General features: G+C 39.8%; 3 protein-coding genes and 1 long non-coding RNA gene across 4 annotated transcripts; 2 read left to right on the top strand and 2 right to left on the bottom strand.

Annotated features, from left to right (window-relative positions):
• Nucleotides 1-10,393: 10,393 nt before the first annotated feature.
• On the top strand, nt 10,394-19,490 carry LOC128742258 (tryptophan 2,3-dioxygenase). Its single transcript, XM_053838558.1, has 7 exons — nt 10,394-10,473; nt 10,800-10,954; nt 11,019-11,152; nt 18,388-18,747; nt 18,814-19,063; nt 19,128-19,221; nt 19,274-19,490. Exons 1-7 carry the CDS (start codon nt 10,445-10,447, stop codon nt 19,437-19,439), a joined length of 1,188 nt encoding a protein of 395 aa, XP_053694533.1. The 5' UTR covers nt 10,394-10,444; the 3' UTR covers nt 19,440-19,490.
• A 6,948-nt stretch (nt 19,491-26,438) lies between these two features.
• LOC128742985 (cathepsin O-like) lies at nt 26,439-28,451 on the top strand. The gene is made up of 3 exons (XM_053839486.1): nt 26,439-26,936; nt 26,994-27,344; nt 28,032-28,451. Exons 1-3 carry the CDS (start codon nt 26,461-26,463, stop codon nt 28,336-28,338), a joined length of 1,134 nt encoding a protein of 377 aa, XP_053695461.1. The 5' UTR covers nt 26,439-26,460; the 3' UTR covers nt 28,339-28,451.
• An 8,278-nt stretch (nt 28,452-36,729) lies between these two features.
• Nucleotides 36,730-101,248, bottom strand: LOC128741490 (potassium voltage-gated channel protein eag). Its single transcript, XM_053837348.1, has 18 exons — nt 101,170-101,248; nt 91,505-91,625; nt 91,318-91,430; nt 79,486-79,617; nt 79,198-79,203; nt 70,055-70,161; nt 69,226-69,369; nt 68,959-69,055; nt 52,812-52,966; nt 52,405-52,596; nt 52,130-52,288; nt 51,773-51,845; nt 44,349-44,548; nt 44,095-44,245; nt 43,691-44,000; nt 38,506-38,710; nt 37,663-37,941; nt 36,730-37,575 (listed from the first exon to the last, which is right to left on the bottom strand). The coding sequence occupies exons 1-18, from the start codon at nt 101,246-101,248 to the stop codon at nt 36,730-36,732; spliced, it is 3,369 nt and encodes a 1,122-aa protein (XP_053693323.1).
• A 21,281-nt stretch (nt 101,249-122,529) lies between these two features.
• Nucleotides 122,530-123,870, bottom strand: LOC128743404 (uncharacterized). Its single transcript, XR_008412298.1, has 3 exons — nt 123,778-123,870; nt 123,553-123,682; nt 122,530-123,489 (listed from the first exon to the last, which is right to left on the bottom strand). It is a non-coding gene; the product is annotated as an uncharacterized LOC128743404 (long non-coding RNA).
• Between the last annotated feature and the right edge of the window lie 409 nt (nt 123,871-124,279).

The raw sequence follows: 124,279 nt of genomic DNA, 5'->3' as shown, positions 1-124,279 counted from the left end.
GTGATCTGATTTTGTTACGCTATTTTTGAATAAACCCTTCGTACAAATATTGTTTTTGATTGCTTATTGCAGTGCTTTAACATTGCTGTATATTAACTTATACAATTTACTATTATTTTATGCTTTTTAATCAAATTTGAATATAGGTCCCACTTGCCCCGGTAAATGGGGCAAGAGTGAAGAGTTTCTCTGCTGAAAGAATTTTGAAATAATCATAGGTATAGAAAACACAGTGGAATAAACCCAAACTATGCATTTTTTGGGTCCCACTTGCCCCGGTGTACCTTATAGGAAACTTTTTCGAGCTTATAGAATTTGTTCCTTATAGAATTGAAAACTATCGATCGTCGAGAAAATTTGCATGTAGGGGTTTTTGGGGCCGGAGAAGGTTCTTATGATGGTTAGAGACCTCTCCCCCCTTCAGGAGGAGGGGCTCCCATACAATTAAAGTACAAATTTCCTCATAATTCTAGAATTAATCAAGCAAATGGAACCAAATTTGGGATGTGGGTGGTTTTGGAGGCAGGATTTTTTTAATGATGGTTTGAGAGCTCTCACCCCTGTGGTAGGGGGATAAGGACTCTCATATAAATAAAACAATTTTTTTTGCGTAACTCAAAACCTAATCGAACTCGAGAAATTTTAGACTCTTCCATAAAACGTTAGTCAATAACATGACCAAAAACTATCAATAGTAACACTAGATGATCCAGGGCGAGACGGCCGCCGGCCGCAAGTGTTGCCAGCGACCCGCAGTTGAAAGCGCCGGCCACTGCGGAGGGCAGCCCCCCGCAGATATCACCTCTATCTAGGTTTATTTATCTTCCTCGGTCTACTGACTGGCTGGTAAACGGCTTGGTAATGCGTACCATCGGTGCATTGTGCACTAAGCATAAAATAAACCCCACAGTGGTTCACAACCTCTTTCCTAGCAACTCCTACCCCAACCTCCTCGTGGTACCAGCCGGGATACGAGCAACCTCGGTGGAGATCGGGTAACCAACCCCGGTGGAAACCAAGGTCGTATGCTGACAGGGGAGGAGGGCTCCTTCGAACTACGTTGGCCCTCCGGCGATACTGTGGGGTTGGTTGCGGGCTTTGCAAGCCTGAACCACTAAAAAAACCAAAGCAATGGACTCCGTAAGTAATAATAATAACTCTAATCGGAACAATCGGCAAAGACCCAGGCGACGAAAACGGACTAACGATTGGAAATTAGGAACATGGATCTGTCGGTCTCTAAATTTCCTCGAAAGTACCCACCTGCTTTCTAAAGAAGTGAACAGCCGCAAGTTCGACATCGTAGCGCTGCAGGAGGTATGCTGGAAAGGAACGATGGTACGTACGTATAGAGATGGTCATACTTCTACCAGAGCTGCGGCAATACACACGAGCTGGGCATAGCTTTTATAGTGATGGGCGAGATGCAGAAGCGGGTGATCGGGTGGTGACCGATCAACCCCCGAATGTGCAGATTAAGAATCAAGGGCCGATTCTTCAATATAAGCATAATTAACGTGCACAGTCCTCACCTCGGAAGTACCGATGATGACAAAGACGAATTCTACGCGCAGTTGGAGCGTGAATACGACCGCTGCCCAAGACATGATGTCAAAATTATCATCGGGGACTGTAATGCTCAGGTTGGTCAGGAGGAGGAATTCAAACCGGTGATTGGACGGTTCAGCGCTCACCCGCAAACGAACGAAAACGGCCTAAGACTTGTCGACTTCGCCGCCTCCAAGAACATGGCCATACGTAGTACCTTCTTCCAGCATAACCTCTACCATCGGTACACCTGGAGATCACCCAACCAGACGGAATCACAAATCGACCACGTTCTGATAGATGGTCGGCACTTTTCAGACATTATCGACGTCAGAACCTATCCGGGCGCTAACATTGATTCGGATCACTACCTAGTGATGGTAAGGATACGTCAAAAACTATCTGTTGTGAACAACATACGATACCGCCACCCGCCACGGTATAATCTAGCGCGACTGAAGCAACCGGAGGTCGCCGAAAACTACGCGTTATCTCTCGAAACCGCGCTGCCGGAAGAGGGTGAGCTGGATGAAGCCCCTCTTGAAGACTTTTGGAATGCCGTGAAAACAGCCATTAACAGCGTAGCGGAGAACGTCCTAGGCAGTGTGGCACCGAATCGACGTAACGAATGGTTTGACGAGGAATGTCAGCAGATATTGGATGAGAAGAACGCAGCGCGGGTACAAATGCTGCATAGAGCCACCCGTCAGAATGTGGAGCGATACAAACAGAAGCGGAGGCAGCAAACCCGACTCTTCAAGGAAAAGAAGCGCCACCAAGAGGAGAAGGAGTGCGAAGAACTCGAACAGCTGTACCGCTTTCACGACACACGGAAGTTCTATCAGAGACTCAACGGATCTCGTAAAGGCTTCGTGCCGCGGGCCGAAATGTGCAGAGATAAAGATGGAGGTATCTTGACTGATGACCGTGCGGTGATCGAAAGGTGGAAGCAGCACTACGATGAACACCTGAATGGCATGCAGGCGGAAGACCATGATAGCGGAGGAAGTGACCACATTGGTGCAGCAAGCGACGAAGATGTGCCACCCCCATCAAAGCCGCATATGATAGCGTAAACCGACAAGAGCTATGGAAAATATTGGACGAAAACGACTTTCCGGGTAAGCTTACTAGACTTATCATGGCTACGATGGATGGGATCCAGTACTGTGTGAGAATCTCGGGTGGATTGTCGGACCCATTCGAATCTCGCATGGGACTTCGACAAGGAGATGGTCTTTCCTGCCTGCTATTCAACATTGCGCTTGAAGGTGTTATAAGGCGAGCGGCGATCGAAATGCGGGGCACGATTTTCAATAAATCCAGTCAATTTATCTGCTTTGATGACGACGTGGATGCTGTCGGCAGAACATTTGAGGCGGTGGAAGATCAGTACACCAGACTGAAACGCGAAGCAGAGAAAATTGGATTGCAGATAAATACGTCTAAAACGAAGTATATGCTGGCGGGCGGGACCGAGCGCGACAGAGCTCGCGTAGGCAGTACCGTGGTAATCGACGGGGATGAGTTCGAGGTAGTCGACGAGTTCGTATACATTGGCTCGCTGGCAACAGAGGACAACCATACCTGCCGTGAGATTAAAAGACGTATTATCAGCGGAAGTCGGGCCTACTACGGACTCCACAAACACTTGCGGTCGAACAATTTGAGCCCCCGTACAAAGTGCACACTGTACAAAACGCTAATTAGACCGGTTGTCCTCTACGGGCACGAAACGTGGACACTGCTAGAAGAGGACCTACGAGTACTCGGAGTTTTCGAACGGCGGGTGCTAAGAACCATCTTTGGCGGAGTGCAAGAGAACGGTGCATGGAGACGAAGAATGAACCACGAGCTCGCGCGTCTCTACGGCGAACCAAGTATTCAGAAAGTGGTTAAAGCTGGACGGATACGTTGGGCATGACATGTTGCTAGAATGCTGGACAACTATCCTGCAAAAATGGTTTTCGCATCAAATCCGGTAGGAACAAGACGAAGAGGGGCACAGCGAGCGAGGTGGCAAGACCAGGTTGAGCGAGATCTGGCGAGCACTGGGTGCCCGCGGAACTGGAGATCAGTTGCCATGGACCGAAACAGATGGAAAAATTATACTGCGCAGGCCTTGTCATAAGACGTTAGGCCAATTAAGTAAGTAAGTAGGTCTACTGACCTCTATTACTTTCCTTCAGTTGGGTCCGAACGAGCAACAGCGAGTAAGGAGAGGATCGTCACTGTGAAATGGTACTTTCCACGAAAAGATTTTTCGTGCAATGGCAATGGTACATGCCGTGTGAGGTTTTTCGTGAAATGGTGATCCGCGAAACTCTATATTCTGCGTTATGATCAACCAAGAAGTGGTGTTCCGCAAAATTCGGCGAAATGTTATACAGCCTGAATTCGTTAATTGGGCCACGACTGCAGCTGATTCGCTAATTGGGCCGACTGACAGTTGTTAGAAATGTCTAAACTCGAAATTGCATCCAATTTTGACATTCAAGTTGTCACATAGCCCAATTAGCGAACACCCAATTAACGAACCGTTCAATTAGCAAACCACCAATTAACGAATCTTTGCTGTACAATCATGGCGAATATTTGAACATTGGCGGAACTAGCGCTCGTTTCTAGGGGGGGGGGGGGGGGCTATAGCCACCGGCGTTATTAAAATGGCATATTAAAATTAAATGTACATTGATGCATAGGAACTTTAAGTTGTGATGCATATAAAAATTACTCTCAAGTTTTCATTATGTAAAGATATCTAACTATAGTTTTTTCTTAAATTTAAAAATCCAGCTTAATTTTTCTAGGGGGGGCTAAATGTCTTCTAGGGGGGGCTTAGCCCCCCCTAGCCTCCCCCCCCCCTAGTTACGCCAATGTATTTGAATGCTATTCGCTTTATTTTATCAGGCTAAGCAATGGGGGTAGTTGTTTTCTACTTTACTGTGAGGAAAATTTGAATAATATACCACCCATGAACTCCTCAGAAACTTGCAAAACTCGAGATTGTGACAAAGATCATCCGAGATTCACGATTTATGTACAACACAGTTTAATTTGTGGCAATACGAAGTTTATCGGGTCAGCTAATAGACAATAAAAATACATTCCCAATGATCTTTAACACTTATAATTTAAACTTCCTTTTTTTTATTGCGGTAATTATTCGATTACATAAATACTTAAGTGTAACTATCTTATATCAAATGGTGACTTTTCTACACTATTAGAATTGCATTACTTACTATTCTTATGATTTCTTACGACAATTAAGACTATTCAATTGAAGGGATTAAGACCTACATGCAACGAAAAAAAAAAGAAAAAATATAAAATATTAACCTAATACCTAACCTAGCTAATTTTAAACTTTCTGATTAAGTTTTATGGACCGAAAACAAAATTAGTCTCAAGCTGCAGCAGCCTCTCCTACTAATAATACATAGTTCACAAACATGGTAAATTCTCTGCAGCTTAATGGCAATGATCGGAACTAATCGGGTTTAAAATTCAGTGAAGCGTTATCACCTTACAGTTGTTATTACTAATAAGCTTGTATATGAACAAGCTTATTCACTATCCCTGAATTTTCAGACCAGGGAAACATCCTTCTCGTTCTTTAGAAAACAGTATAGCCAGTTTTACCAGTTTCGCTTTTGATCTCATAGGTTATTTTTATTTTTGAAGTAGGACTAGGTAGGGTAAAGAACTAGTTTTAAGCAGTCTAAGCGGGTCACTGATTGTTTTACCTTATTACAAGCGATGGGTTGACTAAGTGGGGAATATCAGCATACCAATCTTCTTGCTATCTTTAGTTCTTCAAGCTGTTACCATTGGAAGACACTATTGTTGAGCTAAACTTTTGATTTTTCGCTTTAAAAGTTGGAGCGGTGGAACTAATTTTGAACACACCGAACCCATTTTCACCCGCAGGGTGCTGTTTTCAGCAATCCTGAAATCTGAATTTTTTTACGTCCCGTTAAAAAATCCCTCGAACTTTTCCCCCTATTCAGTAAGTTCGCGTTCCTATCCGCGACCTACTAATCGGCATCTGATGCGTAATCGGCATAGCGTATCGGCATATGCGTAAAATGCCATCTGTCTAAATTGTTTATCGGGGCATACACTCACCGCACCGTTCGGCAAACGGTATTCGTCGTCTCTTTTATTCTCTGGTGTTCTTATGGGAAACTGCGAGTTTGACGTCTCACTCACTGTTCATAAGGATGGTGGGAGAACAAAAGAGGCAAACATAGAAGTGCACACGATCTAACTTTAGAACAGTGTTGTCAAAGCAAATAACATTGAAACACATCGTTGCTTCATTAAATCACTGAGAAAATCTTCGAAAATTATTGAAAAAGCTGTCTTTTGTGTTGTTTTTAATAAAGAAAAATTAATTATGAACATACATTTCTCTTAAAAGTATTGAACCACGTTTTCACCATAGGAGGTTTCAGTTAATTTCAAACTTAAAATTCTTATTTCCAGAACCGAAACAGTATCTTGGCAACACGATAGTTCATCAGTTGTGCTGCAGCTGCTGCTACTGGTGAACAGGTTCCATCAATTCAGAATTTGTTTTCAGTTTTGTTAGAAAATAATAAAACTTTCGGCTAGTGACAAAGCCTTAGATAATAGAAAAAAAGAGACTGAATAATATGGTATGTGACAATTGAGTGCTTGACTTTCAGAGTGGTTGTAATCAGTGCTGAAAATTTGATGAATTCGTCAGTAGCAAGGTGGCGATTGCTGAAGAGCAGCTGAAAAATGTACGTTTTTGGACAACAATTTTTAATTCATCATATTTCTTGTCGGAAACCCAATAAATTGTGTTTGTGTGAACCAAATGTATGGTTAAGTGATTTGTGAAGATGATCCTATCAAAAGATTTTGAAAATATGAATAAAAAAGTGCATTTTCGGATCATTTATGTTCAACTGATTAAAATAGGTAACACTGCTTAACTCGTTCCTTACCCTACGTCTAAGTGTTTGCAGCGCTATAACTCTGCATATTTGCGCAGATAAGAGGAAATGCTGATCAGTTAAGGGATTGTATTTTTCAAGAAGTTGGTTAGTCTCATTGTGCCATATTATGGTTTTAGATATTATGAACCAAACTTTTCTGTTTTTAAATTGTAAATTTTTTTAGTCATAATTAATTTGCAAAAATTTTCTACATTTTAATTAGCCCATAAATGAATTCTGTACAATAAACATATGTGATAGTAGTATATTGAATGAGAATAATGTGAATAAACGAGCTATAAATATTTTAATCAAATGATGATTGTGTTCAGCATGTCATAATTTTGATTATTTTGGATACATGAAACTTAGTCAGACAAGGTCTCGATGCTGCGTGTCAAGGCTTCAGTGAAAACAAGATACAGTGATACCTCGATATAAGGGAAACTCGATTGAAAGCAACTTCAATATAATACTTGATATAATATACCTCTTACCGCGGGAACCGTATTTCTTTTAAAGATAGTATTGGAACAAAACGAATATGAGTATTTCAGTTATTTATTATTGAATTCAAGGTCTTTTGTAAACAAGTGTAGCATTTTCTTCATACTTTTAAGAAAAAGTACGGATAAAATTATTCATCACGGTTTCGAAGGAATTCTCGAACCTTTCCTGTAATATGGCTCATAAAGCGGCGCACACTTTCTTCGTCCATCGTTTTAGCTATCTTATTCCACCTAGCATCCATTATGGACCTGGAAACCTTGCCATAAACGGTGAAAACGGGAAAAATCGCAATACGGAAAACTACTACTCCCGCCGCTTGCGTTGATAAACAAAGCAAGCAACACCGCAGTGAAGTGAACTGTCAAATGCAAGTTGCGAAAAAACAGGGGCTCATCTTCACACTCACGACTAAAATATACAACATACAAGGCGTGCTACTCCGCGACCAGTATTTTTTTTGGGGCTACCCTATATGGCATAAATCCATTTGGCATAATGGTCATTTGGCATAATGATCATTTGCCATAATGGTTATTTGGCATAACGACTTTTTGGCATAATTGATAATCTAGCCAGATTCTGTTGTTTGGTGCTTCGTCGCCTCACAAAGAAAGTGATCCGTTCTTACTCGCTATCGCTCGTTCGGATCCAACTGAAGGGAAGAACTAGAGGTCATCAAACCTAGGAAAACAAATAAACCTAGACAGAAGTGATTTCTGCAGGGGCGAACACTCGCCGTTTCCTACGGCCGGCTCGCCCTGAATCATCTAGGAAAGCGAACATTAGATCATAAAATAATGTTTGAGGAATTATGCCAAATGGCGTTATGCCAAATGGCGTTATGCCAAATGGATCCTTATGATTATGCCAATTGGCGTTATGCCAAATGGATCCTTATGATTATGCCAATTGGCGTTATGCCAAATAGCATTATGCCAAAAGACTTTATGCCAAATGAGCGGCCCCCTTTTTTGTGACGTTGGTAAGTTCGATGAAATAAATCAACAGTTTTTCCCCATTCATCTCCAAGTGATTGTTTCTACCGTCGAAAACTTTCCTACTATTAGCGAATTCATAAATTAACCTGGGTTCGTGCTAACTCGAACCCGAAATTTATGAACGATACGGGCAGTTTGACAGATCGACCCGTAAACCGTAATGCTAGACAGTTTTAACCTGCGCTTCAAACTGAATGCTGTCAGTTTAACCGAAATGTAATCTCGGTTAATTTATGAACGCTTTGACAGCACTTCGATTAAAACTGAGTACTAATCGACCTGAGCTAGGTTAATTTATGAATTCGCTATATTCAGCGATTTTCAGCATTATGAATGGAAAAAACATTTACCACGTGCAAACCAAATTGAGGCCTACTATAATGTTTATGCCGACGAATTTGATGATGAGCTGAATGTTCTGTAAAATTTTTTATGATGCCATTAGAAATAGTCCGTAAACGTCGATTGGCACAACCGAAATTTTACCGAATATTCGGCTATTCAGAGTTCGGTTTTCAAAGCCGGTCGGGTGCTGGATGGATTCGTCTACGGCGGGTCTTCATTTACTTTCTCGACATAGAGACGGAAAACCAACATTGGCAATAACATTGATGGATTATCTCTTCGTTATCGACGATGAAATAATGTAAGAAAAAACCACTATTTTTCACTATAATTTGGATAATTAAACTCATTTGATTTTCCTACCTGTTTTGAACATTGTGTCGCCAGCACTAAATTTGACGTCCGAAAAAGCGGCAAACGATTTTTCTTCCGTACTGTACATTAAACCTAGTGTCGGAAGTAGTGCGCTGTATAGCAAATGAGACGTGCTATACAACGCACTACTTCCGACACTAGGTACACTAGGAAGTAGTGCGCTGTATAGCAAATGAGACGTGCTATACAACGCACTACTTCCGACACTAGGTTTAACGTACGGTACACAAGATGCCGTTTTTTCGGAAGTCCAATTTAGTGCTGGATACACAATATGACGAAGAGAATCTGTTGATAATTCGGAGCAGCTAAATGAAATTTTGAGCAGTTCTACAAATTACTACTACATATGACCACGGAGCATGAAAAATTATTTTACTAAAAATGTAAGTTCAGATATACTTTATTTATTTAACCTTCTTCAGCTGAGGTGGTAGTCTGACACCAGAAATCAGAAAAATATATAAAAACTCATATCTGCGGTCTAATTACATCCAATAGGTTGCTAAAGATATGTACTCAATTCTAAAATAATAAAAATTAGAATTTTGCATCATTCAATAACAGCAATTATTAAGCCAAGTTTAGGTGTCCAGCAGACTACCACGTCAGCATAATCGCTAAGATTACGGCACCTCAGCCGCAGAAGGTTAAATTAATATATAAGACAAGAAATGTCAGATTCATCTCGCGCAAAAACGTTTAGTTTAGTTTGGAATGTTTTCTCAAGCGTTTGTTACTTTACGTTACGTTACGTTTGTTTGGATAGCAACAATACCATTGAATAATTTGATTTTTTGCCTTCGTAGTAAAAGATTATCATAACCGAAGTTTTTCGTTGTTGAATCCGGAATACCCATTGAAGTGGTCATTCAATTGTAAAAGGTTAAAACTATACAACTTATACTTCTCTAATTCACCGTCGGTCGAAAACCATATCAATAAAGCTAATAAGATCAAATTTATTTCCTTCGACAATGTGCTATTAGTTTCTGTTTCCGGTTATAAATAGCAATCCAATGATATTTGCATTTGCACTATATGTAGGAACGGTATTACACTAAAGTCTTTTTTTACACAGTTTCTTTTTTTTTCGATAACTCAACAACGGTGCAACTTAGGGACCATTTACAAACTACGTGACGAATGTCGAGCCGGTCCCAAATGTATTGAGAAAAACATGAATGGTCCCTAAGTTGCCCCGTTCTTAATAATCGAAAAACCAAACCGTGTAAAAAAAGTACTTGAGTGTAATTCGAACAAGTGAAAATCTATAAAGAAGCAGAAAAAGCATTCCGCTTAATTTTAGTGCAATTAAACGTATTAACTAGAAATTTTACAATCTTTTTGAGTAATTATTTCTCTTATGCTTGGTCACGGATAGGGTAGCGTATCACAAGTATTACAACGTAATCCATTCAGAATTATTATTACATAATTTCTAAAACTACGCAATCGGTTTATTCGCTATTATTAAATCTGCGATTGAACCAAGCCTCTTGGTGAGTACGAAATCAGACGAAACTTCACATGTGGGAAATTGTCTGGCTCTCCCTATCATACTACATGTATTGCTTTCTACGCCAATGGAAGGATTATGTTACCTTAGCTTCAGTTGCCATTCGGTAGCCGTCGTGGTCGGTTCATTTTGTAGTTAATCCGGTAACATCGACTTCAGAGAAGAACTTGTCCTTCAGCATGAGCTGTCCCATTGGAAATTATAATGGGTGAGTAAGGGAAATTCCAACGTTTTTTAAAAATAACAATTTTCGAAATATCAGTAGCTTTTAATCTCTGTGTTGCTGCTGTGAAGTGGTATGCTTAAAGGAATTGAGACTTAAAAATGTTGGTTTGGAAAAGCAGTGGCATGCGGCTTATCAAGTGTTTAATTTTTAATAAACATTAAATGAATTAAAAATAATGCAATAATTCATTCTCGCTGACCCCTCTGTTGACTAGTTGGTTAATGTTATAATCTAGTTGTAGTTACGTGGAATTGAAATTAAAAGTCAACAGATAATACAAAGTTTCTCCAACGATGTTTTTTCCACAGTGATGCCCAGAGTGGTGAACGGTTGGGCTCAGAAGCCGGAATGTTGTACGGGGACTATCTAATGCTTGACAAAGTCCTTAGCGCACAACGGATGCTGTCGGTCGAAAGTAATAAGCCAGTTCACGACGAGCATCTTTTCATCGTTACTCACCAAGGTAGCGCAAAACGTTGATGCAACTGTCGAGCACGAGGATAATCGTCTTTTTCTCACCTTTGCAGCTTATGAGTTGTGGTTCAAACAGATTATTTTCGAGTTGGATTCGATTCGATATCTGTTCAGCACGGAGCACATGGAAGAATCGAGAACTCTGGAAATTTTGAAGCGTCTCAATCGAATCGTCTTGATATTGAAGGTAAGATTAAGTATGTAAGAAAACTGTACATTTTAACAGATTATTAATTTTTATAATGATTAATTGTTCCGAAAACATGTTTTCAACATTGTGGAGTCAAATAAGCATTTGAAAATGACTAGATAGAACATTGTTGCGCTTCGATTGTTTTCCGTATATCGGTAGAGACGCAGTTTTGGCCGCAGAGAAGCCTGCCAGTGCTTTCGTTTCGTCGGGTGTCATGTTTCAAACCAGCAACAACGCTGCCACAAATATTGGGCAGTCAATCCAAAAGGATACAACATTTTGGTTTCCCAGAAATGAAACTTCCTAAAAAGTCAACCTTCAGTGCAGTGTTTATTTTTATACAACTTGGCAACACGCCTGAACCGCATTCTAAATAACATGAAAGCATCGCACTTTTATGGAATCTTTTCACTCGAGCATATCTTAACATAAAAGTTTACCGCCCCTGTGTGAAGTCGACTGTTTCCGCGTACTGCAAGCGGCGTCTTGCTGAGGTGCTTCATTTGTGTTTAAAATTCGTTTGAAAGCTTTTTAACGTATTTAAGTGTAAGTGAAGTAAAATAATTTCAGGTCCGTCGTGTTAAGAGAATAATATGAGACATTTTTTCCCATATTATGATCCAGATGTAAAAAGTAGTGCTTAAACAGCTTGGATGCAAACCGCTAATTTGTTTGTGGGTAGGTATCTCATATCTACGGCAATAATGGAAAAGCCACAAGTAGATCATGGTGATTTCTCAACGGTCTGTAACTAAACTACCTATCCGATTAAGAAAATCAAACAGACCATGAATAAGCGCTCTTACAATGTTTAATGTTAAAAGATACAATTCTACAATTAGTTGTTCATTGTTTTGCAATTATTTGTTCTTATTTGACGATTTATTTTACTCTGCCACAGAAGAGTTTTAAGTTTTAGTACCTTATCTAGTAAATAGTACACCCAATTCTTTTTTTGCACGGATTTTTTTTACACGGATTTTTTTTGCACGACTTTTTTTACACGGTTTCTCGAAATAACACGGTTCTACTCAAATTTCGCCAGCAACAGTTGTACACCCAATTCTTTGTTTACACGGATTTTTTTGCACGACTTTTTTGCACGGTTTCTCGAAATAACACGGATTTTTTTTACACGGTTTCTCGAAATAACACGGTTTATTTTTGCACGGTTTTTTTACATGGGACACATCTCCCGTGTAAAAAAAGAATTGGGTGTAAATCGATCACACGTTTTCGCAATAAACGATTTAGTAATTTAGATTAGTAGGGAGATTATTTTCACCTAGTAATAGATTTTAAAAATAGCACGTGCGTTTAGCTAAACAGAAGCTTAATGCACAATGTTATCGGAATTAAGGGTTAAACTTAAATGCGCTCGCTGAAAAAATTCATTTTAAAAAAAAAATTATCTAAAGGCGGTAAACATAATTTACTTTGGGGATGTTTTGCCTTTCTACTATATAAATATATAGTATAAAGGTATAGAAATCACTTGGAAAACCGGAAATGGAAAGAAGGTCCTGCGGGCCGAATGTTATATACCATTCGACTCAGTTTCGAAAACTGAGCATTTTCTGTGTGTGTGTATGTATGTGTGTGTGTGTGTGTGTGTGTGTGTGTGTGTGTGTGTGTGTGTGTGTGTGTGTGTGTGTGTGTGTGTGTGTGTGTGTGTGTGTGTGTGTGTGTGTGTGTGTGTGTGTGTGTGTGTGTATGTGTGTGTGTGTGTATGTGACGCTTTTAATCTCACTCACTTTTCTCGGAGATGGCTGGACCGATTTTAATGTTCTTAGTGTCAAATGAAAGGTCTAGGTGTCCCATTGGTCGCTATTGAATTTCATACTGATCGGACTTTTAGTTCAAAAGTTATGTATAAAAATACGAAAAATATGGGACTTCATTATCTCATAGGTCTCTTAACCGATTTGAACAAAATTGATTGCATATGAAAGAAGAGCCTTGCAAACCCTTAACTTCCAAATTTCATGACGATTGGACTTGTAGTTTGAAAGTTACATAAAGAAATGTGAAAAAATAGTATTTAAAACATATTTATGTAACATATAAGCATTAATTTAATGAAAAACATCACACATTTTATGATTATTTGAAAATTACTGCTGAGATCTATCAAACGAAACCGAGTTATTTAAAATCGGACGCTTCATTCAAAAGTTATTCAAACTTTAACACTTAAGCACCGTATATTAAACCGTTAAAACGTGTGAAATCAAAACATATCAATCAAATGTTGATTGTATTCAATGTATGAGATGTGTGTGATGTATGTGTGTATGTATGTATGTATGTATATATGTATGTATGCGATGACAATTTGCAATTTTAAAATTTGCAATGAAATTCAAGAAAAGTGAGAAACATGTCAATTGTCTGAAGTTTTTGAAGCCTCTTAGTGGAATACGAACTCTGAAATTAAAGAAAAGAAAAAACTTTTACCGACTAAATTCCACTATTTAATATTTATTCGCGACAGATACGTATACGCTTTGAAATAAGACACTGATGAAGTCTGCACGTCGTAGGCGAACTACGTATCTGTTGCAAATAAATATTAAATAGTGGGATTCAATCGAAAAGTTTTTTCTTTTCTTTGATTTCAGATTTCAATTGTCATTTTCTTCACTTGCTGTTACTCACAATTGTACAAGAAAAGCAAAAAGCGAAGAAAAGCAGTTTATTTAAGCATGTAGGTATAGTGGTGTATTGAATCAAAAATACAAGTTAGTTGATTTTTCCAAATAAATTTATACAAATTTCAAACAAATTTTACGCAACTTTAGATGCTCTTTTCAATCAGTAGATACTAGAGCTTAGAAATGTTATATGAAAAACAGGAAGTAAACGTTGCACGATAGTAATTTTGTAATATTTGTTTTCGTTTGTGACATTTTAAAGGACAGATGTCTTATGTCATGTATCATGTTTTAATAAATAAATCAAAAAAAACAAGCACTGGGAATCATATCGATCGTATTTCCCATTCTCAAGCATGTTTATGGTGCAGCTTTGGCACTATTTTTCGACCTCGTCTTGTTTTCCTAACCCTCTAACATTGTAAAAACGAAGCGATCAAGCTAATGACTATCTTTTCATGAAAGTACATTCAAAAGAAGCTTAAGTTTTGATTTTCATGCAAAAATAATTATCTGAAGGAGCGCTAGCTAAGAAATAGTTCCATTTCTCGTTTTCATATCTAATGCTCTATTCAGTAATTTTTGTCTAATTCAGATATATTGCAAAATTCAAGCCAAGCAAACTAATAGTAAAATTTTGAGATCAATCATTTTGTTGTAGATATCCTTTTTCTTCATAAGTGAAATATAATAATAATTTTTCTGAACTCTTGTTTTTCAAAGATGCTAACTTTTGAATGCATGGTATTAATATCAAAATATCTGCTATGAACAAATACTTCATATTGTCAATTCAAAACAAGTTTCGTATGTGGCTCTGAAGCCCGAAAGTTAAGGCCGACCGATTATAAAACTAAATAAGGTGTTCATCAAGTAACATAAATGACGCTTACAAGTATTTACGCACCCAAGGAAAGGAAATATAAATATTTTACGCAATACGTTGTGAATTTTACTGGCAAATAAGGATTTCGAGGAATACGGAACGGATATGTAAAAATATAGTCAAGTTAATTGTTGATGTTCCTGAGAAGATAAATATTCATTATTGTGGCAGTAGAAAGGCTAGGTCACGCCGCTAGGTGGATTAATTTGGGTTTTTCACTATGTTGTTTTAAAGCAACATTGCGTGTTTAAGGGTTAATTTCGTTCAGCCAGACTTTGCAGCCAACTTTTAGGGTAAAATATGCCTTAAAAAATTGATTAATTTTGGATTGCGATGAAAAATTGCACTATGAAAGATAATTCAATGGAACAAATTTGCCTTAAATGGAAGATCTAGTAAACTGTAACAAAAAACTGGCAGCTCTGTCAATATTCGGGAGACACTGAAGTGATGGTAGCTCGCTCTGCTGGTCAAGGTGGTCCCTAGACGCATCTGTGTGAGTGAGTGCTAATATTCATACCGCAATGTCAACATAGTCGAACAAACTCTAAAACAGAATTTTAGAGTGCTTACTAACACTTATGCAAAATAAACTACCTTCGTGAAAAGAAGCGTCGCTGGTGGTGTCGCGTGACGTTTATATGGAAAAATAATAGAGTTGATAGTCTTGTTAATAATGGGGTCTTCGCTTAACCCGAATCATCCCAATGATGCCATATGGCATTACTTGACAAATTTTATACTTTTCGGTATAAAATGAAAACACATAGCTATTTCCATAATTTGGTAATACTATTTTGAAGGCAAATAGATATAGTTCGACAAAAAATATCACATTACGTATTTAAGCTTTGTACCTTGATGCAATAGCATTTCAAAGTTGAAAATTTGACTGATTTTGCGGAGTAGTTCTGGGTTGATTCGGGTTAAATCCTACATTTATTAAGCCTTTCACAAAAAAGCTTCGCTGTCTAACCGACGGTCTTACAATAACTGGCGAATGTCGGATGGTGGATGTCGGCATGTAACGACATTATTGTAGGAGATCCTCCGTTTGAGGTTCACCCAAAACATTGTCTATCGAAGGCATGGGAGACGTTGGGAGGGTTGGCGGTCTTCAGTACAACGTTTATCTATCTTTAGCCCGTCCATATCCTGCCGAGGCTAGAACCGTAATGCAATGGACCGTGGCTAGAACCGGCCAAAAGACCAGATCTTCTCTGATATTTGTTGAGTTACGGTGACAAAACTCCCAAAAGAAGACCAGATCCTCCTTCGCATTACACTTCTAGATGAAGGCGGCAACTTCCGGTAGACAGTTCGTACTATATATCTCTCAGTAGACCGCAAGCCCCGGTAGAAAGAACAGCATTTTTGACATTCCATTCTCGCTGATCGTCAGCCACAGAAGGACCTTCTTCGGGAGCTTGGGGTGGGAGATATATTTAACGGCATCGCTTACCTCCTTGCTGTAGGACGTAAGGCATTCGGTCCTTCGCCAGTCGTTGCCGTTCAGCGTCAAGCAGATCTCGTCGTCCAGTACGACCATGACGTCGTACCAGCACTTCTGCCAAATTTTCATCTGATAATATTCTGCCTTAATGATAGAAACGAACACACGGAATCACGATAGTCTTCTTATAAAAACATGCAATGTAACACTAAAATCAAAAAGGCTGAACGCAAGATTGAATACATGGCAGCCAGAAAGCTCGTTGATAAATAGCGAAAACAAAAGGGGTCCAAGATTACACCCCTGAGGGATGACCGAATCATTCGTAGATATCTGAAATTAAAGAAAAGAAAAATACTTTTTCCAAATTATTATTTATTCGCGACATTCGCGTATTTCGCTTACGACTTGCAGGCTTCATCAGTGTCTGTTTTCGAACTTCGTAATTTGGGAAAAGTTTTCTTCTTTTCTTCAAATATCGGGTTTCAGTAGACGCTCCAAAAACTAGTTAATTCGTAGACGCTTCAGAATGCGTAGCTCCTATCTTAATGCAAACCGATCGGTTTGTCAAAAAGGCTCTGAACCAGGCGATCAAGGATCTGTAGAAGCCAAGTTTCTCTAATTTTCCAATCTCTAATCCGTGATCCACTCGATCGATTGCTGTCTTGAAATCAGCGTAGACAGCATCAACTTATCCGTTGTTGTCAACTTTGCGAACGCAAAGTGATGCATACTCGGTCAAATTTATCGCATCAGATAGCTTAGAATACCCAAGCAACAATGTGAGTTTTATTGTACTCTTATGGCGGTTTTCATGACCAATTTTGGTCTTTAATGCTATCGTAAGAGTGTAATAAAACCCAAATTGTTACTTGGGTAGTCTCCATGTTGAGCAGTTGAAATGTACTTCTTACTTGAGTAGAAACACGTCTCAATAGCTTTTGAACAGCAGTTTAGGTAGGTGATGTTTCTGTAATTCCGAACGTCTCTCTTGTCACCTGTCTTGTGAACAGGGAACATTAATAAGAATTTTCACAATTCATGAAATTTGCTCTCTAGCTGTGACCTGTTAAATAATTTCGTAGGAGGAGTAAGTAACACCTCCGAGCAAAACTTTAGAATTGTCGCTGGAATGCCATCTGGATCAGCAGCATATGAAAGCTTTAACTTTCGGAGAGCAGACTTGACAATGTGTTCACTAAAAAAAAGCAAAATGGACGGAATCATTGATAGCAATGGCGACATGATCAGGTGAGGTAGAGCTTTCGTTCATAAAGACGAATTCATAAAGTATTGGGCAAAAAGATCGCACTTCCTAAATCCAAGATACCAACTTGTTCCCCAAGATGAACTAACACTGGCAGATCAGGTTCTTTCTTCTTGGAATTTACGAAATACCAGAATAACTTTGGATTCCTGCCCAACGGTGACTGCGTAGGGAGAACATATCGTTAAAACAGATACCTGTTCAGTTTCTTGCAATCGTTCGTTACTCGTATTGTTGAACTCCTGTTTCGTAAGGTGAGAACGATTGCGACAACGTCTTTGTAGAGCTCTAGCCCTCAGCCGTTGTAGTCTTCGTAGGCGATTATTCAACCAAGGAGGCTTTGGCGATGGGTGGCCGTCGAATAAAAATTCAGTTTTCACGTTCAACATTCTTTGCTGCAAATATTAGACGGCGTCGTCAATACATGTAGCAGAATTTAGTGTCTGTCAGTCAACGCGAGAGATCGTGGGTCTGACTTAGTCATAATCAGTTCATCGAGTCTAGTGCACCAGTGCAGGAAAGAATACTGAAAACTAATCGGCACTGGGAGTTTTAACTGAACCTCCAAAGCACGGTGGTCTACGTCGAGAATAATGAAAATTATCAATAGTTTCCGAAACGGTGTAGACGGGTGTTGTGGTTTCGATAAACAAGACCAGATCAAGAAATCAAGCGTTTCTGTTGGCTATGCCATTGACTTGCATCAACACATGTAGGTCATCAACATAAACGGTCGATAAGTGACGGCAGATAAATCCGCACAGGGAGTCGACCAGAAATGTTCGGTTTTTTTTATTTATACCACCAAAGTTGAGTTTGATTGTAGTCCCAAAACAACTGCTGAGCATAATCACCGAATTCCAAGTTGGAGACAACAGTACCGATAGAGTACACATACTTAGCATTCTAAAGGGTTCCCCAGGCACCCCTTCCAGCTTAAAATAAAAATTTTCTAATTGTATCTTCTAGCTTCTGGTGGATCAGGTTCCTATTCTGGAGACGATGACTCCGTTGGACTTTATGGATTTTCGTGATTACCTATCGCCGGCTTCGGGTTTCCAGAGTTTGCAGTTCCGGCTGTTAGAGAATAAACTCGGTGTGAAAACCGAACACCGCGTCAAGTACAATCAGAAATATTGGGAAGTCTTTTCCAGCGATCCAGCGGCGGTTGAAAAAATCGCCGCAACCGAAAGTGAGCCGTCGTTAGCCGATCTGGTTGAAAAATGGCTTGAGCGTACGCCTGGATTGGAGGAAGATGGTTTCAATTTTTGGGGAAAGTTTCAAGAGAGTGTGGAACAGTTGCTACTGGAACAGGAAGCAAGCGCTATGGTATATAAGTCTCTTAACATTTATCATTATGGTACTTAAATTTAACTGAATTCCTTTTTAATACAGAAAGAGGAGTACGAACATGTGAAAAATTATCGTTTGATGGACATTGAAAAGCGTAGAGAGGTGTACAAATCAATTTTCGACTCAAGTGTACATAACGCTCTGGTCACCCGCGGTGATCGTAGATTTACACACAGAGCTCTCCAAGGAGCTATCATGATTACGTTCTACCGCGACGAACCTAGATTTAGTCAGCCACATCAACTCCTTATGCTATTGATGGATATCGATTCGCTCATTACAAAATGGCGTTGTTAGTGATTATCATACATAATTCTTAGGTACATAATGTAAGTCAACATTTCAATTGATTTCAGATAATCACGTAATTATGGTACAAAGAATGATAGGGTCTCAGCAACTTGGCACTGGCGGTTCCTCAGGATATCAGTATTTGCGTTCGACTCTCAGGTATATTTTTACATCGTAACTTGACTCGTTTGACTAATGTTGAACATTTCAGTGACCGTTATAAAGTGTTTATTGACCTCTTCAACTTGTCAACGTTCCTAATGCCTCGCGGATCTATTCCACCATTAACTGATGAAATGCAGAAGGCTCTAAATCTCGCTTGGGGGTCCCCTGCACATAGACCCCGTCATCAGGTGAAACACCTGACAGAAAAATAAGCAATAAAAAAGGATAATGAACTATTGAATTACATTTATGACATACTTGTTTTGCAGCTTTAAAAAATATGACTCAGTAAAATATGCAGTTTTATAATAATTATTTGTAAATTTAGTTGACATAAAAGAAATCCCTAACACTTAGATTGCTGTTTTGATGTAATTTTTCGTTATACGGCAAATACGATATCAACAGGAGGATATTACTTGTTGAAAATTTCTAGCAGCGTAATGCATCACTCACATATCTGTTTTGAAAATAGGCGAAAATAATTTACAAAATATGGACCCTATTCTGTAAGTCACATCGAGCAACTCGGCTCGACTCAGTCACTGTCGAGTGCCGAGTGCAAGAAGAACGGGCAGCATAGCGGCTCAATGCACGACTAAAACAAAGTTAGCTCAAGTGTCACTTGCTAACCGTTTAGCCACTAGCTTTTTGGCGGTGGACTCAGTCGAGTTACTCGACAAAATCGGGTCGCGTGTGACTTACCGAATACCAAAAGTCGACTAGTCGAGCAAAGTGACGCTCGGCGGGACTTACAGAATAGGGCCCTATATTTCGCTTTTCCGTAATTTAATCTAACCCCGTCAAGCGCCTAGCGGGGTAAAAGTTCGATTCGCTGACGGGGCAAAAGTGCGATGGTGTCATGGACGAGGCAAAAATGTATAGCTAATTATATACAGCTTAAGGCAGTATATTACAGATACTAGAAATGAAAGATCTGCAGAAAACTGTGAGCTCTACAGATGTTGCTCGAAGAAAAACAATGTGTTTTCGCTGATGAAACAAAAAATACACGTTTGGAAAAGTTTCGATCTAACGGAGGCTGCAATACACCAGTGCAAAATAGAAAAGGTACAAATTGAGAATATTCTTTATCAAAACATAACGCAGATTGAAGATAATATGGTTTTGTTAGCTACTGCTGGGCTAATTTCATGGATTCTAGCTTCGAACTTTTGCCCCGCTAGTGGGGTAAAAGTGCGAATCTGCACTTGATCAGAAGAAAGAAGAATTTATTTTGCAAAACACTATTACCGCAGATGATTTATAGTTGAACGTGAAGACACTGAGTTACTGCATCACAATAAAATATATTATGTTGTTGTCCTTCTTTATATCTCACGAAAATTTATGACAACTTCAAACATCGCACTTATGCCCCGCCCTACTCTATAGATTCATCACTGCGACCAGTATCGTTGATTTATTGTGATATCGCCTGGGTATTTGCTGTATAACTTGTACTGCATTTTTTGCTATACAGGTATACCTCGATAGTACGTACACCCGCGCATCGTTTAGCGTACGTACTATCGAAACGTACGTACTATCGAATCACAATTTTTAAGGTAAAGTATTGTTTTTATTATACTACATATTGTCTAAAACTTCCAAATTAGACAGATCAGATCAGATATTATAAAATAAATCTTAGTAGCTTATCTTAGTAAAATTATTTTAGAAACAAAGGTAAAAAAACTACAAATGTTAAAAAATAATTGAAAAGTAAAGCAAAAGGAATCCAAAACACCTATTTTTTCAAAATTCTCTCTCAAATTGAAAATTTACACATTTTAATCGAATATATCTAGGTAAACTGTGTACAGCAATCAGGGCCTGACACAAAAGACGATCATTAAGACTGTCGCAGTGGCCTTTTAACCCAATGCCCTTCTGGCATACAAAAAAAAAATGAGGAAGCATGACAAGGGGAGCTCAATAGCCGTCATTCGGGATATTTCATTCCAAATCCACTAATATCAATCGAGTGAGCTTCCAGTCTATATGCTGGACAATAAGCTGAGCGAGTGCTTTGAACAGAGAATAGTTAACTACAATAATCGGCTGTAGGCTGCGTAAATTGGAGAATTTCCTATAAGGCTGCTTATCTGCGTAGGAAAGCATACCTGTCCCATTTGAATATTAATCGATTTTGAGAAAAACACGGAAGTCGCTTATTTATATCCTAATTTACCTTAAAAATTGTAATTTAGACGGACATTGTTCGAAAAATTTTCCAAAAATATTAAACTTGAACAGTTCCATATGCAAAATAAAAGCATAACTATCCCATAATAATATTGTCCATTATAAACATTTTCTTTTAGCCAATTTAGGTAACAATATTATTTTAATTTTCGCCTCTATTGAGTGTGATAATAATTTCACAATTTTCTTTGGCGATGACAAGGAGAAAAGTATTTGATAGAGCAACTTTTCTCTACGATTCTTTTCCACAATGTCCTTTATGGTGATTTTTTTTCATTTGAGAAGTTTTCAAAAAATAGCTCGTGTTGTTTTTTCGACTGCAGAACAACTTCAAACTTTATCAAGTTTGTATTTAGCAGTGAGGCAGTTTAGCTGCCCATTTATAAATATAGTCTTTCGAATGCCTTCGAGATATTGGGATTTATAAATTGTGTATTTAAACCAGACCAATGACTCTATGTCCAAGACCGCGACGTCTTTCTTGGCTTCTTTAATCACGATCTTAAAGTCCTGAAATATCATAGGAGCGTTCCGGTTGCGCATACATTGGCATAGGAACTATCTTCCGCCATGTACAGTTAAAAATTTAAAAAAATACATATGGGACAGACATGCTTTTATTTAGCAATCGCTTGTAAATAAAGGCATAATTGTCCAATCTTCGAAATTTTGAAAAAAAAAAATGGATTTGTGTTTAACTTTACAACAAAATTAATGTGGATAGTTTTATTACTAGTGTAACGTAAATTTTTTCCGAAGAAAGTGAAATAATTCTTCTATAATAACGACAACACCCGTCGCAGTTGGGAAGAATGCGAATTGCAGAAAAGGTGAATTCTCTGAGCAAAAATCTGCAAAATTTAGTACCGACAATAAGTCTGCCCGGAATGCTAAAATAACTGTTATTTAGAACGTACATTTTAATAATTTACTATTTAAGAACTGTTTTTAATTTAAAACACTGGTTTTTTTACATAATAGAAATAACTGATATTTATAATTTTTGAATACGTATTTGCTTGTATCTCATAAATGCTTGACTCATAAATATTCATAAAAATGCTTTTGCTTTATATAGCAACTAAAAAAATCATTGTTGGAAAATGTACGTACTATGGAGGCAAAATATCGAGGGTACGTACTAACGAGGGCACGTACTATGGAGGTATACCTGTAATCGCTATTGAATGAGCGATGTGTTTATTAAATTTTATGCGTGCTTGTGTGTAGTGGGATTTTACCTTCCTTCAATGCTAACTCTACTTTACCCACCTTACTTCTCTCGATCCAATTACAGCCATCCCTGGTGAGGCTGACCAGCACACATTTGACTGTAAGAGTGAATTTTTGCACTGTCGAGAGTGCTTTTATGGAGGTCATATAGAATTCAGCATGAAGGAAGGGTAATGAAGAGCCTGAGAATAAACCCATGCTAAACTCATTTGACATCGAATGGCCTGATCCTACTTAGATTCGAGCCCACGATCTCTCGCTTGTCAAAGCAGACTCGGTTACCTTGCAGCTATGAAGTCCCTCTACCGGAAAGGTTTCCATTGGGTTACATATCTACTGAAAATTCCTCTCGTTAGTCCTTCATCTTTATATATTTGGTGTATCTCGTCATTGATGCGTCTGCGCCATACTCCATCTTATTTGTCGCTAAAAATTGATCACAATAACTGACGCTCGAAAACAAATAGAGCTCAACGGTTGCTCAGAATAACGTCAGAATAGCGATTGCGATATCGGCTTCGTTTGAACCAAAGGGACTGACGGTCAAATCTGCTGTTCTATATAGCATTAGAAGTTGTTATTCGGCGGTGGTTATAGATGGAGATATATTCGTAATGGTCAATGAGTTTGTTTACCTTGGTGACTAGTGACAGGTTATAATACTGTTTGTAAAAAAGTAAAGGGGCTGATAGCGACCGCAAACGAGGCCTTTTACGAACTGCGTATTACGCTTACAGTCACTTGTACATTTTGAAAGTAACAAAATCTTTTTTTTTTTCATTTGAGTATGTTTACTCCCTTTGTCAATTCCTCTCATGTTGTCCTCCAACCACTTGTAAATCTGTCTTCTTCTCGTTAATCCCTATAAATCGACACAAAACCTTTTTACGTTTTTGAATCTCCCCTTTTTAATGGCCACTGTCTTCCCCCTTCCAGAAATAAATCAATTTGTACAACTGCTATCGTTTCAAATGCAAGAGAAACGCACACCTTTACCCATTTGATCCTTTCTCTCCCCTTGTAAGAGACCGTCTCCCTATTTTGTCAACCCCTCGGCATAAAAGAATCATGCCAAAAACATGTGTTTGACAAACGCCGTTTGATGAAGAACAGTCCAGAAGCTCCGGCGAATGGCGTAACATTCATTTATACTCCCGTTCCTCGTCCCACCATGCCGGTTCCTTCCCAGTCAGCTCCCCCTTCTGTCACGTAGCTAATTATGCGTCGGTTTGCTCATTGAAAATCTCTATAATGGAAACGAAACAAAGGTTTATTTACCATATATTTCTCCTCGGGGAAACTCCCCTCTTTTCTCAGAGTCAGTTGCACAACTGCAATCAGTTTCAATGCAAGAGAAACGCCCCTTTTACTTATTCATCTCTCCCCCCCTTGTTAGGGATTCCTCCCTTTTGTCAGCTTCCCAGTGCTGATTCCCAAATGTCAAGGAACATTTGTGCCAAGTTTGATAAAGAATTGTGTGATAAAAGCATTATTATGGCCTCCCCATGTTATGAACCCCCCTCTTTTGTCAATACCCTGAGTCCTGATTCCCTAGTGCCAAGGAACATGTGTGCCAAGTTTGACGAGAAAACGTCCAGGCATTTCGCAGTTATGGCCTCCCCATCTATTATGAACCCCCACTCCCTTTATCTTTTCGTCAACCCTTCAGTGCTAATTTCCTTGTGTCAAGGAACATGTATGCCAAGTTTGCTGAAGAACCGTTTAGGCATTTCGGGGTTATGGACTTCCCTTCCTTATTACGACCTCCCTTGCTCTTATCAACTCTTATCACCCTTCAGTCACAGACAAACAGACATAACACTCGTTTTCCATTCTTCGTACCGATTAAACCGTCATTTCAAATTTGGGCTTAATTGGGAATGTCTCCGTTTTGGTCAAAGTGGCGCTATTTTAGGAAAGAAGGAGAATTCCCCATAAAAAATACATGCTACTTCGAGGGACACCCATGTTGCTATTTGATATTTGGGAATGTCGATCATAGATGATGCTAGTGCTAAATGTGAGGTGCGATAATTTTTGTTGACTTTTCTTCCAAGAGTTATGTCTGTTTGTCTGTGCTTCAGTGCTGATTCCCTTATATCAAGGAATATGTGTGCCAAGTTTGGTGGATCGGTCAAGGCGTTCTGGAGGAACATACAAACATACTCCCGCTCACTTTTATATATGGGTCATTCCACGCGAAGTGTCCGAGCGCCTTGTAATCTTCCTTCACGAATTTGAACCAAACTGTTCGTTTTCGGTCAGAAAGCAAAAATCGAAAATTTGGTGCCGTTCGGACATTCCCTCGATTAATGGGAGCACCTCCATTTTTAAGGGGACATAAACGACCAAAAATTTTGAAAAAATCGTGTTTTTGTTATTTCATATTTTGATTCTGCAATCTTTTCTGCTTATTTTGATACTAAATTTGTAATGATCCGACCACGGGAAGTGGCCGAAAAACGATCATACACATAAGCATTCCAGTGCGGCATGGAACAACTTCGGCGGAATAAAACGCCGCTCCTGAAAACCCATGATTTTTAAACTTTATGTACCTTTTTCTCAGAAACTACACAACGTATTGGAACAAACTTTTTTTTGTTTTGTTGGTAGTAGCTTGGCAAAGACTTTTATAACTTTTTAGTTTCGTAAACAAAACACAGCTTAAGAAAAACGAAAAAGAAGAACAATGGATGCCTAAAAAATAAAATTTTTTCTTCTATGTCCGATCGGCACCAAATTTTCGATTTTTGCTTTCTGACTGAAAACGAACAATTTGGCAAAATTTGGTTCAATTTGGTTCCGTGAAGGTCGATTACACGTTTGAACTTTTTCTCGGTCACTTGGCATGGAATGACCCGTATATAGATATATAACTTATGAATATCTCGATGAGATATGATACCTCATATGCTCATATGTTATATTAGATTTTTGTGCTATACCATATGAATTACTGAATCAGCTATGAAGCTACAAACAATGACTTGTAAATGCCTCACTGAGGCACACAATACTTCAATTGATGTCCCGTGTAGCAAAAGCATTTGATATTGTTTAGATATTGCAATAACAACACCAGTTATTATTTAAGTGTTTGTAGAACATTTTTAGCTATTATTTTAGCTATTTTATCTCTTATGTCAAACTCGTCAATACCAAATAAAGATATGCAGTTATTCATCAAAAAATATCTTTAATTTTCTGCTGAGATTTCAGATTTCATTTACAAATTAGTTTTGAACATTCTTAGTTTTCTCCGAAATATATTAGAAAATGAGAAAATGTTGTAGAAGAAAAAAAAATTCTGCTTTTCTCTGAAATTTTAATTACAACAAGAATAAAATTCTTTAAAAAAGATTATAATATATTTTAAACATGAACAAACGTAAGATGTATTGTAATAGCTTCAAAATAATCATATTAAGAAGCTAGCAGTTCTACTTCATATCATTAACAAAGTTATTCAATGAGGAATAAATAGAAACTGATACCATTGATTTTTCGTTCCAATGTATAGGTTTACACCGAATCAACCGATTGGTTTCAATCCATCACTTTTTGAATGATCAGCAAACCTACACATTTTCACGGACTGACTGCATATGATCATCATAGGCAAGAACTGTTGACCGTGATAAGAAAATCAGCCGGGCGAGATGAGTGCGCTTTATTTTCTGACCCCGGAACAGGCATTCTGTTCTGAGTTCTGAGGCGCTCAGTACGCTGTTCGAATTTTATTTTGTTGTGTTGTTGTTGATTGGTGTGGTTAGAAAATAGACACCGAAAATGTCTGAAGTGATAGAAATGATATTGATTCTGATAATTGTCACGCTGTGTTTCCTGATGATACCGTTTAACCTTCAGCCGAACGCAGTTATCGAAGCACGTAAAAAGTTTGATTTGTTTATACGGCTGTACGACAAACCTTATCGATACAACGTGCGCGAATACGAGCATCGGTTCCAAATTTTCCGCGCATCGTTGAATAAGATCGCATCGCTGAATCTTCGACGTGTAGAGAATGATACTGCTATCTATGGTATTACACAATATGCAGATCTGACGGATCAGGAATTTTTGTTCATGAATCTGGCAGATTTGAAACACGGCCTGATTCCGGGAATAACAATAAAAGAGGGTGTGAATCCAATGGACAAGTTTATTATAGATTCAAAGAGTGCCGAAATGAAAGATAATATTATCTTCTCTAGAGCCAAACGATCACTTAAAATACCGAACTATCTCCCTAAGGTTGTAGATTGGTAAACATGCTTACGTGTGAAAGAATTGACTATCACATTGAATGTATTTCATTGCAGGCGATTGAAGAACGTCATTCCATCGTTGAAGTCGCAAGGAAATTGTGGCGCTTGTTGGGCTATCAGCGTGGTAGACACCATTGCGTCGCTATCGGCCATAAAGAAAGGATCGAAAAATGTCACTGAGTTGTGTACCGAACAAATAGTGGACTGTGCCGAAAATGGAAATTATGGCTGTGATGGCGGTGATACTTGTCGCCTGCTGGAGTGGCTACAAAACGAACAGATCAGGCTAAACACGTTGCAGGACTGTGAATCTAGACATTTGTCGAATGGAATTAAAGATAGATGCAAGTTTCCCGAAGCGAACAAAGGGGATTTCATGACGGTGGATCGGTATTCCTGTGTAAAGTAAGTTTGCTACAAGATAAATCGCATTCATTCGGCAGACGTATGTTTTGGTAACCTCAAAAGGCTATGAACTACAGGAATCCCCCGAATAACGCGATGGGTGGTGCTGTACGCCCATCGCGATATCTCAGCGGTCCATTAATCAATAAAGTTGATTTTTGGTAGTTGACTAGGTTGTATCACAGACTAACAATGTACCTAAAATCAACTTTATTGGTTAATAGACAACTAAGAAATCGCCATGGGCGTACACCACCACCCACCGCGTTATTCGGGGGACTGCTGTACATTGATGAAACTCTTAGTGGAACTACAAACTCTACGATACAAACTCTAGATATACAGAGCACTGGCATTGAGGAAGTTGTCTTGTCTTCTTATATCAAATTCATAGGAATGTTTCACAGCATTTATTAAAATACAGTAAATTAAAAAATTTGCGTGACAAACATTTGCAAAATGTCAAGCTTTGTCGAATTAAAGCTGCATTTTTAGTCCTACGTGAGCCCCTCGTTCGTGCCCCTAGGCATAATAAACCTTTATACTTTTAATCGAGAGGAAAATATTTGAAATGAACCAAAATATATATTTATACACCTTATACTCCTATATTTTTGATGAAAATGCTGTATATTTCCGGCTAATCATTGACCTTCTTGGCAAACCTCTTGTTACCTTTCCTTACAGCTTGGTCAACCGTGAGCACCTGATGCTACGGTATATAGCCACCCATGGTCCGATTGTGGCAGCCGTCAATGCCCTGTCCTGGCAGTACTATCTTGGCGGCGTGGTGCAGTACCACTGCGATGGTGATTACGAGGACCTCAACCATGCCGTCGAAATTGTTGGATACAATTTGGAAGGAAGCATACCGTACTACTGGGTGAAGAATTCGTGGGGACCGAACTTCGGTGACCATGGGTACATCAAGATCGAAGTCGGCAAGAACCTGTGCGGTATTGCGAATCGGGTTTCTTTCATTGAGTTGGCATAAAAATGAATAAACGAACAAACCGAAGTCGAAATTGCTTAATTATTGTGTCGCTGCTTTTTATTTAGAATTTTACAGTTTCCTCTGTTGTTATGGTTGTATAATATTTTCCCAAATTATTTACATTAAAGGTTTTTTTTTGGTTGTCTTGTTCATTAGCTTGAATTCATTGCGTCTTTGTCCCGTTTTTATTTTACTATTAAAATGTTAGGAGTTTGAATCTGAATTGATAGCAAATATAATTAAATTTTTTGTTTGGTGAAGGAAGAGGAAAATCATTGAAATAATAATAGTACATTTTCGTTGAATCAGCTTAAGTGTATAGTTTGGAGTGAGATTGTAGTTTAGCAAAACCGACCAGCGGATTACTTGTGAAAATTAAGGAAATATAACAGTGCTCAACAAAATCTAAAAAAAATGCTATGAATGCGATATTACTGTGTTACTTCACCAACTTTTACTTTTTACTACAAACTACATGGGCAATGAAAATGTTATAATAGGTATCTAAGGAGCTGTGAAATGATAGCTTATTGAAATGATTGCTGTAGCTTTATTACACTCTGACAAAAGCCTTCTTGTATTCATAGTTCCAAGTATAATAAAACAAGAAATAATGCTTCCAATCTAATATTGAAACGAAGCTTACAATACAAGTTTGTTGTAATCAATTGCAGTCAATAATGCTTACTTTTGAATAATGGCCGATTGAGTGCGAATGAGTTTTAGACAAATTTTTAAAAGTAGCCCATCAGCCAAACTTTTTTAGGTTTTGTTCTCTGTTCAGATATAATAATTTATGAAAAGAATGGAATCTATTTTGCATTTTTTTGTAAATAAAAGACTGGAAAACTAAACTAACGGAGCAGCGTCATGTATTTTTTTTCTTTTTGTGATGATGAGATGAAAATAAAAACAAAATACTGAAAAATTACACCAAAAAATCGAACTGCTATGTTTATAATTTTGATAGTTTGGGATCATGTTGTCAGTTATAGACAATAAATAACATGTATTATTTTCGAAACACGCAGCATAGCCCATTGCTGTGTAAGTGTAATTTAACAATTGAAAAACAAACCTCGACTCCAATTCTAAAAGATTTCAATAGTGTTTTGATGTGCCCGGAAATTATCTATAGCACAAAACTTAAGCCTATATTGAGCGAATATACAAGCTTATGATTACCATTGTAATATATTCGTTCATTTACTCTACGAAAACCATTCAATGGGCAGAGACTACCGTAAACAACGTAATTAAATTAGTATAGTTCAACCTATGTTTCTGAGTGTATTCACGCAATAAATCTGCTTAGGAATTGGCTAAATATGTGTAGTTTTCTTCTAAATGTCAATGATTATGCAGTGCGTGTAACCGTTTGGCGGTTTAAGGCGTAGTATCAGTATTATACAGTTTTTTTTGACGTATTCAATGCTTAGAATAGCTGATAACGATTTTGCAATCCGAATTCGATTAACCTAGTTAATAAATCAACGACTTAGCGACAATCGTTTATTTTTTCAGTAGTAATTTATTCAAAGAAGAACTAAGCGTCGGTAAAATTTCAACACGCACGATTGCTATCGAGAGTAAAAAAACCTAACCGATTAGTTGTCTTACCCGCTTGAACATTGCATTCTCGGTTTTAAAAATTCCTACAGTTTGTTTCGTGTCCTATCATATTTTGCTATAAAAGATCTTATGTACATGTTACTACTTCTCAAATATCCTACGGAACAAACACTCCATGTAACAATCCTTCCCGATTTTTTATATAAAAGCTGATTAGCGAAACCATTGTCAATTGTTTTTTTTTTAATTCAGTAGCTTTTGCCGCACTATTTGTATGAAAATACCAATCAATAATCAATGATACAGAAAACCAATCATGTTATTAACCATCGTAACTATTGGTGAATTTAGTTCAATAACTACTACTAGTCTGAATAAAAAGCGTTTCATTTGACATTCCCAATACTAAATGATTGTTCTCAAATCAGTCTGCTGCGGATTGATAGCGTTTACATTTTGTTTTCAGATTTGCATTATGTTGAAGCACCATAATCCGAGCGGTAGAAAGCAAACCTAATGAACTAAACTATACCCATGGTGTAGTTTTTTTTCGGATGAAAAGCTTTATATAAAAATACATTCGTCATCGGAAAACTATCGAGATTGATTGCCACATTTATGATTAGGAAATCGTTCGAATCGCTCACTCGCTCGACGGGGCGATAATAAATAATGATTTTCTTAGTAGTAAATAATACTCTTTGATGAACTTTAACTAACAGCAAACTAAACAAGAAAACAAATCGAAAGAGATATAACAGGAAGATTCAGTGTTTTGATTATATCATACAAATTGTAACAATTTCCTTTTGTTGTCGATGAGTAAATATACGATAGGTTACAGGTTTTGATACCTTCGGTTGTTTCGATTACATTCTTTCCTCGGTTGTGTACCTCTACTCGGGTTTAGAACTTGTTGCTTAACTGTCAATCTCTGAACTTTACGAAATCTACGAAATGTAATTAATTAGTCTGTAAGATATAAATTATATTTATTGAAATATGTGATATAAAATATGCTGGTGCCCATGGTTTTAATTTCTCAAATTAAAAAAGTAATACCAATACCTGCTATTGCGGTAATTCTTCTCAACTTTACATTCCCTTTTACATCAGCAGAGAATACTGCACAAAATCACAAATGGTAAATTATATAGCCAATTGGCGAAGAACTGTATTCAAGGCGAAACACAGTTTCCACTTAGTGATCCTTAATTTTCCAACAACCGAACCTCTATATTTTTGTAATGCCAACTTGCATGCAAGTACCCATGAGAAGATCGTGTAATCAACTGCGGCAAGTGTGCCGGAAACGTACATCGGACTGAAAGCTAAAACCAAACGGATTGGACTTGTCATCGAAAACCAAATACATGAAAGGAAGTGAGAGAGAGAAGTGAATGCTGACCTCCCTCCCCGGATTCATTTAGACGGTGATGAAATCGAGGTGGTAGAAGAGTTCGTGTATCTGGGATACCGTACCGCAGACAACGACGCCAGCAGAGAAATACAAAGACGCATTATGGCAGGAAACCGTGCGTATTTTGGACTCCGTAGGACGCTGCGATCGAACGAAATTCGCCACCGCACGAAGTTAACAATTTACAAGACGCTGATTAGACCGGTAGTCCTTTACGGTCATGAGACATGGAGCATAGTGTTTTCGAACGGAAGGTGTTGCGCACCATCTACGGCGGAGTGCAGATGGAAGACGGAACGTGGAGGAGGCGAACGAACCATGAATTGCATCAGCTGCTTAGGGAACCACCTGTCGCTCACACCGCAAAAATCGGTCGCCTGCGCTGGACTGGGCATGTCGTGAGGATGTCGGACGACAGCCCGGTTAAAAAATTTCTCAATAACCATCCGACTGGATCGAGACGGCGGGGCGCGCAGTGAGCAAGATGGATCGATCAAGTGGAAGGCGACCTGCGGACCCTACGTAGACTACGTGGCTGGCGTATTGCGGCCATGGACCGAGTGGAATGGAGTCGACTTCTTCGTACAGCAGAGGAAACCACGGCCTGGAGATGATTAAGTAAGTAAGTGTGGCGGTCGCGGCCTGACGAGCCTTTTCTTCGAAAGTGAATTTTTGGGCTCTAGTTTTTGTAGCTCTCGGGACCTAAGACAATTGCACTACGCAGATAGTAAACGGTGTCCCACTTCAAATTGCATCACGGAAGAACACTTTAAAATCTTACCCATTGGGTATTTTCTCTTAAAAATGTGGATAGAAATAGCTTAGAGTGTATTGTTAACAGTGTATTTTTATTGCTGTCAGTTTTTTGAAAATTGGAAAAAATGACTCGAAAAGCAACGTCGTGAATTGATTTTGCGCAAGCACCTGGAAAATCCTCAAACCTCTCATTGAGACATCGAACGGAAGGAAAAATGCGATCAGAATGAATGTTCTATTAGTGATCAGGACCACAAGCGTGACGTGAAAGCGTTCAAGCGGAATCGCAATGCTTCGGTCAGGGATGTGACCAAAAAGTTGAAGCTGTCCAAGTCTTTCGTTCAAAGAGGCAAGGACCAGGAGGGACTGCATACGTACAAAGTTCCCGGTCCGTGGTTACTGTTCTTCACCGCCCAGCACAAGTTGGATGTACCGGAGGAAGTAAACTTTCAACGTTTATTAAGAAATACATGATTTGGCAAGCGATCTGCTCATGTGGCAAACGAAGTGCGCCGTTCGTAAGTACCGGGACTGCAATCGGGCAGATCTATTTCAAGGAGCGTTTTTTCCGTGATGCAATTTGATGTGGGACACCCTTCACGGTTAGTAGCGGACAACGCAAGCAGACAGCATTTAAAACACTAGAAGCCGGCGATTGTATGTACGTATATAAATGATTATGCTGCCCACCAGAGCAGAGCACGAGAGTTACGGACAAACGAGCTGGACATAGCTGTGATTATGATATGGACGCGATACAGGAGTGGGTAATCGGGCAGCGGTCGATAAACCCCCAAATACTGATAATAAAGGACCGCCACTGCCAGATCCCAGCTAGGAAGTACCGAAGATGACAAAGATGAATTTTACGTGCAGCTAGAGTGCGCATATGACCATTGCCCAAATGCAGATATTATCATGCTTAGGTCGGTCAGAAGGAGGACTCCAAGAACAGCACAACACGTAGTACTAACCCGACTCTTCAAGGAGAAGAAGCGCCACCAAGAGAAGAAGGAGTGCGAAGAACTCGAACAGCTGTACCGCTTTCACGACACACGGAAGTTCTATCAGAGACTCAACGGATCTCGCAAAGGGTTCGTACCGCGAGCAGAAATGTGCAGAGATAAAGATGGAGGTATCTTGACTGACGACCGTGCGGTGATCGAAAGGTGGAAGCAGCACTACGATGATCACCTGAATGGCGTGCAGGCGGAAGACCATGATAGCGGAGGAAGTGACCACATTGGTGCAGCAAGCGACGAAGATGTGCCACCCCCATCGATAAGGGAAGTTAAAGAAGCCATCCAGCGGCTGAAGAACAACAAAGCAGCGGGAAAGTATGGCATTGGAGCGAAACTTATCAAAATGGGCCCGGACAAGCTGGCTGGCTGTCTGCATCAATTGATTGTCAAGATTTGGGATACGGAACGACTACCGGAGGAGTGGAAAGACGGGGTTATCTGCCCTATCTACAAAAAAGGTGATAAGCTGGATTGTGAGAACTACCGAGCAATCACTATCCTGAATGCCGCCTACAAAGTGCTGTCCCAAGTCATCTTTCATCGACTATCGCCAATAGCCAATAGATTTGTGGGAAGTTACCAGGCCGGCTTCATGGTGGGTCGGTCTACAACGGACCAGATCTTCCCTGCGGCAGATCCTCCAGAAGTGCCACGAATTCCGAGTCCTCACGCACCATCTGTTCATCGATTTCAAAGCCGCATATGATCGCGTAAACCGAAAAGAACTTTGGAAAATTTTGGACGAAAACGGCTTTCCGGGTAAGCTTACTAGACTTATCATGGCTACGATGGATGGGATCTAGTGCTGTGTGAGAATCTCGGGCGGATTGTTGGACCCATTCGAATCTCGCATGGGACTTCGACAAGTAGATGGTCTTTCCTGCCTGCTATTCAACATTGCGCTTGAAGGTGTTATAAGACGAGCGGCGATCGAAATGCGGGGCACGATTTTCAATAAATCCAGTCAATTTACCTGCTTTGATGACGACGTGGATGCTGTCGGCAGAACATTTGAGGCGGTGGAAGATCAGTACACTAGATTAAAACGCGAAGCAGAGAAGATTGGACTGAAGATAAATACGTCTAAAACGAAGTATATGCCGGCGGGCGGGACCGAACGCGATAGGGCCCGCTTGGGCAGTACCGTGGTAATCGACGGGGATGAGTTCGAGGTAGTCGACGAGTTCGTATACCTTGGCTCACTGGCAACAGAGGACAACAATACCAGCCGTAAGATTAAAAGACGTATTATCAGCGGAAGTCGGGCCTACCACGGACTCCACAAACACTGAGCCCCCGTACAAAGTACACACTGTAAAAAATGCTAATTAGACCGGTTGTCCTCTACGGGCACGAAACGTGGACACTGCTAGAAGATGACCTACGAGCACTCGGAGTTTTCGAACGGCGGGTGCTAAGAACCATCTTTGGCGGAGTGTAAGAGAACGGTGTATGGAGGCGAAGAATGAACCACGAGGTCGCGCGTCTCTACGGCGAACCAAGTATTCAGAAAGTGGTTAAAGCTAGACGGATACGTTGGGCAGGACATGTTGCAAGAATGCCGGTCAACTAGCCTGCAAAAATGGTTTTCGCATCAAATCCGGTAGGAACAAGACGAAGAGGGGCACAGCGAGCGAGGTGGCAAGACCAGGTGGAGCGAGATCTGGCGAGCACTGGGTGCCCGCGGAACTGGATATCAGTTGCCATGGACCGAAACAGATGGAGAAATTATACTGCGCAGGCCTTGTCGTAAGACGTTAGGCCAATTAAGTAAGTAAGTAAGTAGTACTAACTTCCAACATAATCTCCGTCTTTGGTACATTTAGTGATCACTGAACTGAACGAAATAACATTATTATTTTCGAGGTTATAGATGCCTAGTGACGGTGCCTTTGTTGTAAACAACATGCGATACTATGGCATGCCACGGTATAGTTGCATGCGCCTGACGCATCCAGATATCACTGAAAGTTATGTATCGCCCGTTGAAATCGCGCTGCTAGAATAGGTCCTTTCTAAGACTTGATCCTTCTTTATTGACAGACTTCACAGATGCAATCTAGCCGAGATCGTACATACGACGACCGGCTTGTTAGAATAGCATCGTACATCGAAACCAATTAAGCAGTTATTAGCAATACCTGTTTCAACGGTGGAGCATCGTTTGATGAAAGGAATGCAGCGCTTGTAATAATGCTGCGTAGAACCCTTCATCAGAATGTGAGACAGTTACCCAGAAGCGGAGGAAACAAACACGATTCTTCCAGGAAAAGAAGCGTCATCAGTGGAGAAATAGTACGAAAAACCCGAACAGCTGTTCCGTTTTCATCATGCACGGAGATTCTATCAAAAACTCTACGTATCTCGCAAAGGATGGATGATGGATGAGGAGGGAGGTATTTTGATAAACGACCGTGCAGTGGTTATAAGGTAGATGCAGTGTTTCGATAAACACTTGAGTGGTGTTAAAGTTGAAAGCCAAGATAGCGAAGGAAGCGACATCCTTGATGCAGCGAGCGACGGAGATGTACCAACCCCAAACAAAATTATCAAAATGGGCCCGAACAAGCTGGCCAGCTGGTTGCGTCAATTGATTGTCAAGATTTACATTTTGGAATGTCTACCGAAAAAGTGGACGGATGGGCTAGCGGTACCTGAATGGCTATTGCAGGCATTCAATTCAGTGGATGGATCTTTCTTCTGAATTTAGCCACCAGACTTCTAGCGATCTAGCAGCGATCTTCATCCCTAGTCGATATAGCTCTTGAGTAAGCACGTCAGCTCGTGCCGGTTTACGATGAGTTTGAACATTCCATGTGTCGAGCTCGAGCTCTAGAGCTACACCAACTAGAGGAGAAGATCGCTGCTGTTCTGGAAGTTCTAAGGTCGAATTCCGGATAGTTTTCCGTGCTGTGCTATCTGCCCTATTTAAAGGAAAGGCGTTAAGGTGAATTGCAACTCCAGTATACAGTGGATCCAATCGACTTCAAAGTCGCATATGATAGTTCAGAGTTACAATGGATTTAGTGTTGTGTCGATCGGACGATCGGACGATCAAGATAGACTTGAAACTGTGACGCTGCTCACGGAGGGCGTACGCGTCCTTGCCGTGTTCTAACGGAAGGTGCTGCGAATGAAATTTGGCGAAGTATGAATGACGAACCACGGGCACTGCTTTAAGATACCCATCATATATCTGGTAAGAGTCGGTAGACTGCGGTGGGCCGGACGACAGTGCTACGAGAACGGCTCAGCGAAATTTCAAAGTCGTACACTGTTGGTACGGCCTATTGTGAGGTACTCGACATCCGAATGTTGTTGAGGAACACATTATGTTAAGAATAAGTAGTGTTATTAATAGGTAATTTCCGATAGAGCTGGTACAAAACAAAATTTAGCCTGATTCAATACAACCCAAAATATCTGGATATACTTGATTAATAACTAATTAAATTTCGTAAAGTTCAGAGAAGTGTCAGCAGTTTAATTGCAACAAGTGCAGTGAGTGTACCAAAGACTTCGTCATATACGACGACGCGCAAGAAAAGTAGTACTCCCAGTTAACTATTGCTGTTGTTCGCTCGAGCTAGTGTCTGTCTGATGTCGCAGTAGAATCCGGGGCTAGAGGAACTCGCGCTTTCTTGTGGAGGACGATGACGATGGTTCTGCCTCGAGCAGCCTTGTCTGTTCGGGGCTCTGCTTGGGAGGCGCAGGCGCTTTGCGACTCTTGGACCTTCGCTTTCGCAGCAGTATAGGTCCTAATCCGTTTCCTCCGGGAATCAGCGATATTGGTGGGGTTGCTGTACCAGCGACAGCGGTTGTCGTCGGATTCAGCATGGTTGTCGTTGGGCTCGGATTAGAGCTGGGGTTGTTTGTGCTAGCATTGGATGTCGGCACGACGTTGGTGCCGGTCATGTCTCCGGGAGAACTCTGGCCGGATGAATCGATTTGTATTCGATTTATTAGATCATTCAGAAGTTCTTCGATTTTGCTCATCCTTTGTGCCATCCGCTGCATTTCCAAGCGGACATCTACCTTCATATCTAACACAGTCGCGATTAAGTCCCGTTGTGCAAGCGTTGATGGCTGCTCACGGAGGCCCGTATCATACGTATCGGATGTGGTCGCTCTAGATTGGGCCATTTCTATCTGTCTTTCACGCTCAAGCGAGAGGTTTCGATCCATGTGTCGTTCTCGTTCTCGCTCTCTTTCTCGCTCACGCTCTCGTTCTCGTTCACGTTCTCGCTCACGTTCACGTTCTCTATTTGTACTAGAACTATCTAACAAACGATCTCGTTCGGTAGGCTGTCGCTCCAAGGAAGGCGGTTTGCTGCCGTCTCGTTCAATATGCACCACACCTGGTCGTTCTCGATTGGGCGTATGATCAACTTCTCCTCCCTCGTCGATAGTATCCTGCCGTGCTAATGTGGCTGGTCCAGCCGATAACTTTGGGGCTTTTGGGAAAATCTAACAGAAGTGCAAAAAACAAACAACAGAAAATTCAATCACAATGCAATGTGAAGTGCAATGCATGCAAAACACATTGAAAGCTACCTTATTGCCTTGACCGCCATTACTACTCGAACTAATACTGGCTCTACCTTGTGCACTTTCACGCAAACTTTCACGTGCACTTAAGCTTCTCGAAACAGCTACCTTTGTGCTAGTATCGCTGGCCGAATCAACGCTAGAACTACCGAGCAAGCGACCCCACTTGCTAGCTCGCGCTCCTTTCGCCGACGGTGGTCCGGACGAAGGTGACGGTGATGGTGATGGTGATGGGACGGTTGTTAGGACGCGAGAGTCTTCGGTTAGCGTTAGCTTAGCTGGCAGCTGAAATTAAGTAAGAATAATTTCCACTATCCAATTGTTATGGCCCTGTGGCCATATATTAGGGTATAATTTTTTATCAATGCAATTCAGATAATGTTAACAAGTATTGGGATTTAGCAGGGCATCAATTCACGGCTAGGATACACGTGCACGAAACAAATTCAAATACAAACTTTGAGCATTCGGACATCTAGTTTGCTAGCGACTAGTTCGCCAACTTGGTGTTTGTACTTAGTTATGATGTAATCTATACGACAATCAAGGCAATATACTACAAAAGTGTAATATGTGAGCAAAAATGTTGACACTAATACATTGCAAAGGCCTACTAAATCTATAAAACCTTTTCATCTTATGTAACCTAGGTACATAGCACACACATTTCTCCGAAAACTTCATGTGAATTCATGATCAACAAAATATTTTTTAATAGCAAAGTATATTCTAATCAGCATCACTACCGACAAATGTCACGTTGATACAGTTCTCTGTTCTAACAAACAACGATTTCAATTTATTCAACGGTTTTTGTTTAATTTTTTCGTTTAAGAGTGTTATATTCACCTTTCCTTTGTCTGTATCTGTGTCTCCCTTCTCAACGTCGCTCTGAGTGAAACCAGATTGTTCCTTCGTTCCTTGAGCACTCTGCTGAGCTCGTCTAAATTTTGAAAATATTTTTCTTACCAGGTGGTCTTGGCTAGAGCCCAACTGCGGTTCATTCTTTCGTCGCTCGGCCAGCTCTTTCTCCCTTCGCACATCAGCAACTTTCCTACGGTGAAGGAGGGTAGCATTTCAGTAAAACAGGAACGAAATTTTAGCAAATCTTTGTAAAATTAAAAACGAATAGTATCTTATTATTACATTACTTAATTTATCTGATCGTCTGTCTGTAATAGTTTTCGACACCGGAACGAAAAATGAAGTGCGGATTCCGGTCCGGTCCGTCCGGTCCGGTTAATCGGAACGAACTTTTTTATTCCGGTCCGATTTGGCTCTGTTCTGGTTCCGGAACTGGAACAGAGCCAAATCGGACCGGAATAAAGTCGGAATAATAAAGTTTTTACCGGACCGGACCGGAACCCGGACCTCCATTTTCGTTCCGATGTCGAACACTAAACCGGGAAACCCTAACAACGATCACGAACAGGGAGTTTTGTAAAATGTGATTCTAATACATGACCTCTAAGCGAGTTGGGCCTCATTTCAGGCTGTGTTCAAGGCCCCTGGGAGACAGTGGGGCTGGTTTTAGGCCTTGCAAGTCGACGTAAATAATGAATGAAGTGTAGGAGAATTTTAACCTGACCCCGGAGACGAAATCGGACTAACATTTGGAAATTCACGACATGGCACTGTGGTTGTCTCACAATTTGGAAAGGTCATGTGACCAATCAATTCGAATATGTAGGTTGAGTTCGAAAAACGTATGCAATAAAAAAATGAACTGATTTTAGCGATTTTCCATACGATTACCCTGCCACCTGGTGGTGAATCCACCTATGTATTACCAATCGTAGCAACTCTGTTGTGTACAGAAAAAGATTGACAGCGTTTACAGTTGACATGTAGCAACCATTGCGAAAACAGTCAAGCAACCTCGCTCGATGCTTCGTTCGTACCTTCAATTTCATTCCGCGAAGAAGTGAAGAAGGTGGATATAGTTAGCAACATCATGTCCACCGAATATAGCCGATTTGGCATTATAACCTTCTAAAGAAAGATAAGAGCGCAAAACGGAAGACTGGTTCGACCACAGAATAATTTCGTGGTCAAAATAGAGAAACAGATTATCGGTAAGGCCACGAAAGAACTGAAGCACATGTCAACATCTATCTTTTCATCGGCCATGGTTAAGGCCATGGCCATGGTTATGGTTAAGGTTATCGAAAATATTTTGAAGAAGATCTAACAAACATAGGACTTCAGGAAAGTTTTGTTTTATTTTTTGTAGTTCTTTTTCACCGCAATCCGAAATTAGCCCTATTTCAATGCATACGTTATGTGGGCCGATAGCAGAGTTCCGTAGCCGCAAGATTACTGTGTGTGCATTCATTGATGAGTGACTGGTCGTAACTTGGAATCTCAGTATAATCAAGGACAGTTGAAGTCAAGTGATTAACATATGGATTAATTCTCAGGCCCCTCTCATTACCCTTCTTTCATGCTGAATTATACTTTATCCCATTGAAGCTTCTTGTTAGACAAAAAGGTCACTCTTATAGATAAAGTGTACTGGTTAGAGGGGGAATCCAGTTCAAGTCAGGAACAGCTGTAACTGGAGATAGTACTGGCTCGAGGGATGAGTGAGTATAGTAGAGCAAGCGTTGTAGGAATGGTAAGCCCAGAATACACGTAAGAACACATAAAATTTTTAGTAAGATTATCGCTCACTCACTAGCGTTTATAGCAAAACGAAATGCAGTGCGGAATACAGTAAACACCCGGTGATATCTCAGGACCCGTCGTGCTGATGAGTACAAATACATACATAAATGCAGTATTTTAAGACTTGGTATCTACAAGCACGTGCACGTAAAGTGGAGAGACCGCGGGATAAACTCTCTACTTATCTAAATTTGTTTATTAACTTGTACTTACTACACTGCGTGAAAAAACAAGCGAACGAACGAAATGACAAGGGATCTTAGGCTAACGCATAGAATTCAGTGGTAACCAGAATAAGAAAAAGGGATTCAGTATTCGCGTAGGGTTCTACCTAGGTAGGGAAATCTCTTTGACTTTCCCCATAAATTATTCAAGGCTTTTAAATTAATAAAGTCAGTAGAAATTATAATCAGGCCTCTCAGTTGGCCTCGAGTTACCCAAGCAACACAGCTTGTTATAGAACAGTATAATATTACATATATCCGAACTGCTCTATTACCTGAAAAGCGCAAAAAATTGAAGTCTAATGAAACAAGTATTGAAAGAAGTATGTATCAGGTTATTTCATACCAATTTAAAACGTTATTATAGCATAAGCTACAACTTGTTCTTAAATTTAGTAATGGAGACATAATAAAAACTTCGTGTTGACATGTTGACAAAACAAACATTATTCATTTGATATGAGCTGTCAAATAAATTCATGTTATCACAAAACATCTCAAAACCTTAATAATAACGACATATGTTTTCAAAGTACGTTTATAGTACTCTTAAGCGACTACTTTCCACGAATATTATTTTCTAACTTGTTTTGTGTGTTACTTGGGTATGATCCTGGCCTAATAGGCCAGTCGTCGCATGGTCGAATCTCGACTGGGAGAGGCTGTCAGAGTCAATAAGATCGTTGCAAGTGTAGCAATTGTCCTGTACTCTAACAGCTGGCTGCGAAGTCTGTCGTATAAAATCAGAAGCTCAAGTTTCGATAACGGAATGTAGCATTTAGGCTTTGCTTTCGAAATTATAATCTAGGATTAGATAAAAGTGGTTTTTCCGTGAAACAATAAAAATCTATAAAGTGCCACAGGCACAGCTGCGGTATGGGTACGATTACTGCCCAAGTCATGCTATTAGGATCATTATATAATATGTTTATGCTTCAGTTGACTAGAAAGAGAAATTCAAGCCAGTAATCGGGAAGTCTATCACACACTAGTTGCTATGATGCAGGAAAATTTTCCAGCAAAAAGGGTTTAGCAAGAATGTGATGTATAAGGATGATAAGGAGCAGGGTTCACAAAAAAATAGATTTTTTAAATATTTTTATAATGGTAGTTTTTCATAATTAACGTAGGGGACGGTAGAAGAAAGCAACGAAACAAAGATGTTGATCAGATCCCACAGAACCGGACCAGGCGCGAAGGGGAGAGGGTGAAAAATTTGGTAAGGGAGGGTCATTGAAGCAACGCTTAAGAAGTTGTATTCCCACTCCTTTTTATCTAAGCTGGGGGACCGCGTAACGAACCAAGCTGTAATTAGATCAAATAGAGAAGGATCCGGTGAGAATGGAGTGCCCATGGATTTGGAGCGAAACAGCCATGAAACCAAATTGTAAATGAAGTGTTATAAATAGGGCTGTGCCCTAGATCACAAATAAATTTTTGCTCATATTATGGCGCTCTTGGTGGACGGATTTGAAAGTTCTTGGCGCCCACGTGTCGGAAATTTAGTTAGCTTCACTTATGCATTTTTGACATTCCGCGAAACGACTGTATTTTGTAAACAAACAACATGGAAGCCGAAAGAAGGGAAAAATTTGAGCACAGTTATTCGGAAAATCCATTGTGATCTGGATCTAGGCTAGCTAAATAGCTGAAATTGCCCAGAAATACCATATGGTGCGTTATCAAACGATATAAGGAAACATTGACGACGATTCGGAATCCTCAAGCTATTCATCGGAGTGAAACTGTCGACCGGAAACGGCGTGGTAAGATTTTGAAGACCATAAAAAGGAATCCCAATCTGCCGAATCGAGATTTGGCCAGAATGTTCGGTGCTGCCCAAAGTATTGTGAGGAGAATTCGACTCCGGGAAGGAATCAAGTCGTATCGAGCTAGCAAACAGCCAAACCGAACCATTTAACAGAATAGTCTGGCCAAAATCTGTGCTCGAAAGCTATACGACCGGGTGCTAACCAAGTTCGACGGCTGTCTTCTGATGGACGATGAAACCTATCTCAAGGCAGACTTCGGGCAACTGCCAGGTCAGAAATTTTACTTGGCAACGGCTCGGGGGATGTTCCAAGCAAATTTAAGTTTATTTTTGCGAAACAAATTTTCACAAAAATTTATGATTTGGCAGGGCATTTGCAGCTGTGGCAGAAATACGAAAGTTTTCGTTACAAATAAGACAATGGGGTCGGAACTGTCGTTGTCGTTCATTCGATCCCAACTCGTGATGTTTTGGCCAAATTGACAAGCTGTCATTACACCAAAGTCGTTCAAGAATGCTATGCAGAGAAAGGGGTTCAGTTTGTTCCGAAAGACCTTAACCCACCCAATTGACCCCAGTTCCGCCCTATTAAGAAATACTGGGCAATCATGAAGAAGAGAATCAAGGCAAAGGGAAAAGTTGTCAAAGACATCAATCAGATGAAGACCTGGTGGAATAAGGTAATCAAAACGATGGACGAAGAAAGTATGCGCCGCCTAATAAGCCATATTACAGGAAAAGTTCGAGTATTCCTTCGAAACCGTGACGAATAATTTTATCCGCATTTTTTCTTGAAAATATGAAGAAAAAATGCTACATTTGTGTAAGAAAAGATCTTGAATTCAATAATAAATAACTGAAATACATGCAATTTTTTGTGTTTTTGTGCAGAATTCAACATACGCACAATAAGTGCTGGATTTTTCGCAAGTAAGTATCGGAAGTGGTTATAGTCCGCCTGCAATTTCTAGTAATTTTCTGGTAAAATTTTGAAATAGCATCAGATCATAAATAGTGGAATGTTTATGCCGCTATATATGGTCAGATCCACATTGTCACTAATAGGCGTTTGTGAATCATCTGTTACGAACATTTGTTTGATCCTGTTTGATTTATTTGATCCTAGTTTGAAAATGTAACTTAATCTTGTATGTAAGTTTCACACAAAATAAAAATATCATTTATTCTATTCCTAAAATTAAAAATAAAAACAAAAATTTCAGTCAATTTATTCTATGTTTGCGATTAAAATCCCCCTTAAAAAATTATCGCAGATTGTTCTGCGCTTTTCCCGTTTCGTTATTTTGGTACGCAACATGAAAAATGCTGTCATTAACTAAGTTATGTATTATTGTGTGTCGTAAATACTTACCTAAATATCAAACGATGCCTTAAATTATACGTCAGAACTAAATTCCTCGCAAAACTATTACCAAAACTCGAATAAAAATCTAACACTTCGAGCAGCTTGTCTCTCTTTATCGCATGTAGATCACAGTAAGTTAGTGCTCGCACGTTGGCGGCACTCTGCCCAACGGCCGAATCCTTCCAGAAGGAGTCACCGAAAACATCTCCTTTGCCCAAAATGGCCACCACCTCGTCGTCCTGTATTACCTCCAGACTTCCGGTGACGATAAAGCACAAACTGTCGATGCTTTCACCCGTGTGGTATAACAGATCGCCTGAATAGACAGAGAACGTAAATTATTGATTGTTATTGAGCTGAACCGTAATCCTTTATTTTTTGTCTTTTCATCAGAGAAGAACGCTTCGTACCTGGGGCGGAATGCGACATGCAAAAGTGCATGGCCAGCGCTCGTAAACAGCCGTCCGAAGCTAGCCTGAACGCCGGATGTTCGTTGAATACCTTCCGATTCAAGTGTACGCAAATGTCCGCTTTCATGTCCTTGGGGCAATAGTTTAGGACCTACCGTTTGAAATTTGATCGAATCGAAAGGAAGCCACGTATCAGTAGGGTGCGTTATGTTGGATTGTGTGATTTGCAAGTACAATTGACCTGACCCACTTACCTTATCGGTATCCAATCCCTTTGTCATGGCCCAGGTGGACACCACATAATCCATTACCCGTTCGCTTAGTGCCTTCGGAACTTCATGCAGTTTCATAAACTCCCGCACGTTGTTCAACATATCATGATATTTGGCCGTAGCGGACGTCATTTGCTGGATAATTGTGGTAACATGACCGAAAATGGTGGCGTACAAAAGGGCTGTTGTTGGTGGCCGAAATAAAATGCAATGAAACCAGTTAAACATTGGTTGAACGAAATCGCCCGCCAGGCGACATAGGAAAAGTTCAAACTAATGAAAACGATTTAGCTCTGTGTCTCGATGATTATAGAGAGAGAGTAAGGAAAGACGAAAAACTGGCTCAATAGGACAAAATGATGAAAGGCAGATGAAGACACGCTGGCTGGAGCCTGCTTGCAGTATGAGTTTCCACATCGTGTAATAAATGTTTTTCACATACAAACCACAGAAAGCGGCATTTTTATTTCTTGTTTTGTGGCGAGTAAATACTCGAATTGCTGTAGGGGTTATTTCTAGCAAAAAGACCCGACTATTGGTTCGTTCCTAATTCTATCTAGCGGAAGCTATATGATTCGATAAATTGCTGATGTTTACAGCTTGCTCACTGGATAGCAAAAATTCTGTTTATTGAGAAAATAGGAAAAAATATAAAGAAAAAATCAATACTATAAAAGGTAAAGAACCAAAAATTAACTTCATTTTCTGTCAATTTTGCGGAAATAAAATTTCACAGCCATATAAGAGGGACCACTACCTAAAGGTTTAGAAACGTGCTTCTCTGGTTTTCACTGCGAAATTTCATAATCCTAATAATTTATGAAATTATGAAATTTGTAGTTAATTAAGGCTTACAGCGCAACAGTCACATATTGGGTCAGCCCATCTTCCATCGAAGATTAACGATTTTAGCCAAAATTGGTAATTCCTCAAAGTTTTATACCGATTCATCAATCCACTTTGCAATGGCACTGCTGTCTTTTTAAAGATTTTTAAATAAATTCATTTTTTATGTCCAAATATCTTTGAAACGATTTGGGGCTTAATGAGATGCGTAGTAAAAGTGCGTCTATTCGCAGTACCTGGACAGTTTTATGTCCAAAAATTTAATTTAAAGCATGCAGAAGATAAATTTAGTTTACAAAAATAAGTAATGCCATAATTCTGCATACTTTTAAGGAAAGTCAATCACAACATTAAGATTGATACTCAGTTAAATTACCACGAAATGATGTTTGTGACCAAGCATGGTCAAACATAAATTACACACGTTATTTTGACATTAGGTTTTAGATAACGCTAAAGTATCTGCAGGATTAATTTTGCTGTCTTTTGCTAATAAATTGTTATAGATTATCTGAGGTAATTGATTTTGAAAGTTTTATCACGATTTACAAGCGACTTATCACCAGAAAACTAGAAGTTTTGCACGATATAGACACAGAAATTTAGAGAAGAACACCATGCTATTTTTTAAGCAAATTCAAAAGTGTCAACACGGAAAATTGCATAAGTTCAAAGCAAAATTAAGCTTAAACTCACCCAGTTCATTATGCAAAGCAACAGAAATGAATAAAAATATTTTGCCAAAAGCTTATTAACATTTTGTTTTGCAAGCAAAAGGTTACTTACTTATCTTTCTCTTTTATCTTCTAAATTTATAATAGCATTTGCGTAACTAGAGGTGGCCTAGGCCTCTCTAGGAAAAATTTAGCCCGCCCTGGAAAAATCGACCAAGGTTTTTAAATTTTGTAAAAACTATAGTTAGATAACTATAGATAACGACAACTTGAAAATAAATTTTAATTGCATCACTACTGTAAGATCCCATGTATAAATGTGCGTTTAATTTTAAAATTCCAACGAAATAAATCGGCCAAAAAAAATGCCGGGGGCTATAGCCTTCCCTAGAAATGCGTGCTAGTTCCGCCAATGCATAAAAGTGTTCGTGACCTGATCTCTGTCTCAATCCAGCTCAATGACAGATTGATTGTTTTTGTTTGCTTCTTTTTATATTTGATGCAGAAAATTCAAATAGTACCATTTAAATCAAGTCAGCATGGTCGGGTTTGCGCGGGGTTTGAAATTTTCTCGCAAATAAATACTTCCCCTGTTTTTTTATTCAATCAAGCTAGCCCGGTTCGCAGTAACAGCTTTTACCCGATCTCCACTGACAGTTCGATGCGCAAAAACAATCCCAACTGGTTCCTCTCTCTCAGATTGTGACTATGTAAAGGGTGCCCACATCAAATTGCATCACGGAAAAAATGCTGTAGAAAATTATCCATAGGGTACTGTCAATCGACTGAAACCAGCCGTGAGATTAGAAAGCATATTATCATCGGAATTCGTGCATACTATAGACTCCACAGGCTAGTTCGAAGAATCTGATTTGGAATTTGTTCGGGCATCCGCACTCGGGCATGATTGTTGATTTTGATTAATTGTATCATACGCTGCGTTGAAATCTCCAATGCTATAAGAAACGTTGTATCGTAAAACGGAATATCATTGATCATCGGGGTAACATTGATCAGTTCAGGAAAGTTGGCAGAAGTTGTTTATTTCACTTATTTATGAGAATGGTGTAACTGATTAATGTTACCCCGGTGATCAAAGTTACCCAGTTTGACGGTACTATCGTCATTTTGAGAGCATCTGTTGATTAAATAAATCTTGAAGATCTTCGGCGGAAAGGGCCAGTTCTATCACAGCGGTGGCACTACCAACGCATTGGGAATGGGCTTTGTATTGAGAATGAAGGGCCGTTTCTTCAATTATAGCATCATCTTCCTGCACTACTCGCACAACGGTAGATCTGACGATGAGAAGAAAGCATTCTGCGCGAGGCTGGAGGCAATGTACGACAGCTGCTCGCCACGGGACATCTAGATCGTCATCGGGATATGAACGCCCAGGTCGGTAGGGAAGAAACGTATTGACCGGTGATAGGACCCCATAGCCTGCACACCGAAACGAACGATAATGGCCACACATGTATACACTTCGCAGCTTCCCGGGGCCTGGTGATGCGAAACACCTTTTTCCTACACTAAGATATCCACAAATTCAACTGGAGATCACCTGACCAACGTACAATGAACCAGTTGACCACGTTATCATAGATAGCCGCTTCTTCTCTAACATCACGAGCATACGTTCCCTATGGGGTGCGTATATTGACTCTGACGATTACCTAGTAGCAGTAACCGCATACCAGGCACGTCAAAACCGTCGTGCATGACCAAACCTCAGGCAGCTAGATAACCCACAATCTACCGAGAACTACGTGCGAATACTGGATGAGGCACTACCTTCTTCCGAGGTTAGGTTTTTCAAACCTTGAAGACGATTGGGACAGAATGTGCACGGTCATCGTAGAGGCCGCTATCGCGGCACTAGATGGCGAACCCCAGAGTACACAAACATGACATGACATGACATGTGTAGGCACGTGGAAGGGAATCACAAACGAGCGAGAGGTGATCGACACATGGAAACAGTTCTTCAATGGCGACGCTGCAGAAGGACGCGGAACGGAAGGTAACCTCGGAGTGTCTTGCTTATGAAAGATAGTAATGTCGCAGCACCTAATCTTCAAGAAGTCAAATGAGTAATCGGGTTACTGAAGACCAACAAAGCCACTGGTAAGGATCCCCGACCCGCAGAGCTTTATATACATGGTCGAGAAAAGCTGGCAACGGCTCTACACTGGGTTACTTCCAACATTTGGGAGGAGAAGCTACCGGAGGATAGATGGAAGGAATAGTCTGTCCTATCTACAAAAAGGTTGATTGGCTACCACGGTATAACGTTGGTAAACGCAGCCTGCAAGGTACTCTCCCATATTCTGTTACGCCGGCTGCCCCCGAAACAGAGTTTCGTGGGGAAGGCGGGCTCCATAGAGGTTCACGCAACTACGGACCGGATTTTTACCATCCAACAGATTTTGCAGAAATGTCGGTAGTCAACTTGCCCATGCATCACATCTTTATTGCTTTCAAAGCAGCATGCGATACAGTTGATCGAGAGCAGCTATGGTAGATAATGTACTAACACGGTTTTGCCGATAAACTGATGTAACTGATCAGACCTCCATCACGAAGCGCGGTGTTGTTCAACATCGCTCTTGAGTGGGTGATCCGACGATGTGGACATCGAAACGAGAGGCACGGTTTTCACCAAGGGTAGTCAACTCCTAGGTTTTGCAGACGACTTTGATACCATAGCGAGAAACGACGGTGCGACGGCGGAGGTAATCTACACCAGACTGCAAGCGGAGTCTAGGAGGATTAGACTAAAAATAAATGCGTTGAAGGCCAAATACATGACAAGAAGAGGCTCAAAGCGATGGTAACCGTTGACGCCGACGAACTAGAAGTGGTAGATGAGTTCGTGTATCTGGGATCGCTGGTAACCGTGGACAACAACGCTAGTAAGGAGATCCAGCGGCGCATTCAAGCGGGAAATCGGGCCTACTTTACCCTTCGCAAAACTCAACAATCAAGAGACATACACCGCCGTACGAAACTGACGATGAACAAAACCATTATTAGACAGATAGTTCTTTATGCAATTGAAGCCTAGACGCTACTCACGGACGGCATGTGTTCCCTTGCCGTGTTCGAGCGGAAGGTACTGCGGACGATATTTAATGGAGTACAAGCTAAAAATGTAGAGGGGCGTAGGCGTATGAATCACAAGCTACATGCACTGGTTGGAGAGATTCTCGAGTCAACAGGCTGCGGTGGGCCGGGCACGTCGTAAGGTTGTCGGGCGACAGTGTGACGAAAACAGTTTTCTTCATCAACCCCACTGCCACCGGGAACAGGGAGCCTCAACGTGCAATATGTCTCGACCAGGTCTAGTGTGATTTGTAACATTTGAGACGACTGGGAAATTGGTGTCGAGTGGCCGAAGTTCGCGTTGAATAGAGACGACTGCTTGAATCAGCACGAGCCACTTCAGCTTTAGGCTGCTGACGACGACGAAGACGACGGGAAGGGAAAGGTGGCAGATATTTTGAAGCTGTCGAAGTTCGTTAAGAAATATCGGGTTTGGCAGGCGTGTACCATTGTAATAACTTGAAAAGCGACATATTAACTGTGACCAGGCTTGGCATACACTTTTCGCTTTGATTTTGCTCTTTTGATTACTGCTCCTCAGCCAAGCAGAATTTGAAAAAGTGGTGTATGGGGCATTTGTAGAGCTAGTAATTATCTATAATATTGTTGAAGAAAGTGAAGTTTAATCTTTAGTATTTACGGCGATGTAGGGCAGCAATGCCATTGGTAGCAAAAAGAGCGCTCTTTTTGCTACCAAGAGGGTAGCAGCCTTATAGCGCCATAAATACAAAATGCACAGTAATGCTTACTTCAGCAATATTGTAGATAATAACAAATTCTACAAACGTCCCATACATCACCTTTACAATTTTTGTTTGGCTGAAGAGCAGTAATCAAAAGAGCAAAACCGAAGCGAAAAGTGTATGCCAAGCCTGACTGTGTCCTCCGATTTACGTGAATCAGTATTTGGAAAAACATCTGCTGCCTTCCCTGAAACAACGTGATTCTTCCGTGCTGTTTTGGCCATTCTGCCATTATGGAATAGAAACAATGGAGTGGTATGCCACCAACAACGGGCAGGGGGTTCCCAACGACAAGAACCCTCCTAAAATGTCAGAACTCCACCCTATCTTCCCCAATATTGGTATATCGTCAAGCGGAATTGAAATTCCATAATAGGGCGGTTATTGTGAAAATATATATTGGTTATTAGTTGGAATAACGCGTAAATATCCTAATTATAAAAACGCACTGTTACAGGCATGACACTGAAAGGGTAATCATGCCCCATTATTTAACGGGTGACAACTAAAATTTTGGAATTTTTGGAAGATCTGATTGACCGAAATTAAAGATACATTGTCTATTGTTAAAAAAAGTATACATTTGAAAACGTTCCGTAATCGGCTGTTGGGCGAAGATTCCGTTTGATGTCGGAACATGAGCATTGTACGGTCGTCATGTCAACTTTGCGAATGCATCTCTTGAGCCGACCAATCAACGGTTTGCAATTCGTGGCTCTCCAGTTATTTTTATACACCAAGGAACTCGAAATCCCGAAGAAATCATCGATTGGGCGCACTGAGACAGATTTGTCTGGTCGTGGATTTTGGGTAAAAATGAGATCGAATGGGTATTCAGGAACGATTGCGTTTTTTTGGCGTAATGCATTATGTTTTTGTAGAAACGGTATCAAAATTTTCTACAAACATTCATCTGGCGAACATCTTAATTGATAACCAAATCAGAGGCTTGCTGTTGAAGGCACAAGAAAGAAAACGATGTCCTTCTGCGTCCATAACTTTGGCTGGTCTTCCACTACCTTACTTGCAAATAGTTGTTGGGCATCTTAGGATATGGTAAACAGTCGAAGCCGCAACATATTCGCTTTTTAAATGTTTTACCGTATAATTTTTGCCGAGATTTCAGTGGCAGTTCGTAAAAGTGTACAACGCGCTTCCGAAATGCTTCTTGTTTCGACGCTATTTTAAGCAAATATTGACAAAAAGAGGAGAGAGAGAGCTAACACATACATACACTCATTTCTCTCTGAGCTCGTTTGTTGTTGAGTATAGGGGCCTCGAAAAAATTCCAAAATTTTGGTTGTCACCCGTTAGAAAGACTAGAAGATCTATTCAGTTCGAATATCTTGGAATAGATAAAGTTATTTAGGTTATTGCAATAAGCAGAAACTTATAGTCATCATAATTTGTTGGTGTGTGGTTTTCTTAATAATTACGGCTATCAAATGGCACTATAATCGTCTACCGGAATAGTGCCAATATAGTTGAGAGTTGTTAAGCTAAAATAGCTGTTGTTTTATGGTTTAAGAAGTTAGCAAGTGCGAGTTCTCTGAATTTGCCGTATCAAGTGGTGGGAAGAAGCAGCCAAGACTACCCAATATCACTCAATGCAAATTTCACTTACTACCTACGGTTTTGAAGCATATCCAGAAAAACAGTTAAAATGAAACATAGTGAAAGACACAATGAACACAAACAGGACAACAAATTATTGGCGAACGAAACAAAATGATGACAGTTGAGGACGGGAATGGAAAGCGTGAATAAATTTTACCAAATGATAAAGCAATTTAGCACTAATTGAGAAATCGAAAATCGTATTCGAAATCGGTCGAATTTTGGCTGATCGCAGGCTAGCTTCCAAATAGATAAAACCAATCGACACTCAGTGTACTGGCAGCGATAGAATGATTGCGCGAAGTCGACACAGGGTGGATAGAGCGAGCCGCATAGTAGATTTGTTTTTTGCTAAAAATAACTACGTAGGATAAAATAATGTCAAAAACAGGACGTGGCAACGGAACGTAGAACACTGCACCTGCAATTATCATCATGCAGATAGTGAATACCTTCTCGTTGTCCGTCTCAGCGGCTACATTTCCGAATCCAACCTAAAACGGGAGGAAAAGAGGAGAAAATCAGAAAACAATCCTGGTGGGATTGAAAATAAACGCGCTTTGTTATCCGGTAGGTACGGGCGCGAGCAGAACAACATGAACGATGATATTGGTTATAAAATTTATAATTCAATTTAGCGTGCTTGTAACGGACAGCTCTCCCGGGAATGAAGCATCGCACTGAATCGCGGTGAGCATGCGATTCAATTTTGAATGCAGATCAAACGGTGATGAAGTGAAGAGTAGTGTAAATTGGATCAATATTTTAATCAGCTTACCGATGTCATGCATGTCATCGTGAAATACAGCGCCGTAACATACATGGTTTTTCTTGATGGACCATTCACCAGTTCCGGGGCATTGGTTTCGTTAGACCACATGTACGAGTACGGATTCTGGGTGACGTTTGCTAATTTCCACAGCCAACTGTACTGCACCTGTTGGGTTAGAGAAATAACAGCGTATTAGGTATGTGAGCAATTTCCGTAATTGTTATTTTATCGAAATGCAGTTCATTTGACAGTGCCAATTTGTAATGCGGCATTAAACGTACCCCGTTGTCCGCATCGCTGCGGCCTATGGAGTACCAGATGCATGCCAACCAGTGCGCAACCAACATATAAAAGCATAACAGTAGGATCAACATTGCGGCTCCATACTCCAGGTATCGGTCCAGTTTCCTAACGACGCGCCCCAGTCGTAGCAAACGCACTACTTTTAGAGCACTGAAAAGCGATCCAATTCCCTAGGGGAAACACAAACTTATTTAGCTGAATTATTGGAAAAGCACAATCACGTTGTATGATTGCTATTTTTGAAACATGCACAAAAGTTATTGCAATTGTTAATAAGTAGCATTGAAACATACAATGGAAGAAAATGCAACAATTTTGCCAATTACCTGCATGATTAGTTACTTCCCGAGTAAGGAGCAACAGTTCTGATTAATAATTTACTTACATCTTCATCGTGGTCGAATGCGTTAAAGACATCGTACGGCAGACAGCTGAGCAAATCAATGATGAACCATGATTTTAAATAATTCATACGAATAACCTTCGGGTCACTAACCACTTCTCCTCCGGGGCCAACGAATGTTGTGTGGAAATTTAATACTGTAATTAGGATAGAGTGCGGAACGGATATGAAAATTGTTGCAGTGTTGCTTTATTATTACCGCAAACGGTACAACATATTTCTGAGCATCGTTATGAATATTGACTGGGTACGTTGCGCTGTGACGCTATACAGTGATTATAATTAAGGATCCCGTAATAAAGTTCAAGTATAACACTAATTGCTAATGTCGAAAAGATAAATTGAATATTTTATTCATTGACTATTCACATGGTTAAACTTAGCCATAGTCACAAGTTTCTTGTGGGTCGGCATGTTGTAGGGCTGTTTGTTTATGAGGTATAATAACTGAATTATGCGAATATACTTTCAAAAAGGAAGCTAAGCAAGAACAATCAAACCCTCTATTCCAAGTAACAATAAGCGTTTTATTACACATTCAATTTACTTAGTTAAGTTGCTTTGATGATATGGTTATTAATTAGAGTAAATAAAAATTAATTTTGAATAGACGTTTATAGTGAAATTCCTGAGTCAACGACGATGTAGAGAAAACGTTTTCAACAGGTAGGTCATATCTACACTGGCAACTCAACCAAGAAAACCGGGCAAACCAGGAAAACACCAGGAATTTTATTTCACCAGGAAAAACCGGAGAAAAACCAGGAATTTTTATCCAAAACCAGGAAAAAGTTCTGTTGCATGCTGACGACTTAATTACTTATGCGTTCATGTCCGCTAGTTCGGCAGAACAAAATGTTTGATTTCCCAAATAATGACAGCAATCCGCCATGACCTTGATCTGTCGCAAGGAGCGTTTCGAATCAACAGTCTGAATACAGTCGACTAGGCTACACTGCCAATAGCCTCTAGATCTGCCTATTCTGTGTTGTCCCTGCGGGTTCCAGTTGACTGTCTTTCTGTAGATTTCGTTCTCTACTCTCCTCAAAACGTGTCAGACCCAGGCAACGATTGACGAAGACCTGCGGTTGTGTCCGCTGAAATACATCAGAACTCGCAGGCAATAGAACGGATTTCATGTTCAAATTGAAAATTCGTGTTAGGGTCGATAAAATGATCTGATTTGAGCGCCAAACATTTCCAAGATCCAAAAATCACCGCTGGCCTAATTCATGTCTCAATATCACTCTTAGTACCACCGTATAGGGTTATCTGCTACCAGAATATAAAAAACCTGCCACCTCAACCTCTACTGTGAAATTGGAGGGATTGTTGATGTTCACTGCCACTGAGTTAATGTTTACGACATTGACTATGAGACCTGTTGCCTTAGAGTTATCACAGAGACCATCAAGTTTTCCCTGCATTTGAGTTTGCATTTGAGAGAGCAAGATAATGTCGTCTGCCAAATCGAGGTCAATTAATTGCTCATTTGTCAAACGGTTCCAGGGCAATCCTCGGTTAAGTTTACTGTCAATGGTTCCAATTAAAATTTCGTCAATAATGACGAGGATATGTTGCGGTGAAAGTATGTAACCCTGTCTCACTCCTGGAGCAACCCGGCTGGAGGCCTCATAATGAGCGTCGATAAGATAGACTAGTTTACCAGGAACTCCTCTACGCCTTAGTGCGCCCCAGATATTTTCATGATTTAGTCAATCGAATGCTTTTTTTTAAATCAACAAGCACTAGAAGAAAACAGCCTTGGATTTCGATGATTTACTCGAATTTATATTGACTGTCGTGATCCGATCCACACACGATCGGCCGGCACAGAATCCAGCTTGCTCAAATGAGTTTACCCGTAAATTGGTTGGTAGCTAAAGCTTGGTTAAAACTACTTAAAATTCCATTAAAGTGTACAGACTCAAATTTTGAGTAGTTCTTCAACCACAAAATTGCCAGTAGGAACTTAAAAGTGCGTTAATTATCACAGAGAATAATTCAATTATTGGTAGCAAGTAGCCAAAATTGGTTAAATTTTTACTCAAAATTTGAGTTTGTACACCTTAAGGGCATTTTGAGTAGTTTCAACTAAGTTTTAGCTAAATCCGACCTATTTACAGGTAGTATCATTTTACAGTGCACTATCGAAGAGTAGTATCGTTTTTTTCTGGATTCGATTGAGGATCACCTTTCAGAGTACTTTATGACTGATATAGTGCACCATGATACCGCCCTAGTTCCTACATTCAGATAGGTTCCATCAGAGCCGGCGTTTAGACCGGCAACCCCTTGCGGTCGCGCTTCGGAGGGGCCTTGCGCTTGGTGATGACTAGAGAAAAATGTTAAAAAAAAATCTCAATCCTTGGCTGTATACAACACAATTGGCTATTCAGAATATATTTGCATGATTTCCATTGTTTTCTTTTCTCTTTTATTTTAATGCAGAGTGTAGTGCCAAGAAAAAATCGATGAAAGTGCCAAACGACACGGCTCAGCTTGTGCGCCGATTGTTTACGGGGGTTTCGATCACATGGGCACTTAGATCTTTTGAACCAATGAAATCTTCAAGTCCAGATGGCATTCTACTCACTTTTTTTCACAGGAAATCACTTAAATATCTGGAGACGGCACTTTGAGCTTTCCTTAATATTGAAGGAGCTTTCGATTACACGTCGTTCATTTCAATTATTACGGCTCTTTTTCAAAACGCAATTCACCACACTCAATGAACTAGATTCAAGCAATACTTCCGAGCAAGGAAATCACAACATCATTGGAAGATACGTCGGTCACGATTTCGGCGATCAAAGAATGTCTATAGTGAGTTCTCTCTCTGATAACCAAGCTGTTATGAGATTATTGCTTAAGCCATCAACGTAGAACTTACCGTCAGAGAAAAGTTTAACGCAGTACTGTCAAGTTGTTTGTTAGGAGCTCTGAACACCACCATGTTATAATGCTTACAAGACGGGCCTAATATAAACCCCACAAAAACAGTCGCTATATCATTCACTGGGTGAAGAAAATATGTTATTTCTTCCCCTATATTGATTGGTGTCAGGCTGAGCTTCAGTAACCGTTTAGACTATGCTGTTAAGAAAGCATTCCGTTGAAATCAAATACAGGGTTGTACACTAAACAGTTAAACAGTTTATATACCCAAATCCTGCGGTAACTAAAAAACTACTCAACTTAACTCGTAGTGAACTACGTACAATCACGGGACTCAGCAAATATAAATTTGTATTTTTACTCTTTCGTATTTAGTAAAAAGCGAATAGCTAAATCAATAACCTTTCCAGTATAATATTCCACACAAAAAAAAAACAAGCTATATTCACCAACCAGGAATTTTTCCAAAATCGTCCAGGAAAATCGGGAAAAAACCAGGAATTTGAAATCACCAATTGAGTTGCCACCCAACATTATATGTAGTAATCGACATACGTGTATCTAAACGTTAAACGAATTTTATACCGCGGGATATCGGGATGCTGCGCAATGCTTTCTATCCGGCATATATACGTTTTATATAATAAGAGTATCAAAATTCAGTAATATTCAATTTTCCAACGCTAATAGTAGGAAAAACGAACGTTCTTTTCTGTCTACATGCCATACGTAATAAATTTTCTCAAGCGTAAAACTATATGAATAGAGCTAGATTGCGCAATGCTTATATAGCTGCTATCAAAAATTGTCGTAAAATCGTGCTTCTTCACGAAAAATTCTTTTCGAAGAAGAATTTCCACATTGGTCATTCTGCGAGACAGTAGATTCATCAAGGTCGTTGCAAGCCGGCACCACTAAAAACTAGCGTTTTGGATTTTCTTAGAGCTAAATATCCGTGAGTTTTCGCGGAAGTGAAGAGTAAGGTAAAATTCGACTTTGTGTGCAGCAGCAGGTATGTCGGGAGGAAACTATGGTACCTAATTATGAATTGAAATGGTTATACCATTTACCAGAACTGCAACAATACACAGTACTTTTATTATGATGCACGAAATGCAATGGTCGGATAATCGCCGAATACGCTAGTTAATAATGAGATCGATTCTTCAATCGCATCCTCAAGGATGGTTCAACCCCCCCCCCCCCCCCCCCCCCCAGGAGAAAATTTGTTAGACACTTTCAAGCTTGAAATTTCACAGTCAGCTGTTGTTTGAAGCAAATGTACGGGGCTGATTGTACGATCCCCGTCAGCGTCGTGAACTCGAAACTCAGTGGTTCGTGCTGTTTTAAGCCCCATTTAATTCGCAGTCGCAGTTTTTTACTTAAAAAATAAACAATGTCGCTTTATACCTGGACGAGCCATCTCGCACTTCTTCAGATGACTTTTGAAGCTTAATAAGATGCAACTTTTGGTGAAAAAAGAATCTCGCTATCTAGTTTATTTCTATACTTATATCAAATTTTGTATTAAAAATACGCCATTTTCAAATGTTAGTATCTTAGTATCTTGGAAATGTGCAAACCAAATTTAAATTCGTTGATTGCGTTTTAAAGAACGTACTCTTCTGTATAAAATATCAAAAAATTGGAGAGTGGATTTTTGTCTATCTCAAATAAAACATGTTTGAATATGTAGCGTTTTAACATATTTGATGTGTTTCGCTCTGGTATATTTGCTTTTGAGTTTTACATAACAGTTGCTATTTTTCTACTAGTTCCATATCCGATTATTCATCTTTCAATTACCAAATGTTTAGCATTTTCTTGTAGGTGTAGCTCAGAGATATTGGATGGCGATCTGTTTTTCAGCGCAATAACAGGGTCAGATGTGAGCAACAATCGCTTGAAAACATCTTCTAAATTTACTATACGATCGAACTTTCGCAAATGAAACTCCCTGTAATTCCGAATGGACTTGTTTCGGGATTCTTGGGCTTCTTCACTGCACATTCCGATTGGTAGCAATGTATGTTTGATTATGGCAGCCCCATGCACCAAGAGTTTATGAACTCACAATGGGTGACAGTGCATACCATCCATAATGCTCAACAAAAAGCGTTCTTGTCTGTTCAGCATATAGTTCGTAGTCTGGCACAGAAATTTCCACCTTACTGTTTATTAATGTGAGAATTGTATAAAACTTTTCAAGCACCTCTTCGTTCAGCCCGGTGATTTGAGTCAGTTTTATTTGCTTTACAAAATCTGCGTGCACAATTACCATCGTTCGAGTTACCGTAGTCCTAACTGTATCGAGTATTCGTAGTCCTAACTGTTCCCTCAGTGCTGTTCTAATGGTAGTTTCTTTTCTGGACCGCAAGCATACACAAGCTTGTGAATTCGTGCCAGTCAAGCCATTCACAACTTTTGTGTCGTTCATACAAAAAATGGTTTTCGAGAAAACAGAAATATCACCTATATTAGTAGGAAGACGTTCCATGATCTCTGCATCAAATTTGCTGACTACGCGTTTAGTTAATTCGGCGCTTTCTTTTTTGAAAATTAGTTTTTTTGGGCGACAAAGAGAGACAGATGAAGGGCGATCATTGTTCCAAATAAGTTCTCTCTTTTGTTCCCTCTCTACTGCCAGTCGTAGCGGAACAAAAGAGATTACGAAGATATTTGAATCACTGTATTCCTTAAGCTCACCTTCATCTTCGTCAAAAAAAAGTTTGCTTATATCTATCGAAAGACAAAAGTTTTTTGAAATGTATGTATGAATTATACGTACCTTGCATGGTTGCTGCTCCCATCGCAACCCCATTTGAAAAACATGGTATAATTACCTCTTGAATCAACGGTGTCATATTTCAAATATTCGAGCAATCTACGTATCGTATGATCGAACAAATTTTGTATAGCAACATTTGCTTCGGAAGGTGACACTGAAATTCCTGCAAAATATACCATCAAATAACAAATCAAGATTGTTGAAAAAATATCCAAACAAATGCAACTGCTTCCTCCGCAGTTAAGGAATTAGCAAATTTTTTTACCGCTAAACTGGTACTCGCAACATATTCTTTTGATACGTTTTGTATTGACCTTCCCGTTACACGACATCCAGCAGCAGCGGCACTAGAAGCTGCCGCGAAAATAAGTTCTTCTGTCGAAAACTTCGTTGTTACTTGTTGAATTTTCTTTTTTTCGTACTGTTTCCACAATCAGTAAACCGTTTACAATGCCGCCCACTAGGCTTAGCTTGTACTGGAAACATAATAATCTGTTGGAACCATTTTTCGTTATACTTTTCAAAACGTCTTCGAGCTCGATGGCATTTAGTCCAAGGCACTTTAAACTGCAGCTCAAGTATTTTGATTTTACTAATCGCACTCGCCTCACAGATGTTCCTGTTTTCTTTCCGCAGTTCGTTTAACACGTCACCGCGACTACTACCGTTGAAAAAAAGACCAACTATTCTTTTTCGTTCAACCTCCATCTTAAAGCAGCACGTAAGCTTTGGATTTTTCTTAGTTCTTACTGCATCATTTTGACAGCTTCGATTTGTCATGGTGCCATGTGCTTAACTATGAATGCCCTGTTATTAAGAACAAGGAACGTTATATATTAAGGTCATATAACGTAATCGATTTCGTTGTTTTTGATTGATTTGGAACTAAGTCCAAAGAAAGATACGTTAACTTTGTTAGACAAAAAGCGACATAGCGAAGTGTTTATATTTTGCATAAAATAAAAAAAAACTTTGTGTGTGTTAAACAAAAAAACTGTTTAGTGAATATTTTAAGGAAAATAAGTTTTAATTCATTTATAATTTTATTTTGTCTGTAATTTCAGCCATTACCTTTACGAAAAGACGTTTTCAGAACTACGTTTTATATTATAATCAGTTGCGTAGCAATGCGAAATACATCAAATACGTTAAAACGCGTCATACTCAAACGTGATTTATTTGAGATAGACAAAAATACACTCGCTAATTTTTTGATATTTTGTACAGAAAGTACATTCTTTCAAACGCAATCAACGGATTTAAATTTGGTTTGCACCTTTCCAAGATACTAACATTTGAAAATGGCGTATTTTTAATACAAAATCAGAGGGGTTGTGTACAAGACACGATCACGTATATAGGTGACGCAGGACTACGTAAGTCTTTTTGTAGTGATAGTAGCATGTATTCATACTTGTAATCATTCGATTCTTCATGCATACGTGCTATATGCAACATATATACAATATAGAAAACCCGGGGGCTCACCCCTCAAATGATAGCTTGGGGTGTCGCAACAAAACTTTTATATGACGTCAACATTGGTTGCCGCGATTTAGGGGTCGCACATTTGACTTTTATGAAAAAATGGCATTTTCCAGGAGTAAATTCAGAAAAATATTTTTAGAAATGCTAAAGTAGGTGAAAAAAGCTACTTAACTATTTTTTTCACAATCATTGGGATCTGATACATTCATAAAAAAGTTATGATGGCATGTCTGGAGTCATATTTGGTTACAAAAATTTATTGAATTTAACAAAAATTTAAAATTTTCGAAATTTCATTTAAATAAACACCAAAACAGGGTATTAAACAGTATCTCAGAGTAACGTACGTATACTGTATAGATGGGAAATTTAATGACGAACAACTTTGCCGAAAAAAGTGTGGACGTATGTTCAAATCTCGCTGAGGTATTCACGTTTTTCTGAAGGCGGGACCAAATATATTTTCGCAATTTTCAAATTTTAGTAGTTCCACGTGAAAAACGTTACCTAGGTGTTTTATAGGAAACAATATGCACCTACCACAGAATTTAGCACCATTTAGGCTCAAGAATCACTTTAAAAAAGGGCGTATTTATTTTAATAGGTACTATGTTTGAAAAATCGTATCTCCCGAAACTAGGGTTGCTCCAAAATGATGCCTAAGCGTGAGTTGTAGAAAATTGATTTTTAAACCTGAAAAATAAACTCTGAATTTTTTTGACCCTTTTTGTAATACATACCAGTAGTTGGTAGAATCAGCAAGGTGTATTCAGACAAATTGAAAGGTAATATTTATTCTAGTTGCTAACTTGGTAATACAACAGGGATAACATATAAAAAGGGCACGTTTAAAATAAAAAAATAATATATATAAAACTTTTTTTTTTCAAATATCTTAAATGCGGCTGCATTTAGAAGCTAATTATTATTTTGAACACGTGTTGTCAAGCACATACGAAGTTGTTCTTCAAATTCAAAATACATATATGTATAACGAGAAATATAAGAATAATAATAAGAAATATAATAATAATCTTAGGTTACAAAATATTCATAAAATTCGTTGTTCTACAAAATCCTTTGATAAATGATGCACCAGTTCAGAAAAAGTCTCAAAATGCATCAAATCGCCACTATTTTTCCAAAAAAAGTTACTATTTCCTGTATATTTTAATTTTACATTTTTTCCTGACTTTAGAACCTAGTGAATTTTTTTTCAGTGTTTATTTTTTCATGTTTAAAACTCAATTTTCAAAAGCTCACGCTTATTATTCATTATGGAGCAAACCTAGTATAACAGCACTGTTGGCGCGGACGGTTTATTGAAGTATACTTTAGCCTTTGGACTTTGAGCAATAGCCCGTGGTAGATCAACTGATCTCGGGGTTGCTTGCGGGACTAAGTTCTTTTGTTAGCGATAGCCCGATTGGGGTCGCATTAAACGCACAAAGTCTGAAGTCGAAATGGCTTGGTTTATTATCCGAAAGGTTTGCTTTTATAGCTAAATTTTGGTGGAAAATATCGGTAATGCATATCGATATTTTCCTTATTCTAAATGCATTCTTAAAGTTAAAAAGAGATAGACTACTGGGACAGAAAGATTCTTTGTTCGATACATTCGGTTCTGGAATTGTAATTTGAGTCCTTACACCGAGTCACATAGGCCACCGACAGGTCGGAGAGCTAGCTCAGCAAAATGCGTGCACTTGTGAAGTGTATGCATGGCGCTGGTGCTTGCGTTCGGTGCCCGCCGTGTATCTCAATACGATCGGAGTTGTCTGTTTTGTTTTGCTTGTTGCATAATATTTATTTACATGATGTTGTGCATGGTTAGGGTAGAGTACGGATGGTACACTAGTTTCAGGAGATACGATTTTTCAAACATAGTAACTATTAAATATATACGCCCTTTTTAAAAGTGATTCTTGAGCCTAAATGGTGCCAAATTCTTTGGAAGGTGCATGTTTCCTCTTATCAAAAACGTAAGTGACGTTTAGAGTAAATACTTCAAGTTTTTTCATTTACCTCTTTCACATGAAACAGCTAAAATTTGAAAATTACAGAAATGTGTTTTGTTCTGCCTTCAGAAAGCGGCAAATATCTCAGCGAGATTTAAAGATACGTGCCTACTTTCTTCGGCAAAGTTGTTCGTCATAAAATTTCCCAACTATACAGTATAGTTACGTTGCTTTGAGACACTGTTTGATACCCTGTTTTGGTGTTTATTTAAATGAAATTTCGAAAATTTTAAATTTTTGCCAAATTCAATAAATTTTTGTAACCAAATATGACTCCAGATATGCCACTATAACTTTTTTATGAATGTATCAGATCCCAATGATTGTGAAAAAATCGTTAAGCACCTTTTTTCGCCTACTTTAGCATTTCTAAAAATATTTTTTTGAATTTACTCGTGACAAATGCCATTTTTTCATAAAACTCAAATGTGCGATCCCTAAATCGCGGTAACCAATGTTGACGTCATATAAAAGTTTTGTTGTGATACCCTAAGCTATCATTTGAGGGGTGAGCCCCCGGGTTTTCTGACATAGTGCTATTTTGGGACACTCTTATATACATGCTACATGCGTTGTATGTAACATTTATCAAAGTAGTAACATTGCATACGTTCAATTCTCAAAAGATTGTGCAACAAAATCAAGAACACAAACTATTGCCTTCCTGCTACCTTACTGAAATTAAAGATTGTTTTTATTACCCATGGTTCCCCACGTTGAAGGGATTTTACCAATTCAATCCTATTTTATCAACAGCACATCTTTTCACTACACTTCTAATGAAACGGCAAGCATGCGTATTCATACAGAGTCGTATTATAACCGAACACTACAGCTGTAGCACATTTTTCCAACACAGATATCAAATTCGCCGAGGTTTAATCGTCTCACAGTAAAGAATTTGCGATCTGTTGGGACAACGCGCTTGTGTCATTTTTTCTGGCACACTTCCCTAACACAGACATCAAATTGGACGAGGTTTAATCGCGGTCGTAAGAAACCTGTTGGCACGAAGGGCTTTGTCACTCTTTCTGGCGTACTTCCCAAGCAGGGACATCAAAATGGTCTAGGTTTAACCGCGGTGTTAAGAAATCTTGTTGAAATGAGGAAACTTGGTCACTTGTTTTGGCTTACTTCCCAAGCACAGATATCAAATTGGTATAGGTTTAGATCGTCGTAAAGAATCTTCCAACCAATCACGAAGCGAGAAATCTGGTAAAACATAGGTTCATTATTTTCAATTTTTCAATAGTTCAACATCAAGAATCCATACTTTTCTTCATCTGGGTCAATTCTTAGAAGATTTTCCGATCGATTGGTATAAGAATATTGAAAATCGATCGGAAAACCGCTGAGCAATTGGCGCTCAAAACCTATCATTTTTCGTGACGCTCGCATTTTTCGATTTTTTGGAATGACACCCTATCTCAAAACTTGCCGTAAGACGCAGTCCTACGTCAAAATTTGATATAAGTATAGAAATAAACTAGATAGCGAGATTCTTTTTTCACCAAAAGTTGCATCTTGTTAAGATTCAAAAGTCATCTGAAGAAGTGTTTCGCGAGAAACATAAAATAAAAAAGTTACACAGCAAAATTGCAAAATAGTTCAGGGAAAACGCCCTAATATGGAAACGGTTCGAGATAGAGAGATGTTGTCTTGTGCAATATTACTCAAAAAACTTCAAGCTATAAAACTGCCGAAGTAAGTAAGTAAGTAAGTTCGCTTTGAAAATAATTTTTGGATCTTGGTTAATTTAAGGGTCACCCTAAGACAGTTCATGCCAAAAAAAAAGCGGCATCGAAAACTAAAACTTTTTTGCTAAAACAAAGATAGTCTAAAATTATCGACTACTGAGTAAACAATTTTTTCCACTTAATTTGGCTTTCTGGACCATAGTGGCAGTGTTATGAGATGATTTCGAACAATTGATAGCTACAAACCATACAGAGCAGCATACTTTGAACGCGTTTTTCTCGAAATAAGATTTTTGTCACTTGACTCGATCTGACTTAACAGCGACCATTTGAGCTATTATCATTAATTGGTCTTCGACGCGTTGATTTAAAGCCCAATCCTGCTAGGCTCCGCCTTAAGTCTAGCACAGATGACCTTCGTCGTGGCAAAGTTTCTGTCACCTGCTTAGCCACTTCGTCGATCATCTTCAGAGCGATGTTGAGAATCATACAGCATAAGTTGTTCTTCAGCACCCTCGCTGCGTCTCGAAGAGACTCAGTTCTATGGACTTTAACAGCCGCTCCCAGCCGAAATTCGAACATGCAACGTACCTCAATGCCGCCTGGGAAGCCATAACTTTAACTCTGTTATTTCATTTTGATTTTTTGTCTGATGAGCAAAGCAAAGCCGTGGGATTAAACATCCTTTCTAAGACTTGACCCTTCTTCATCGACAGACTTCGCAGTCGGCTACTAGAGTACAGGACAGTTACGGGGACTTTTCTAGCTACGTTCGTGTTCGACGGTGTTCCGAGTGGTGAAATCAGTCAAGGAGACCCAGACTATCTAGTGGCGCTCAAGCGGTGGTAGAAAACCGAAGACTGCTGTCCCGGTGAAAGCCAAGAAGGTGTTGAGGTCTGTTCAAGCGTCGATCAAAACTTTCGATTCGCGATTCGCCGCAGAAGCTGGATGTTTTCGTTTGGGTTGCCTTTTCAATATCCGAACGACACACAAAACATGGTGGCCAAAACCCGTGTCTGGAAGCGGTACCGAGAGTAACGGGTGAAAATTTTGGAATTTTTTTCTCAAGCTGTCAAAAAAAGATAAAGATACATGAAGAAGATCTGATTTACCGAAATTAAAGATACATTGTTTATTAATATTTTTATTTTGAAACGATGATTCTACAATTGATGAAGGGACGGTAAGGGAAAGTAATGAAGAAGGATTTTTTCGGGAATGAAGTGGAAGGGTGGAAAGGAAGGGGGGGGGGGTAATAGGTAGCTATGGTTAACAAGTTGTCGTTGTGACTCCTATCTTTTGTCCAATGCTGGAAGGTGCATGGGTCGAACCAAGTTGTAATCAGAGATTATAACCGGATTTGAACCCACAACACCTGCCAGGGCGTGTCGCTCACTGGTACCCGTGTACCTTTGAACCACAGAGGCGCTGGACAAAAGAAGTCTGCACAACCCCCCTTATTAACCATAGCGCGACATGGGTTGTTCTATTTTTAGACACACAATGTGCCTCTTCCTACACCTACTGTAGAAACCACCGACCGAGAAGTTTTAGTCTAACGTCTTTTTACTTTCAGGACGACGACACTATGCAGGCCCTTACGACTTGCAAGGTACTGCGTGTGACGCTGTTCGTCCGAAAGCGTGTTAGTCCGCGTTTCTCAGCGCGGTTCTTCGGAGAAAGGCTCCGTTCCTATGAAAATTGACCAAACTCGTGACTTTAGTCATGACCTTGAAATGCGGTCAGGCATATATTAATATTTTTATTTTGAAACGATGATTCTACAATTGATGAAGGGACGGTAAGGGAAAGTAATGAAGAAGGATTTTTTCGGGAATGAAGTGGAAGGGTGGAAAGGAAGGGGGGGGGGTAATAGGTAGCTATGGTTAACAAGTTGTCGTTGTGACTCCTATCTTTTGTCCAATGCTGGAAGGTGCATGGGTCGAACCAAGTTGTAATCAGAGATTATAACCGGATTTGAACCCACAACACCTGCCAGGGCGTGTCGCTCACTGGTACCCGTGTACCTTTGAACCACAGAGGCGCTGGACAAAAGAAGTCTGCACAACCCCCCTTATTAACCATAGCGCGACATGGGTTGTTCTATTTTTAGACACACAATGTGCCTCTTCCTACACCTACTGTAGAAACCACCGACCGAGAAGTTTTGCAAGTCGTAAGGGCCTGCATAGTGTCGTCGTCCTGAAAGTAAAAAGACGTTAGACTAAAACTTCTCGGTCGGTGGTTTCTACAGTAGGTGTAGGAAGAGGCACATTGTGTGTCTAAAAATAGAACAACCCATGTCGCGCTATGGTTAATAAGGGGGGTTGTGCAGACTTCTTTTGTCCAGCGCCTCTGTGGTTCAAAGGTACACGGGTACCAGTGAGCGACACGCTATGGCAGGTGTTGTGGGTTCAAATCCGGTTATAATCTCTGATTACAACTTGGTTCGACCCATGCACCTTCCAGCATTGGACAAAAGATAGGAGTCACAACGACAACTTGTTAACCATAGCTACCTATTACCCCCCCCCCCCCCCTTCCTTTCCACCCTTCCACTTCATTCCCGAAAAAATCCTTCTTCATTACTTTCCCTTACCGTCCCTTCATCAATTGTAGAATCATCGTTTCAAAATAAAAATATTAATATATGCCTGACCGCATTTCAAGGTCATGACTAAAGTCACGAGTTTGGTCAATTTTCATAGGAACGGAGCCTTTCTCCGAAGAACCGCGCTGAGAAACGCGGACTAACACGCTTTCGGACGAACAGCGTCACACGCAGTACCTTGCAAGTCGTAAGGGCCTGCATAGTGTCGTCGTCCTGAAAGTAAAAAGACGTTAGACTAAAACTTCTCGGTCGGTGGTTTCTACAGTAGGTGTAGGAAGAGGCACATTGTGTGTCTAAAAATAGAACAACCCATGTCGCGCTATGGTTAATAAGGGGGGTTGTGCAGACTTCTTTTGTCCAGCGCCTCTGTGGTTCAAAGGTACACGGGTACCAGTGAGCGACACGCCCTGGCAGGTGTTGTGGGTTCAAATCCGGTTATAATCTCTGATTACAACTTGGTTCGACCCATGCACCTTCCAGCATTGGACAAAAGATAGGAGTCACAACGACAACTTGTTAACCATAGCTACCTATTACCCCCCCCCCCCCCTTCCTTTCCACCCTTCCACTTCATTCCCGAAAAAATCCTTCTTCATTACTTTCCCTTACCGTCCCTTCATCAATTGTAGAATCATCGTTTCAAAATAAAAATATTAATATATGCCTGACCGCATTTCAAGGTCATGACTAAAGTCACGAGTTTGGTCAACATTGTTTATTGTTGAAAAAAAAATTATTGTACATTTGAAAACGGTTCGTAATCGACTGTTCGGCGAAGCTACCGTTTGATGTTGGAACAGGAGCGTTGTACGGCCGTCATGTCAATTTTGCGAATGCATCTTTTGATTCTACAAATCAACTGTTTGCAATTCATGGCTCTCCAGTTATTTTTGTACACCAAGGAACTCAAAATCCCGAAGAAATCTTCGGTTGGGCGCACTGAGACAGATTTGTTGGGTCGTGGTTTTTGGGTAAAAATGGGATCGAATGGGTATTCAGGAACGATTCGGCCAAAACACGTATTGTCCATCTGCATGATGTTTTTATAGAAACGGGATCAAAATTTTCTTCAAACATTCGTCTGGTGCACTTCAAACATTTGTCTAATTGATAGCCAAACAAGAGGGCTTGTTGTTAAAAGCACGAGAAAGAGAACGATGTCTTTCTGCGTCCATAATTTTGGCTGGTCTTCCACTACCTTGCTTGCGAATAGTTCTGGCTTTAGTTTTCAGAAGGTCGCATAATCAACCCTTTTGCATGCATTATGCGACCTTCTGAAAACTAATGCCAGAGTTGCTGGGCATCTTAGGATATAGTAAACAGTCGAAGCCGCAACATATTCGTTTTTAAAATGTTGTATCGTATACTTTTTGCCAAGATTTCTGTGGCAGTTGATAGAAGTGTACAACCCGCTCCCGAAATGCTTCTTGTTTCGATGTCATTTTAGACAAAACAAGTATAAACAAAACAAATAATGTTGACAAAAAGAGGAGAGAGAGAGAGAGAGAGAGAGAGAGAGAGAGAGAGAGAGAGAGAGAGAGAGAGAGAGAGAGAGAGAGAGAGAGAGAGCTAACGCATACATACACTCATTTCTCTCTGAACTCGTTTGTTGTTGAGTATAGGGGCCTCGATAAAATTCCATAATTTTAGTTGTCACCCGTTAGTTAGTGAAAACGAGGTGCCTCGTGATGGATGAAGAGGTAAGGAAGAAGAAGGTGGACACATTCCCCAAACAGATCGCAGTTTCGGAGGCCGACTGTGGATGCGGCAAGATGAGCCAGCTGTACATCACGTGGAGTCCAAAACGAGTGGTCTCACGGAGGCTGTTTTGATCGGATTTGTTATCCTGCCACTGCACGCGGCCGGTGTTACTCGGGTTCAGAGACAACAATGTTTTTTTTTGTACTAAAAACCTCAACCCACTGAGCTTGCTGGAACTTCGCCCGGTTGAGAATTCTAGGGCTAGGTGTTGGAAAACAAGCTGACATTGAAGAAATCGTACGTAAAAGTATAAAAACCCGGGTCCGCACATTGTCCTTATGAATGATGTCAAAGGCACCACAGGAACGCGGGCATTCATCTATGGAGAATAGATCCAATAAAGTACTGAAGTAGAAACCTAACCATAATGTTGTAGTTTATACACTTGATAGAAATCCCGACTTGTACTGATCCGACTTTTATGTGTCTCATGTTTTTGGTCGAGTACGGTCTTTACGGTCTTTAGTACGGAAGCAATACCTCTCCAGAAGTTACCATACTCAGCATGGAAACTCAATCCAAAGTAGACAATTGATTTCGACAATCACCTAGTAGGTACAGTCTCCAGCTCAATTCCATAAATGGGTATGAGCATTTTCGAGAATTCCAAAGAATGTCGCAGTGGCTTTTTAAACCTAGTAACCCTCTGGTATTCAAAAAACCTCATTTAATGAGAGTTCAATAAAAAAAAATGAAAATATTTATTACGCAGGGAAACCTGATCATAACAAGCACGGTAGTTGTTATGCCGTTTCATCACCATCTAGGCGTTCATTTTTATTGCTAGCAATGATGCATTAATTATTCAGAAATATGGACCGGTCAAACTATGAAATCAATGCAAATAAATCGTTTCCGTAGCACTTACCAATATCTATGAAAAATATAACATCGACTATCGAATCAACTACTAGTAGTGACACATCCTCGGATGTTTTGTTTTTGAAGGCTACATTGTATGGTACCTATGAGGGGAACAAAAAAGGACATGTGTTACAAAAGCCATGAATATTATTCCAACAGGAAAACAAGGAATGAAATATAATAATGAAAATAATTGCAATTCCACCCTGAATAGCGGAAATAAACGTTCATATTCATATATTTGCTGTGTCACAGGCGCTCTTGTGCTTACCATAATTGCAGTATAAAACGTTAAACACAATATCACCCAGTCCCAGATTGCTTTGAATGCACAATAATGCAATAAAATATGCGGCGGTGTTTTTGGCGCTTCCTGGCGATATTGTGGCATAACATCGGCACTTAATGACATCATCTGTGGGGGTGAGAAAAAAAACACCAACATTTAGTATTGTTGGTAGGTATCTGCTACTGGTAGTAGGTACAAGGTGGTGAAAGGAACACCGAAGATAATGCAAATGGTGAGAGGCTACATGTTAGTATGGATGAAAGAACATTTAAAATTAAAATTGTGGTGTAAAGCAAGGCATAATAACAGCTGAATAATTTATGCCGTCGGCAGTAGCATCATCGTTGGCAGATTTTCTAATCGGAGCCTTTCCGAAGTGGGATGTGTAAATTAAACATGATACTAGCTGGCGTCGTAAAAGAGTCACTCTTTCAACTGGCGTTGTTTGGCAGTGGAAGCCTGAGCCAGATCCAAGGAAATACTGTGATAATTAAACATATGATTCAAATGAATATATTAAAAAAAATCCATCAAGATAAATTGCAATAAAGCGGTATTATATTTCAAAGAAAACATGTTTTGCCACATTTATACCGTTCATTAGAAATGTTAAAATCATTTAGTTCTCACGTAAGGAGCCTCCATCGATTTGAAAGAAAAAGGGGACGCATGATTATTTACATCTGACGGCGCAGTACGTTCAAAAGAAATTTACCGAAAACGTTCTAAATGTTAAATTAAATTAGAAATGTTCTAAATGTTAGTGCTCAATTGCGGGATTAAAAAGCTTGACTTAAGGAGAAATACTTACATGAGCTAGATTAGATTGCTTTGTAGGATCCTTTAACGTAGGCAAATGCGCACTGAATTGACGGCTCCGGGTTACAGATCGAGCCAGTTTGGCGAATTTGGACAGTCCTTCGTGGAAGAAAGAGATCACCAAAATAATAGAAATATGATTACATAATTGGAAAAAGCAACTCAAGGCATTTTGATTCGAGCGAAATAATTCAACGTGGTATAGAAGCATGATTTTTTCTGGTTCTACTTTATAACAGGTATTAATCTACTGAAACGATAGAGTTTTGCCATTATTAAAAAGCAGCGTAAATATAAAGAGTGTGAAATGCTATTTTCGAACAATTCTTTACTGTTTTAATAGTGGCGAGTTCTGCGAGTGTGGCAAAATTTGGCCATAATCGGTATGATTTATTCCAAGCTACCCTACCCTATACTACCCAGTGCAAATACAATCGATGAAAATCCGTACTCGTATAATCCAAAGGAGTAGATATATACTTCAACACATCATGATGTTAGTTATATATCTTGGAGATAACCATATATGATAGTCAAAACCATAAATTTCAATATCGAACAGGATGTATAAAAATTAAAGAAATTTTTAGAAGATTTAACAAACCTGGCGAGCGTAGTCTGTTAGTGAACGATAGAGTAATTAATGAAAACCAAAAAATTGGATTGTTTTTACCGATTGCTGACATTTATCTTACGCTCGTTTTCCGCGTACCTGCGATTTTCAATTACTTATATCGCGATTCACTCGCTCTCATAGTTACCTAACATCACCTTCACAGTCACTCAGGTGAGTAGGGTCGCATGACAATAGAACAGAATTTCAATTTAACAAATCATAGCTTACAAAAAGCAGTGCATGTAACTCACGGTTAACATCTCTAATATTCCTCCTTAAGCTATAATTCCAATGGCTTCACACCATTTCGGTTCAGCTTGACAGGGCACAAAGGCTTCGTGAGTCCGTCAATTAGTTGGTCTTCAGAAGTACCTAACTTCATATAATATATGTTAACTATTCTTCTTTCCAACGCAGTTCGAAAATAGTAGTGCTTTGTATCCAAAGGTATGCTTCGTCCTGAGATTATAACCGCTGGACTTAGCCACGGTGGTTTTGCTTTGGTTGTCGCTCAGGATTCTGATGAGGCCGGATTCTCAAAACTGCGACATTGGTCGTTTCCACCACTCACTGGCTTCTTGAAATGCTGCAGAATTCAGCTTCGCATGTAGATAAAGCGATCAAAGGTTGTCGCTTACAGTACCAAGAAATAGTAGCACCCTACTACAGTTTAAACATGTGGCTGCTCGTTGATTTACTGCCGTCCATGTCAGCTACCTAATCCGCATTACTATGTTCAAGAACTTCGTCTTTGTCATCCGTCATTTTGACGTTCTACGAAAGTACCGAAAGAGAGGTTGACGGCGTTTCAACGCTACGTTCTTTGGTTTGAACTGTATTGGTAGAGTTGCTTACGGCGTAGAGAATTTCCGGTCGGGTACAATGTGCCAAATACAACAAGCTACCTGCGGTTTTCTGATGCGGAATCCCTAGTAGCACAGTTGTTATAAACCAGTTCTGGCAACCGATATGTAACCAATTTTAGTCATAAATGAGTTGCAGCAACTAAAAGTGCTACATGGTTGCTGCTTGGGATGTTAACCATTTGGTTTGTTTCTTCAGGCGTTTTCGGTGAAAATGCCTTGGTAAGCTTATCGGTCATCGGTGTCTTTGCTGGCTTACAGTTTGCCATGGTAAAACTTGGCGAGCATTGCTTCGAGATCTTCTTGGATAAAGGCAGTTACGTCGTGCAACTAACGCATTCACAAATCGTATTTTACTGCCAAAGTGAAAAGATATCGCATCATACTGTGGCGAACGACGGGGGACTAGGTTTCGTTGTAATCTACCTGCTACGGTTGTGAAAAACATTATCACATCACTAGCCATCAGTCCTCGGTTCCGTTCGAATCGTGCTTGGTCTTGAACGCCCATTTACTTCATATCGCCTTCTTGCCTTTGGAAAGTTCACCAGGATCTAGGTACCATTGCTGATTAATACAACGCATTCCTCCTGCATTGACAGAGATCGTGAAGAATTAGACCAGTTCTTCTGACCTAATGAAACACACAAGTTTTACGAGAAGGTGAATCAAACTCGTAAGAGTTACACACCAAAACCTAACATGCCTAAGGACGAGGGAGGGAATCTAATCACAAACGAGTGCGAAGAGGTTGACAATTGGAAGCAGTTCTTCGATAAATACCTCATAAGCGAAGTTGAAAAAAGAGGCGGAACGAAATTTAACCTAGGAGTGCCCATGGAAGATAGTAATGCACCCCGCACCTGATCTCCAGGAAGTCAAACTAGAAATTGTGTTCCTGAATACCAATTAAGCCGCCGGTAAGGACCGCCTACTAATAGAGCTTTATAAACATGGCCGAAAGATTCTGGCAACGGCTCCAAGCTGGGTTATTTCCAAGATTTGTGAGGAGGAGAAGCTACCGCAAGAATGGGTGGAAGGAGTGGTTTGTCTCATCTACAAAAAGGGTGACTGGCTCGAATGTTGCAAGTATCGCGGCTCATGGCTAACGTTGATAAACGTCGCCTATAAGGTACTCTCTCAAATCCTGTCACACGGGCAGTCACCAATAGTACAGTGTTTCGCATGGAATAAGGTTTCGGCGGGCTTCATGGGGGATCGCGCAACTACGGACCAGATTTTCACCATCCGGCAGATGTTGCAGAAATGTCGGAAGTACAACTTTCCCACGCATCGTATCTTTATTGATATCAAAGCAGCATACGATACAGTCGATCGAGATCAGCTACGGCACATAATGCACGAACACGGGCTTCTGGATAAACCGACGCAACTGGTCAGTAATGTGTTTCATGCGTATTTCAAATCTCGAGTCCTTTCGAGATACGGTGAGTGTAAAGACAGGGTGACGGCTTATCATGCATGCCTCCGACGAGCGGGATATCGAAACAAGATGTACGATTTTCACCAAGGATAGACAATTCCTAGGCTTTGCAGACTTTAGTATTATAGCCAGGATCTTTGCGACGGCAGAGGCAAGCTACGCAAGACTGAAAGCGGAATCTAAATGGACCGGGCTAAAAATAAACTTTCCTTAACCGGCATTCTTTATGGCGCTCAAACTCTGGTAGTTCTTTATGGATTTGATGCCGTAACGCTGCACACGGAGGACGTACGCGCCCTTGCCGTGTTTGAGTGGAAGGTACTGCGGAAGATATTTGCTAAAGTACAAATTAAAAACGAAGAGGGGCGGAAGCGTATGAATCATGAGGTACAGACACTACGTCTGTACATCTGACGAAAGTCGCTAAGCTACACGTGCCGTGGTGGTGGGCCGGACACGTCGTGAGGAAGCCGGACGACGGTGCGTCGAAAACAGTTCTCTCAAATAACTTCACCGGCACCCGGAACAGGGGAGCTCATCGTGCTAGATGGCTCAACCAAATCCAAAGTGATTTGCGACTTCTGAGACTATTAGGAAATTGGTGCCGAGCGGCTTAAAATCGCGATGTATGGAAACGACTACTTAAAACAGTATGCGCCACTCCGGTTCAAGGCTGCTGACGACGACGACGGGCTGTCCCTTCATTAATAAATCTAACATCTCGGCTCTTGATGATCTTGCTGGTCTTCAGATAAAATAACCAGTAAAGTAAATAATCATCGAATTCATCGAATGCATCAAATGTGATCTTCAGATGTTGCATCCCATTTGCTTCCTTCTGGTTTTAGTATATGTGCCTTGGCTTGCGTTCCGAGAAGCCTAACATGCGATAAATCTGCTTTCTTTCCGCTCCAAAGCTCATCCGGTGTGATATCATGTCCTCGAGTAGGTGAACGATTCAAAAGATACGCTGACGTCAACACAGCTTCAGCCCAGAAAAATTTTTGCAGCTTCGCCTCGAAAGGCATACATCTCGCACTTTCAACGAGTGAGCGATTCGCCCTTTCAGTCAGCTCGTTTTGTTCCGGAATGTAGCCGGAATAACCCGTTATTGACCCGAATGATCTTCATCATGATTTGGAACTCCCGGAACGTATCCAAAACATCGTCCTCCTACTTTGATCGTAAAATGTATACGAACATCCGTCTTAACTTGTAATCCACAAACACGATATAATATCTAGTGCCTCCTATTGACTTTATTTCCATTGGTCCACAGATGGCCGAATGTAAAACTTACAACTTCGGTTGTACAACGGTTACAACGGTTATGCTTTCCCATCGCACATACACTGCAACCATTGCCAGCTTTTTTCCTCAGTTGTCACCATCAACCAGCCCATCTGCAAGCTTCTTCAGTTTCAGATAACCCATCCGTCTATGCCAGATATCCACACCAGTGCCTTGTTACCTACGTTGTTCTGCTCCAGCTTAAATAGATCGTTCATGTGATTGCCTGTTGGCACTACATCGCCTGCGCGACTCTCCACTACATCGCCGAAAACCACTATATTCATTTATCATGATCTTGTTCACAGAAAGGTGGTTCGCCGATGGCTGAGGAATGTACCGCATATCCTTGACCCAAAACTATTTTCCCGGCAGCGTGGCTCCAGGATAATTTTACCGACCGCTTAAACGCTCATCTCACCGTTACTAGTCGCTACTACGTTACTATTTGATGACTTCAGGTCCGGCAACAGTGCCTTGTTGTATGTCATATGAACCGTTGCTTCGCGGAGTCGAAAAATCAGTCGGCGTTACTGTTTGACTCCATAGGCGATTAAACGGTACAGAACACTTCTTCTTTTGTACTCCGAATTTTTTGCAATTCCTGCATTTTGGATCTTTTGGCACGGTTGGTTGAACATTTTCGGTTGCTGGTTGAACGTTTTCTACTACTGAGGGACAAATCCTCTACGATTTCTTTTCGTCAAAAGAGCCGCATCCAACGAAGATACCTGCAGTAGCTTGGCCTTAATGGTATCTTCAGTTACCAGTTTTCCAGAGCCATAATCATTAATCTGTATTCATCCGGGTGACCGCACAGCAGCTGCAACGCTTCAATCCATTCTTCCGATATCTTGAAACCGATCTCGTTCTGTTGATGAGCCGTCGAATTTACCTCATTGACATATCCCGACATCGACAAACAGCTTCCAAAGTCTGTCTCGACTAGACTCCGCAGGAATCCCACTCGTCTAATGAGCTTGGAATCTTCAAACGCTTCCTCCAGGTTATCCCACACTTGTTTTGCTGTCGTTGCTTTTTCAACATAACGTTCTTCGGATGCAATAAAAGAATTATCTTGGCTTTTGAATTCCGAATGTTCCTAGGGTCCACATTCATGAATGTTCTGCTGTTTTTCTTCTCGAGTTTGACAGCCCCCCAGAGGTCTTCGAGTTCGAGATAGGTCTTGAAGGCAAACTTTCAAGTAATCCAGTTCATTTGTCCGTGCAACTGTTTGATTCCGGCTGGACTTGAAAAATCGTGAGCTTCCGAAACTTGCCGTGCCGAACTTGTAGTCATTTCAAGTCACAGTTTCAATCCGCAGCGAAGAATAGGCCCATAACCTATCGTAAGTACTGAGGCTGTTAAACACAACTTGGTTGTGTGACGTTTGGGAATAGGACAGATTGAAAATTTGATTTAATCTAACAAATCGTAGCTTACTCATACTTACTCATGGCCAACTAGACCAATAAAAACTGATGAAATGAAATATTGAAGAAAAATCAAACAAATTGAAAGCTTGGAAAATGGGATAGCTAACAGAGTTAACGAATGCATCAAAAAATGGATTCGGATGGTGATGAAAAAAAATCTAAAACAGCTAATTGAGTTTGATAAATTTCCCATGGAAGGTAATTATATTAGCTTACTTGCAAAAAAATTCTACGCCCTTGCGAGCGGCCTTCCGGCGGTTAACCAGAACATTCGCCATGTTGGACGAAAACATGCGTGTAGGCATGTTTTTGAGATCTTTCTTCGTTTTATTTATCAATTTCACCTTAGTTTTCGCCACAAAATTGTTGGAGTAGACCTTACGCTTTAGGTTTGCCCAGAAATTCTCGATGGGACGCAGCTTGGGGACGCTAGGCAGGCTCGTCGACTTGGGTACCAGCCGCTCCGTCTCCTCCAACGATCGCTTCGAGTAGTGGGCTGACGCCAGATCCGGTTAGAATACTGCGTCTTCGCCCTTATGGTATTTTTTGATGAGCGACGCAACTTCCGGCAGGCATTTTGTTCACGGTCAGGCCGGAGCGAAAGAAAAGCGGCTTTGACATCCCCTTCTCGCTCATTGTCAGTCACAGCAGCACCTTCTTGGGGAACTTGGTGTGTGAAATGAACGTCACCTGGGAGCTCACTTCCTTCACGGGGAAAGTACAATACGAAGTGCTCTGCCAGTCGTTGCCATCCACGGTGAGATAGGTCTCGTCGTCCATCACCACCGCCACGTCGCGGTTTGCCGGGAAAATCATCTTGACAATCTTATTCAGCCGCTACCGCTGCGTCATTGCCTGCAGCCCCGAGACCAATGGACGGGACTGCCGCTTCCTGACATGTATGTCCTTGTTTGCCAGGTACTTTTTCACTGTTTGGTCGGTTACACCGACCTCTCGGCCAGGCGCACGCAACGATGTAGCCACTTTTCCGTCGGTCTTCCTCTTCAGCATCCTTTTGAGCTTCTTGTCGCTCAGGGTAGTCGGTCAACCGGAATCGGGCTTTCTTTCGATGCTCTGATTGTTGTCCAATAGTGCCAAAATGTTGTAGATGCCGGAACGGGCGTATCCGGCGTCCGCAAAGTGCCGTACGACGTCCGTTTTCGACGCGGCCTGATACCGCACACTTCTGAATGGAGCAGCTACACTGTTTTCGCCATCATGGTTAGAGTTCGACTGATAGAGCGGTAGATTTTTTTGCATGTAAGCGAATATAATTACCTTCCATGGGAAATTTATCAAATTCAATTAGCTGTCTTAGTTATTTATTTATCACTATTCGAAAAAAGTCCATTTTTGTAAAGCATGCGTTAACTAAAATTTCGGAAAATTGATTGTTGACAACTGCATTTTTTCATCACCTAAAAATATCAAAATTCACTCCCGATATAATAAAGTTTGTATACAAAAATTAACGATCTATAAGCAAAGCTTTTAATTTGATGAAATGGAGGATACAAGCGAATTTTCTTCTGACAATGAAAGCAAAAACCTTTTGAACAATCATGGCTAGAGGCTTGTCATTGAAAGATTATCAAATCATTCCAACAGGTCGAATGGGAAATCCTCCCAATAGCGAAGGAAAAAATAACTAATGCCTTTAATCCACGCCTTTATCGAGCGTGCTGATTCCTAGCGAGATGGATGGCAGAAAAGATAGTGCCCTGAAGCTGTTTTATTCCCATCATCATGCTTTCACGTGCTTCAGTGGCGAATAAACAAACTCTTGATGTGCGGGCGGTGAGTGGCATCTCTTTATTGTCGTTTCGGCGTTCCTCCTTCATCATCATGACGGGACGTGGACAATGGAATATTGAACCCGCTTCTAATTTTCAATCAACGTTGAGAAAGGGACCCATTTCCGTTCCGAATGGTATTCGCATTATGCGCACAGAACGCAAAGCCCAACATCCGTAACATTATTAATATATCTTTTATTGAGTAGTTTCAATGACATACGGCACTTTTTCATGAGAAACCAAAAATAACTTCCTTCACTCTAGCATCCATCGCGATAAAGGATGTAGTCCTGGCTCAACAGGTACTATCAACAGCTCTCAATCAAGCCACCCTTCTCGATATTAAACATCCAATCGTGTGAATTGCATACTTATTGGCTGAAAATTGTTGGCTGCAGCTCGTACATCGCAGATGGTCGCCCTAAGGTATACTCAATAAAAGCGGCAAGCTGTGGGTTTCTGGTTTATCAAAACCACCCTATTGGCAGGCAACCATGTTTTGGGTGCCAACATGATAGCATGAGCAGAAATGAGATAGCACTTCGTCGCTACGTTGCACTCGGCTGCCTCGATAAAGGGGTATGTCATCATGCTATCTCTTTCTCAAGTAAGAGTGAAGAGAGCATCCTTCAACTAGTTCGCCGGCAATTAGAATTGCCATTGAATAAAGCGTTAGCCGTCACTCGGATCGAAACGTCAGAAAAAACAGTTACACAGCAATCATTTGCATTTGACGTTCGTTTCTCACCCCTGGTCTCGACAGCGTTTTGGGCCCGCTGTCAAATTTTGAGCCCGGGACATTCAGTCGCTGTCACTTACTGCAGCTCGATATACAGATGTCAATAGTGTGATCAAAACTCATCGGTACACTATTGATTATTGTGATCGATATTGCACCTGGTAGCAATTTTACGAATCCTACGCAAATCCGTTTTTTTAATAATAACCCAACAAACATTTTTGTTGAACAACTGTTTATCAAACGCTTAATACCCGGTAATTAGCTGTACAATGGTTGAACAAGCTACTTTTCAACAAAAATGTTTGTTGGAAATTATCCTGATACTTACTAAATACATTGAAAATATGCTTGTCAAGGTGGGGTGGGGTGGGGAGGCAATAACGAAAAGCTGATGGTTCAAATTGCTAAATTGCAAATATGTGTGGTAAACACAGAAAATAACCACGCCAATAATTTTCGCGTGGGACTCCAAATAGGTGGAAACTCCACAATATAAGATGTATTTTTATCTTCATTTATTTTTTTTTTTGCCGATTGTGGGTCACAGTCAGTCATGTTTGTGAACAATGAAGAAGTTTACACTTTGAAATATTTTAAAAACAAAAATATTCACTGCATAAACGATTCGCAAATATGAGTATTTTAATCGTTAGTAATAGTTTTCTATACTTTTGGGATTTCCCAAATCAATTTCATTAAAAATTTCTTTGTACATTTGGATAAAAAATAAATATTTGGTTTGTTTTGTGCAATTTTTCTAGTTTCTTGAATGTAAAGCAGAACAAATCAATTTTAAACGGATTTTTTAGTCCATCCATGAAATGACGGCGATGATGTCAATAGCTGTGTGTTAAACCCGAATGTTTAAATAAAGAAACTAGCATGAAGAGAACAGCGAAGCAAGAAATAGAATAATTAGACAGTTTCATGTCCCAGAAGACCACTTACCAAGTACTGTAATAATGAAAGTTATATAAAGTAGTGAAGCCAAGCAGCAGAAAAGTATATTGACAAAAATTTAAATCAACTCAAGTCAGATTATGATAGAACGCTGATATAACACACATAATAGAATCTCGACGCGATTGTGGCAAAGCTATTGCGTAACCCCGCTTCCGGCGGTAATAATTTTACGATGAGCTGCCATTCGAAAATACAACAATGTCACTGTTCTGCCATTGCATCGTTAAGGACACGATTATATTTATGTGTCTTACGTACTACGCTATGTCTTACCTCCTTTTGTATCTTCGCTGTCGATCGGCTGCTTTAGAGCCGTGATGTCGCGAAATGTGAGCAAAAATAGTACCACCAGGTCTCGCTCGTTCCGAATGGGCGCCACCTGCAGTAGAAGCCATAGTGGAGTTTCTGAAATCGAAACAAGGATTTTAGTTTTGCTTGAAAGTTTTCAGAAAGAAACAATTGGAAATGCAAATCAAAATATGATGGTAAATTGGCATATATTAAGCAATTCCAGGTGAAATCTGGAAACCTGACCTTCTCCGATTTAAATGAAATTTTCAATGTATGTTTTCGATTAAGAAAATAATGTTTAACATTTATAACATGAAAATTGTTGATTGCAGTGGAATGGTATTCGAAAAAGAGTTAAAGAAAATTGATTATACTTTACATAACAAATATGCGCTAAAAATTCCTTTTTATCGCTTTTCAAAATAATGAAAATAAAATTTGAAGCAAATTTCCGATGTTTTTCAATTTTCTAATTCTTTTCCGAAATTCAAATGAATAAAAAATAATAGAAGATTCTTTAGATTGGTTTGCTCCAATTCTGGAAAAATAATTATGTACAATTTTATGTAATATATTCAGTACATTTTGTGCCCTTGAATTTGGTTTTGCTACCAAATTTTGATCTTACTCAAACCAGAAAAATGAGTATTGTTAAAAAAGCTTGACGTGATGGACCTTTCTTATTATTTTTCCTGCGTTTAATTGGTAAATACCTATAAATCCTATGTAGTTTTTTAAGCCAGACCTGTGAATTTCTTACAGAGCCCATTAATAACGGCAATAGTAACGTTAATTGACATGGCATTGTGAGACACTTCGTTCTTGCTTCTTGATCAGCGGATCACTCACCTCACTACGGCAGCGCTCATCGTCACTGGTAAACAACGAGTTAAGAACTCTGTTTCTTTGGTTCGAGATACCGCAAATTTGGAAAAACCCACATCATCACTGAGCAGTTCTTCTTTTGGGTGACGTACTTGATAAGGAAAGACTTGTCTGCGAGACAGACTACAAAAATTGGGCATGCACTAAAAAAAAAAACAAAAAAAAGTAATCCAACCTTTTCCCAAATTTTTATAATAATCTTCGTCGGTTGACGAGAAAAATAAATAAGTGTAAGTGTTGCTTTCGAATCGTCCTGCAACGTTAGAATTTAATAGGACTTGGTGTCGAGAAAAAGAAACTGATTTACAAGTCTTTCCTTATCAAGTACGTCATCCAAAAGAAGAACTGCTCAGTGATGATGTGGGTTTTTCCAAATTTGCGGTATCTCGTACCAAAAAACAGAGTTTTTAACGCGAGACAGACAACAAAAATTGGGCATGCATTTAAAAAAAAACGAAAAAATGATCCAACCTTTTCTCAAATTTTTATAATCTACATTGAAAATAATAATCTACATTGGTTGACGAGAAAAGTAAATAAAGAAAGAAGTGAATAAATAAATAAAAAAATAAATAAATAAATAAATAAATAATTAAATAAATAAATAATTTTAAATAAGTAAATAAAAAGTAATCTGGATTAATTTCGGAAAAACTAATTTTGCCAACTTTCTTAATGAGGCAAAGCTTTGACACAAGTTTCATTAGATTCATTTTTATTTTCATTTGACGGAGGAACTAGAGAAACTCAATTAAGAGAATCAAGTAAGTTGGTAACAGTCACAGTAACAGTAACAGTCTCTCTCTCTCTTCTCTCTCTGAGAAGAAAAATCTAGTCATAAATGAACACGAGGTGGTCGACAGGTGGAAGCAGCTCTTCGATGCGCATCTCAATGGCGATATAATGGCCAAAACCGCTGGCACTTCACTGGAGAATTTCGAAAATTTGGGTGGAAGGGAGGCTACCAAAGGAGGGGAGGAAAGGTGTGGTTTGTTTCATACACCAAAAGGGCGATCGGCTGGATTGCGGCAATTACCATGGTATTACGCTGGTCAACGCAGGTGCTCTCCCAGATTTTGTTACGTCGTCTATCCCGACATTCCGACAAATTCACCAGAAATATCTGGAGTAAACATACTCCCATATATTTTTGTATTTCAGGGCCACATACGATAAAATCGAGTGCATGCAGCTATGACAGATAATGCAAGAAAACGGGTTTTCGGACAAACTGACGTGGCTGATCAAAGCTACCCTGAAGCGGGGGATGTGCTACGAGCGCGTTTTGGAGGCACTCTTGAGTCGGTTCGAATCGCGCAGAAGACTGCGGAAAGGGACTGGACTGTTGGGGATAAGTTCGTGATGAAAGGTCATGACTTGGCAAGGGATCTGTTTCATTGGCATCCGTGTGAATACAAGTTTTTTTTACGGATAAGAATTCGGACATACACAGGGGTAGATGCCTCACCAAACGGATTTTGCCCTTTATTAAGTCCCATGATAGCCTGCTGCAGTTTCAGCATGCATGCTACAATGGCCAATGGACTTCAGTTCATCTCAAAAGAGCTGAGTGCACCAAATTGTCCCCGGGTTCGTCCAGTATTGAAATACTGGGGGATAATGAAGCGAAAGCTGAAGATGAAGAGGACAATCACCAGCGACGTTGGTCAGATGAGGGGTTCGAGGTGCCGGCTTACCGGGGCCGTAACTGAGGAGGGTATGCACCGGCTGACGAGCGGTGTCAGCAGTAGGTTTTTTCATGCAATTTAACATAATTTCCTACGTTTCATCCTTAGAAACTGTTTCGATTAAAAAATTAGTCATTGCGGGAAACTTTCCGGCACGCTTAGTAATCCGGGACACACCATCCAAACCCGGTACGTCTGGTCAGCCTGCTCTAGATAAAACAACATTCGCCTCCTACGGATAGTGACTATTGACGGCGATGAACTGAAACTGGTTAATGAGTTCATATATTCTTGACAACGTGGATAATAATACCAGTAAGAAGGTTCAACGACGCATTCAAGCTGGAAGTCGAACCTACTTTCCCCCCCACTAGACGCCTCGAGCAAGGAGCATTGGCCTCCTTACAAAGCTGACGAGGTACAAAACGCTAATCAGAGTGGTAGTCTTCTACGGACTTGAGACTGTAACTTTGCTTACTCAAATACACTCAAGACATACATGCACTTGCCTTATTTGAACGAATGGTGTTGCGGACGATTTTTGGCGGAATATAAACGAAAGCGGAGAGTAGCGTAAGCGTATGAACCACGAGCTACAGGCACTACTTGGAGAGATTCGTATACCTTGCGAAAATTGGGAGACTACAGTGGGCCGGTCACGTCGCAATGATGCCGGGCGGTAATGCGGAATACGTTCTCTTTGAGAACCTTTGGTTCTATGCTACTAGCAGCACAATATACATCCAGAAATATTATTTTAGGCAAAAAACGGCTGTGCATACAATAGCAGTGGGTAGTTTGCTCCGTATCAAGTGATTTAAATGTCAATATTTCTGGGATAAAATTGACCTTTTTTCACCACAAGAAAAGGATTTTTATGTGGAATCCTAAGACTCACGGTCACGGATGACATCGATATCATCGTACCAAAGTTTCGATACACATATACTTATACTCTGGCAAAAAAAAATATATGGTGGCTGTAGGAGAACGTGGCACCCCTTGGAGTGTTAGTGATAGATGAAGATACTTTTTAAGTGGCTGTCGGGAAGTCATTTACCTTGAGAACAATATAAACATCGACGACTCCAAAGCTGACTCACCGGTTGGATACATTCTGTTGACGGAAATGCTAGAACAGCGGGTGTTAGAGGCTGGTAGCTTAAATACAGAATACAGGGGATAGGGTTTATTTCTAATTACCGACGTAGTAAGGAAAGCCACTCTAATTTTCATCATTTCTTAGGTGAATTTAATGAATACTCCAAAAGCTCTGCTGCTGAGTTGATTCAAACACACTTACCTTCCGATCCGTGCCCTTTGAATTCACTAAAAAGCGATCAATAAAGCATTTGATTGAAATTACGGATGTCCAGGATTTGTCCTTTATATGAGCATAAATGTATGTGTGAAAATAATCGGAATTTTCAATCATACCCATAATAATGTATGCTTTATAGACACAATAAACAACACGACACAATAAACATGTTCTTTATTACCCAAAGATATGGTTTAAATGGATTTCAAATTGGTGTTTCAGTATGCAATACTCGTTGTATCACTCTTCCCACTTATTGGTTAACAGTGAGACAAAAATACACCTCCACATTTGTGGTTGTTACTAATTTAGCTTATAACCGAAACGACTGAAACTTTTTTTCAGGTAACTAGAAGGATATACCTTTCAAATAGATTGAAGAGCGCATTGGTAGCTATCATCAAAAACAAAATTTAAAATTTTTGGAAAAAAGTGTCTCACTGTAGACGTCTCTCCCCTGCTTAGAGATGTTGCATGACGGGTTTGTTACGATGTTCAAGTTCCATATATTCCGGAATTTGTTCCATTCAATAACGTTCTTCTAGGCCACAAAACTTACCGTTTGGTAGTTGTTGCAGTCAAATCAGTCCAGGCATTTTCAAAAAAACAAATGTTTGTTGTAATATTTTTACTACTGAGACTGTTATATGTTTATTTGTAACTTTTGAGTGACACAGTTGGCTATTCTTTTACATTTTAGGAAGAAACATAACTTTACTATTTGAAATATTGAAAGGATAAATAATTTAAAAATGATTCCCAGGCAGGTGTTTATGTTATCAATAGGACGCCGTCTCTAGGTTCTGATAATAAAGAACAAAAGCTGGCGCTAGTATTTCATCATGCGCGATGCGCAAGACAGTGACGTAGCCAGGAATTTCGTTTGGGGGGGGGCAAGTCATTTTTTATTAGAGAAGTTTTAAACTTAAGAGATTCACTCGCCTCTGGAGGGAGGCCAAGTTGGTATGCAGAAAACCTTTTGTTTAAGAAATATATTTAATGCTTATGTTACAGAATGTTCTTTCGAATTAATTAATTAATTTGTTTAACTAAGTATTCATGTAACACAAGTAACTTTCTAAAGGTTTTCATAAGTTTGCGTACAATATGATTTCTGCTAATTAGTTTGCTGGTGAGAAGAATGCTTTACAGGATTTTTAAAAACTGCATAGCTTCTGGTTGGTATTGATTTTTATTAGAGAGTGGTTTTAAACCTGGAAGTTCATGCGTCATGCATAGCTTCTGGCACTCTCGCATCGAGCCTACTTTTCCCTCCGCAAGACGCTTCGATCAAGGAATATACGCAGCACAAAGCTGACGATGTACAAAGCGCTAATCAGACCGATAATTCTATTCTTCAGCTGACGAATTTCTCGCCGGATCTCTTCGAGATCGGGAGCCGGCACACTGTTGTCGTTTGTAGGCACTCCGAGGTTCCCTTCCATTGCGTCTCCTATTGCTGTGTCGCCGTTGAGGTTCTCATCGAAATACTGCTTCCATCTATCGCGCTCGTTTGTGATTAGATCCCCTCCCTCGCCCCTACACATGTCCGGTTTAGGTGTGTAGCCCTTACGAGTTTGGTTCATCTCTTCGTAAAACGTGCGCGCGTCATTAGCCCAGAATAGTTGTTCCAGCTCCTCACGATCTCTGTCCTCCTTCTGGCGTTTTTTTCTCCTCAAGATCATGGTCTACTCATTCCGCGCTCGTCGATTCTTGGCCAAATTCTCTCTCGTGGATATGATTAGATAGTTTTCCCAAGTTCTTTTTTCCTACAATTCTATCGCTTGTTGGTATTCCCCGTCAAACCAATCATTTCGTGCACTCGATGTTTCCACTCCACCATCATACTCCATCCGTTTTCGAGGGTCGAAGCATCAAGCTCCATAGAAGTAGGCAGAGCTTCATCCAGTACGCGTTCGGCAACTGGCGGGTTGTTTAACTGCCGAATGTTTAACCGAGAAGAGCGGCTTTGTCGCGAGATATAAACCGTCGATAGTTTTAAGCACACATGTACTGCTACTAGGTCATGGTCCGAGTCGATAGGGAGCATACGTTGGTGATGTTTGAGAAAAACCGGTCGATTTGGTTCGAAGTTCGTTGGTCAGGTGATCTCCAGGTGGCTTTGTGGATATATTTGTGGGAAAAGAAAGTGCTCGGGAACTGCAAAGTTGATGCATCGCTGGCTGTTGTCGTTTGTGTCGGTGTGCAGGCTATGGGACCCGATCACAAGTCTATACATTGCTTCCCTGCCGACCTGGGTGTTCATAGCCCCGATGACGATCTTGATGTCCTATCATGAGCAGCTGTCGTACGTTGCCTTCAGCTGCGCATAGAACGCTTCCTTCTCGTCATCAGGTATACCTTCGGGAAGAAACGGCCTTTTATCCTCAACACGCACATTCTCTCGTTGATCGTTTTTCAGTCCTTTATGTGATTCTGCATTTTGCCCAACACTACGAAGCCCGTTCCCAGCTCGTTGGTCGCGTCACCGCTCTGAAAAATTTGGGCTTTATTGTCACGGATCCTCCACATCTTCTCGCCTTTGCGACAGATCTCCGCTACAGTCCCAGATGCCAAATTTTCGGCGTTCTAACTAATCGAGCAGCACTCTATCGCCACCAACGAAATTTAACGATCTGCCGTTCCAGGTACCAAGTCTCCATTCCATGTTCTTATTTCGTCGCCTTTGTCCATGCCGAATGTTCCAAGTAAAAAGCAAAGTCGTTGGCTTAAACCGTCATTAGACATTACCCTTCTTTACCGACAGACTTCGCAGCCGGCTGTTTGGAGTACAGGAAAATTACAGGGCCAGTGTAACGATCCTACTGACTCTATCAAGCAAGCACCGCCTAGCCGAGATTCGAATGTTCCAAGTAACGGAAAGCTACATAGTTGAGAATTTTCACAGACTATGAGAGATACAAAACGATGTCGGTTATATTGTTATTCAAAGGCGCACTCATCAAAAACATGTGCTACAGTTTTACGTTGGTGTATTCTGCATTAAAATTTTTTTTTAAAATGTAAGCCAAAATATTTTGGGGGGGGGGGGGCAAGGCCCCCAGGGCACCCCCCCTGGCTACGTGGCTGGCGTAAGAGTATGCTTAAAACTATCAATGTTTCTCTGTTGAATACAATGCGTTACTTTGTAACGCATATCGTACATATTGGAAACAGCTCAATTTTGCGGGACAACAAATTTACTCAGCGCAGCAACAGTACTCTGAGATGCATGACTCAGTTTCTTTTCTGTTCGCTGTTCTGTATCGCTAATCGCAATATAACGTTTGACACCTGAACCAATAAATAGTTGGCAAACATTGTTTTTATTTATCGCGCTCATGTTGCGAAATTTAATTTCATCGAATTGAAATGTCGCAAACATATTCAGCTCCCGGCTATCGTACGGTATCAAAATCACTTTCCCGGCTCAAAAGTTTGTTTTTTATTAGCAGAAGTTATGAAAATTAAGCATAACAGACATAACAGGGTAACTGGTGGTAAAATGCCCAGTCGGGGCAAAACGCACCATTGTAGTATTTCACGAAACACTCACTTTTAAACGCTCATTAAGTTGCCAATCGCTTCTATTTTAAATTATAAAGCAATGTAGATCATACCAGTATTTTATGTTACACAAATCCTACGAATAATGAAAAAGATATTTTCAAGCCTATTTCTTGTAATTTTCACACCTCTTTTCGTAAGACATTACGCCGCCAATAAACAGTATTACGTACCGGTAAACTGCTCTTCTTATGATCAATACTCTTGGTATTCAACAGCCCACGTAAGATTTTATAATTGAATAATTATTTGCTGGATTTAAACGTTTTTCATCAAACAAGTTGAGGCGGGCCAAAATGCGCCATGAAAAGCACGAATTTATTCAATAAACGCTTGCAGTGCAATCAAACGTTTTTCGATCTAGTAGCTCATGCGTGTTTGAACAAATGTCAAAACGTTCGTATAAAGCGATATCTTAGCAACGACCGCTCCAGTGAAAAAAGACCTGCCGGTCGTCCGAATCGGGTTCCGGAATAACAGAATAACGAGTAGGTAGGTACCCACGTTGTTCTAAGTCGTGCTGGTTTTGCATTAAAAGAAAACAGTCGGCGGATTTTGCACATTTGTTGTGGCGCATTTTAACCCTTTGTTGTGGTTCGTTTTGGATACACTTACGCGCATTTTGCCCCTAACGAATCTGAAAAACAAATTTTCGATGACCTTGGAAAACTTCACGATTTAAACACATTTTGTTGATTTTTATGTTTCAGGACTAGCATGTTAGGTAAAAAATTGTTGTACTTTTCAACCTACTGTCTAGTTTTATTAAATGTATTCTGTATTAATGATTATGAGTAATACGGGGTTCTTGTTAACGTGGGCATTATACCCCCAGTCCCCCTAACTGAACCACAAATAAACTTTTGGTTGCTTGGGTACAAATAGTGCTTTGTATACGAGAAACTTGAATGTTAATTTTAAATTACTTACAACGTTTACAAGACAAAATAAAAATTGCCGTCAAGTGATTTAAAAAAAAGTATAAAATGACTTGATACTCCATGGAATACAATATCACAAACACCAATCGTTTGTGTTGCACTGTTGGCTGCATTTGATTTCGAAAAGGGTGCGGTTCTGTAATCCCAAAAACGAAATCATAATTTCACTGTTACATTCTTTCTTATCTGCTATGGAATTCAACCGGAGAAAGGTAAACAATGAAAAAGTCATCATCCAGCCTCAGTTTGAATGAATTCACTCAACAAACGATGGCAGAGTAGTGTTTTTTTTTGTGGCAACAAATGATGACGAAGAAAATTTTCTCCGCAGCGCCCAAGGTGGAATAACCTCAAAAATTGTAATTGGTAAATAAAACCCAAGAAAGCAATCAATTTCCTTTTCCTTTGAAGGGTAGCAAACCATCTAGCTTTGAAACAGGTGAGATAGACTTACATTACATACTTATATCCACTATAAACGACAGTTCATAAAAATATGATCAAATTACTAAGCAAATGTTTCACTTCATGAAATATCAATCGAATCAAATGAACAGAAAAAAATTAAGAAGTATGATCAACCGAATGTATAAAGGGCAAAAGAATCATTATCTAAAGTCTCCCACAAAATATGGACGCACTCAGAAACCGCTACCATTTCGCAATGCTTTATATTTAGTCAATTTTTATGGTTACATCCTATTGTTTACCCTCAGCATATATAATGAAGGCGTTCAAGGCAAATAACAAGGTTTCACGTCGAAATCAAACGTTCATCGGACACTACAATGTTTGAATGTACGAACCTAAGAAGCAGGAGCAACCAAAACAAACTTCAGAACAACCTAGTAAGAATTTGTCACACGACGTCGGACAGTCGTCGTCTGATACAAACGAAATTTTGCAACGTCGGGCGAAAAATTCTTATTGGGAAGCAGCATCGATCAGAGTCAGGGTTGCCACATGCACAGATTATTCTGTGTTTAACAGATATTTGAAAGAAATCGCCTGTACAGAATCTGTATGCATAGAATACAGATTTTCGCCAAATTACACAGATTAAACAGATTTTTGAGCTTTTACATGAGAGTGAAAGAGACGGAAATAGTCAGCAAAATGACTCTCTATCTCTTTCACTCTCATTGTTTTCCATTGGACAGATTTTTGCACAGATATTTTTCCTCGCCGTACAGATTGTTAGATTTTTCCAACAAAAAACACAGAATTATATGTGGCATCCCTGATCAGAGTGCAAAAGATGCTGTACGATACGATGCTTGCTGGGAATTCAAAGTGCATAGTTATGAACGACAAAACATAAGTGAAATTCGGCTATAGATCCTTGCCAGGGCAACAGTGTAAGAAAGGTAAATTAGACTAGTCTGAAATAATCATTTAAGTTGCAAAATTTGGAAAAAAGGCTATGAAGTATTCCACCACGCACACATAGATAGATTTTTTGACACCTATAAAGATTTTTTGACATTTGCTGGGGCCCTCGCTGAGGCTGTTTGCAGTAGGAATAATATCAACAACATCAAATTTCAAACTCCCGGATCCTCTCCTCCACTCTTTACTCCCCTCTCACTCCTACATAAACGAGCCCCAGTTAATGTCATTCTCGTTAGTGACGAAACCGCAAATTACTTCATAGACTGGCAAGCTGTTTGTTGTTGCTCTGATTGCTCTGATGAACAGTGAAATGTACGTCAAGGAGTATTTACAAAAATGACATCTAGCCATAATTGAAGATAGAATTAACAAAAGGGCGAATGTCGCAAGCGTAAACAAACCGAGTGAGGGTTGATTTTCCTATGCTGGTCCAGCAAAAAATAACTCTCACCCGTGTTGTTTACATTTGCGACATTCGCCCTTTTGTTAATTCTATCTAGAATTCATAGCCATATGGATCCTGTTGTCTTCTGGCAGAAACTAGGGTCTTGCTATTATGCGAAATCAACGGTAGAGTACCCACCTCCAAAGGTTCGTTCCAAAGGACATGCGTTCCCATAGCCGCCCACAAATTTGACCTAGTGAAAAATTTTAGACATTGATAAAAGCACATCTTAGGAAACATGTTTCTCCAGCAGAAGCCATTCAACAGTTTTCTTTGCCCTTCTGGCACAAAAAAAAAATTTATTACTATTTAGAACTTTGTGAACTTATGCTGCAGATGAGAGTGGAGATATTACATTTACTAAGCGCTGTCTGATAACGGGTGACAACTAAAATTTTGGAATTTTTTTGAGGCCCCTATACTCCACAACAAACGAGCTCAGAGAGAAATGAGAGTATGTATGTGTTAGCTCTCTCCCTCCTCTTTTTGTCAATATTTTTCTACGAACTGCCATAGAAATCTCGGAAAAGTATACGGTACAACATTTAAAAAGCGAATATGTTGCGGCTTCGACTGTTTACCATTTTCTAAGATGCCCAATAACTATTCGCAAGCTAGTGCTAGTGGAAGGCCAGCCAAAATTATGGACGCAGAAGGACATCGTTGTCTTTCTCGTTTATTCAACAACAAGCCCTCTGGTTTGGCTATCAATTAAGATGCAGCAGATGAATATTTGAAGAAAATTTTGATCCCGTTTCTACAAAAACACAGCTCGAATAAAAAATTCCAAACTTTTGGTTTTCACCCGTTATTCACCTTGCCTGATATCTGAACCCAACTAGTGCAGTACTATTGTAACACTTGTGGAACTTAAAACATTATAAGTTGAATATATCAATTGGCACAGCCTTTTTTCTGTCAGTATATCGAATGCAGTTACTAAAATTATTAGTAGTAGCTATCAACACCATAATAACTTCAATCTGCGATAAATGTCGAAAAAATATTTTCAATTTTAGCCATTGGCGGAACTAGGGGGAGAGATTAAGTCCCCCCTAGAAAAATTGGCTTGGCCGAGCAATAAATGGTCGAAAAAAAGCCGGGGATTTAGCCCCCCTGGAAATGAGCGCTAGTTCCGCCAATGATTTTAGCATTTCCGGTTTGAGCTCTGCTGAACTGCAGTCTCAGTGACCAAAACTGTTAGCAACCGTTCTAACTTTTAAGGATTTAAAATTATTTTTAAACGATTTAATATTTTAGTTTCAAACACTTTTTGGTTGTGACTGCAAAAAACAATCTTCTATTTAAAGTGCAGAATATGCCAAGCACGCGCTCTTGGTATTGATATTGCAGGGAATTCGAAGTGATGAAACAAAGATTATTTCTAACATGTTCATGTCACGCAACTGGATCTGTTGGAATGAAAAATCGATTGATGGTTTTTTGATGGAAAACACGTGTATAACAAATGACACTATGCATCTAAATGCTTTGGAAATATTGCGTATATACGCGAATTTAAAAGCACCTCCAAAAGGTTGCTCCTAAGCATAAAACTCGTTACAATTCACTTACTGTTCTTTTTGTAGAGCAAAACTTCAAATTGATCATGCTGCTGATGTTCCAGCGAGTATTCCACCCGAGCTACCGTTTCCTTTTCCGTCAGCTCACCATACATGAAGCCACACCTGAGAAGATAAACATAACACAAACAACTCTGAGAAAAATACCAAGTTTATATTCATGGTAATGAACATCTTACCTGCATGACTTTTGCATAACCTCGGCTCGGTTGTAGCCGCTGATCTTGCAGAAAGCTTCATTGCAGTAAACGATCGGAAAATCCACAATTTGAGCATTTGCCAACAGAAAAGAACTGTCCGCTGGAAGGGGAAATGAGAAAATGTATTATATTAGCTCATGGTATATAAAAGAAATGTTTAGATTTGCTGAACTTTGAGTGCGTTATTACGTATTCTTATATAGAGCACCCACGGGTGGGTATTTTCGGCCTATTAAACGATTGCATCAATTTTTTCGGCTTATAGCCTTGTTCTAGTGGAAGAACAGGTGGTTTTGACGTTCTTTTTATTTAAAAAAAAACAGGTTACTTACAGTCTGCAGAAAATAGTTATAGCATATTAAAATAGTATACCGGCAAAGTATTTTTATTAGCGAAAGAAAAGGAAAATAGGCTGAATTTAGAAACAGACCGAAAATACCGTCCCGTACCCTACCAGGGAAAGATTCATTCAATTTTGAACAAAGAGTAGAAGTGTTATTTTTCTTTGTTCCACCTCGGAACAAAACCAAACCGGATCATTTATCAAAGCGGGGGCTGTCACGTATTAAGTTGCTAGCTGTGCAATGTCTGTATTGTTTTAACCTAAAACATTTTTCTTCTTTTTTTGCAGATTTTCATGAAGAGTGATAGGTGCACTTTGAAACGTACAGTCAACCAAAAAAGTATTCGGACAGCAGCGCATTAATTTGCGCTTATTGTATGATGTATGGTACCCACAACTTATAGTTACTATATATATAGTTCGGTGGATAGAAAACCAGGCGAATTGGCAACTCTGATTTTTGAAATCAAATTTGAAATGCGCGGGTTTTTCCGGAAAATAATCGCTAGTGGGTGTTGAAAATGACTAGTTCTATGAAAATAAAGTGTGTTTATTAACATTAGTCCAACAATTCGAATTTTGAAAAACGTTTGGCTCCGCTTTTGACGTTTATTTGGTTCCCGATTCTTGTATCTGCCGAACTATATATATAATACAGCACTCGTTCGCTAATTGCACGAATGAGGCGATGCGATTAGCGAATTTCGTTTTTTAATTGCACGATAGTTGCCAATATTTATTGTAAAACGTGATGCGTTATCACTGTAAAGAACTCTTCACATGCATTCACACGTACGCTAAATTGTGGGAAGAACATCTAAATTTTTACAAACGAACTAAAAGCTTAATGAATATGTGTTCAATTAGTCAAAGTTTAGCCAAATTTGCATGAATTTATTTGTAATGTATCTACGTAATGCAGAGATAGAGAGTTTGCATTCGGCAACGCTGCATTTTTGTTTATAGCAACCACCTGGAAACCCACGTGTAGTTTGACAGATAACTGTTTTTTAGTTGCACGATCGTGCAACTAGCGAACGTGCAATTAAAAGACGGTGCAGTTAGAGGACGTGCAATTAGCGCACGAGTGCTGTAACTATAACACAATTTACCGCTTCCAATTATCGACAGTATGCGTAGATTCATCATCCCGGTACAATAGTAATGTATGTATCACACAATTACTAATTTGTTTTAATTTTGCTAAAGATTATTCAGATAATCGAGCTTACACTTAGTTCTATACGAAAACATGTAAATTTGCTATCTCAGAGCTTTCCATGCACCCCAAAAGGTACTTTTAACAGTTTTTACGTTTCATGCTCATAGAGGACAAGCGGTCTAATTAGCTTTTCAGGCTCAGATTATTCGACCGCAAGTGTTTGTAGAGTCCATAGTAGGCACAACTTCCGCTGACAATACGTCTTTACATCTCACGTTTGGTATTGTTGTCCTCTGTTGCCATTGAGCCAAGGTACACGAACTCGTCGACTACCTCAAACTCATTCCCGTCGATTACCGTTACGCGGTACTGTCTAAGCGGACCCTGATGCACTCGGTCTCGCCCGCAAGCATATAGGATACGGGAGGGTATTTTCAGCTCATTAAGCGGTAGCCTGAACAATATTCAGGAATTAAGTTGAAATTATATTTATTCGAGACAAGATTTTTATACCAGTTGATAGAATAATATTTACTGAATTGCGGCGTGCATTTTGCATTTAATGAAACTGAATTTGAGTTATAGTCGCGAGAAATGATGAAGTCGCTGCGGCTAAATTGGTCCTATTTTCTATAGGGGTGTCTGTGTTGTTTAAATATCCGGCAGGCCGAAAAAACCTACACAGGGATTACTGTTTTTCAAACCCAGATCAAAAGAGAAACAGAAAATAAAGCTTTGTGACGATAAATCTTTACGTTTAATTTTCAATAATATCGATACGAATATTTGAACTTCTTCATAGATCGATACTCGCATTTAAAACATTTTCTTTGTCAGTAATTTGATAAAAATCTTTAAAGATATTACACTAAATTTTGTTCAGTATGAAAGTATCGCAAAAACTTCAATTTTCTTCGCAGGTATTTATCTAAAACTACTTCTGTTTTGATATCATTGTATCTTTTAACATTGATAAAGGATAATGAAGAATGGCATCGATGCGTATACATGTGCATAAATGATGTATGTTCAACTCGAAATTAACAATATGTTGGCCAAATCATTTGAACTGAGCACTGAACCCAAACATCTTCTTCTGCGTTTCGCCAAATTAGTTCGCGACTCTCGTAAATAGACGAATTCGCCAATATGTTAATATACATGCATGGGATCCTTTAGAATATGATTGCCATTTTAATCTAAGCTCCTCAAGAGTAGTCGTAGATCTGAGGATTAGTGGTACAGTTTAGAAATTGCATGGGTTCGAAACTTGCCCGAGCCAAAAATAAAAACAAAAAAAATTTACGTAAAGATTAATAACGAATTGACGACAGAAATTGATATTTATTTTCGAAGATGACGGTTGATATCGATATTTTGGTGAAGATCTTTATAAAATAAACTTTAATTTTCTATTAAGTTTGTAGAAATTTCTTTTAGAAATGGTAACGATCGCCATCGATTTTCTCTATTGGTGTCTTTAAAGACTGATATATCGAAAAATGACGAAACATGAAGAAATGGTTGCCCGGGATAGGTAATGTATGCCGAATTTATAGCGTGCTGGAAATACCCTCCCGTACCCTACTTGGTTATAGACGTGTTTATCTTCCACCCCATCTTTTCTGCTCTGCTATTCAGGTGTACTGATCTTCCACTGTCTCAAATGTTCTGCCAACAGCATCCACGTCATCGGTAAAGCTCGTCTTATAACATCTTCCAGCACAATATTGAATAGCAGGCAGAAATACCATCTTCTTGCCGAAGTCCTCTGCGGGATTCAAATGCGTCCTACAATCCACACGAAATTTTTACATAGTACTGTATCCCATTCCCATCCATCGTAGCCATGATAAGTCTGGTAAGCTTCCCCGGAAATCTGTTTTCGTCCAGGATTTCCCATAGCTCTTGTCAGTTTGCATAATCATATGCGGCTGGATGAATAAGTGATGCGGACTCTGTCTGCATTTGCAGCACTTTTGGAAAACCTGTCGCAGCCCGCAGGATGAAGATTTGGTTCATTGTAGACTGACCATCAACGAAGCTGGTCTGATAACTTCCCACGAATCTATTGGTTATTGGCGACAGTCGATGGGAGATGATTTGGAAAAGCACTTTGTAGGCAGCATTCGAGATAATGATCGCTCGATAGCTCTCATAATTCAGCTTATCGCCTTTCTTGCAAAAAGATTGGGCAACCCCGTCTTTCCACTATGCCGGTAGTCGTTCCGTATCCTGAATCTTAACAATCAGTTAGCCAACTAGTTCCAGCCCGTTTTGATAAGTTCTACGCCAATAGCAATCTTTCCTGCTGCTTTGTTGCTCTTTAGCCACTGCACAATGGGCAGAATCGACCAAAATAATGACACTTTTTGTTGCCACTGTTTTAGGGGTTAAAAGTGACTTTCTTATCTAAAAATTACAGAATTGGCCATTGTCTTAACATGCGGAAAGTAGCCCATTTTACCCCATTCCCCCTTTTTTTATTAGTTTCGAAAGAATCATGTACAAACTCTCGCTAATTTAAGTTTCTATGGTAAGGAAAGTAGACGAATTTTAGGAAAAAGGTATATGAAAATTTTTTTTAATACAACATAATCTAGAAGCCTGATTTGCTCCATTTTACCCAAGGACTTTGTGCTACAGTCAAAATGCCAATTCGATTTTGGTCAATGCTACCCACTGTGAGCTGGATGGCTTCTTTAACTTCTCTTATAGATGGGGATGGCACATCTTAGTTTCTTGTTGCCCTAATGAAGTCAATTCCTTAATTATCACGGAAATGGCGAAGAAATGTGAAGAACCAATCTTCACAACCATGCTTCGACCACATAGTGATGATAACGATGTCGTCCGCAAACGCTAGGAACATATGAGATTTCGTGATGATGGTACCGCTTCTCTGTACGCCTGCCCTTCGCATAGCACCTTCCAATGACTCGTTCAGAGGTTGGCATGACCCTCCCAGAATTTAATGAAACTTTGTGTGAGTAAAGAGTTCATGTAAATAAACAATTTAGCATACCTAGTTTTCTTCAAAATTGGTCGAGACTAACGATTGGAAAGGGCTTAATTTTTTTTTCTTTATTTCAAAAAGGTTCCATGCAATCTGAGAGGGTGCTGCCAACCTCATAGACGAGTTGGCGAGAAATCTGTCCAATGCAATGTTGAACAGCGAATTAAATAGTCCGTCACCTTGCTTCAAAGCATCTAACGTCACAAACGAATCCGATGTCGCATCCGCTATCATGGCACTTGATTTTGAACCATCAAGGGTAGTACGTATCAATCTAATCAGTTTTGTTGGAAAACCATATTCAAACATAATCTGCCACAGCTTATTTCGTTTTACTGAATCGTACGGCGCCTTGAAGCCTATAAATAAATGGTGAGTCTGCAAGTTGAATTTCCGTAATTTATTGAGGATTTGTTGCATGGTGAACATTTGGTTCGTCGTGGAAATGTTGTTTCTAACGCCTAGCCATCTCTGACCTTTCGGCAATCAGGTTCTCCTGCTTATCGTTGCACATAACAGGAGTTGGCACGGTTCGGTGCTGATTCTGTTGATCGTATTGAAAAAGCTTCTCGTATCGTACCTCTCGAAGCAATTCTCCGCCTCAGCAAGAACGCCATCCCCGTGCTAGCGTTTCTTACAACGATCAAGTCTCTTTTCGGCAGCTCTAGCATCCCTGTATCTCCCTCTGCACTGATGTGTCACCGTTGCAGTCAATATTGGGTCACATATTGGGTCTGGGTCAATTGTTCTCATCAGTCACTCGTTGGCACTGTGCATCAAACAACTCCCTGGAACTGGCTGCAGCAGTAGTATCCAACACTTCTCGCGCTGCAGTACTGATCGCGTCGTGGATGTGCCTCCACTGTTCATTCCGGTTCGCTCCAAGGTGTTCAGCGATCCGCGCAGCACTTTTCCGAGAGTACTCTGCAGCAACTCCTCCCGCTGATAACCGCCGAATGTTTAGTCGTATCTTCCTCGTTGGTGTCAATTTGAATACATTGGACAACGGAGCGCGGAGCTTGCTTACTACGAGATAGTGGTAGCCCCCGAGAAGGATCAGAAAAGTGCCGGCCGTCAAGCCGAACGTGGTCGTTCTGAGAGCCGGGTTCTCCATTAGGGTGTTTCCAGGTGTGCTCCCGAATGTTCCATTGTGCAAAATAGGCCACCATGTCCTCTGCAGTGAGGATGTCATAAACACTGCAGCACAACCACAGCGAGAAATTTGCGGTGATGCGCTAGCTTGTAGATATGTTATACTCATAGCATCAATACTGTACTTCCATTGTTGCCTAAGGGCTGCACGTTTCACAGTTTTAAAACGCTTAAGATCACGGTTTGTACAGACTGATTTAGCTGGTACACGCTTATACTTCACGGGTACAAACTGGTCGATAGCATATAGAAGAACACTAGAAATAGTCAACACAGCGAGACTGGCATCATGATTGGGAAGATCCTCGTCCAATCAAAATATGACTCTCATCTATATATCAATTTTGTTGATTTTTTCGGTGAAAATAAAAACTATGATGCTTTCAGCGGACGTTTCGACTTACTATCCTTCAGTCATTGACTACGTCTAAAACATAATTACATTTAACTATTTTACACAAATTAATTTCAAACAGTTTTCTATCGTCAACACAAACTTACATTAAACATCTATTCTCACTGCGTTGTCCTCTATAACTATTACTAACTAAGCTATCGTTTTTTCTTGTCTTCTAATTGTCGCAGTTTAGTCATTAGACCGTTGTATGTGTCATTAAAATTCCCGCGCTCTCGCTATAAGTTTACGGTCCGCTCTTGTCCTTTTACTTTAATGTGAAACATTTCGGCTGTGAGACGGGTTTCCTTGTTTTCGATTTTTTCCAAAACGCGCGTATTTTTAAAGTCAAAAACATAATCTTCTTGTATAGTATGTAGCGTTAAACCTGTCCTATCTTCTGATTTTCTAGTGTCATTTTTATGTTCCGCTATTCGGGTTTCAGGTCTTCTACCTGTCTGTCCTCGGTCACGGTGACGAACTCTAACAATGACTCTCATCTGCTTTGTTTACACTTGCGCCATTCACCCTTTTGTTAATTCTATCTAGAACTGTCAAACTTCCACAATGTATTAAAATCCATGCGTTGCATTGCATTGTGTCTGGGCCTCAAGAGTTGCACTGCCAAGGCATCGCGCTGAAATCGCGATTTCGCAATTGAAATCGCCAATGATGAAGATTTTAACTCGAGGTCCTAGTTGCAAAGCAACCCAGTTGAGCGAATCAAGATGCTTTTCAATCAGAATTTCTTCGTTTATCGGAACTGGCGAAATGTATATTACACATAGGTAGAGTATGTATGTTGACGCAAACAGTGGTAATCGCGACCCATAATTGCTCAACCGCTGAGCTGTCTGGAGTATTAACTGAACGATCTGATCGGTGTTCTTAGTCCATCATATCGGCTTCTTCCGTAACTAAAGAGACGCAAGACGATTGGTTTATTTCCGCTAGTTATACCATCGCGACCTAGTGTGACTTAAGGCTTCCAAAAATTAGCATCGGTCCGAGTATGGTCGTGTATAATTTTCATCTCTGTACGGATTACTTTTTGCTCACAATCGACAGTCACAGGGCCGGCGCTTCCCTTAAGCAGAACAAGCAGCTGCTTGGAGTGCGACTTCGAGGGGACGCCATTTCGCCTACATTAAAAAAAAACATGTAGCATTAAATAAATAAGTGGTTAATATAAAACTTTCTTTCCTCTCCTGGGTCCTGGGCTATTTGCCGCCAATTCGTTGAGCATCTCGACACAAGCAAATCGGTTTCAACCTGGTCGAGCCATCTAGTAAGTTGGGTTTCTCTTTTTTCTGAAGGCCCTCATAAACGTTCGAACATGGTGGCCGAAAATGTTGGTGAGTTCATGGTCGGTCAACACTCACGCCTGTGTATGAGCGCCACGAACCAAGCAGGCAAAAGAAGATGTTGGGCTTGTCGCTCGATCTGAAGGACCCGCCAACATTTTATTTGTTTCGTTCCAACATATGCCCTTAAGGCCGATGGAGGTCTAGAAGCGATCAGATTCACTGCACGGTTATCCGGTATTCTTGCGACGTGACCGAGACCGACCCTTCGTACTCTCCCAACTTTCGATAAGTGTACTTTGAGAATCATTCCAAGTAGTGCCTGCAGTGCATGGTTCATACGCCTACGCCATTCTTCGTTTTCCCTTTGCGCTCCACCTCCTCCTGATGAAAATCTATTCGCAGGAAAACACAACAATCCAAACACTAAGATTAGCGTAGTGGGAAAGTGACATTGATTTTTCGGGAGAGATTTTCGAATCTCTTCAGAATCCGCAATCAGCAGATATGAGGAAGTTTCTGAAGTAACAGGATATATGAACTGAACTTTTTCTTTTTTGAAGGTTTATCATTCTAATAATGTTTTTTTTTCGTGTTGGGTATTTTTATTATTGCGACCATTTGTTTGATCTATTGTGATATATCACCCGTTTTATTATAGCTATGTTGTCAAGAAGACGTACCACTATCAGAAGTGATCGTCATTGTTTGACTAATAGCATTTGTCCAGCCTGGTGGTGCACTTCGGCTGAAGTGCACTACTGCGCTGGGAGTTGTTCTCCAAATATCAGAGGGTTCTAACAGCCCTCTTTCAAAGAACCTTAATCTTTTATTGAGAATTGCCGGACATCGGCATAACAGGTGTTCCGAGTCTTCTTTTTCTATGCCACAGAAGCGACATATATCATCTTGAAGTTTTCCCATTAGCTTCAGATGATATCGGCTCGGACAATGTCCTGTTATAAGACCAGTATAAATGCTTAGATCTTTCTTCGAAAGCTCCAGGATTTTGCGAGTCATTGAAACATTTGGAGAAATAAACTGTTTCGACTGCCTAGCAATGAAAGTGTTATTCCAATTTGATTCCACTTTCGGCCATTCCTATGCTCTTAGCTCCATTCTCAAGAAACCGTTCCAAAGGGTTACCGAAAGGGTTTCAAGAAACCGACAATTATTCAAAAGAAATGGCGGTTGACTGTGACTAGTGTTACGAAACCCGCACTTGTGTGGGCTAATTTTCTCACACACGCGTACTCGTTCTAATGAACACACCGGCACAAGCATTCCGTTTGGACTCCTGCTCTTGTTTATTCATACACTGCAACGACTACTGCGAGTGTGTGTTTAGCTAACAGCCATGGTCGTCGCTCTCGCACGTTATTACAACTGATACCGATCACTCGCGAGGACTCGCACTCCCACCCGCGTAAAGAATTGAGGGCGTAAGATGAAGAAGAAAATAAAAAGTAATGCAAGATCTGTATCTCAGTTTGCCGGTAGCCCTCACGGGCAGCTGGCTGCTCACGAGTAGTTTGCCACGTAAGTGGTTATGCAGAAAGATGCTACGAGAGATGCTGCGTTTGCGAGTGTGTAGATAGTAGAATGTCGGCACACAGCAACGCCGGCTGTTTTTCATTTGTTCTGGGGCTCCATTTTGAGAATTTGCGTGGAGCGACAAATTAGACAGTTACGTTCTTCAAAACGTTTTATTACGGGTGAAACCCTATATAGAACGAACCTTTATGGTTTTCCGATAGCATGATGAGAAACATTCGGATTTTCGAAGTGCGTATACAAAACGTTTTCATGTATATGCTGTTCCTTAGACTTCATTTTTGTAAACGTTGCGTCAATTAAACTGAACGTGAACAATTGAAAAGTTTTGAAAAAATAACCCAAACGGTAAAAAGTTATAGCCAGGTATAGCAGGGGATGCAATTTTACAGTGGAAACCCTTCAAACCGAATGTTTCAAGTTTTTCATTCAGTAGATCAGTGTTTTGAGGCAAGTTAATCTATTGCTCATGCAGTTTAAGGAAAGTCAAAACTCATACTTAATGTTTAATAACTTTCTTCACGATTTAAATTAGCATTAAATGCAACTTTATTGATTAGACTGAGATAAATTTGCTGCACTACTTTGTTTTTGCAGTTTATCGGTTTGGAGACTATGATATTGTTTGTAATAGGGTTTGTACTACTCATTCTCATGATTAAGAAAGTTTTCGAATAAATCTTTGTGTTTCATTATGAGAGGTTTTAACTTTTACTTACGTTGCGAGTTAGACCGACGTATGATGTTTTCCAGAAATGTATTCTGAGGAGCCACCAGCCCCCGTCTCCCTCCTGGCATTTTGAATCGATTCGTTCACTCAGCGGGCTCCCGATTGATCTTGAACTAGAAAATGTTGACCACTTCGTTGCAAAAACACAATGCTGCTACCGTTACGCATACTTAGTAGATTCACACTCATAGAACCACAATGATGATTTTCAAGAATTATCTTTCTAGCACACTTTATTCACGCAATTTTTTGAGATTTTGATTATTAAGCACACACTGATCTTACTCCTAAGGATTATACGCACAACTGCTAAACAGAACCGAACCAATTTTAAACTTTAGCACTTATTCCAATTCCTATTAGGAAGTTCTGAAATTAGAGAAGAAAAATTAGAATTTATTAGAAGACAAATCTCTGGTAAGTTTCGTCGAAACGATTTGTATATGATTATTAAATTGAATTTTAAATAAATAGTATAGGTACTTCCGGCAATTGAAAGTTTTGATTCACTTAAAAAACACACAACTCTCGTAAATCATATAGTTTACAGGGGAAAATTGTGCAAAGCATAACATTTTGAAATTAAAACTTTCGTTAGCGTAAAACTGCCGAGTTAATTGCATGAGCAATTATCAGCACTGCACAATAACGTGGTTTTGCTTCCATGCTTTTGCTAGAAAGCACCTATACAGTGGGAGTGTACACAAACCATAAACCCCGTTACTGCCCTTCGGCCTTGAGCGGAAGCCATTGGAGTTGTTGCCTTGCACCCCCAAATGCACACACGTTCGCTGCAATCCGAAGGACTCCAAGCGGGGTTAGTACTTTTATAAATCTTTCCAGTCTATAAATTACACCTTGAAATAGGTTGCTTATGCAAAACTTTTTCGTCCTTATCCTTTAGCACATGAAATTGCACTTTAACCCTACCCCGGCGGTTGGTACATTAGCAACATATCATGCGATGTGTAAGCGGGAACCGGAACCATTACTTCGAAACAATGTGGAGACTTGCTGTGTGAATCGGCAATAAGTGGTGATGGAATTTTTAAGGCCAGACTCACCACAAGGACTCTCGTTAAATCCACCGAATTGACGAGGAAATCTATTCTATGCATGCATATGGACCACTAATCCAATTAGACGATCGGACGGAGGACAGCGAAATATAGTTAAATGTATTTTAAAATGTATATTTCAAATATTTTAGTAATATCGACATAGTCACTAGTTGTTTTGTTTTCTATAAATTCTTACCAAAACGACAGAGTTTGGAAAAACTAATTTTAACTAATGGATTTAACTATAGAAGTAACTGTTTCAAAGAACTGATTACGACTTCGTAACTGAATGCTTTCGATTTCATAATGCCCTTGTCAAATAGAAAGTCAGAAAGTCGTGAACAGGGATGAAAGGATATCGCTTTTAGCTAGTGAGCACGCGAACGATCAGATTCACTGTTATTATGATCTGAGCTCTGTTGCATAATTAGCCTAATAATGTTAGCTACAAGTAGTTCCAAAATTACAAGTGCTAATGCGTAATTTCTTACCCAACCAATATTATTGGAAGTACCTAATAATATTAGACATTGGCGGAATTAGCACTTATTTCTAGGGGGGAGGGGGGTGCTATAGCCCCCGGAAAGTTTTTCGACCGTTTTATTCCGTCGGTATATTAAAATGAAATGCACATCAATGCTTGGGATCTTATAACAGTGACGCCAACAAAAAATTACTCTGAAGTTTTTCTTACCTACACAGAACGCAAAAATGAATCTCACATTTGACGTAAACTGAAATCCGATATATTTTTCCATTAAATAAAACGTAAACAGTCAAAACTGTTTTTAAAGATATATTTTTACATCAAGCCAAACGTAATGAACAAACCTTTGAGTGAAATAACACGTAATTTTATATGATTTGCGATGTTCCATTTATGTGCATGTCAGAAGACGTAAACTTACAAGATTTTTTCGAAGTGTGTATAGTATTGGTTTTTTTTAAATCAAAAAACTGAGTAGATATTTCTAGGGGGGCTAAATCTTTTCTAGGGAGGGCTCAGTTCCTCTCTAGCCCCCTTTTGTTCCGCCAATGATATTAGATGCAATCAAATTGGCCTTGCCAGCGTTGCTGATATTGTTCAAGGTTTTGCGTGAGAAAAAAAGAAAGTATTTTTGCTTTTGTCAACACTCACGCGTTGACAGTTCGGCACGAGATTTCCTGTAAGTGCGAGCAGCCTACGAAATCTCTTTCAACGCTGGTAAAGTCATTCATTTGTCAAAGTTTTCACACTCTACAAAAAAAGTACCCAACGAATGGGTAAAAAGCGCGACTGACAATACAGTCAGTCCACAATTCACGCATAATTGTGGGTCATTTTAGCTTTAGCTGCTAATATCCATTTGAATATCACCTAATGGTTGATCAAATAATTAATGCTACTTATGAAAAACAATTACATCAATCAATTAGTATAGTATTCACGCATTAATCGGCAGAAAATGCTAAAATGACCCATAATTGTGTGTGACCCATGATTGTGGACTGACTGTACGTAACAATATTCATTAGTTCATCATATTGTATTGATAATAATAATTGTTATTATCTACACAAACAGCACGCTAGTTTTTTTCGCAGCTAGGTAAAATATAAGCTCTGATCGGCTGTAGAGAATTAAATTATTTTATTTTCCATCCCTGCTCATGAGTCATAACTAGAGACTAGCATTTTCATTGTGTCATTTATACGGCTAATTCGATCATAATATGCCATAAATTAGAAGAACTGAGCATGTCTAATAATGCCGTTAATCTTGTTTGGGTTCCTGCTCATTCTTTCACTGTCGGGAATGAATGGATCGTTGAACTTGAAGCATCTGGAGTCGAAAAAAATACCGCCAAATGAAGAATATCATCGCCAAACTTGTTGTTGCACAATTGCATCGTTGGAGCTTTAGCTTAAATTGCTGCAAATTTGCAAAAAAATAAAATGAATGGGAATGTGTTTTTCTGCCTGTTGCCGGTTACAGAGTAAGACATGGTTTTGGGACCCCCTACGCAAAAAACATGCAAAACGCTGAAAAATATGCAATCATTTGTTATTTCAGGTTTAGCATCACATCTGCTACAAAATTTGTAATAAAAAGTAAAAAGGGAATTGTATTAACCGTTAACCTATAGGGGAATGGCGTCGTAGTTGGGCCGTCTTTTGGTCCATGAATTCCATATTAAAAGAAGTTTTGGAAATTTAACAAAGGTCTAAATACAAACTATTTATAAGACCTTTGTTAAATTTCCAAAGTTTCTCTTGAAATGAGATTTGTGGACCAAAAGATGGCCCAACCACGACGGCATTCCGCTACCATCATATCTGTGCTGTACAATCATCGTGTTGAATACGAAAGGCTGCTTTATTGAAACGTTGCAGCAGCCCACACAATCGCGATTCACACAGACATCAGTAAAACGCGACCCCCCGGCTCGTCGCCATTTTTCTGTGACTGAAACTGAAACGTCAAAAACACTGGGCGGGAAATCACTTCATAGGAAATCAATGCGACGGCCATTGTTGTTTGGGGTACAATAGTGAGGGGTCCAACTTAATGGGGGTACTGTCAAACTCTGCAGACCAAGATAGCGATGTCGAGGAGGTGGTAAAACGGCGAAAAAAGTATTAGAGTGACGGCACACAACAGAAGTGGAAGTCCGAACGTTTCGACGATCAAAACTGGTAACAGAGTCTTTTTTGTTTTTATTTTTCTTTGGGAAGGTTTTCGCATAGAAGTGAATAACAGCAATATAAGCAGAACGCTTGCTGCCAATAGCATAGCAGCTTTCACATGCTTTCGTGTGCATTCGTATGCGTTCGTGTGTTTTCGTGGAAAGAAGTGACTCGCTACCGCCAGGTTCGCTAGTATCTGTAGAAAGTAGCAAGTATTCGTGTTTGGATTTCTACTTCCACTTCTGTTCTGTGGTGAGAGCATATGCCTTCTCCCAACGCAACATCTGGCTATGGATGTATTTGTTTTTTTCAAACATTTACCGTTCGTCAGATTCACGCTTAATTAAGAATGTTACAATATTTTTCGCAGAGTTGACAAAATGACAAAATTGCGGCAAATTCTGCCAGCTTTCGTTTTGTGTGAATTAAACACAATGAGATTTGTACATTTTTAGTCTATTATTGCTCTCTTCTTGCAACAATTAGTTATCAATTAAATAACATTTCTACGATTTAGTAGATAGCTCATGTTTTAACATATATTGCAATATTACAAAATCTCGAATCAACACACAGACCATATGAAATATCCGGATAGAGTGACAAAATCAGAATGATAAGCTTTGACTTTTGATACAAAAACGATATTCGCAGAGCACTGTATATCGAATTTGTTCTGTTTGTACTACGCGTCTAAATGTATTTTTATATTTTTCATAAAAGGTATCGATCTCTTTTTGTGCACTTTATGCCTATGCACAATTGTAAGCAGACGATGCTATTTTTAGCCAGTTTCAAGTTCGACGACGGCGATTAGTTTGGATTAGTTTTCTTTTGGGAACAATCGTGAAAAGCTTTCAGGCCACTTCCGGCAATCAAAATATGCACGATGTACTGGTAGGTACTGATTTATTAGTAGCAGCCTCGTGTGTTGCTTTGCGTGCGAACTGCAGCGACCGATGCGATGCCATGCTTGCCTGACTTGAAACAGTTCCCATGTTTGAACTTGTCAACTATGGTGCATACGCTTTTTGTTACCCGTAAGCTAGCTTTCAGAAAGTTTTGATGGCCTAAGTGTTAAAACATTGCTGAACTGAAACTAGAAACTATGTCCAGTTGACGGTACTTCTAATATATTCAGGAAAGTATGAAAATTTCACAATAAAAAGTGAGTTTTTTATCTGAACAAAAAATTAAATGTGTATATGGAATGGAATGTACCTGAAGTTGGCGTAGGACTATCTATTAATATTTTAGCAGCTTTTTTATTAAAAACCTTTAAAATACTTATTCTGGTTTTGAATATTTTATCAGTTGAATAGCATAATGAATTTCGCATATTTCTTCGATTATTATTTAATGTGGAAATGTTCAGCCAACATTCAGTTACAGCATTCGTGCGCTAATTGCACTGTTTGGAGATATCTCCATTTTACTTCTGGCGAAAAAAAAAATAAAACAGGTTGCCTTCAACGACTCCACCGGTACCAGACACAGAGGGATCCAACGTTGAAGATGGCTCAACTAGGTTGTAAGCGATTTGCGACCTGTGAGACACCTGAAAAAATGACGAAGAGTACCCCCAAGATCGGGTTGAATAGACACAACTACTTGAAACAGCACGAGCCATCCCGGCTCTATGCTGAGGACAACTCTTCTGGTCATTTGATTTTCAGTCCGACAAACTTCGCAGTCAAATGGTAGTGTACAACAGGCCAATAGTGGGGCTAGTGCAACGAGCCTATTTACTCTAGCAATTTCTCCCAGTCTAAATTCGAATACTGGTTTATTAGACCAGTGCAGTGTCTTGAAGTCAACTGGAAGGTAAGATCCTCCAAAAAGACTATGAATACACAGCCCCCTGGCATCATCCGTTCATCGACTTCAAAGCTGCATATGAAACTATCGACTGCAAAGAGCGATGAAAAATCGTGAACATTCTTGTCTGCAGTTCAACCTAGCGCTATAACGATGTTATGAAACAAGCGGGTATCAACACGCAGCACACGGTCTATAACAAATATGGTCAATACAACTGTTTTGCCGATGACATAGACAATGTTAATATTTTTTGAAACGGCGTTCTACAATTGATGCAAGTTTGTTTGGTGAAGGAGGGGAAAAGCGGAAAGGTGAGGAGGGGGGGGGGGGGGTATTGATAGTTACGCTTAACATGTAGTCTTTTTGACTTCTACCTACTCCTACCAATGCTGGACTCTTCCAGCATCGTATCTGCATCTGCATGGGACGGGACCTATGCATCTGCATGGGTCGAACCAAGCCATAATCTTAGATTATAACCGGATTCCTTTGAACCGCAGAGGCGCTGGAGTGGAGTGAAGTGGAGTTGTAAAAACTACCGTTATAAAACCTTATTTGATGAATATTTCAGCAGTGCAGTGGTGCGAAAACTAGCACAGGGTCGAAAAACTAGATCCCTTACCCTATTGATGTTAGATATGCAAAATTGTGACGCTTTCATTCCTCTGAGAATGACCCATTTTTAGGATTTAAAAAACGTTGATACATCCACTGAAGTTAGAAAGTTGTAATAGTTTTGCTAGGTCAATCTGGTTGGTTTGAGATGATCGAAAGATTTCGAAATATTTTCCGTAATGCATCTTGGTTTGATCCCATTTTGTTTGTACGGCCTCTTGCTGACTGTGGCGCTAGGTAGTGATAGTCAGCCTACCATATTACGACCATTTATTTCCAGCTCAGGTGATGATTGTTGCACACAGTAGTAAATGGTTTTCTTCTACGTATTTTTCATATTCTCGAATTCATTCTCTGGTTTTTAGTTTAACACAATTTTCAGTACAATGGATTCACGTTGTTTTAGCGGAAGTGCACTAGTACAACGTGATTCGTCGGTATGATTCTTTTCTCTTGCCATCCACGCCCTTGTGGTGGTAACCGCAGCATTTGAAACAATGGATCTAGCCCGTCAAACACTCAGCAGCTATATTCTAGCTGCACAGTAGTTTTTCTTGCTTCAAAAATACGTGCGGAAACGTTACGATACGTGACTGCAACAACATCAAAAACTGCACTGTGCTTAAAACCCCTTTTTATCACAGCGCACCATTTTAACAGCTCCATATCACAGATGTGATGTGACTATTCTGAAACATCACTCCCCGAGCTCTTCATAAGTCATTTTATAAGTAATACGACAACAGAAAGGAGGATAGTTTCACGAGAAATAAACCAAATAAAAAAATACTATTAAATATTACGTATTTTGGCCTGCAGTTGGGATGCAGTTCAATGTGACGTGCGTGTTTTACGGTTCCATTTTATACAGCGGTGGAATAATATTCAATAAACGGTTTTATTATCAGAAAACCATTTTAATGATGAAATTAAAATTTAAGAGCTTTGCTTATATGGTACATAATGATTTATTATGTCAGCTTGATATTACTAGGTATAGATAGCATGATTCACTATCGTTGGGAATAGGAACTGAAGAGCTACGAAAAGCTATTTAACTACACTATCAAAGCGACCGTTAATCGCTAATAATTTTACCTATTTATTTCCTGCTGCATATTATATAGGGTGACGGTGGCATTATTAGTCCTTTTGCATATATTGGTCCTATCTTCACTACAATTATCTATATTTGCAGTGATAAACAATTATCTAGGAGTTTTTCCAACCTAAATGTAAGTTTCATCCTTCTATCCTTCAAGCAAACCGCGCTAAATAGTTGATTATATGGTTGATTCTAGATATGGCCGATTAAAATAGGATAGGATCAATATAGGCAATAGGACTAATAATGGCGTCACACCCTAGTCAAATAATGATCCACAGTTTTTACTGTTGCTGCTAAAACAATTATCGTAATCTGGGGATGATATACAGCGGTACGCTTTAAAACTAGCAGCACCACGAAGATTTTTAATTGCGCAGGTAGTGAACATTTGATAGTCCAAGCTTTTCTGAAAAGTATTTTAATAAAATTTGAACATAACACAAAAACAAAACATACCATAACATCACGTGTTTTAAGTGCCTTTGAACAAAGGATAGGAACCTGTGTGGTAACGTTAACGTCAAAAAAGATTCTTCAACAAAAGTTTTCAGTATCGATATCTTTTGATTGTTATTAACTAATCCTAGGGAACTTCGCCAGCTCGAATAACATTGTACCTAAACGCTCGCTAGAGCGTAGGTGAAAGTAAAAATCCAGTAAAATCAATCTGTTTTTTTATTTGCACATTATCCTGCGACTGTTTCTTTACCGTCCTACTCTGTGGTTCTCTCTGCGGCAGTTAAACAACATCGTTTTATCGACTTTTACACACGGTAACTTTTTGTCACAAGCACAACTACACATGTTGGCCTCTAACGCTACTAATATTTTGAGACAAAGAAAAGGAAAGCCCTGCCTGAGAATGCCATTCACGTTCACTTTGCCCGGCCTTTGCTGCAATAAATGTTTCAAGGATATGCGTGCAATGTTTTAGTCAAAAAAAAACATTGAATAAACTAATTAGCAGAGAAGAGTGGGTGGACGCTTATAAGTATGTGTAACTAACTGGGTGGTTAATAAATGTTTCCGTTATACCCACCTTTCCAGCTGAAAATGAAAACTCATTCGATGTGTCTGGTTTTGTTGCGGCTGGTTTTCTGAATGAACGAGATTTGGTGTTTTGTAACCGCATTAAACAGTAGGTTTCCACGTTTAATCCCATTATCAGTTTTATTTGTCTCGCATCCCGCATTCAACACATCTCGTATTACAGGCGACACTCATTTTGAAGGAGCTGCACGACTGCTGACTGGAGCTTTCTTTTTCTCCTTTTCAGCCACTGCGGTCAAATTTCCAAGGACCGTCGCAATTTTCTTGCCCTTCAATTGATTTGTATGAAAAACCTTTTTTTCACTGACAATTGAGAATCGTAGAAAATTTAAGGAACATGTTTTTCAACATGAAGCACACCTGAATACCTACTGCAACCACATAAATTTTCTCACTTTTTAACTTTGATTGCGTGCCACATTATTCAACAAATGCTCAACGAAATATACTCCACCTAGAATAAAAACTGCGTAGATTTAACAGGAATAACACAGTAGTAACCAGAACCGAATAACTATTTGATTAGGTTTTTATGCATTTTAAACTTTTTCGAATTGTACAACTAAATAGGAGAATAACCGTTTCTCGCGTCTATCTCGACTAATACTGCTGCGCCCTGACCGTAGGTTGCACGATTGTACGCGGAAAATCGTAACCAATTCGATCGGGAAGGAGAAGACAGGCGCAGTACGGGCGGTTAGACCTATACGAGCTTTCACGGATACAGGGTGTTTTCCCGCATGTCCATCCCGAAGCAATGACAGCTGCGGTTGCCGAGTCCTAATGTAGTTTTCTTTCGGTTTTGGAAAAAAGTGTTTGCACGAACCCTCGGGTGCCCATTTTCTGATGAACCGTACTAACTATTAATTGTGCAACGCTTAACAATACAAGCCTGACATTGTAGCTAAAATTACTATCTAAGAACAAAAAAAATAAAATTTCAATTGAAAACTGCAACTAGATTAGGAATTATGAACTAGACAAAAGCGAAGATTTTGAATCATTTGAATTACTTCACTAATTTATCAAGTGAAATTGATGTCTGTCCATGATAAACGAAAGAAATCTTGCTTATAACGCAGTGAATTTTCGTATGAAGAACTCCCGCTGCAAAATGAAAAATTATTCCACTGAGAAATGTAAGCTCCGAAATATTTTTTCGGGCTAAATGGGTATACATGTACAGGCAAAATGTGTCAGATATATCTGGTGTAAAAAACTTGAGTACTTGCGGATTAATTCTTATAAAAACTCGCAATAAAGTATGGATCGTGTTTACGTATGACGAACAGGGTCCGTAACCCTATTGATTTAAAAATTTAAAGTTCTTGCGGAACTATAATTTTTCATTACAGCTATTCGAAAAGATAGTCTATACAATTGCCTGATATAAACAAAATAACACTATTTACGTGCCAAAGGACAACAGTCCTCCTAACTGACAACTCTGAGCGAAAAAAGTTGACAATGTCACTGTGCTAATACAAATGGAAGAAGTTAAGAGAAAAGTCCGCTTAGAAGCATATGGAGATAAATCCATACAAATTTAAATGCAGTTTTGTAATACATAACATTTGTATTTAATCTAAAGCAAAAGCGGTTGATGGCCCAGGGTGTGGCAGCGGAATACGTCAGAAAGCTTGATCAATGAATCGCAGAACAGCAGGAAGACAGCGAAGAAGATTTAAGTGGGTAGTGGAGGAATCTCCATGGTGCCATTGAAACAACTGCGAGCAGGGGCTTGCGATGGGTGCCATGTTTCTGTTGCCAACATCTCGACAAGGTTGGCAGCAAATTTACCTGTCAGACGGGCGCTTTTCTTGCAATAGCGCCCTTCGTTAAGTCGACTGTCAAACACCGTTCGTTAAGATAGGGATAGCACCCCGCTGACTGCGAGAGAGGTGGTAGAAGCGGCGCGTGCAAGACAGCGTAACAGCCTGTTTGATGGTGAATGCGAGGCAATGACAGATAAGAATAACCGGGCCAGGAGTGCAGCAAACTGGCACCTTTATCTCGTTTACTTTGCGTTGACGAGAGCTAACATCAGGCGGGCTCAGGAGTCGTGGGCCCCACTGACAGCTGAAGAGCTAACTTGTGTGAAGAGTGGCGGGGTGCTATCCCTATCTTAACGAACGATGTTTGACAGTCGACTTAACGTAGGGCGCTATTGCAAGAAAAGCGCCCGTCGGACAGGTAAATTTGCTGCCAACCTTGTCGAGATGTTGGCAACAAAAACATGGCACCCATCGCAAGCCCCTGCGTTTACGCTAACGCTAACATGTTGGCATCGAAAACATGGCTGCCTGCCAGCTACTTGCAGGAATCGCATGCTCACTGCGACAACGCGCCAGAATAGAAAAAGGTGTAGCGAGGCTAGAACTGTGGAAAAAGGAACCCACCGTCTACAAAGCGCAAGTAGGGTAAAGTGGTCCAGAATGCACCGCTTAAGCAAAACATCATTTTACAGAGCAACGTTTGCCAACTTCTAAAAGACTTTGGGATCTGTTTTACACCTACTCCTGGTGAAATTTCCTAACAAAAACCAGTATTTTTTGTTATTTTTGACGATTTCTGGCAAGAGTCAAAATCATTATGTGAGGCAAAACGCCAAAGACCGTAAACAAAACGCACCAAGTTTGTGCAGCTAGGCGTTAAATGCAACCAGCAAAAATACATATAATCACGTGTTGTATAAACTCCTAAAACTAGACTGCCGAAATGGCGGAAGCGTTCGTTATAGCGTTTGTTACATACGCTTGTTTGCTGGGATACAATGGGTTCATATCTCAACATAATTGGCAATAAAATTTAATCATCTACTTTTCTCCAACTGATGTGTGATGAAATATTGTGATTTTGTGATAAATCATCGAGTATTGACAGTATATCAATTAGATAGACTGTATTTATTATGAAATTTGCATACCGACTAGTGGTAAAAGCTTAAGAGAAAACCGTGATTTCTTACATGTGGAATGAGATCGCGGATAATCGCTTGATTTTATTGGATCTGGTTATGTTTGATGCTTTTACATTCTACACAATTATGAATTAGCTTTTTTACACCAAAATAAAATGCGCATTCATAATTTTACCAAATAGTTTCCGCGGTTTTTAAACAATTAATAGCATGGGCTCATTTGCACTGATCTTTAAAAAAATACATTGACTCGATTGTAAAAACTATCGAGGCATTACATGCTTCGGTGCGCTCCCGTATATAGTTCTGTAGACTGATACCGTTAGCGGAGTTCTTCGTCAGCAAGTACCAAGCTGGTATTCGTGAGTGTCGCTCCACTACGGATCAGATGTTTACCTTGCATCAGTTACTTCACAAGTTCTGGGAGTACAACTTGAAGACTCACCACGTTTCTGGACTTTAAGGCGGCGTACTATTCAGTCAAACGAAATGAGCTATGGTTTCCGACGAAACTAATTAAGCTGATTCATGCGACGCTAGATGAGTGCAAATCATACGTCAGAATACCGGGCGCCCCCTCAACCACTTTCGTGACGTTGGATGGACTCAAGCAAAGGGATGTCTAACCTATTGTTCAACATTGGAAGGTGCAATACAAAGAGCAAACGTGGAAAAACGGAACTATCATCACGAAACTTCATATGATTCTTGGTTTTCCGGATGACGCCGATATCATCGGAATCAACCGTAGAGCAATGGAAGAGGCCTTTAGACCTTTTGAATTGAAAACAGTGAGTTTGCGACTTACCATTAAAATCGCCAAAACGAAATGCATGGTTGCAGGTGGAAGTTTCATTTCCTTTATTGTTACCAACAGGCAAAGCTTGTCATAATGGCCCTAATATGAAAAACGTCGAATCTTGAATGTAACACTCGTTGAGACAAATTAAAATCGAACACTGATGAAACTCGGTTAAACTAGAGTGACTATATACAGAGTGGCGACAATGTCAAAATTGGAATGATAATTATCTGTCAGTGTCATTCCAATCGAGCAGACGACCTATCCAACGCGTATGCAGGAAAGAGAAAGAAAAACCTTGGAAAAACTGCATTGCATACATTTGAGATGACTTGTCGCCACTCTGTATATAGTTACTCTAGGTTAAACGACCGCTGCAAACCAGTGATGGCGCTTTTGGTACTGTAGTTGGTGCGACGAAAAGGTAGATTTAGTAGGGGTAGCTTCCGCAGTACTCTCGTTGGTGCATTCAGGTTGATTTGACGAAGGATGGTAGGGCAGTCGATGTTGGATGTCAAGGTGTCCGAGGGGTGCTGCTTCTCGGCGGAGTTCGAGTGTGGCGATACGAATGAGCTGACAACGGTCCTCGATTCGCATGTTTGTTATTAGTTGACACCATGGAAGCTTTCGAAAAGCATAGCATACATTCCGACGCTGGATACTTTCGATGCAGTAGATTACATTGTTGTAGAGAGGGACCCATACCATAGAGCAGTATTCTAGAGAGGCTCGTACTAGTTACCCGTAGAGCGCTACCAAACATTCTATGCTATTGAAGTCACGTCCCAAAAAACATTTATGCGCTGATTAAACATTTTAGCAGCCATAATTATTCAGCCATAGCTGAATATGCATCGAATAAAATTAATGTAAACAATTCTACAATACTTATTCCGCCGAAATTGGAGAACTTATACAACCTATTTCATTTGAGGCAGAAAAAACACTTGTTAAGCAATAATATCGCCCTTATATAACTTCTGTGCGCTGGAGACAAGCTTTGCGCAAATTGGTTTTTTAGAAATGCGTAAAAGCCTCTATTAGGCTACATTGCAGCTTCAAAGCAGCTATTAGCAAATCCGATGATACCCCAACAAACACCGAAGCTGAATTAAAATACTACTGCTTTGGTTACAGCTGATTTAACTCTGAATACAGGTGGTAGACGCTGAATGAATTTAAGGAAAGGCCACTGTATTCTATAAGTGTTTCAGCAGTCAACGAATGCGCTGTAAATCAGCTGCTTCACATAATAGTGTCACAAGCAGATTAGGCGCATCTTCAACCTCTCCCCAACCCGTCAATATTCTCAATAATTGTGCTATAATAGCTGAATAAACCATTTGTCATCTTAATAAAAAAGCCCTCCCAAGAAACATTTATGCGCTGATTAAACATCGCATAATCAGGCCTAGTGCTCTAGAGGTCTTGGCAACGCTGAAAGAAATGTGTTGTTTGAAAGTTAACTTCAAGTAACGCGCCGAAATCTTTTATTTGTCCGACGCGCTGAATTGGAATCTCATTTAGTGTATTGGATCATATTGGAAGTGTAGCGTGTGATTTTTCCTCGAAAATGTGATGAGCGAACATTTGGTTGGATTGAGCAGCATTCGATTCGTCTCCCACCAGCTTGCAAAGACATTAAGCTATTGCTGGAGGAACAACGCGTCATCAGGTGGGAGTTCAAGTGGCGTTGGTACCGAGGTGGAGTTGGATGGGGAACGGTATGAAGCAGTGGAGGAATTTATATATCTTTGTACGCTCGTGATATGCGGCAACGATGCAAGCCGCAAAGTAAAATGACGAATGCCAACTACGAATCGGGCTTTCTACGAATTACGTACCCAGTTGAAGTCCCGTAGAGGGCAAATTTGCAGAACACTTGCGCTCTATAGAATACTAATCCTCCCGGTGAGCCTTTACAAACATGAATCATGAACGCTAAAGAAAGCTGATCGAAGAGTGCTTGTGGTTTTTGAGCGTAACATTCTGCGATCTATACTTGATGACAAAATGGACAATGGAGTGCGGCGGAGACACATGAACCACGAGTTGTAGCAAGTTTACAAATATGCTGATATAGTGAAGGTAGTACAAAGTGGCAGACTGGACACATGGCCAGAATACACTACGAAAGAGTAGTTAATACTATTTTCAGCAGTGAACTAGGAAGAGGCCGACGAAAAAATATTGCCCTAAATATGTTCATGAAAGAAAGTTTGCGATTATAGAATGTTACAATATTTTTATTGCCGTAGAACTACGTCTTACCGCAGGTCGTCAACAACTTACTTGTACCGCACCAGGGGCTTGCGATGGGTGCCATGTTTTTGTTGCCAACATCTCAGCACACCTCGACAAGGTTGGCAGCAAATCTACCTGTCAGACGGGCTCTATTTCTTGCATTTCTTGAAATAGCGCCCTTCGTTAAGTCGACTGTCAAACACCGTTCGTTAAGATAGGGATAGCACCCCGCTGTACCGCACGGATAGCTCTTGGCGGATTTTGTAAACATATAAAGGTTGCAATCGTTCATTAATAACATTTAGTCAATTTCTAACGCACTTCCATTCAATTTTTTCATATCAAAAAAGGGTCTCGATTTTGGCAAGATAAGCGACACGCATTTGTTGCTAAATTCAAAATCCTACTGTATACCTACCTAAAAACAATCTAAATCAAAAAGTAAATACCTCGTCAGAAAGTAGATTCAATAGACATAATTTAGCATCTATTTTAAAGTTTACACTCCTATTCTGTATTTTAAACGAACCTATCTTTGACGTTTTGTAAAAAAAATCTAAACTGGAATTATTAAATCTAAAACGCTTATTAAAATATTTCTCATTCGCCATCAAAATTGAATTCAGTTTAGTGCGGCAAATAAAAGGTCGGACCTAAAACTTGGAAAACTTATGAAAAAGATTAACTACAGAAATTGGAACAAAACCGGAGAACTTTCAATCTTCGATATAACTATTTTTCATGGAGTTGTGGATATATGAAACACTGTCTCACATATCGTGATCCCAAAATCCTTGGAATGTGCTAAGTTTAAAACCATTAAACCGCGAAGATTTGTTTAAATTATCTTTTTCATATATTTATTTATGTTTTTAAATGGATTGGCGTTTGGTTCTTGAAATCAGCATGTCATACTACGATATTTTTTATCACCACAGGAACAAAACATCCCAGCTATCGAATATATAGCTATTTTCCATTTAGTATGTCAAGTAGAGTGTTTCTGAAAATAATGGAAAAGTTCTATGAGATAAAGTATGGAAGGCTATGTTACCGCAACAGCTTATTGAAACCTATCGGTGTGAACGGAAAATTAGCAGTCATTAACTTTTTGTCGACAAGCCCAATTTCGAAAGCAGTTTTTGGGCCCAAAAAAGGGTTTTGTTCTTAAAGGTATATTCACTAAATTCTTCTTGCCAGTCTGAACACAGCGAATATATTTTCATGAACAGAATTTTTGTTTCAAATAAGAAAACTGCTTTTCAAATTTACAAAATCAATGACGGGTAATTTCATCTTAAAAAACTACTCACACTGTGATTAAATTTTGACACGTCAGCCTTTTCTACATAATCCATCAAATTCTAATTCTTTTAAAGCCGGTAAATCCGTCTAAAATCAACATGTGCCAGCATCGGGACTTCCACCACTTGCCTTCGTTTAATCATTTGTTGAATTCGAATTCCATCAGGCAGCTTGCTGATGACAGCTGCTTACCACGTCGCTAGGACCAGCAAGTGAAGAGTACAAAAATCCTGTTCAATTTGTCTTGTCGGATTGAGGATTGTCAAACATTTGGCGTCCGTTCGGTTGCTACACAGGTGTGCGTGACAGGGGAGGATATCTAGCACGCATGTCCTGAAACTTTATACCCCGTGTCATATCGAATTTTGCCACAAAAGCTGTCGTGCTTTTACGCAGTACACGTCAACTGAATAGTTATTGCCAAACACAGAGAGTTTGTATACAACAGGAAGAAACAGTTTATTAGCGCCAATTTTTTTTTCTAATAGTAAATTAGTCAAACGTTTAAATGTCATAGAAAGTTGATCAATTGTTTACTAGAAACGATAAAGTTGTGATTGTGTTTATGCAAAATTTTGTAAGTAAACGACATCTGTTCCTCTGGGTTTTCTAGTGTTCCTAAATCTCAATTGTGTACTGATTTTATGTCATGAATGGAGTGGTATCTTGCTTCATTTGTCATCTTTTTTGGTTGAATGTGACGGAAGAATAATATTTCACATAGGATGACGGTGATGAATGTAACAAAGTAAAAACTTTATTAAGAAGATTCAAAAAATCATATTCAATGTCTACCAGCTAATTCATTCTCCAGTAAGACAGGTGTTAAGCAATACTATAAAGCACAATCTTAGCGCAGCATTTTTTATAATCTGGTTTATACTAGAATTTAAACAGTTCACATATGATAGATGCTTAAGAAAACATTCAGACCCGCTTAAGGCCGTTTTACACTTTCGGAGAATAATATCAAATTTAAAATTGGAATAACATACAGGCATGTATGTTATCCAAAGTAGGGTAACCTACCTATTTTGGATCACACGTGCAGGTGTTGGGAAAAGTCTACAGTGAGACACTTTTTTTCAAATATTTAATTTGATTTTTCATAATAACTACCAACGAGCTTTTCAATCTATTTAAAAGGTATAAGGTGTGCATGAGTGAGTAATCTTTTTGAATGATAACTGAACTAAATTTTGATACAAAAGTGAAGTGCGGAATATATTGAGACAAGACATTGGCCCGATATTATATCGCTCGAAAATCATACGTTAATTGAATATTTCTCATTGGCCATCACAAATGCAGTCGCGGGCTGCATTTGCATGAAACAATCCTCAAAAAGTACAAGAAACAGACACCAATTTGTCGGTTCAAATAAAAGTATTCTACACAAATACACATTCCATCAGCGTTTAGAATAGTTGTACAAAGTTTTTTAGTTATGATCATGATCAATTTATTATGATAGTAGGGGAATGTCGTCGTGGTTGGGCCACGTTTTGTAACTCGCCCATTACTTTTGTTTCAAAAGTAATTTTTAAAATACAAATACATCGTTGCAAAGGTCTAAGAATAAGGTATATTTTCGGAAAGCTCTGAACTGATTGCTTGAAAAATAAAAAAGTTATAGGCATTTATGTGAAGGCAAAAAATGTTGTCATAGTCGGGCTATGTTGTACAGGTTGGGCCACCGCAGAAAATCTAAGACATACGTATTGAAATTCTATATAGAGACTTGGGAAGAATGAATTCCGTGAACAACGGCTCATATAAGTACAAATACCCTATTTTTAATTGCATTTTTGCGAAATTTTGGCGATCTTGTAAAATCAATATTGCTGCAATGCAATATTCCGAAGTATACAACTACAATGAAAAAACAACAAAAATCTAGGTTTTTATCGTATTAATTTTGCTTTATTCCATCACATTTTACGTGACCGATATTTTCTAGCGATTATTATGCTTCTGCGCTTAAAATTATGGTGGCCCAACCATGACTACTCAAGTGGCCCGACCTTTGTAAAAAGCGCTTTTCTAGTATTTCACCTTAGCCTTCCCAAACACCTTACTGGAGGGGATTTTTCTATAGTCTTCGTGTGCAGCACAACACACTTCATACATTTTCAAAATTTATCTCGATAATTGCATTTCATGAATCATTTCTTGAAGAAAAGTTCATTGCGCCTGGAAAACTTTTTTTGTAAGATTTAGTCACTGAATTCAGTACGGGCATTTTGAATACACGATTGAAACTCACAATATTGTGAAAAGTTAGCTATCACAGTAAGAAGTTTTACAATGGTTTTATCATAGATATCATGAGTTACTAAAACTGTAAAATCCCGACCATAACAGTGGCCCAACGATAACGGCAATACCCTAAACCTAACATGCTGATAAATCTCGTTAGCATCAATGATATTGTCAATCAATATCAATAAATTTCTATATATCTTGCTATTCAAATACATAGTTTAAAAAGATTGATATAGGCTGAGAGCGATATTCACCCTTTCATGCGCATCCGGTGTATATGATAGAATTGAAACTGATTGAAAATAATCTTTTTGCACATTTTTATTAAAATTCAACAGATGTTTAGCCTAAAACTCTATTTCTATATCTCTAACCTTATATCCATAACCATTCAGAAATTGACTGAGGTTTTTGGAGCGTTTTAGTAGAATACGAAACCTGAAATTTAAATTCAGGATTCAGAAATTATTTTTCTATTTTACCTCATCTACATTCAACAAACTATGTAGTACGAAAAACATCATTTGAGGAAAATGTAAAATTTACTCAACCAAAGTAGAATCAAATACCATAGGATAACCAACCAATTTGGGCCCCATCTACAACTGTATGTACATAATTTGGACACTTACAGCAATAGAATCAATGGAGTCAATAGAATCCGAAGAGTTCCGCAATCGTTCGGGGGTCCCACAGGGCAGTAATTTAGGGCCATTACTGTTTATCATATTTTTCAACGACGTGTGCCAATTGCTACCGTTGCGTAGCTCTTACCCCACAATTTCCACATAGAATAGTGCAAGCAAGGGAACCAGCAGAGTAGCATTAATTAAATATATGTTTGTATTATTGAAGAGTTGTAGTTTGGGAATGCGTTTATTTGTTTGTTTAGTATTTTTGTTAAATTTTTTTTATTATAACCTAAAATAAATATTAAAAATAGTCAGAGTATAAATTAAATTAAAATAAGTATAAATATAGGGACAAGACAGATTAAAATACTTTAGTGGTTCGATAACGTTAAAAATGATATGTACTAAAAATAAACATAATCCACACCCCGATCGATGCACCGCACGAAAATCGCTGCACAATGCACTGGTACAAGGCGAAGATGAAATGGGTGTTGGTGGATGAGAGGCTGAGGAGCTCTAGAAGGTCTTCTTAATCTAACCGTCAAACTAAAAATAAAAAATCGAAAATTAACAGTAAACGTCGAAAACTTAAGTAAAAAGTAAAAAGTGTACGACTAAGTCTAAAATTTTCTGGCTAAAAGTTAGAAGCTACAAGTTTTCTTGCCGAGTACCTGTATAAGTACGCCGTACTATACTGACGAGTCGTATACTTACTACAAATCATTCATAGCCTCGTTGGACGTATGGTACCAGGTGACCTAATCTCAAGCTTCTCTTCCCAACAATCCACCAGGACCCGGTAATATATCGCTAAATATCCGTCGAATGCTTGAGCAACAACTATCCCAACTGCATCAATGGTTGCTCTACACTGGGTTATTTCGAAGATTTGGGAGGAGGAAAAGCTACCGGAGGAATGGATGGAAGAAGTGGTTTGTCCCATCTACAAAAAGGGTGATCGGCTAGACTGCTGCAAATATCGTGGTATTACGCTGGAAAACGCCGCCTACAAGGTACTCCCAGATCCTGTTACGCCGGCTGTCACCGATAGCACAAGGTTTCGTAGGGAATTATCAAGCGGGTTTCATGGGGGCTCGCGCAACTACGGACCAAATTTTTACTATCCGACAGATCTTGCAGAAATGTCGGGAGTACAACGTGCCCACGCATCACATCTTTATTGATTTCAAAGCAGTATACGATACAGTCGATCGAGACAAGCTATGGCAGATAATGCACGAATACGGTTTTCCGGACAAACTGACGCGACTGATCAGAGCTACATTGGATCGAGTGATGTGTTTCGTACGCATCTCTGGGACACTCTCGAGTCCCTTCGAGACGCGACGAGGGTTGAGACAAGGTGACGGTCTATCCTGCATGCTGTTCAACATCGCTCTTGAGGGGGTGATCCGACGAGCGGGCATCGAAACGAGAGGCACGATTTTTACCAAGAGTAGCCGACTTCTGGGCTTTGCAGATGACTTCGATATCATGGCCAGGAACTTTGCGACGGCGGAGGCAATCTACGCCAGACTGAAAGCGGACTCTAGGAGAATTGGGCTAAAAATAAATGCCTCGAAGACCAAATACATGAAAGGAAGAGGCTCAAAGGCAATAAACGCGCGCCTCCCACGGACGGTAACCGTAGATGGCGACGAACTAGAAGTGGTAGAGGAGTTCGTGTATTTGGGATCGCTGGTGACCGCGGACAACAACACTAGTAAGGAGATCCAGCGGCGCATCCAAGCGGGAAATCGGGCCTACTTTGCCCTTCGTAAAACGCTACGATCAGGAAGCATACGCCGCCGCACGAAGTTAACAATGTTTGAGCGGAAAGTGCTGCGGACGATATTTGGCGGAGTACAAACTGAAAGCGGAGAGTGGCGGAGGCGTATGAATCACGAGCTATAGGCACTGCTTGGGGAGACTCCCATCGTACATCTAGCGAAAGTTAGCAGGCTACGGTGGGCCGGACACGCCGTAAGGATGCCGGACGACAGTGCGACGAAAATAGTCCTCTTCAACAACCCCACCGGCACCAGGAGCCCAACCCAGCGGCACAAGGGGGCCCAACGTGAACGATGGCTCGACCAGGTCGAAAGCGATTTGCGACTTCTGAGACGAATAGGAAATTGGCGACGAGTGGCCCAAGACCGAGTTGAATGGAGACGAGTGCTTGAAACAGCACGAGCCTCCCCGGCTCTATGCTGCTGAAGAAGAAGAAGATCAATGGTTGCATCGTAGCCTTCGAGGTCGTAGGCGTCCAGCAGGAGCTACGACGGGCTGCGACTACGAGTGACACGGTGTCGCCTTCATTGCAGTGGAGCAGCGGTACAGCCAGCGGATTTCGTAGTTCCGAAGTAGGCCCGGAGCCGACCCTGAGGACCTTCGAGTCGCTCACGGCCGACTGGGAGACAAAAGAGGTCTTAGGAACCCAACCCCAAAGAGTCCCCAGTGCAGTGGTTCAACCAGGGACTAGTGGCTTCGGCGAAAGCCCCTCAGGCCGGTTATTAACAATTGAACAGTAACACAATGCGTACCGGAAGGTTGCAAACTACTGTATGCCGACGACCCTAAAATTTTCTGCGTAATCAAAACCTTCATGGGCTGACAGTTGTTACAAGGAGTATCAATAAATTTCACAACTGGTGAAAACGCAACTTCTTGGTGATTAGCGTAGCGAAATGCTCAGTAGTCACTTTTACAAGAAAAAAGCACCCGATTCAATGGACGTATATGATAGCAAAGGAACACGTAGATAGAATAAACGTAGTATGTGACCTTGGTGTTATGCTAGACTCTGAGTTGAACTTTCGGGAACATTACAGTCACATTACAGTCAATCTTGGGTTCATCCTCCGCGTCTCAGCTGAGTTCCGTGATCCATACTGCTTGCGCGTCTTGTACTTCAGCCTAGTTCGATCCGTTTTGGAAACAGCCATCTCCGATATTGGAATATTATGAGACTACAACACATAACAAACTACGCACAGAACGAGCCCATCAGGTCAATGTGTTTGTTATTTAACCAGTACTATTGTTTGTTTGATTTTAATGTTAGCTCTAGTGTTTTTCGTAACCGTTTGACAAATTTTTATGTAAACCCCTAGCTTTATCTCTTAGTTCGTAAGTGTTCGTGTTGACCGTTCATCCGATGAGTGTAAACAATAAATAACACTAACAACAATAACAATAACAAAATCAAATGGAATTGGTTAGTTACCCTAGTCAATAAGAATGCTCGTAGTCAAAGCATGTTCATTGCGTACGGTTGTTTATTCAATCTTCTAAAAGTCACCTGCCTTGGTCGAGTGATCGGAATTACATGCGTTCACGGTAACCGACTTGCGTACTACTAAATGCATTACTACTTAGTAGTCAGTCTTCAGGCAGCTAGTTACTACTTAAACCAGTTTTCATTTCAGAAAAAATGTAACTCTTTTTGAACCTAAAGACCACATTATATTATGTTAATATTCCAGTTTTTTATGTTCGGTTCGGTTGATTAAATTGAAACATATTTAAAAGAGCCCCATCCGAAAGATTCAATACATACTGCAACAGCCCGAGAGGAGAAGCTACCAACGATGGACTTTAAACTTCTCCCCTTACATGTTCGTAATCGGTTGATATGTTAGCGTGTCAGTTCCAATCATCGCATTCAAGCGTTACAGTACTTGGGCTCACTATCGGCCACAAATTTATTTCTATAGTATTGACTTTTCAACCAACACTTAATCATCTTTAAGGATTGACGGTCGGGGAACTGCATTCCGTTGGATGGTTATAGATAAATTTAAATCAATTCACAGACTGGAAAAAATTCAAACAAATGCACTGACAAATCCGATTGCACTTAATACAACTATTATTTACAAATTAAATTATTATTTCTCCAAAAAATCGCAGAGTTTTGAAAATTCAATTGCATGTTTACCGGCAGACAACGAGGTACGATATTGGTCTAGCGATATAGTCGTCGTATATCTCGATCATAACTAATAACCTGTAAGAGTTAAATTTCATTATTTTATTTCAACAGAGAAATTAGTTCTAATCTGTCGGTCACTGGTGCAGTGAAGATGTTTCTGCGGAAATCACCTCAAGCTAAATATTGATGACACAGCGGTAAAACTATCAAACGTAGCCAGAGTAAAAGACTGAACCGTGCACGGACGGCAGGTGGTAACTGGCTCGGCTTGCACGAGAAAACTTAGTACCTAGGATGAAATAGCAGTTTGTCAAGTTTACAGCAAACGATTCTGTGGTGTGCAATTTGCTATTGAAACAGATGCACACTTCACTATGATAGAATACACCTCCAACCAAAAGAATCAGGTTAACTTACCAGAAATATGGGAAACAAGGAAAAACAAATCGTCTTTGGTATATACCGTATACTTGAATATAGTATTGCGATAAGATACTGGTTTCGGCAAGATATTCAACGTCCATTCGTTTATAACGCTGAGAGAATAGTAAGGTTCCAGTTTAAGGTGCTTTGAGAATAATTGGATGCAGTAACTTGAACAGTGTAGTGAGAAAAGTACTCTTTTGTGAAAAACAATATCGAATGTCTGTATCTTAGTCCTAATCTAGAGTA

The sequence above is a fragment of the Sabethes cyaneus genome, chromosome 3 (genome assembly GCF_943734655.1).
Source record: "Sabethes cyaneus chromosome 3, idSabCyanKW18_F2, whole genome shotgun sequence".
Lineage (NCBI taxonomy): Eukaryota > Metazoa > Arthropoda > Insecta > Diptera > Culicidae > Sabethes > Sabethes cyaneus.
This window is presented reverse-complemented; position numbering and strand designations above follow the sequence as displayed.

Excerpts from the sequence above, each read along its gene's own strand:
- LOC128742258 (XM_053838558.1), top strand. The coding sequence starts at position 10,445 with ATGAGCTGTCCCATTGGAAATTATAATGG. Across the intron at positions 10,955-11,018 it reads TTTCATCGTTACTCACCAAG|CTTATGAGTTGTGGTTCAAA; the intron begins GTAGCGCAAAAC and ends TCACCTTTGCAG. Across the intron at positions 18,748-18,813 it reads AACAGGAAGCAAGCGCTATG|AAAGAGGAGTACGAACATGT; the intron begins GTATATAAGTCT and ends TTTTTAATACAG.
- LOC128742985 (XM_053839486.1), top strand. The coding sequence starts at position 26,461 with ATGTCTGAAGTGATAGAAATGATATTGATTCTGATAATTGTCACGCTG. Across the intron at positions 26,937-26,993 it reads CTCCCTAAGGTTGTAGATTG|GCGATTGAAGAACGTCATTC; the intron begins GTAAACATGCTT and ends ATTTCATTGCAG. Across the intron at positions 27,345-28,031 it reads GATCGGTATTCCTGTGTAAA|CTTGGTCAACCGTGAGCACC; the intron begins GTAAGTTTGCTA and ends CTTTCCTTACAG.
- LOC128741490 (XM_053837348.1), bottom strand. The coding sequence starts at position 101,248 with ATGCCAGGAGGGAGACGGGGGCTGGTGGCTCCTCAGAATACATTTCTG. Across the intron at positions 69,056-69,225 it reads CGTTTTATACTGCAATTATG|GTACCATACAATGTAGCCTT; the intron begins GTAAGCACAAGA and ends TTCCCCTCATAG. Across the intron at positions 44,549-51,772 it reads CTGCATGATGATAATTGCAG|CCCTTTTGTACGCCACCATT; the intron begins GTGCAGTGTTCT and ends CACCAACAACAG.